Source organism: Pinus tabuliformis, chromosome 1_1, assembly GCF_031772625.1.
Source record: "Pinus tabuliformis cultivar Carrire ecotype Pingquan chromosome 1_1, CPIR1, whole genome shotgun sequence".
Classification (NCBI taxonomy): domain Eukaryota; kingdom Viridiplantae; phylum Streptophyta; class Pinopsida; order Pinales; family Pinaceae; genus Pinus; species Pinus tabuliformis.
In genome coordinates, this window is record NC_142297.1 from 640,922,377 (window position 1) to 641,066,555 (window position 144,179).

Below are 144,179 nucleotides of genomic sequence, written 5' to 3' on the forward strand. Positions count from 1 at the left end.
CACATCGTTCACCTAATTCTTGTTATACAAGCAATGTGCGGACTGATGGGTGAGGGATGAAGACTATGCAATGGTTATTCAGCAAGTAGGGTCTGAAGTGTTTCACCGCCTTGTAAACTACATAAGCTTTCTTATCAACGGTGTCATAGTTGAGTTCCGTTCCTTGCATGCTTGTGCTCATGAAGGATACTAGGTGTTCATCGTTCATCTCATCCTTCTGAGTGAGTACTACAGCTAGTGAATTATCAGAGGCGAAGGTGTATAGTAGGAAATCCTTCTTGAAATTTGGGTTGTAGAGTGCAGGCGCTTCTGCAATGGCCTGCTTGATATGGGCAAATGCATACTTTTCCCTCTTGCCCCAGCTGTAGACTGTGTATTTCTTGATCATGTCCTGCATGGGCTTGACTATTTGCACATAATCCATGAACTTCCAGAGGAAGTTTATCTTACCCAAGAAGGACTGCATGGATTTTTTGTTGGCTGGGTAAGGGATCTGTGTAATAGTATGGACCCGGTACGGATCGATCTTGATCTCGCTTTTGGCAACAATGTGTTTGAGTAGGTTCCCCTCTGACACTGCGAATACACTCTTTTTGGGATTCAAGAAAATCCCATATCTCCAGCATCGCTCAAAAATTTTCTTCATATGGTGTATGTGTTCCTCTCGTCTTCTTGAGAACACAATCACATCATCGAGGTATACCAATACTCTCTATCCGATTAGTCCACGAAAATTGATATCCATGGCGAGCTGAAATGTTGTACCTCCATTTATAAGCCCAAATGACATTCGTCTGTAAGAGAATGTAATCCACTTGGTATGGAAACTATTTTTGAGTCTGTCATGTTCTACTACCAGAACCTGATTATATCCTAAGAAACCGTCAAGAAGAGAAAACATTTGTGCCTTAGATGCTGTTTGTAGAATGTGATCCATAGGCGGCACGGAGTAGATGTCTTTTTCCGAGGCACAGTTTATGTTCCATAAATTGACACGCAAGAAGATTTCCACGTACTTCTTACGTACAAGAACAAGATTTGAGACCCATGTGGAATGACGAAATTTGTATATGATCCGTGCATCCAATATCTTAGCAAGTTATTTCTATATGAGGGGTTCAAGCGATGGATGTACTTTCATTAGCTTTTGTTTATATGGCTTAACCCCTTCTTTGATCGGGATGATGTGTTGGATGATCCACATGTCATAGGTTTTCAGATCATCATACATCCACATGAACACATCTCGGTATTGTTTGAATAAGCGAATAAAGGCCTATCGCTCTTGCTGTGTACAACATGTACCAATATTGACAAACTTCAAATCTTGTTCTATTCCCAGGTTAATCAGTTCATGCCTTATGGTGGAACTGTGGCTCTTGTTGTTCCTTGGCCCCATTTTTAGCTTGCATAGAACACTCGTGCTCGTCATCATCTATCGCCACATCTTTGAAGACGTCAGTGTTTTCCATGAAATGCAGTATCTTTTGATCACTATTAAACACGCATAAGTTAGTTATGTTGTCCGGGATAGATGGTTTGTAAAAATTTTCAATAGTAAATCTATCCCACATCGGTGACATTATCGATGTTGCATTTTCTAGTGCATTGGCAACTACATTACGCGTATGTGGTACATCCATGATATTAAATGCTTAGAAGTTTGAGATTAGTTGCCATGCCTCTTGCTAGTAACTTTTGAGATGTGTGATAAATAGTGAATGGTGTTACGTACTTGTCGTACCACTATCTTTGAATCACCTACCACTTTGAGTGCGACCACTCGAGGCTGATGGCTTTCTACAAGCCCAACATGAGTGCTTCATACTCAACAACATTATTTGTGCACTCGAATTCCAAGCGACTTGAAACCAAATGCTTCCTGTTGTAAGGGTCGATCAAGACACACCCGACTCCTAAACCATCTTATTCCTTTGATCCGTCAAAGTACATGGTCCACAACTTGTCCGTACACAAACCACTTGATGTGCTAGTACTACTGCTACTACTCTTTCTACTACTACTGCTATTATTGGTACAATGTATTGTACAAGTTTCATTACCATCAATTGGGCATGGAAGTAGTCCCAACTGTGTGTCTAGTGGGGTTGGAGCTAGTCGTGCAATATAACACCTCAATGCTATTTCAAGGAGGTAGTTTCCAAACATGAGATCTGCAAAAGGCCAACGGTTCATTCTCGCCATTAAGGTGAGTGACATTATGCTTAATGTACCCTTCGGACAACACCCGGATTTGGTTTCACTTTCCCTTGTACGGAAGACACATGTGAGACCAGTCTGTAGCAAAACATCTGTCTAGATTGTTGGACGAGTCTTTGTTGAGTAGTAGACAATATGCTTCCGGTATGTCCACAACCACTATGTTAATGCATTGGTGGACTCAACCGTCATGAGATAGTCGGATGATCACGTCTCGTAGTTCACCAATGGTTGGCACTGATGTTCGATCAAGTTGTATGATTCGCGCGGAGGTCTCGCTCCATTGTGCATTGATCTTTTTCGCAATGGAGAGCGGCATGACATTGGCTGCCGCACCAGAATCAACCAAGAAGTTGTGAACATTGCAATTAAAAATTTCAAAAGATAGCAGGAATGGAGGGCAACCTGAGTTCGCTTCTTCCATCTGGAGTGTATTGAGCACAGTGGAAAGTGATCTGGGAGGTGTGCTTTCTCCCTTGATGGTAGAGGTTGTGTTGTCCATTGTTTTCTGTCCCAATGTGCATAGCAAGATATCGTAGCAAGATATCTTGTTGACTTTGGATCTTAGCTAACTTGAATAAACTGATGTTAGCTCGAGTTTTCTTCATTTCATAAGAAATTTTGTAGTCCGTAGGTGGTAAACTTACCGAGGTGTCTGAGGTAGGATGGATGTTCATGTTGTCCGGCGGAGTGTTTTGCAACTCGCTGTTCATGGATGTACTCTTGTCTGCCACTATCTTCCTAGAATTTTTTTGTGTTTTTTTCTTTAGGGCGGCCGGTGGATCGACCTTCCTCATCAACAATCTCATCTTCTCTTGCATTTCCCCAAGTCTGGGGGGAGTCCCTTTACTCCTAAGATTGTAACAGTCAGTTTTCTTTTGGGGCTGCTTCTCAGTATTCATCTTTGACATCGTTCGTGAGCACTAATACACGTTCACCACATGCCCAGATCTTGATGGATCATCAGGTGCAATCTCTTCTTCATCATTGGTGTCTTTCGGCTACTCCTACATATTTCTTTCTGCATCGAGTGTATGATTACAGAAAGAGCTTGTGACTCGCTTCCAGTTCGAACAAGAGTTCTCAGGATGATGTTCTTCATGGAAAGAATAGAACTTAGGATCTGCACATTGTTTGACCTGGAACACAGGCTTCTGCACAGTTTTGGAAGCGAACTGGTTGCTTCTTGATGAGCTTCTTTCCTGTTGTTTGAGCTCAGACACTTCTATAGTCAAGTTCTTGACAAGGCGAGTGAGGGTCTCAATATCAGTTGCTTCCTTGTCTCTACCCTTTCTCGCCATCGCTTGGGACTTCCTGCTCGCATCCTTGGAGTCCTTTGTTGATTCATCATCCTTGATGACTCCAATTGTGTGCAGGTCTTTTTCAAAAACAATAGCCTCTTCATAGTTTTCTAAGAGTGTTGGTTTCGCAACTCGCTTGACGAACTGCACAATGCTGGTTGGCAGTGTGGACGTGTAGTAATCAACCGTGATGGAGTCATGAGGTTTAGTGTCCACTACAAACTTGTTCAATATGCATGTAAACCTCTGATTGAAGTCTTTCACTTTCTCTTTTCCCTCCATCTTGAGGCTTCCCAATTCTTTGAGTAGCATGGCTGGGGTCTTGTCATTAGCAAACATTTCAAAGACCATGTGTTTGAATGCACCCCAGTTCTATATAGAGTTTGGTGGAAGGCTGTGATACCATGTAGCTACTCGACCGTCCAAGGTACATGGGAACAATCTACATGCTATTTCTTCATACCGTACCTCAAAGGTCTACAACTGTAGGTAGAAGTTGTCCAAGTGGTCTTCTACATTCACCATGTTGTCAGGGTTGAACTTGATGTTCATTCTCTTGGCTCACTTTGGCATCTTGTGTAGAACAGCCGGAAGAGCCAATGGTCCCTGATTCATCCATTCAAGATTTGGGTAAGCCATTTCTTATTCTTCTTCGTCTCCTCTCTTTCAGAATCTGATGGTTCTGGCTCTGATTTTGTTGGTTCATCTCCACCTCTGCCTCCTCTACTACCTTCCCCTTTGCCTCCTGTACCAGAGTTCGATCCCAAGATTACAAGAGTGTCGTGTTCACCTTGCCGGAAGACCGGAGGTTCCTCTCTGTCTTCAATAGATTCTTCCAGACCTTCAAGTGTGGCAAAGGACTGCCTCTTCCACTGATGATGAAAAAACTCCTGTAGGAGTGGCTTTTGCCTTTCTTGATGCACATGGAAGATATTGTATGTCTGGGATCAATCTGAATGCTTTCACAAACTCGAAAACACTGGGACAGATGGAGCGAAGGTGTTGATATAGAATCTCGTGTTAAAACTTGGGTGGTGAGAACTAACCAACTACAGAGTCGCACGTAGGTGAGAGGGAGTGTGATTTACTACCTTGACCAGATGGTTGATGAATGAGTGTGAGAGGATGTTCAGCCATATACAACTGGTTTCCCTTCTTCTAGCGCCAGAAATGTTGACGTGTTGGACCCGCCAACATTCAGGGGATCACCCCAATATGAAGTCCCAACTAGACCTCACACTGTTTGGTGTGGGAGTCCCATCCGGTATGATTGCTTAGTTTCCATTGCATTAAGGATTTACCTCAACTCTTGCTTGTCAACACAGGAGAGTGGTCTGCATTGTCTTCAAGAAGTGATGTTCGCACGCTTAGTGATTTATATTGTTACTTATGTGAATGGTTCTTTCACTATAAAGGGAGAGGGTGAGAGTGAGTCCCAAGTCGGTTATGAGGAAGCTCCAACTTTGTTAGGAACACACAACACAATAGGACATGCACAGCTTCGAGAGGAGTAGTCCACATGAATGCGGCAGTCACAACACACAAGGGAAGATAACACTCAGCGGTTGAGTCTGCACGAGTGCAACGGTTGTTATAACAAGTCTTATGTGAGGTTTGTCTGATGTCCGGGGAGGTAGCCACCACGGGCGAGAAAACATTAACAACATATACAACACATTTTCATTAACAAATTATGTATTACAACAAGTGAAATAAGTTCAAGTGTTCAACACAGGTTAAAGAAACATGCATTACAAGTGTTCAATATTAGTCTTACAACATTTACAATACATGTGTGAAAATGTGTTGGCCTGTTAGCAACCTTATGAATTAAGCGAAAGTTCCAAGGCACATCATTAGACCATACATCACTAACCCCATACGCGGGGCGTTGGAGCCACTATTTACTCCTAAAAGAAAAGATTACAGACTCTCTTGGCTATGTGGGAGGAGCTGAGGTGAAAAGGCCTTTGCATGTACAAATGAGGGGGTATTTATAGCCAAGGGTGAAACTAACCCTTGTGGCTATTCGACTACCCTCATGACTATTTGACTTCCATGGATATTCGACTTTTCATGAATCTTTGTACAACAAGTGGGTCTCTTGGACTTCCACATTACATTACATTAATTGACAACATGGCCCATAGTAGAGATGTAGACAACATGACTCATGACACAACTCAACATGATAGTACTAGTACATTCATGCTGCTGCTGGAGTGCATGTCGAGTTGCAGTGCTGGGGGGTGATGAATGTCTTCATTGTGTGTTACAGCTTCACCTATGCATGGAAAAGTGTGCGGAGTCTTCAATGGTATTTGGTTCGCTTGATTTTGCTTTGGCACATTTCTTCTTTCTTGTAAGTTGGAAGGCTTGACGGGCTCATCTATTCGCGAAAGGTGCATGTTTGTTCATTCGCCCATCCGTGAGCACAACTTGCATGTTTTCTCATCCATCCGTCTACAAACACATCTTTGCATGATCATCCATTCGTGAGCACATCTCTTCTCATGCATCGTTTGCTCGTCCGTTGGTGAACATGTCCTTTTGCATGTGCTCCCTTTGTTCATCCCATTCATCGTCGCGCCATGTTTGTTGGTGTACCTATACTTACAGTCACTCATGACGAGATGACATAAAATCCAAAAAACCTCCTAGTATACCATGACACATGATCATTTTGGATGTATGTGACCGGAAGAGGCAGCAAGGTTGTGAGGTGGGATGATGACTCCAGGCACTACTGATGAAAACTATGCAAGAGTCACTCGGTGATGAAGATGGGAAAACTGAGTCGAGAGTGACTATCTAAGAGGTCTAGCTAGACTAGAGGGCAAGACTACACAAATTTTGGGAGGGACAGTTTGGGCTGTGGACAGGCAAGGCAGAAAAAATTTGTGCATTTTGTGGAACAAGCGAGCAGCGGGGCTTGATAACAAAATTTGAACAATTTCTTGGAGGAACAGGTCGGGCTGCAGGGAGGGTTGGCAGACATGATTTGCGCAGTTTTTTGGAGGAACTAGACGGGAGCCTGGCAACCAAAACTATGAAATTCTTGGAGGGAATCGGCAGTTGGCTACTGGGTCACTAGTAGCAGAAATTACACAATTCCCAAGGGAACAGGTAGTCAGCTACTGAGAGCTTAGTAGCAGAAACTGCACAATTCCTGGAGGGAACTGACAGTCTGTTGTTGGGAACTGCTAGCGAGAGAAACTACACTGAGGCTGGGAGGTCGGCATGTTGATCATCTCTGCGAAATTTCTGAGTTGAGCAGACTTTTGGGCAGCAGAGGGCCTGCTCATGAAAACTGCACAATTTTTTGGATGAGCAGCCGGTTGACTGTCGGGAGGAATGATTGGAAAAACTGCGCAATTTTCTGAGGGAGACAAGGACGGGCACTGGGTGTCTATTCGGCCTGTCTGTGTAATTTCTTTAGTCAACAAAATGGGCAAGGTCAGTAGCCTCTACGCAATTTTTGAGGGGATTCAGTCCTGGGGTGGCTGCCCGGTCCGACTCTCTAGGTGGCGAGCATGAAGGTTGATTGAATTGCTTGCAAGAAGCGTAGCTTGAAAAGACTTGCTTGGTGCTTCTTTAGTGTTCCGAATGACATTTGATCGAGTCAATGGCCGAGGTGATGGTCCGACCATCAAAGGGGAGTTTGGTCATCAAAATTTCAGCAAAATGACCATGTGTGTGAACGAGTGAAAGATGAAAATGTGATCTTACAAACACACACCCTCATGACTTGATGATGAGACTCAAACAAACCAGAAACACATGTTCAACATGACTGACCGACAGTGTAAGCGACAAGCATGACACTCGCGATTGATTTTTGATTGATTGTGATGATGCTTGCGTGAAGCGAAGACCTTGAGCATGACTAAAACATGGTTGCAATCAAGACATTAACATCAACATGCAAAATCTTGGGTGGAATGAACAAGAAAGGTGGGTGCAAAGGCTCACACAAGCTCACGGAGTGAACCCGACTGTATGCAACCATCAAGTGAAACTCTTAAGGGAGGCTCTAAATTTGGGAGCAGGCCAAAATTTTGGAGGGTGGTTGTAGCCACTACAACAGAAGGATAGGATGGAGGTAGTGTTGGAAGAAAACAAGTTGAAGGAATTCATAGACAATGATATTCCTAAGCCTCCAACAACAGATGCTCAAGATCTGGTAGAGTGGAATAAATGTGTTGCAAAGGCGAGGAGGATCATACTAGAAGGAGTTTGAGATCATATTGTCTCGAACCTCCATGGGAAGGATACACCATATGTAATGTGGAAAGCCTTGATCGACTTGTTTTAGAATAACAGTGACCACATGATGTTGATATTGAAAGGAAAGCTTCAGAAGATCAAGATGGAGAAGGGCGAAATAATACCACAGTACTTGAACAGCTTCACCCAATGCTGGTATGAGATTGGGAGTGTTCGTATTACAGTTTCTGAAGATGATCTGGTCAACCTAGCATTTCTAGGACTTCCCAAGATCTGGCACAACTACCAGGATTCAATAATTGTGAGGGAGAATTTACTAAAGTGGGAGCATTTGTGGTTTGACTTGATGCAAAAAGAGATAAGGCAGAGCACTAGAGACGGAACCTCATCTAAGCATGATGATGAGGAAAATTGTGCCTTGGCTCGAAAGGCAAAGAAAGGGAAAGGGAAGAAATCCCAATCCAAATGGGATTCTAGTTAGGGTGGCAAGAAGGAGGACTTGTCAAAGATTAAATGTTTTCATTGTCATGAGCTGGGACACTCTGCCACGAAGTGTCTACACAAGAAGGCCAACAAGAAGCCTCGATTAGAAGTGGTATGTGAAGCTCTTTCTTCATAATTCGAGTTTGATTTCACCCTTATTGCATGCATGGTGAAATAAGTGATGGGTAGTGTGTGGTATCTGGATAGTGGAGCTTCGTTACATATGGTGGGAAACAAAGAATTTTCGAGTGACTTGGAGGAGAAGGGCCTCCATATGAACATCAATATGGGAGATGATGGAAGGTATAGCGTGGCTGACATCAATATTGTTACCTTTCAAAGGGATTCTGGTTCTCCTCTCACATTAAAATATGTCATGTATGTTCCAAGTCTGAAGAAGAATTTAGTTTCAGCTTCTATGTTGGAAGATGGTGCAAAGGAAACACTTTCCTTCATCACATAACCATGGGACAAGTGAAGCATATTGGGGTTCGGGTGAAGAACCTCTACAAATCGGATGTATAATATTGTGCAACATTGAGCACAAAAGCAAAGAAGGTGTAGAGTCGAGACATCGGTGAATTATGGCATAGAAGATTGGGTCAGTTGCACCATGGATCCTTGAATATCATGCAGAAAATTTCTACAGGACTTGCCAAGGGTGCACTCGAGAAGCTAGCAACATGCAAAGGGTGTACATAGGGGAAGTACACCAAATCCACCTTTCATGATAAGGACAGACGAGTGCAAGAAATCCTTGAAAGAGTTCACTCAGATGTGTGTGGACCGTTCTCGACAGCCTCCCCGACCAAACATAGGTATTATATGATATTTGTGGATGATTTCTTACGTAAGTGTTGGATTTTCTTCATGTAGAAGAAAGATCAGACGTTCTCTAAATTTTGTTAATTTAAAGCACTTGTTTAGAAATATAGTGGCATGAAAGTGAAGGCTCTCAAGAGTGATAATGGTGGAGAATATGTGTCGAATGAATTCAAGAACTTCTATGCATCAAAAGGCATTAGCGAGAGTTAATAGCACCACATAACCCATAGCAAAATGGGGTGGCTGAAAGGAAGAACAAACATATTGTGGGATTTGCACGGGCGATGTTACATGATTAGGGCCTACCATTTCACTTATGGGATGAAGCATGCAACACAACTGTATATGTGCAGAACATGATTCCTCATTGGATTCTTGAGATGAGCACACTAGAAGAAGCTTTTTCAGGAAAGAAACTAGATGTATCACACTTCAAGATCTTTGGTTCATCAGTTTACTGTCATGTTACCAAGGATGCAAGGAAAAAGCTAGAGTCGAAAGTAGAGTTGGGTATATTTTTGGGGTACACTGATACACCTCACAACTATCGGGTGTACCTGCCATCTCAAAGGATGACAGTTATTCGTAGATATGTGAAGTTCGATGAAAATAATGCCATTAGATGTTCCCTTGAGAGGGAGCTTCAGTTACATGCAGACGAGGAGATTTTAGCTCCGAAGGAAGACCCTCAAGATGATGCAAAGTAGCCACATGTAGAGGAGAAGAGAGTGGAAGCACCCACTCATGCAAAGACATACAGAGAAGGAAGGTAGCACACCAGAGAGGTTGAAGGAAGGCAGTCCACCGTTACATACATTTTATGGAGTCGGTGTATGGAATATATAGATTTCACACCTCTATATTTAATTAAGCTACAACGATATGTTTATAATTAGATGGTCCATCAACCTCATCGAGGATAAGGTTTAGTATTATATTATATTACATTAATCAGCTTGGTGTCAAATCATATTTGGAAGGAAAAATAAATTTTCTCTAGTTACACTAATACACTTCTTAAGAAAATAAAATCTTCACAATATCTATCTATCTATCTATCTATCTATCTATCTATCTATCTATAACTTTTTTATAATGCTATATTTATGAGATATTTGTATCTATAAAATAATATAAAAATACTTATTAATAAAGCATAAAAATTTAGATTGAGAAATTGTAGTAAATATAAAAATATAGATGAAGAAATTGTGATATAATAAAAAATTGAAGTATAAAATAAAATAAGATATTATAAAGGGGTTTTCAATCTTAATCTTGAAAATAAAAAGTAATTATTTATTATAACTAGTAAAAAAAGAAAATCAATATTTTTAAAATGACAAGAAGTTTTAAGAATCTTCGAAATGGAGCACAGTTTGGCCAAATCATAAAATATTATGGGATAAAAGAGCATGTCAACTTTGTGATACTAATAAGGTTAACAATGAAATTATTTTTCATAAAATGTCCCATATCTCTTCACATTAAATATATCAATTTTATAGTATTTCAAACATATAAATAATTTTTTTAAATAAACTAGATAATTCATACATTTTCTTCTTAAGTTCCAATAAACCTAAATTTATCATAATAAATGTTAATAATAATAATAATCATCATCATAGAAAATGTATAAAAAAGTATATTGTTATTAATACAAATCCTTCATCCCACACCTCTCTTATACATCTCATATAATTTTATCAACACATAAAATTAGGTCTTAGTGATCATTAGAGACATCCATTAGTGTTTTAGTTTGTATGTATAATATAAATCTTAGATGTGTAGTTTCTCTCATTATTTTTGGTCGTCACACTGTTTTTATAAATATTATAATAGTGAATCCATTTAGTTATTTATTGTTACATTTATAATATAACTAATTTACACTTTAAACTTTTGTACATACACTATCCTCCTATACACAAATGATAAACCTACACACTTATATGGTGCAATTATTTAATTATTGTAATTTTTCCTTTAAAAGGTTTGAATAAATGTTTTTGAAGTCCGTAATTGACTATTGATACCCCATTTCAATAATGTTAAGCTCATAGAGCTTTTATTTTGGTATTTTTTCTTTTATCTCATGGTTTATCACAATATCCCATTTATATATTCCATTTAGGTCTTTTTCTAATTGACTTGCTCATTTTAGTATAGCCTAGAATCAATGTTTAGTGTGGTTAGATATTCTTACTTGGACTTATAAACACTTCCCTCTTTGCTCATTATTTGATAAATTTAAGTAGGTTCATAATTGATAAAATTAGTCCACTCAAACTCCTTGTTTATTACATAATCAATTCCTTGTTGATAAAATTAAGTATGCTCATAATTGATAAAATTAGTCCACTCAAACTCCTTGTTTATTACATAATCAACTCCTTATTACATAATCAACTCCTTGTAGACCATGCCTTGTTTGCAACTTTTTACATCCTACATACCAAATTCATAGTTATTCACATCCTTAAATATAAAGAACTCTTCTTTTTAACTTAAAAATGATTTAGACTACTTTATTTGTTTGGTCACTTCTTGCCCATTGGTCTTATTTTTTATTTTTTTGCATTTTAACTTTTTCCACTAAATTTTTCCTTTCCCATTAAAGTGATGAACTATCATGATAGAATATTCTTTATTCGAAATCACAAAAATATTAAACACAATTAATCAACAGACATTAATATATAACATTAATACATAGTGTTTATATTACCACCTTGTCACTATGAATTTTTGCATTAAAATTAGACAACTTATTTTACGAAATGGACCATCACCTTTGCATTATTGTGGAAATGTTGGTTTAGAAAATCAAGCTCAATAGCACGTGGAATATCCAACATTTTATAGGAGAGAGGTCTAACATGTCAAGTGTCATAAGTGAAACCCAATTTCTTAAATTATTATGTCATTGCTTATGTAGTGACATTTATGATTGGGTTGTGGATATCAGTTTGTCTATACTGCGGAAATGTTCCAAATTTCTATAGTTAACATTAGCTTTTTTCTTGAAATATTCGGGTGACGTTAGCTCGTCGTTGCATCTCTAATTCTAGATTTCCAGGGTAGATGTCATCCTCCCATGCATAATTGTCTGGGTTGATCGGATAGTTACAAAGCAGAGTGATTATGTGTACAACAAGGAGTTAAATTCGACCTTCTTTGAGATTTGGTGCCATAAAGTTTGTTTTAAAAGTGTTGGTGGACAATTTATTAAGGGATTATCATAAACACATTTATAATTAATTGTGAGTTATTTTCTTCGTGTTGTGGTGCTCATTGAGGCTGGAATTCTTGTTTCTTTGCATGCATTTTCTTTGAGGCATAACTGCCGCTTCTCAGGCTTCCGTTGTTACCAAGTGAACTACCATTTTCATTTTTTTTTACTTCACCAAATGTGAGCAGTAAATATTTTCTGCGGAACCCTAAAGGTGTTTGCTTTTGTGCCAGGTCTCAAGATAACCCACCTCCTCAACAACCATATGACAGGTAAATGTATGAACATTAATCTCTGGTTTAATCATCGTGGTGCATAGTTTGGAGATCCAATGGTTCACTATTTCACAGAATTTGCAGATTAGACTTTAGAATTTAGACAAGAACAATCATTCAGGTAAGTGGATTGTTGAATTCTAGCAACATAAAACTGGTGATTTTTTTAGATCTCCCTACGCAAAAACCCTGGTTTTGATGCGTAATTTTATTTCTTAGCAAAAAAATATGGAATTTGTGGGTAAATATAAAATAACACCAAAGTGTCAGTGTTAAATTCATTCTAGGGTTTGCTTTCGATGCTTTGAGTGTAATGTTGTAGGAGTAAAGCAGTGGTAATAGGCCACAACTAAGTCGGAAGTCGGCCCATATTTGCATTTCCGCAAGTCCTATAAGAAAGGTATTGACCCCGATTACATATTGTATGATTTTAAATAGTCTGTCGACCCTGATTCCATGTTTTTCTATAGTAGTTATGAAGAATTTTTCTAGTAATTTAACACTCTGAAAGTTGCAAAGTCAGAAGTATACGCATCTGTTCATTTTCAGAAGGATTGTGAGCAAGGTTCTGCCTCTGACTGCATATCGTGGTGTTTTAGATAGTCGGGAGGTTAGAAATCTATTGACATAGATATCTATATGTGGAAGAAAATAACTCTGAGCTCAGTCGGGCGCAATATATAGACACAAGGATTTCTTAATTATTTACTTTATAAAATTTGTGATGTTGGAAATTGACACATGTTTCCGTTTCCACAAGACCTGTGAGCATGGTCTTGAATCCAACTCCATATCATGGTCTTTTAAATAGTCAAGGAGTCATAATTCTATTAGTGTAAATATGTAGCTAGTGAATAATATAACGCCAAACTTAGTTGGGCCCGACGCATAAATGCAACGCTTTAAGTTTCTAAAATTTGCAGTGTCAGAAGTTGGCCAATCTTTCCATTTCCACAAGACCCTTGAGCAATAAATATATGAAAAAAAAAAATAACCTCTGTTATATCTTTAAATTTGCAGTTCAGAGTTTGATCTTGCATATGCGAGTTTTCTCATGGCTTTTACATTCACTCAATTGTCATAGGACACACTGTTTCTACTATTGTTTTTTTCAAAACACTAAATTTATTATAATAAGAGATAGTTTAATTGACTAGAAATTACAATCTCGCATAATTTCCAACTAGAAAAACAAAAACATAAAAGAATTGATGATAAAATTCAACATTCAATGATATTCGTGAACTTTCGAGACCAATGCTATAAGTATTATGAGTTTCTACCGGTGGGATTTTCTTATGTACGTTCTTCATCAATTTTATACATAAACGAACATGCTTAAGCCACAGTTGTAAGACTATGTTTAAAAAAATCAAATTAAGAATAAGTGCATCTCTCTTCATGTCAGTTTTTTGGTTTTCTTTGGACTAAGAGGAAACTTGTAGTCGAGGTCGGGCCCGAGTTCCTGGTCAGGAAGTCAACGTGTGTGTGGAGAAGAACCATAAGGAAAAGGATGACCTCTGACCCATCATGGCAAAGGCTGAACTTCGAGCGGTCTTGAAGTTGCAAATGACGTTTAAGTTTGTTATCTTCGACTTTTGTAATTTATCAACCATATTGAAATTATTTTTTTATTTAAAGGAGGGATAACGGGTTCATATCTTTTAAACATTTTAATAGTAATTTATTTCAATGTTAAATTCATTAAGAGGTCAACTTTAAATGGTTTGGTTACAATGTTGTAGGAGTAAAGTAGTATTAACTGACCACAACTATGTCAGAAGTCAGCCCATCTTTGCATTTCCTCAAGTCCTGTGTGCAAGGCTCTGACCCCTATTCCATATGGTCTAATTTTAAATAGTTTGTCGACCTTGATTCCATGTTTTTCTGTAGTGGTTACAATTAAGTTTTCCAGGAATTTAACACACTGAAAGTTATGAAGTCGGAAGTATACACATCTTTGCATTTTGAGAAGGCTCGTGAGCAAGGTGTCGACTTTGACTCCATATTTTGGTGTTTTAGATAGTCGAGGGTCAGAGTTATATTGACATAAACATCCAGCTACAAAAGAAAATAACTCTGAGCTTAGTCAGGCGCAAGGCATAGACATAAGGATGTGTTAATTATTAACTTTCTAAAATTTGTAACGTCGGAAGTTTATGTGTATTTATATTTTCACAAGACCCCTAAGAAAGGTCTCAACCCTAACTCCATATCATGGTATTTTAAATAGTTAGGGAGTCAGATTTCTATTGGTATAAATATCTAGCTGGCGAAGAAAATAACGTTGACTTCAGTGGTGCCTGACGCATAGATGCAACGTTTGAAGTTTCTAAAATTTGCGGTGTTGGAAGTTGGTCGATCTTTCCATTTCCACAAGACCATTGAGCAATAAATATATGAAAAAATAAATAAATAACCCCTGTTAGATCATTAAATTTGTAGTTCAAAGTTTGATCCTACGTATGCAAGTTTTATCATGGCTTTTACATTCATTTCACTATCATAGGACACATTGCTGCTACTAATTTATTTCTCAAAACATTCTAAGTTTCCAATGGTGGAATTTTATAATGTATGGTGTTCTTCAATTTTATACATAAACAAACATTCTTGAGCCATAGTTATATGAGTACATTTAAAAAAAAAATTAAGAATAAGCGCATCCATCTCCATGTTAATTTTTTGGGTTTCTTTGGACTCAGACGAAATTCGTAGTCGAGGTTGGGCCCGACTTCCTGGTCGAGAAATCGACGTGTGTGTGGAGAAGAATTATAAGCAAAAGGTCGACCTCCGACCCATCTTGGCAAAGGCTAACCTTAGAGTGATCTTGAAGTTGCAACTCGCGTTTAAGTTAGTTGTTATTGAATTTTGTAATTTATCAACCATATTCACGTACTTTTTTTCTTTAAAAGAGGCATAACTGGTTCGTATCTTTTAAACATTTTAATAGTAATTTGTTTTAATTTGTACGTAGTTTTTGGATATTTTACCTTAAACTTTTACATAGAAAGAATAATAATATTTTTGTAAATTTGCTTTAAATAAATTTATCTTATAAAAATAATTTATTCAATTTATTTTTTAATTGATAAAAAATTAAAGTATTTTAATTAAATTTATTAAATAACATGTTATATGAAAAAAAAAGTAATAAATTATGAACACGCCACCTATACACATATGTTTCTTTTGTGGTCCCTCCTAAAAGCAAGTCAAAGGTTGACCTTGTCTTTTGAACGCTACTATGACACTTGTCTTTTGAACTCTACTATGACACTCCCCGTCCAATTTGGCTCCATGTAAACACACAAAACTATACACACATATTTCTTTTGTGGCCCTTGCTGAAAGCAAGTTGGAGGTTGACCTCCACTATGAGGTCATTTGAATGGTCTCTCTAGAGACTCCCGACTAATGACACTTCCCAACCGATTTGGCCACAGCTACAATACTTCATGCGAGTTGGTGTGAGCCTTGACAAATTCAACAAAAGTTGTGATATCCGTTTAATCTAAATATTATTTTAATCAAAATTAGTCACATATACAATAATGTTGATATTCGGTGAGATTAAAGTACTTCATTGTTTTACGAGGAAATGAGAAACAATGATCAAGTTATCTTGCTTCATGGTTTTTATCGTTTGTGTTGAGGTTTGAGAGTAATGATGCCATTTATTACCTGCAAATTTTAACTTATTCATTTTTCCATGTTTTATTTCTCTTCTCATACATATTTGACTTGTAATGTATTTTTTTATTCAATATAAGTTGAAAATATAGTTTTTGCTTTTTGTTTCCTAGAATCCAAGTTCACAGCGATTAATATTATGATTTTTTTATAAACAACTTAAATGAGGTTTATGATCATATCTATCATAAGTTGATATGCTATAAATTAAAAGTTAAATATATAGTCAAATTAGTTGTTATTATACCTTCACTGTATGACATTTAGCGAATTTCTTTTTATTAATTTAAATTTACTTTTTTTTTATATATATATTTTATAAATAAGAAAGCAAATAGTTTTTATAATAAATATATTATTTATTATTGACTAATTTGCATCATTAGTATTTGAAAAAGAAAATAAAAATAACCATATTCACATTTTTTCCTTTAAAGGAGGGATAAGAGGTTCATATCTTTTAAACATTTTAATAGTAATTTGTTTAAATTTGTATGTAGTTATTGGATTTGTTATATTAAACTTTTAGATAGATAGAATAATAATCTTTCTACAAAATTGTTTGAAATAAATTTATCTTATAAGAATAATTTATTTAATTTAATTTTTTATTGATAAAAAATAAAATATTTTAAACTAAATTTATTAAATAATATGTTATATGAAAAAAATAATAATAAATTAAAAAGAAGCCATATATATATATATATATATATATATATATATATATTTATTTATTTATTTTGCGGGCCCTCCTAGAAGCAAATCGCAGGTCGAGTTTACTATGAAGTCAGAGGTTGGCCTTGTCTTTTGAATGGTACTATGACACTCCCTGACCAATTCGGCTCCTTGTAAACACCCCCAACTATACACACATATTTCTTTTGTGGCCCCTACTGAAAGCAAGTCGGAGGTCAGCCCACACTATGAGGTCAAAGCTCGACCTTATCATTTGAATGGTCTCTGTAGACACTCCCGACTACCAACACTACCCGACCAATTCGGATCCAGTTACAATACTTCACGGGAGCTGGTGCAAGCTCAGAAAAATTCAACAGAGGTTGCGATATGCTTTATATTTAGATATTGTTTTAATCAAAATATTCACATATACATTAATGTTGATATTAGGTGAGATTAAAGTACGTTGTTGTTTTACCAGGAAATGAACAGCAATGGTCAAATTATCTTCCTTCATGGTTTTTATCGTTTGTGTTGATATTTGAGAGTAATAATGCCATTTATTACCTGCAGATTGTAACTTATTCCCTCGTCCATGTTTTTTTCTTCATACATATTTGGCTTGTAATGTATTTTTTTATTCAATATAGATTGAAAATACAATTTTTGCTTTTTTTTCTAGATTCGAGATTCACTGCTATTATTATTATTTATAAATGACTTAAATGAGGTCTATGATTAGGTCTATCATCATTTGATATCTTATAAATTAAAAGTTAAATATCTAGTAAATTAGTTGTTATTATACATTCACTGCGTGACATTTAGCGAAAAATGTTAATTTAATTTTAATTATTTTATAAATATAAATAGGCAAGCAAATAGTTTTTATGTTTAAGAGTAATAAGTTTACTTCTTGGGCCTGGAGTATGCCCTAAAACTGCTTCTGCTTGGCTAAGAGCTCGTCTTCCTCGGACATAAGGAAACAGGTTAACGGCCCAAGACCCAGAGGCATTTGGCAGGAGTGAAAGCCTGCTCCCTTACGGACCACCAGCGGGTTATTTCAAGTGGCGTGGTTTTCCTTGATAACAGTGATGTGTCAACTAACATTCGCGGATAGCAGCTAGAGATGGCTGTCCTCACTGTTGGTTTGACAAACTGAGTTTGATAGGTTTTTCCACCTTTTGAAAAAAAAAAAATAAAAAAAAATAAGTTTACTTCTTTTATTTTGGGGAAATTTAACAAGTGGACAAACCTCTGAGCAAGGGAGTGTGGGAGTCGATAATTAACAAACTTCAGGACAAGATCAGGAAATGGACTTGCAGGTCTTTGAATTTGGCAGGGCATCTAGTGCTTACAAAGGTTGTCCTATAGGCCATACCCATTTTCATGTTGTTAGCTCTTCCTGCTTCTAAAGGAGTTATGCAACAGATCGGGAATATTCAAAGAGATTTTCTTTGGGGCAAAGGGGAAAAGATAAAGAATTGGGATTTGGTAGCTTGGGACAAGCTCTGCAAACCTAAGACCCACGGTGGTTGGGGGCTTCATGAACCTGAAATCCTTAGTAGAGTATCGGGAGCCAAACTCTGGTGGAGGTGGCTCAAGGAATCGGCTACCCCTTGGGCTAAGCTATGGAAGCAGAAATATGCAAATAACTGGCAGGAGAGGGATCATATCAGAATGTCAGGACTTATCAAGGGCTCCCACATTTGGAACCTTGCTTGGGAAAATAGAGCCATTGTCTAGCAGCATAGTTTCTGGGAGATCTGAGATGGGAACCTTGCACGGTTTTGGGAGGATAACTGGCAGCAAGAACCAAATTTGTTTAGAGAATAATTAACCACTCTCAAAAATGACACTGACAACAAAGGTTTACTTATGGTAAGTGACTTCTGGGATCAAGTACGGGACAATGATAAATGGAGAATGTGGAAGAATCTTGGTTACAGTGAAGAGAGTCCTTTGAGGGCCCAAGCAAATTCCCTTGCTCTTGACATGGAGCATAGGAAGATTTTGGTGTCTTCCACATTTGACCAACTCGAAACACCGAAGGCACTTTTAACCCCAAAGAAACTAAACACATGGCCCTAGGTTTTGATTATACAAACCCTGATCAGATTTGGAATGACCTTTGGAAGAACCCATAATGGATGAAAATCAAATTGTTTATGTGCTTGGTTCACCAAAAAAAATTCTCACATGGGAGAATCTTCTGAAAAGGGGATTTTTTGGCCCATCTAAATGCCATCTATGTGGCTTACAGGAGGAGATGATGGAGCATTTACTAAACCTCTGCCCCTTTACCTCTATCATGTGGGATTGAGTGGCCTCAATCTTCAGATAGACTCAGCATCACAAACACTTTGAAGTATTGGAGGAAAAAATTCTCAAGTAATGAAATAATTAACAAGGCTTGGACTTTGGTTCCAGGCTTTATTATCTGGGATGTATGGAAAGAACGCAATGGCAGGATTTTCAAGAACAAAATAGGCTCGTCCCAGAGTATCATTGTCCAAATTTCACGACAGGTTAAAGATACAATGGGATCCCTTATCTGGAAAATTCCTGAGGACCTCCCTTCGCCCCAAGATGCTTGCATACTGATGTAGTTGGGTCTCCATTCTCTGGTTCCCCAAGGCGATGGCAAGGGTGTGAGAAAAACAACTACTGGCAAAGATATCTGGCAACCTCCTCCTCCTGGTTTTTTGAAAATCAATATAGATGGGGCCTCTAAGGGTAACCCAGGGATGGCTGGCTATGGTGGTGTTATAAGAGATGAGCAGGGATGCATAAAGAATATCTTCCATAGTCATTTGGGGATTGCCACAAATAACATGGCGGAGCTTATGGCCTTAGAGAAGTGCCTAGAAATCCTGATGGAGGCAAATTTACACAACACCATCATTGAAGCTAACTCTGAACTGGTCATTAATGCGGCTAAGAAAATGTGTAATGGAATGGCACATGGAAAAGTGTCAAAGCATTGGAGGCTCTCGCAGGTCTTTCAGTGTATTCATTCCCACTTGCAAACCCTGAGAACAAGTTAGCTTTGTTCATGTGAGAAGATAAGCTAATATGTTAGCTGATCATCTGGCAAATGAAGGCATGCTATGTAAGGAAAGCTACATTTGGTATGACTGGAAGTCTATACCCCCTGGCAAATTGCGCGATGATTGTCAATGACAGGTAGACAAAGGCATGATGAATCTCCAGGCCAATGAAGAATGAGCAGGAGGAAGACCAGTGGGAGAGGAAGGCATGGCACAAACCCGAAGTGAAGAGAAGGAGGAAGAGGTAAGATGAAGGAACGACATATACACAAAGTGAAGAGAAGGATGAAGAGGTGGGGTAATTATGCACAGGAGTCGTTAGATCATGGAAGATCAACGGACATCCTGGAACTGGTTCAAGTTGTTGCTTTTAACCCTGACCGTCGATCTTATTACTTGATGCTGAAGTCACGTGCCTTTAAGGGGGTTCAGCTACCTGTAACCTGCATGCTAGTGGAATAGGCGCAGACCGTAGGTTTTAAGCGCCCCCGATCATCGAATGGATATCAGGTTTTAAAGTGGAGGGAGGTTAAGTCTAAGAGCGGACCCGAAATTTATAGACCAAAGGTTCTTTTTCATTATCGGGTCCGGATTGCGGTTAAGCGGGGCGCAAGTCTATGGCGCGTTGCTTTTTGATTGGTTATTGGGTTTCAAAGAGGAGGGTGGTTAAGGCTAAGAGCGGACCCGAACTTCTATAGACCACAAGTTTATTGATGTTATCGGGTCTGGATTGCGGTTAAGTGGTGAGCAAGTCTCTGAAGCGATGCCTTTTTATTGGTTATCGGGTTTCAAAGTGGAGGGAGGTTAAGGCTAAGAGCAGACCCGATATTTTATAGACCATAGGTTTATTGGTGTTATCGGGTCCGGAAAGTGGTTAAAGGGCGAGCAAGTTTCTGAAGCGATGCTATGTCAACCGCCGGATCAAGAATCAGACCGATGGCGGGGATTTATTCGCAGTTAGTCTTTTGGTAAAAGAGGGTAAATTTGTTTGTTGTGTGATGTTTAGGGTATGTTGACCCTGTTGTTTGTATTCATCAACGGGTTTGTCTTTCACTGGTCTTTACACTTGTAAAGACGTGTACTATATGTAATCATGTTTTCGGTTAATTGAAGGCTCCACTCTTATTTGACCAAAAAAAAAATAGTTTTTATGTTTGAGTAGTTTTTTTTCTTCTCTAAAGCAGTTTTATTTTAATTTTGAAATCTATTTATTTAAACTACAATTTTAGACAATGCACTCTAAAATATTAAGTCTATTTAGATACTTAAGTAAATAAAATAAAATAAAATAAATAAACTCTTTTATACTTTTTAATTATTTTATCATTTTATATTAAAATACATCTTTGCAGTAACTTTTGGTTTATAATGAAATAGTTATCGGTTGGCGAAGGGAAGGTTTACGAGGGATCTGCAATCTGAACTAGGGTTTGAGTTAGGGTTTGGAAGCTGGTAACCATGGCGGGTCATGGAGGAGGGAGTTCTGCTCCCTCCTATAGTCAAATAGCCACGAACAGAAGCAAGGGAACTGGTCTACATCGCTTCAAGAAACCACCAGAGGTGATAACTGAGGATACTAACACAGGAAATATCAAACCTCACAGACATAAATAAAATCATGAGGAAGATAGCAAGGAGAAAAGGAAAGAGGGTAGCAGTCAGAAAGCTACACCTATGAGTGCGACAGGGGTATGTAAACCCAAGTCGACCATTATTCCTCGGGTTGTTTTAAGTGACCTAGCGCTACAGGTGCACAGAGAACACATGGCGGAACATGTGGTTATATGAAAATTTATGGGGATTTGACCGACGGAAAAGGCCTTACACATATGGATAAGGAACCACTGGAAACCGAAGGGGGAAATAAAACTTCACCTTGGATCCAAGGGCTTCTTTATGGTGGTGTTCACGAGCTTAGAAGATAAAGATAGAGTGTTCGATGGAGGACCCTATTTTTACGCTGCTGCAGGCCTTTACATGCGACCATGGGTGATGAAATTTGTCCCAAAACGAGAAACATTCACTTCAGTACCAGTATGGATAAGACTATACTCCCTTCCTTTAGATTATTGGCTGTCGGAGTCTTTAAAGGCTATCGGTAATAAACTAGGGCATTTTATAAAAATATTGGATGCGACTCTAACAGGTAAATACACCTATTTCGCCCGGACCTGTGTGGAAATGGACTCATCTAGGGCACTTCCAGATGAGATCATTTTAGAAGTATATGATGAAGAATGGGTATAGGCTGCGGACTATGAACATGTCCCATTCAGATTCCATAAATGCCATGAACACGGGCACCTATACAGGTACTGCCCAGCAAACAAACTGGAGAGCAACACAAAAACCACCACAAGCAAAGATCCCGGGGGTTTCACTAAGGTGGGGGGCAAAGGAAAAGGAGGAAAATGGTACTAAAATAAAATCAACGAAGACGGGCAACTAAGCCACAATAGTTTCAAAATATTAGAAGAAGAAGATGGAAACAACGAGGCAAACTAGGAAGTGGAGACTAACACCAATGAGAAGGATAGGAATGCTAGCATGGAGGATATACCAGAGAAAAACCAACAAAAGGATGATCTACCAAGCATTGTGGAGCTTAATAGGGACCATGAGATGACCCCAAGTGAGGTGGGAACAGAGGACCATGAATTTCAAGAGATTCTTGAGAGGGAGAACTTAGATCTAGAAAAGTTTCTGGAGCAGCCTATTTCCAAAGGGGGAGTTTGACAGGGTTCAACAGATCTTCCTCTGGTGATCCCAATAGAAGGGCTCTGGAGTCAAGAGAAATCATGACAGCCAGGAGAATAGAGGGATGAAAACAATGGAGGAAAGATCAAGGCACTCTTCCAAGAATCTGGGTAGGAAAAGAGGAAGGAAAAGACAGAATGAGTTGCTGACCAAATGTGGAAAATTCATGATTAACTCAAGTAAGATGAGAGATCTCAGCAGCTACTCCTTTACAAACCTTTCTTAATGAAGCTCACAACCTAGAACATCAGGGTCCTAGGAAGTAAAAGGAAACAAAGAAATCTTAGAAGTAGAATAAAAAATGAAAAACCAGATATGGTTTTTATTTAGGAAACTAAGTGTTCGATGGACAAGATTAGAGAAATACAAAGTAAATGGTTAAGAAAGTATGAGCATCTAGAGGTTAAGGTAGACAACTCGGCAGGAGGGATTCTTACGCTTTGGGATCCCCAGAAACTTGGAATCTTGGATGTGGAAGCGTTCAGTAACTATCTATCATTGGTGATTTAGCCTTTGGGTGATAGGGAGACTTAGATGATTACAAATGTCTATGGTCCTCAAAAACTAGAAGACAAACTCAAGCTTCTCACCTCCCTTGAGGAGCTAAGAGAGAGATATCCTGATATGCCATGGATTCTGGCAAGGGATTTCAACATGATCAATTCTCTTACAGAGAAGAAAGGTGGCACCGGAACACTAGGCAGAGACCCCATTGCCTTCTTGAACTTCATAAATAAAATGAGACTAGTGGATGCTGAAAAAATAAATGGCACTTTCACCTGGAATAATAAGAGAGAAGGGGCTTCTCAAGTTGCCTCGAAACTAGATAGATTCTTAATCTCAGAGGACCTCCTTCTCACTGGCCTTGACATGACAGCTCTAATCCTTCCCTTTGGTGGCTCGAACCACTAGCCTGTCCAACTTGAAGCCACATTTATAGGTACACCAAGGAATAGACCTCTTAGGTTTGAAAATGTCTAGCTCTCTCACCTGGACTTCACCAACAATATTGACATATGGTGGATGGAAGATTTGCCCATTCAAGGCACTAAAATGTTTATGCTGCAACAAAGACTCAAATATTGGAACAAAAAAGAGTTTGGTAATATTTTTAAAGCCAAAAGAGAAGTTGAGTAGAAACTCCAGGGGATTAATCAGATCATAATCACAAATTGTTTTACTGAGGAAAGGAAAACTCAAGCTGACTCTCTTAAGAAGGAATGGAAAGATAGGTGCATTCAAGAGGATATATTCTAGAGGCAGAAATCTAGAGTGCAATGGATTAGAGAAGGGGAAAAACGCAAAGTTTTTTCATAAATCAACTTTGGATCATAGGTCAAATAACAAAATTTCAAAACTTAGAGATTTTCAAGGGAAAGAGCTTGTCTCCCACAAAGATATGGAATATTTCCTAGTACAACACTTCCTTAGCATTACAAAGGAGCCTCTCTTAGACAGGTCACAGTTCATTAACAATTTCACGAAGTACATCCCCAAGCTTGTCACAAGGGAAGACAATCACAATCTTAACAGGCCAGTTTCTGAAGATGAGGTCAGTGAAGTTATCAATGAGATGCAAAATGGGAAAGCTCCTGGCCTGGATGGATTCAATGTGGACTTCTTCAAGGCATGCTAGAAAACAGTCAAACAAGACATCCTTAATGTAGTGGAAGACTCCAGAAGATCCAAAATGGTTTTGAAGGCTCTCAATGCCTCTTTCATAGCTTTGATTCCAAAGTAGGAAAAAGATATGACACCAAACAGATTCAGACCCGTAGCTTTATTAATCCAAAATGGATCTTGGATAGACTTCTAAGTCTAAAGTGTTCCTCACAAAGGAAAAATAAATTCCAAGGATGCTCCTAGAAATAGGCCCATTGCATAGATCTTTTCATTTTGAATCTACTGCAACTTGAATGGGCTAAAATGGACTTCGGATGATGAAGTTATCGCAAAAAGAAGTTTGCCTTTGTTCCTTTGAAAATGAGGAAAATTCTTCAAAAAATGGCATAAAAGGCCTTATAAAGGAAAATCGCATCGGAAGGGTTAATCGGAAGACTTAAGGCAAGGGCAGAAGGAACCCCCGACTGCAACCTCTGACTTATCACATCGGAGGTAGGCCTTTGCTCGATATCGGAACCCTTGGGCCATAGCGAATGCGATACGCCAATTGCGATTTGCAATTAGAGTCGATATCGATCATCAGAGATATCGACAGTCGACAGATCGGCGATCGGAGAAGGTTGAGGACCATGTCCCCGGGCCATTGCGATAACGATATGCGATATGCCGATGGGGCTGATAGCAATACACTGATATCGACGATCGGCGATCAGCGATCGGTAATCCCTGATACCAAAAGGCCAATGCACTGCGATATGCCGATATGCAACTTGCGATAAAGCGCGGACCCGATAAGTTTATAAGCGCGGTTGAATAAAATTTGAAGTCCGAATTTTTGAATTTTCAATGTATTCATGTGCATTTGGGTTTTGGGCCATGCAACAATGCGATTGTGATAATTCGACCAAAGGCGGACTCGATAGGGATTATAGACCCGATTACATAAAATTTGAAATTCGGTTTTTTGGATTTCAATATATTCCCGTGTATTGAGGTTTTGTTGACCTCTTGCCTATGCAATGCGATATGACGATGAAAGGTGGACCCAATAGGGTTTATAAGGGTGATTTCATAAATTTTGAAGTCCGGGATTTTGCTTCCTATAGTGCTTTTTCTGTGTATTTCGGTTATGAGCCCGAAATGCGTTATTTCGTGGATTTCGCTCGGAAAGAGGCCGCCAGTTCATTTTCCATTGGGAAACAGTCATAATTCCTTGTGCCACACTGTAGGAAAGCGTTTCTGTAATAGGGATGAATTTTGAAGCGTGAAGAGGCAGAGCCGGGAAGAAGAATGATTCCTCATGATCGAAGGGACGGAGGAACGACTGTGGAAGCCGCAAAGTCAAAGGATGCCTTACAAAAACACAGAGAGCACGATTGACCAAAGGTCGCTAGAGGCACGCAGAGGCCGAGAGAGAGCTCAGAGAAGCCAAAGTTGAGAGCCAAGAGCCAGAGCCAGAGCCAGAGCCACGAGCCAGAGCCAAGAGCCAGAGCCAGAGCCAGAGCCAGAGCCGAGAGCCAGAGCCAGAAATCCTGAGAACTTCAGAGCCAGGGATAAGATGGTGTTCTAAACCCATTGTGTTTTGTGTAAACTAGTGTAGTTGAGTGTGGACCTTGTAAAAGAACTTATGCCATAATCCCAGAGAGCCTAGTCGAGTTGACTAGAGCTCAAGGAGACGTAGCCCAAGAGTTTTGGGTGAACTCCATATTATATTGTTGTCTTATGCGTTTGTTATTTTCTGCATTGTTCCACTAAAATATGTTTTATATCAGTTGAGAAAATCAACTTACAACACATAAATTTTTTTAAAACAAACATAAGCATACACCTATTTTCAAGCACTTTTAATTCCGCAATTGGTTAATCACTAGATCTTGGGAATATTTAAGCTTTGGAAGTGGGAGAGGTTCTTGTAAGCTTGACAAGAAGCCTTTAGTGCCCCATTTTCATATCAGGTGGTATCAGAGCCTAAGATTGGTTAACCCCACCTTCAAGAAGGTGATATCAAAGCTGGTTATACCAAAGCAAGTGGTATCAGATCAGAATGCTTGATTGACAGAGAAAATATTGCTTGTCTGAAAGGTGTTTGGGCAATCAAGGATTGATTGTCTGATTGATTGTATGCTTGTTTGTAGACTGACTATTGTTTGAGTTTGTAGAGGTGAAGGGAAAGCTATTGATAGCTCAGTCCAGGAAGGACAAGAAGGAAGAAGGGCTAAAGGCATTCTTCTCATCCCAAAGGACCTCAAGGCAATTCTTGAAGCACAAGAGGTTTGTTGCAAAAGGTTGCTTGAATAAGCTCTTTGTTAATCTTGTTTGAATTTCTTTTGTTCATTGGCATAATGACAACTTCTAACAAGTGAGTCCTCAAATTCCTCCTTCATCAAAGATTCCTTGATGGAGACATGAAGCAAGACTTGTTCATCATGATGAACAAGGTGAGGGAAATGTATGAGGATGGAAGGAAGAGTAGCATGCTTAGACAGCAGTTGAATTTCGTGGAGGAAGAGAAGAAGATTCTTTCTAACAAATCGCAGGAAATGGAGAGGCAACTTCATATTGCAAATATGAACCTGAAAAGGATGCATGAGTTGGAGTCACAGCTCTTTGTTGCCAAAGAAGCCTTAGTCAAGTATTAGATTGAAGAAGAGTTAAACCATTCCAGTTTGTCTTCAAATTATTCTAAGAATGCTTATATTTCTTATTTTGAAAAGCATACCAGAGGCATAGGTTCCAAGTTAATGTCCAATATGGGCTATGAGGGAAAAGTCTTGGGTAAACATGCACAAGGTATTGTTGAGCCAATAATGGTTGAGTAAAGGCCTAAGTATTTGGGTCTTGGCTATGGACAGTCTTATGGAAAGAGTTCCAAAGCTGCCATGAAGGCCATTGAAACAGTTCCAAGAAGGAGTTTCATTGCAGGTCCTCTACCTCAGAAGTGTGAATATTGTATTCAGGAGGAATGCAATAGGTTGAAACATCATTTGCAGGATGCAAATGTTCAAAAGCACACACTTGAACCAGAGAATTGTTTAAACTCTGAAAGCCTTGAATAGATTGATGGTGTTCCAAAGGGAGCCACCTTTTCATTTGATTCACCTCCTCATGAAGGAAACAAAGGTGAAAGAGAAAGGTATAAATCTTATTCTAATCATCTTCCTTTTGATTTTGCAAAGCATGATAAATTTCCACATAGATATGGGAAAATAATTGCATGTTCCTTTTGTGGTTTGGATAACCATAATGTTTCTAGATGTTGGAAGAGGATAGCCACATGCAGGAAACTTTTGAAGGAAAAGAAGCAAGAAGCTAAAGGTCCATTGGACAAGGCAAATCATGTTGTCAAGAGGATGCACATGTGTTGCACTTACTGCCATAAGCAAGGGCATCTTACTGAAAGATGTTGGACTCTGAGTCCAACAATGCTTCCACAAAGGCTAAAGAAAGTGGAAAGAGAAGATGGCAGAAATGGAAAGGAAGTTTCCATGGATGATGGGTTTCAGGATGAGTCACATGTTGATGCTAATGTGCAGACAAAGGAAAGGCCTTTGAAATGGATTGGTAAGAAATGGTTAGAGTTCTTATCCAATTAAGATTGCATGTCTATTGATGCATCTATTTGCATTTCTTTGTTGATGGAATGCAAGTTGCAGGTTTTTACCAAGAAGGTGAATGAGAAAAAGTTGAGTAGGAGACTCACTTTATTGCTGCAACATTATATTTCATTTCAGCTTCAAAAATATAATGTGCTTAAGCGAAAGTTGAAGGATGAAATGCATGCATGAGCTTGATGTGCATGAACACAGGGATGTTGATGATTTCCTTGTTTTTGAACATGTGTGTGTGATTAACTTGAAGGGTTGATTGCTTTGACATGCATGTAATGCAATGTTGACTTGGGAGAAGTTAACTTGGTCTCCAAGATGGAGATAATGATGGAATGTTTCATCTTTTGAAAAAGAGTCCTAATGGTCTTTTTCTACATGCTTGACTTGAAGGGTCATTTGTTTTGAAGGCATGTTTTGTGGGCTTGTTATCTAGTCCATCATTTGTATGCAGATGTAAGACATGGAGGTATTCATAAGATATGAAAATTTGTTTCTTTTGTTGAAGCAGGAGTTTAGTCCATCCAGTTGTTGTCTGTATTTCTGTTGTTGTTAACAGTTGTTGTTGATAGCTTTTAAAACAGGTACAAATGAAAATTTTGTGGAGCAGATGTACTTCACATTTGTTTGAGCCACCTTGGATCAATGATCAAGGCGAAGAATTTCAAACTACCTTATGTAACCTTCTCAGTAGGAGTTCTGCATGAAATCAGGAGGAAGATAACTCTTCCCAGGAGAACCAGCACATCCAGGAAGGAAAGTGGTCAGAGACTTTGGTTCAGAGGCACCCTGAAGAGGCAAGTGTATGGAGGATGAAAGAAGAGGGTCTTGTTACTCTCATTTACTATTCAGATCAGTATATCAGTCTTTTGGAGACCAAAATTTCTTTAGTTGGAAGACGTGATCCAAAATGGATCTTGGATAGACTTCTAAGTCTAAAGTGTTACTCACAGAGGAAAATTAAAGTCCAAGCATTGTCCTGGAAATAGTCCCATTGCATAGATCTTTTCATTTTGAATCTACTGTAACTTGAATGGGCTAAAATGGACTTCAGATGATGAAGTTATCAAAAAAAGAAGTTTGCCTTTGTTCCTTTGAAAAAGAGGCAAATTCTTCCAAAAATGGCATAAAAAGACTTATATAGGAAAATCGCATGAGAAGCGTTAAGCGGAAGACTTAAGGCAAGGGCGGAAGGAACCCCCAACCGCGACCTCCGACTTATCATATCGGAGGTAGGCCTTCGCCCTATATTGGAACCCCTAGGCCGTAGCGAATGCGATTTGCAATTGGAGCCAATAGCGATGATTGGAGATATCGGCGGTCGGCAGATTGACGATTGGAGAAGGTTGAGGACTATGCCCCCGGGCCATTGTGACAACGATATGTGATATGCTGATGCGGCCAATAGTGATACGCCGATATCGGCGATCAGTAATCCCTGATACCAAAGGGCCAATGCACTGCGATATGCCGATATGCGACTTGCGATAAAGCGTGGACCCGATAAGTTTATAAGCGTGGTTAGATAAAATTTGAAGTCCGGATTTTTAGATTTTCAATGTATTAACGTGCATTTGGGTTTTGGGCTAGGCAACAATGCGATTGCGATAATGCGACCAAAGGCAGACCCGATAGGGATTATAGACCGGATTACATAAAATTTGAAATCCGGTTTTTTGGGATTTTAATGTATTCCTGTGTATTGAGGTTTTGTTGACCTCTCGCCTATGCGATGTGATATTCCGATGAAAGGTGGACCCGATAAGGTTTATAGGGGCGATTTCATAGATTTTGAAGTCTGGGATTTTGCGCCCGATAGTGCTTTTCCTGTGTATTTCCATTATGAGCCCGAAATGCATTATTTCATGGATTTTGCTTGGAAAGAGGCCACCGGTTCATTTTCCATTGGGAAATAGCCATCATTCCTTGTGCCACACTATAGGCAGGCATTTTTGTAACAGGGATGCATTTTGAAGGGCGAAGAGGCAGAGCCGGGAAGAAGAATGATTCCTCGTGATCGAAGGGACAGAGGAACGGTTGTGGAAGTCGCAGAGTCAAAGGATGCCTTAAAAAAAACAGAGACCACGATTGACCAAAGGTTGCTAGCGCAGGCAGCTGAGGGAGTTTTTGGAGTCACTCAGAGGTCGAGCGAAAAACCAGAGAGAGCTGAAAGTTGCTGAAAAGGGTCGTTGGAAGGTTGTTGAAGAATTGCTTGGAGGTCAAGTGAATTACAGAGGCACGTAGAGGTCGAGAGAGAGCTCAGAGAAGCCAGAGCTGAGAGCCAAGAGCCAGAGCTAGAGCCAGAGCCACGAGCCAGAGCCAGAGCCAGAGCCAGAGCCGAGAGCCAAAGCCAAAGCCAGAGCCAAAAATCCTGAGAGCTTCAGAGCCAAGGATAAGATGGTGTTCTAAGCCCACTATGTTCTGTGTAAACCAGTGGAGTTGAGTGTGGAGCTTGTAAGAGAACTTATGCCATAATCTTAGAGAGCCTAGTCGAGTTAACTAGAGCTCAAGGAGACATAGCCCAAGAGTTTTGGGTGAACTCCATATTATATTGTTGTCTTATGTGTTTGTTAATTGCTGCATTGTTCCACTGTTATATGTTTTATATCAGTTAAGAAAATCAACTTACAACACATAAATAGTTTTAAAACAAACATATGCATACACCTATTTTCAAGCACTTTTAATTCCGCAATTGGTTAATCACTAGATCTTGGGAATGTTTAAGCTTTGGAAGTGGGAGAGGTTCTTGTAAGCTTGACAAGAAGCCTTTAGTGCCCCATTTTCAGATCATTTATGTAATGTGGTGTACAAGATTATTCCAAAGCGATTGCTAACAGACTCAAGCCACTTCTTCCAGCTCTTGTCTCAGAGGATTATATAGCTTGACCTAGCGAAAGCTTATGACAAACTAAGCTGATCTTACATCAGGGAAATGATGAGAGCTTATGGTTTCGACCACAACTAGATTAGATGGGTTATGGCCCTGGTATCCATGGCTAACTTTTCAATCCTTCTTAATGGCTCGCCCTCTAGAATATTTTTTCCTTCTAGGGGTCTCAAATAAGGAGATCCGCTTTGCCCCTTCCTCTTTGTGCTCATGATGGAAGGACTAGGCAGAGCAATAAAAAGTGCAGGTGCTAAAGGAAGAATCTAGGGACTGAAACTGACCATAGATGGAGCTGCTTCAACTCACCAACAATTTGTGGATGACACTATGTTGCAGGGCATTCCCACGGTCAAGGAAGCCAAAGCTTTTAAACAAATCTTGAACGACTTTGCTATGGCCGTTGGTATAGAGGTAAGCCTTGATAAATCAAAAGTTTTATTTTTTAACACTAACATTTCTATTCAGAGAAACCTCACCAGAATTCTAGGGTTTCAAAGGGATCAATTACCTTCTAAGTACCTTGGAATCCCTCTTATGGACAAACCTCTAAGTAGGGGACTGTGGGAGCCGTTAATTAAAAAAATTCAGGATAAGATCAGGAAATGGACATGCAGATTTTTTAATTTGGCAGGGCGCCTTACGCTTACAAAGGTTGTCCTGCAGGCCATACCCATTTTTATGATGTCAGCTCTTCTTGCTCCTAAAGGAGTTATGCAACAGATCAGGAACATTCAAAGATATTTTCTTTGGGGCAAAGGGGAAGAGAAAAAGAAATGGGCTTTGGTAGCTTGGGAAAAGATCTGCAAACCTAAGGCCCATGGTGGTTTGGGGCTTCATGACCCTGAAACCCTCAACAGAGTTTCGGGTGCTAAACTTTGGTGGAGGTGGCTTAAGGAATCAGCAACCCCTTGGGCCAAGCTTTGGAAATAGAAATACGCAAATAATTGGCTGGAGAAGGATCATATTCGAATGACTGGGCTTATTAAGGGCTCCCACATTTGGAATCTGGCTTGGGAAAACAGAGCCATTGTCTAGTAGCACAACTTCTGGGAGATCCGAGATGGGAACTTGGCAATATTCTAGGAGGACAACTGGTAGCAGAACCAAATTTATTTAGGGCAGAACTAACCACTCTCAAGAATGACACTGACAATAAATTCTTATGCATGATAAGTGACTTCTGGGATTAGGCAAGGAACAATTGTAAATGGAGAATATGGAAGGATCTGGGCTACAATGAAGAGAGCCCTTTGAAAGCTGAGGCAGGCTCTCTTGCTCGGGACTTGGAACAGAGGAAGATTTTGGTATCATCATTGTATGACCAACTGAGATGAGGAAGAAACACAGAAGGTAACTTTAACCTCAAAGAAGCTAAATGAATAGCCCTAGGGTTTGATTATCAAAACCCTGATAAGGTATGGAAGGACCTTTGGCAGCGCTAGCATTAGATGAAAATAAAGTTGTTTATGTGGTTGATTCAACAAAAGAAAATTCTAACTTGGGAAAATCTTCTAAAAAAGGGGTTTTGTTGGCCCATCCAAATGCCATCTATGTGATTCACAAGAGGAGAAAATGGAACACTTACTCAACCTCTACCCTTTTACCTCTTCCTTGTGGGATTGGGTGGCCTCAATCTTCAGGCAGACTGACAGGGACAGACTCAGTATTACCAACACCTTGAAGAATTGGAGAAAATACTTCTCAGGCAATGAAATCATCAACAAAGCTTGGACTTTGGTTCCAGGCTTCTTAATCTGGGATGTCTGGAAAGAACGCAATGGTAGGATTTTCAAGAATAAAACTGGCTCAACCCAGAACATTATTGCACAAATATTAAGACAACTCAAAGACATTGTTGGAGCCCTTTTAAGAAGACCTCCTGAGGACCCTACTCTGCCCTAGGATGCTCATATACTGCTGTAGTTGGGTCTCAATTCACTAGTTCCCCAGAGCATAAACAAGGGTGTGAGATAGATAAATGCTAGTAAAGACATCTGGCAACCTCCTCCTCATGGTTTCTTGAAATTCAATATAGATGGAGCCTCTAAAGGTAACCTAGGGATGGCTGGTTTTGGAGGGGTCATCAGAGATGAGCAGGGGTGCATTAAGGTTATCTTTCACAGTCATTTGGGGACTGCCACTAATAACATGGTGGAGCTCATGGCCTTAGAGAAATGCAAATACTGATTGAGTCAAATTTACATAATGCCATCATTGAAGCAGACTCTGAATTGATTATTAATGCGGTCAAGAAGATTTGTAATGGAAAAGCACCGAGAAAAGTTTCAAAACATTGGTGGATTTTGCAGGTCTTTCAATGCATTCATACCCACCTACAAACCCTGAGAATGGTTAGCTTCGTTCACGTGCGAAGGAAAGCCAATATGCTAGCTGATCATCTGGCAAATGAAGGAGTGTTATGCAAAGAAAGTTACAACAGGTATGCTTGGGATTCAACACCCTCCGAAAAATTGCGTGAGGATTGTCAAACACAGGTGGCCAAAGACATGGAGAACTTCCAGACTATTAGGAATGAACAAGAAAGAAGACCAGTGGAAGCAAGAGTGAGCGGAAGCAAAAGTCTTTCTTAACCGTTGATCCCTCAAAAATGCGTAAAACAGAGCTTTCTATAAGGAAGGGGCACTTGGTAAACAGCAGGCTTCTTAGCAGGTCACCGACCATAGATCTTGATAGCCTTCACCATCATATGGATATCAGGTGGGAAAGTGACCGAAGGTTAACTAATCAAGCGGACCCGAAGATTTTAGATTAGCGGTTCATAATCTTCATCGGGTCCGTAAAAGAGGGTAAAGACCATGCAAGTTTCTGATCCGATATTGCGGAGGACCGTCAGATCAACCGGGACCTAATTGTATGGATTTCGGGTTCTAAAAGTAATCGAAGGTTAAGTCTTAGACTGGATCCGAAGATTTATAAACCAATGGCTCATAATCTTCATCGAGTCTGTGAACCCTGTAAAAGGGGCGCTTGTTGCCGAGGCGATAGTGTTTGTGACCATCGGATATTACAGGATCTAGATCGAAGGGACATCAGGTTTCAACATGGGAGGAGGTTAAGGCCAAGAATGAACCCGAAGTTTTATACATTGACAGTTTATTTACCCTGTCGGCTCCGTAAAGCTGGTAAAGGTTGTGCATATCTCCGAAGCGATTTCTTTAACGACCATTGGATCACGGGAGGTCTTATCGAATGGCCATCGGGTTGGATAATGGGCGGAGGTTTAGATGTAAGACTAAGGCATAAGGTTTCGGGTTAATCTTCATCGGGTTAGCCCTTGTTGGTCTTTACACTTGTAGAGACATGTAATATATGTAATATTTCTTGCAGTTAATAGAAGGCTCCACTCTTACTTGACCAAAAAAAAACATTTTGGTTTATAATACATTTTATATGAAGATCTTTTTTACTTTGTTTGATGACCATGTTCTTCTTTCTTTCTTTCTTTATTTTTTTTTTGGTCCTAAAATTTTTAAGAAGCGATTAAATTGTTAGGTTTTGTTGCTTTTACTAAAAGTTGTGGATGATTGTAAAATGAATTAAAGTTTCAATGTTTTAATAGTTTTGACTAAACTTTATAAGAGTGAAAGAGACTTAGTTTAAACCGATGTGAATGCAAATGTACATTTTATTTCAGTTTAAATTTAATTGTATTCATATATTTTGTAAATAAAGTATTTGGAATATAAAATAATTTATTATATTTATAGTAATTTACACACGCACATATATAGAACATTAAAAAAAATACGTGTGTTAAAATTTCAATAATGTTATATTCTTTAAATTGTTTACATAATGCTAAAATGTTTTATTATCAAATTATAGAGTAGGTGTTGTTTTTATATATAAATAAATAGAGTGTTACATTATTATATTAAGTCATTTTATATTTTTTTGTCCACTTGGGGTAGCTTAATTGGTAATGACCATGGAAATGAAGTGTCACTGAACCGAAAATCTTGGGTTCAAATCTTATGCTACCACCCCGATTGGGGTGAGAAGTTGAACATTATGAAGATGTGTTCCTACTAAGCTTTAAAAGAAAAATAATTTTATATTTGTTTATTTTAACTTTCGTGGATGTTAAAATTTCTTATTTAGCTAGTATTCTTGGATGCCATTGCGACATTGTGACATTGTGTCATTTAAATTGAATTTAAGAAAAAAAATGTATACAAACATGGAAATTACAATAATCTTTTTGTTAATAAATATATTATCTTGTATTATATTATATTAGTTTGAAGATATATATATATATATATATATATATATATATATATATATATATATAGCACTCATCATAATGGAAATCAATTTCCTACCTGATTTTCTTGCTAGAGCTTTCAGGTTGCTTACTAGATGTTTCCAAGGCAATGATCTATCTTTTCTATCTTTTTCTAAATTTCTTCCTCTTCTTCATGAGTAGTCTAAATTTGTTTCAGAACACTTTTTTTGGTATTATTTGTTCTAGTTGATACTAAAACGCCTTTAAAGAGTGATATTATTTAGACTGTTAAGTCATTATTTGACTTGATGATATACTAGGTTGAGGTGATGTCTACCGGTTTGGGTGGAATCTGTTAAAAAAACAGTGTTATGCAATTGTGAATAATTCTGAGTCATGGAATGTGTAGCTGTGAAATTATCAAAATTGTTGCAACACTTATAGAAGAGGAGGAGAGCTATAATCAGAAATTGGATTCTGGTGAATAAAACAAAGAAGAAGAAAAATAATGAGCATTTTAAATGCAATTTTCATGGGAGGTGGATTAGTTGTAGTCTAAATTGGGGCAAATGTTGGTGTTTTTGCATCAATTGTTGTGGCGTTGTTGTGAGCTTGTTGAAATCCCTATAATCTAGACACATGCGCCATGATCCATCCTTCTTGTGAACCAATACTACTGGAGTAGAGAAAGAACTTTGACTAGGTTGAATTATACCGGCCTCTAGCATTTCTGCAACCATATGTTCAATTTCACTCTTTTGGACATAGGGATATCTGTAAGGCCTGATGTTTGGAGGAACACTTCCTGGAATCAAATTAATAGCATGATCATGATCACGAATAGGTGGGAGGCCTTTGGGAGTATCAAATACCTTGGAATGATTACACAAGACTTTTTGGAGATCTGGAGAAATGGATGATTTCGATGTGGGAACCTCTAGTGAACATAATTGTGCAATTACGCCTCGTTGTTCTTTCTTTAAAAGCTTTGTCATTCCGTTAGAGCTGATTATCTTTCCTGGTTTCCTTGTGATACCCCTTAATTCAACTTCCTTTCCTTCTGAAGAGAATTTCATGAAAAGTTCTTGAAAATTAAAAGCTATTGTACCCAAGGATTGTAGCCATTGGACTCCTAGTACAACATCAACACCACCCACTGGAATGGAAAGCATTGGGCTATTCAATACATATTCTCCCATGGATAGCTTGATATTATGACACTGTCCTGAGCAATTTATGGTTCCTCCACTTGCAACCATCACTTGACACTCTGGTGCTAGATATAGGAATCAATTCAATTCCTTGGCTATCTTACAATGAATAAAATTATCGGTACTTCCTGAATCAATCAACACTATTACCTTTTTCTTCTTGATATGCCCTTCTATCTTGATAGTTTGAGGAGTGGTAATTCCAGCGAATGCATTACAAGATATGGTCGGATTCATTTCTTGTTTTTCTGGGGTTTGTTCCTGGTGTATATCCTCTTCTTTGACGTTTCTTGTTCCTTTTCTTCCTCCTCTTTACAACCTATGTAAATAATTTCTTCTCGGCAAACTTATGACCTTTAGTGTATTTGCTATCACAACTGTAACAAAGCCCTTTTTCTCTTTTTTATTCCAATTTTTATGGTGTCAACCTTGTAGGTTGTGGATGGTTAGGGGTAGCAACACTTCCATCTTTATCGTTGTGAGTGGTAGGCTTCCTTGTTGCTATAATTTTGCTTTCCATTTTTCTTGCCAACCTGAATGCCTTCTCCAATGAATTTGGTTCCCAAAGGCGAACCTGATGTTGGATGTTATCTTTTAAAGTCCCTAAGAACACATCAATCCTATGCTCCTCTAGAATACCTTTTACCCTTATATTCAATTTTTGGAAGTCCTCAATGTGCTCCATCATTGAACCCTTTTGTATGAGATTTATCAATTGGCTAAAAAAAGTGTTTCTTTTTGTATCCTCATAATGTGCTATCATTTCATCCATAAAATTAGCCCGAGTGACAATTTGTTTACGAGAGCAAATCCATCGATACCATACAAAATGATTTGGTTCCAAATATAAAGTTGAAATGCATACCTTTTGTGTGTTTTGCACATTATGCAGATCGAAAAATTGCTCCATCTGTAGTATCCATGTTATGAGATCCTTGCCATCAAACTTCCTCATATCGATATTTGGAACATGGTGATTCTTTGATCCAATGTTAGAGTCTATGAAATCATGATTAACATTTATTTTGTTCTCATCATGGGTTTCCTTTACTACCCTTTCGCCATTAGTAAGAATTTCTTGTAGAAACTTTTTCAAATCTATCTTCAAATATGTCTTCAAATCTCCCATGTCTTTCTTTAAATCATCCATCTTAGCTTCCACGCCATCTATCTTAGCTTCCACGCCGTCCATCTTAGCTTCCATTTCATTCATCATAGCTTCTACACCTTTTTTTAAACCATCCATCTTAGCTTCCACGCCATAAATCTTAGCTTGTACATCTTTCTTTAAACCATACATATTAGCTTCTGTTACTTTTTGTGTGAGTGAAATTTGTTGCACTTGGTCTCGTAATTTTGATATATCACATTGCATTTCTTCCTCTTCTTCATGAGTCATGCTAGAGCTTTCTGGGTGCTTACTAGGTGTTTCCACTTTCTTTCTTAGGGTCATCAATTACTGATAATAATGCTTCAATATTCCCTTTGAATTCCTTCAAACTAATTTTTCAAACCAATCTTATGCAAAAATTTAAAAAAAAAACTACACACCTTTTTTCACTTTGTAGGAGCTCGATATTGAATCTGATGTATCTCTGTAATTTTGGATCTCCAAGGTCTAAAATTTCTTCCTGCGGTAACCCTCTGAGTAATATTTCTAACCTCGCAAGTCTGATCAAGATTGGATTCTCCAATGAAGAGTTATGCCAAATCTCCCACGATGACCTCAATATAGACTGGTTCAGTAGAGCGAACTTGTACGATGTGCCGCGGGTCACTGTTTCAACCTTAGGTTCTAAAAATGATACCCAAAAAACTACAGTCTGTCCTCTTTCTGTAAATTCTTATGAAACTTCAATCTGATGCTTAGAGCGAAAGTTATGACGATTTTCCCAAGGTCACTTGTTTGGAATGTAATTCGGGGGTCTGCAAAAACCCTAACGTCCTCAAATTATATCTCCAAAAATATACCGAATCAAGATTTGAAATTCGGGCCCAAGGTTCAATGAGATTGTGTCTCAAATGGGGTTTTTTTTTACCTTCTAAAACGTCGCAGAAAAAAAGTTATAGCGAAAATTCCACGATGACCTATTTGGAGCAACAAAACCCTAGAATCCAAAGCTCTGATACCAAATGTTATGAAACCATCTCACAAAAAGATAGAAAAGATAGATCAATGCCTTAGAAATAAGCCTCTTTGAGAGGGTAACTTCCTTTACATTACACAAATGAACAATTCTTAGATGATTCAAATGAAAAAACCTCCTTTTTATATATAAGAGTCTAAGGGGTCACAATATAACCAAAGCCGACCTAGCAATAATAATATAAAGGCACAATAATAACAATATGAGGAAAATAGGGGCACAACAATAACAATAAGGGATACAATGACATTAGTAATGGGGGAATCACTAGTATTATAGGGACCTAACACAATATCTTTGTAGAAGTCTAGAGAACAATGAATGAGCGTTAAAGGCCAACATGCAACAATTTGTTTTTGTGTGATTTAAATGATAAATTTGTTGATTCACTAGGTCTCATGTGAGAAACAATTTTCACAATTTATAATTCTAAAATTAGCAAATATTGCATGCACATCTAAATCTCATAGTCATTTATGTTGTGTATGTCTATTTGGAATCTTTATTCCAAGATGAGCAACTATAGAAGCTTAAATTATTGTATTTCTAGTCAATTTTGGTGCAATACCTTTTGCTCAAATTGAAACATTTACTAAAGTACATATGCAATTTATTGTAGCTATAGTATTATGGTTACATTTGAGCAATTGTTCTTATTTGCAATTTTTGTTGTCATGTGTGGTATGCAACTAGCTCACAAAATAGAAGAAAAGATATATCAACAACTCCAAAATTAGCCTCTTCGAGGGGGCAACCTCTTTTACATTACACAAATAAACAATTCTTCAATGATACAAATGACAATGCTTCCTTTCTATATATAAGAGTCTAAGGGGTCACAATATAGTCAAAGCCGACATAACAATAATAATGTAAGGGCACAACAATATCAATAGTGGGCTTCTATGGGGCACAATAATAACAATATGGGGACAACATGGGCAAAACAATAACCATAAGGGGATACAATGACAATAATAATAAGGAGAGTGTTGAGAACTACTAGTGTAGGGGCCTAACACTCTCCTTCAGAAAAGTGTTGTCCTCAACACTTGAGTAGTTCTCAATGCTTCTGTATAAAATTCTCATCCTCCCATATGGAATCTTCAAAGAGTAAGTTCTTCCACTTGATGAGATACTCTGAAATTGATTGATTTCGTAGTTGTCGAGTTCTTGTTTCTGTGACTGCTTCAGGTTCCAATATTATTTTTCCTTCCTCGTTAATTTCTGGAAATATTGTTTGAACTGGGAGCTTGTCACCTATAACCTTCTTTAAACATGAAACATGGAAAACTGGGGGCACTCAGGAAGTTGTAGGAAGCTCCAATTTGTATGCCATAGTACCAATATTTTGCAACACCTTGTACGGACCAAAATAATTTGGTGATAATTTATTATCCTTCTTAGCTTTCTTGAGGGCCATTTGTTTGTATGGTTGTAGTCGTAGCACCTACATCAAAACTTCTTTCGTTGCCATGTTGATCTACCTGTCGTTTCATTCTATTCTGCGCCAAAGTGAGTTTATCCTTTAAGAGTTGGAGAACTTCTTGTTGATGCTTGATGTGATCTTCCATTGTTTGTACCTTAGAATTTTCTTTTAAATATGATGTTATGGATGGTGGATGATATCCATAAAGTGCAATAAATGGGGTCATTTCTATTGCAGCATGGAAGGAAGTGTTATACCACCATTCAGCCAAAGGCAACCATTTGACCCATTGTGTATGTTTATCATATACAAAGCAACAAAGGAATCCTTTCAAACATTTGTTCACTATCTTAGTTTGCCCATCAGATTGAGGATGATAAGATGAGCTATTGGCACAGAGTACCCAGACAAGAAAATAATTATGTCCAAACATTTCCAGTGAAAATGGGATCTCTGTCACTTACAATAATCTTTGGGTTTCCATGTAGCTTTTGAATTTTTTTCCATAAATGCAGTAGCAACTGTAGTGGCTTTACAGGGATGAGATAATGCACAAAAGTGTGCATACTTGGTAAGTATATCAACTACCACCATGATGACACTCTTTCCTTTAGACTTGGGTAAACCTGTGATAAAATCCATTGAAACCTCCTCCCAACATTGACTTGGAATGGATAAATGTTGTAATAGACCTAGGGTCTTAATTGTTTCAGCTTTATTTTGTTGGCAAACCAAACATTCTACCACAAACTTTTGAATATCAGATTTAATGCCATCCCAAAAACATTCCTTATTAATCATGTGGTAAGTTTTTAAAAATCCTGGGTGCCCTCCTAAGATAGAGGTGTGCAATTCCATAAGAATCTTTTGTTTGAGTTGGGAATTCTTACATAGGTATAAGCGATATTTGTACCATAACAAATCATTTTTCCAGCTAAATGTATCAGATGTACCAGGGTCTTGTTGTAACTTTTGAATGAGTGCCCACACTTATTCATCATTCTTCCATTCATCTCTTGCTTCGTTTATCCAATCTGGTTGGATAATAGAAATGGCTCAAAGTAATGCTTCCACATCCTCATCCTTTCTTGAGAGTGCATTTGCAACAACATTTTACTTCTCTTTTTTGTAGATGATTTCAAAGTCATAACCCAACATCTTTGTGACCCATTTTTTCTACTCTTCTGAAGATAATATTTGTTCTAAAAATTATTTAAGACTATCATGATCTATTTTTTCCTCGAAGCGTCTTCCCATTAGGTCAGGTCATCATTTCTTAAGTGCATGTAGTATTGCCAACATTTCCTTCTCATAAATAGATTTGTGGAAATACTTTCCTTTGATTTGATGGCTTTTGAAAGCAATGGGTATTTATTCTTGCATTAAAACAACACCAATTCCATTTTCTGATGCATTACATTCCACAATAAAGGTTTTTGTGAAGTCCGGCGTAGCTAAGACCAGTGCTTGGCACATTTCTTCTTTAAGATGTTCAAAGGCTTTTGTTGCTTCTGGGGTCCAAGAAAATGCATCTTTCTTCAGCAATCTTGTTAGAGGCACTGTTATTCTACCATAATTCTTAACGAACTTACGATAATACCCTGTCAACCTGAGAAATCCTCGCAAATGCTTTATGGATGTGGGGATTTTCCATTTATTAATGGCTTTAATTTTTCTAGGGCCTACCTTAACACATTCATGAGATACAATATGACCCAAATATTCCACCTCTTGTACTCCAAAGAAACATTTGGAGGTTTTTGCATATCATTGTTTCTCCTCCATTAGTTTGAGCACTCTATCAACATGTTAAACATGATCCTTCCAAGACTTGTTGTAAATTAGTATATCATCAAAAAATACTAACACAAATTTTTTAAGGAAGGGTTTGAAAATGGAATTCATCAAACCTTGAAATGTATAAGGTGCATTGGTAAGGCCAAAAGGCATGACCAAAAATTCATAATGACCCCCATGAGTTCTAAATGTTGTTTTCGGAATGTCTTTAGTCTTCATTCTAATTTGATGATATCATGAACTAAGGTCCAACTTGGTGAAGTAAATTTCTCCATTTAATTCATCCAATAATTCATCAAGGACATGAATGGGAAATTTATCTTTAATAGTGAGCTTGTTGAGCTCCCTATAATTCGAAAACATTTGCCATGATCCATCCTTATTGTGCACCAATACTATTGGAGCAGATAAAGAACTCTGACTAGGTTGAATTATACCATCCTCTAGCATTTTTGTAACCATACATTCAATTCCACTCTTTTGGGCATAGGGATATCTGTAAGGCCTGATGTTTGGAGGAACACTTCCTGGAATCAAATGAATAGCATGATCATGATCATGAATAGGTGGGAGGCCTTTGGGAGTCTCAAATACTTTGGAATGATTGTCCAAGGCTTTTTGGAGATCTGGAGAAATAGATGATTTCGACATGGGAACCTCTAGCGAACATAATTGTGCAATTACGCCATGTTGTTCTTTCTTTAGAAGCTTTGTCATGCCGTTAGAGTTGATTATCTTTCTTGATTTCCCTACAATACCCCTTAATTCAACTTCCTTTCCTTCTGAAAAAAATTCAAGAAAAGTTCTTGAAAATTAAAAGCTATCATACCCAAAGATTGTAGCCATTGGACTCCTAGTACAACATCAACACCACCCATTGGAATGGAAAGCATTGGACTATTTAATACATATTCTCCCATGGATAGCTTGATATTATGGCACTTTCTAGAGAAATTTATGGTTCTTCCATTTGCAACCATCACTTGACACTCTGGTGTTGGATATAGGAAGCAATTCAATTCCTTTTCTATCTTACAATGAATAAAATTATGGGTACTGCCCGAATCAATCAACACTATTACGCTTTTCTTATTGATATGTCCTTCTATCTTGATAGCTTGAGGAGTGGTTATTCCAACCAATGCATTAAAAGATATGGTTGGATTCATTTCTTATTTCTCTGGGCTTTTTTCCTGGTTTGTATCCTCTTCTCTTGATGTTTCTTGTTCCTTTTCTTCTTCCTCTTCACAATCTATGTAAAATAATTTATTCTCAACACACTTATGACCTTAAGTGTATTTTCTATCACAACTGTAACAAAGGCCTTTTGCTCTTTTTTCTTCCAAATTTTATGGTGTGAACCTTGTATGTTTTGGAAGGCTAGGAGCAACAACACTTCCATCTTTATAGTTGTGATTGGTAGGCTTCCTTGTTGCCATAATTTTGCTTTCAATTTTTCTTGCCAACTTGAATGCCTTCTCCAATGAATCAGGTTCCCTAAGGCAAACCTAATGTTGGATGTTATATTTTAATGTCCCTATGAACACATCAATCCTATGCTCCTTTGAAATATCTTTTACCCTTATATTCAATTTTTGGAAGTCCTCAATGTGCTCCACCATTGAACCTTTTTATTTGAGATTTATCAATTGGCTAAAAAAGGTGTTTATTTTTGTATCCTCATAATTTGCTCTCATTTCTTTCATAAAAATAGCTGAAGTAACAATTTGTTTACAAGAGAAAATCCATTGATACCATACAAACTGATTGGGTTCCAAATATAAAGTCGTAATGCATACCTTTTGTGTGTTTTTCACATTATGGAGATCAAAATATTGCTCCATCTGTAGTATCCATGTTACGGGATCCTTGCCATCAAAATTCCTCATATCGATATTTGGAACATGGTGGGTCTTTAATCCAATGTTAGAGTCTATGGAATCATGACTAACATTTCTTTTGTTCTCATCATGAGTTTCCTCTACTGTCATTTTTCCATTAGGAAGCATTTCTTGTAGTAACTTTGCCAAACCTCCTTTCAAACCTTCTATGTATTTCTTCAAATCCTCAATGTTTACTTCTAAACCATCCATCTTAGCTTCCATGTCATTCTTTAAACCATCCATCTTAGCTTCCACGCCTTTCTTTAAACCATCCATCTTATTTTCTGCTACTTTTTGTGAGAGTGAAATTTTTTGCACTTGGTCTCGTAATTTTGATATATCATGTTGCATTTGTTCCTCTTCTTCATGAGTCATGCTAGAGCTTTCAGGTTGCTTACTAGGTGTTTCCATTTTCTTTCTTCGGGTCATCAATTAATGATGATAATTTTTTCACTATGTCCTTTGAATTCCTTCAAACTAATTTTTCAAACCAAACTTATGCAAAATTTTAAAAAGACTACACACATGTTTTGGCTTTGTAGGAGCTCAATATTGAATATGTTGTATCTCTGTAATTTCGAATCTCCAAGGTCTGAACTTTTGTCCTGTGTTAGCCCTATGAGTCCTCGTTCCAACCCCGCAAGTATGATCAATATTGGATTCTCTAAGAAGGATCTATTCCAAATATCCCATGATGACCTGATTATAGACTGGTTTGGTAGAGCGAACTTGTACGAAGTGCCATATGTCCCCGTTTCGACCTTCCAACCAGAAATCAATACATAGAAAACTACAGTCCGTCATCTTTCTAAAACTTCCTACAAAATTTCAATCTGATGCTCAGAAAAAAAAGTTATGATGATTTTCCCCAGGTCACCTGTTTGCGATATAATTCAGGAGCCAGCAAAATCCCTAACTTCCTTGGGTCATATATCCGAAAATATAGTGAGACAAGATCTAAAATTTGTACCTGAAGTTCATCAATATTTTGGCTCAAATGGGTTTTAATTTTAGCTTCTGCAATTTTGTAGAAAAAAAATTATAGCTAAAATCCCACGATGGCCTGTTTGAAGCAACGAAACTCTAGAATCCAAAGCTCTGATACCAATTGTTATGCAACCAGCTCACAAAATAGAATAAAAGATAGATCAACGACTTCAAAATCAGCCTCTTCGAGGGGGAAACCTCCTTTACATTACAAAAATGAACAATTCTTTGATGATACAAATAACAAGACTTCCTTTCTATATAGGAGTCTTATGGGTCACAATATAGTCAAAGGCGACATAACAATAATAATGTAAGGGCACAATAATAACAATAGTGGGCTTCTATTGGGCACAATAATAACAATATGGGAACAACATGGGCACAACAATAACAATAATAATAAGCGAATACACTAGTATTATAGGGACCTAACAGTGTGACTAGAATGTTATTTATTATTTATGACATAGTAGATAATAATTTCAATTTCTAGCAAACAATATGATACAAAGTCACATTTCCCACCTTCATATGCAATTTAATGGATTTATAGTACTATGATTACAATTGAGCGATGATTTTTTATTTTCAATTTCTTTAGTCATGTGTGACTAGAATGTTATTTGTTATTTATGGCATAGTAGATAAGGCTTTCAATGGGTAGCAAGCAATATGATACAAAGCCACATTGGCCACCTTTGGTCATTGTTATTTGCGATATATGTGTGTGTGTGTGTGTGTGTGCTCTAGCAGCATTGAATGCAATGTTACTTTGTCTTTGTACTCAAGCCCTATGTACCTTGCATAAATTGATGGCTACATTGTTATAAATGTTATTATTAATAATGCAAATAATCCTACTTTTGAAGGCACTATGGTTCTCATGTACTCTCATTCTAAGTATGTCAATCTCTTAATGATTAGTGGGTGATCACGAATACATTTGAACTATGTATAAGAAATGCATGAAGACAAAGTATATAGAACTAATGTGATTAATTTTATTGTATCGTAAATCATAAAGCTACAATTTGCATAGAAGAATTCTAAGATAATATATATAGCAAAAATACTAGAATTTTTATGGCAAAAATTTCCATAGGTATTTGTGCAAAAAACAACAATTTTTGGTGTGCTTTATTCATCAAAACACTCACAATGTTTCTATGGGGGTTCTTGCTACCTAGAAATATCCATTATTAGTTTTTCTAGTTGTCACTTTTTTCATTAACTCCATGCATTGTTTTCGTCCACCAATTATGCCTGAGTTTTGTTCACCTATATGCACACACTAGCTATGAAACTCAATCCAAATGCTATGATGTGCATATGTCAAAACACTGCACATATGCTATGACATTTATTTGATGATTATATAAATAATTTTGATTGAGTTAATTTTGAGTTGGTGCATTGGATTAACATTCAGAGTTTTAGGGTTTTCGATAAATAGTTTTGTTAGTTTATTGTTGGGTTTTGTGATAATAGATTTTGATATGTAAAGCTTGGGAGTCTCCATTGTATTACATTGTGGTGATACTTGGTTAGTGGTGATCACCATTAAAATGATACCGTATTTGAAACTAATGAACCATCTAGACCATGAAATAGTTATTGTTTTTTTGTTACGACTATTCTATTGTTATAACTTTATGGAATATGGGTATGCAATCATACTTTAGTTTTCTAGTAAGTGCCCCCTTGAGGAGATTATGAAATAGGTAGCTTTAATTTATTACATTTTATAAATATGAATATAACACTATTATTTAAAATGTTTTATTTATTTATTAATAATATAAAATTTTAATTTGAAATTTATAAGTAATTTTGTTTTAAAAATGTATTAATATTATTACATAGAAACAACACTTTTCTCTTTTTACTTTTTCTTAATTTTAATTGATTTCATACCATCAAATAAAATCAATATACTAAACTTCTTAAAGTTTCAATTATCAAATAACATATATATATACGTCGAATATATTTGATCTATTTCATTTAGAAATATACTTAATGAATATTAATCATGTGTTCTCTTATTACTTTTTCTCAATTTTAATGGATTTGATAACATCAAATAAAGTCAATATATTAAATTTTTAAAATTTCAATTATCAAATAAGTAGGGCTGCACAACAACAAGTGCCTGCCGTGAGTAGTGGTTCGTAGTTTCATGATCATAGAAAACAGAGGGCACGTTAAATAATTGCACTCTCTTATTGCAGAGACGTGGTTGAACATAACACATCATAATGCATGACAGAAACATTATTGCAGAGATGTGGTTGAACATAGGTCATCATAATGCATGACAAAAACGTGGCTGAAGACCATAGTGATTTTTCCAAATGTCTACCGTCGAGCGAGAAGAAGGCACGACAATGGTGACAGGTACCAAGAAAGCAGGTGATGAAAATGAGAATTTGGGGGTTACCCAAAATCCCAATTCCATTAAAAATGTCGAACCTGGGCCTGTGGGTTATGGCCCACCAGCCTAAACGGAAGCGGTTTAAACTTTTAAACATAGATCTTCATTAAGCCATAAAAAATATACAATCCTTCTGGCGCTCAAGGAACAATATATGGGGTTCTTCCACTTCTGAATATGAACGTTTTGATCCAGAAACATTGTCATAATCACGACCATGGCTATCACGATAAGGCTTATCCATGCGTTGACCATAGCTTTCTTCTGGATAGGCAGGTCTACGTGATGCAGTCCTTTCCACCCCTCAATGTGGTGCACTGTCTGAATAGCTGCTGGGCCCACGATTTGCATAAATATCTCTATAGGATAACCGCCTTCCAGCAACAGCACGAATAGCAAAATCAGAAGCTGATCGACTAGGTCGCACTTGACGATCATCATAAGGTTCGTCTCGTCTTCCATAATCCCTCCTTGCATTACCTCTTGGACATGCCGGAGCTGCACTGGACCCTAATGAAACCTACAATTCTGATGTGATATCCAATCAGAATCGGAAATTCGTTGCGATTCAAAGTCGCCCTCCCATCAGTGACACGATACTACCTCAGATCCGAACCGGTGACTATACACAGGACCGACATAAATCCCCGCTATCACATATATATGTATATACACGGAAAACAACAATTCTGTCACAGCCAAAGATTCCTTGTCTGCAAGTGTAAACCAGTCATCGGCAGGCATCCTGGCAAGCGCGTCCAACGTTGCCGTGTGTGATCAAACGCTTCCCATCGATCCAGATTTCAGGCCAATTAAATCTAATGCTCCACTATTCTGATGCGATTGAAGTCGTTCCTCTATATATTCAGTTCTTAAACTACAACACTGCCAGGATGGCATTAAACATAGAATATTCACGATTTCTATTAGAAATACAGATCGAAAACCACATATAAACGTACGCAACACACTAGAGCATGCTTTTATTTATTATGCAAAACAGTTACATACTAAGGCGTTGTTGAAAACCACATATAAACACATATAAACGTACGCAACACACTAGAGCATGCTTTTATTTATTATGCAAAACAGTTACATACTAAGGCGTTGTTGAAATCGTAATTTCAACGCTGCTTACGTACGCAGCCCAAAACCACCAAACGAAACCATAAAACCGCCAAGGGATATCGCACCGCCATCCAACGAAAGGTTGTTTCCGTATTCTTGGCTCCGATGCGTTTTGGTGCTGGCACGTGGCTCTCGCCTTACGTAGGCAACTCTGACATATCGGGAGCTATCGTTCACTCATGTGAGGGCTTCCGATATCTTTCTCGTCCGTTGGATCTGTTCCACCTTTTTCAGCGGTTGATTGATTAAACTTGCACACGGGCCTGCGTCAATTCAAGTTACGTGGAGTGTAAGGTTTCAGTTTGACCGCCGTGGAGGATACGCTGTGACCTTTAATGCATTTACGAAGTTTTGGTGAGGCCCTTTTAATATGGGTATGGGCACACGTATTATATATGTCTTTTATATATATATTTATGGGTATGGGCACACGTATTATATATGTCTTTTATATATATATTTGTTTATATAGCACGTAGGTTTCTTTATGTAAAAGGTATGTAGCATTTAAAGATAGGTATGGTCGTTTTTTTTTTTATGTAATGTAATACAAAAAAAATAGGAGCTCGTATATTTGTTTTTCGAGTGTGTTGACTTTTCATAAGGTATGGTACACGGGAGGTGAATGTAATGTGTTCGCAGCAGCGAAAAGAAGAACCAGAGGATGTATGCACAGCAGTGCACAAATGTCTTTTTGTAATGTTTTTGTGAGGCATAGTAAAATAGAGGTGTAAGAAAAACCATGTGTGGTTTTGCAAGTGCATAAAGAAAATGGTGGAGCGTGTTTTGTAAGTCTCTGTAAATTTTTGTTTTTACAGCAGTATGTAAAATTGTTTTACACCAGTAAATGTGAATGGAGGTTTTACAGCAGTAAATGTTAATGGGAATTTTTTCCAGCAATGTAAATTCTCATATGAACACAGAGTGAATGTTTTTTTTGTTTTAATGAATAGAAATATTTTATGGTGAAATACTCTGTCTCTCTGTGAATTTTTTTTGCTCCTCTGTGCACAAAAGATCCTGGAGCAAAAGAAACAGAGCATTGCCTCTGTGTGTTTGAATATTTGGTTTTTGGTATTTTCTCCAAAAAAAAATACCCAACAGTGGTATCAGAGCAAGCTTAGGCTCTTTGAAGGTGACAAAGAAGCTGAAGGGAAGAGTCTTTGTTGCAGCAGCAGATCTTCTCCAGCAAAGTAAAGTCTCAGGCAAAGGACTCAGGTATTTCACAAAGTTTTTTTTTGTGTTGCTGAAGAAGCAGTCAGTTGTTTTAAATACACAGTCTAGGAATGGCCAGCACAAGCACTGGTATGGGTATGTTTAGTACCCAGCTCCCACAGTTTAATGGGAAGAACTATGACTACTGGTCAATAACTATGAAAGCCTTGCTTGCTTCCCAAGACTTATGGGAAATAGTTGAAGATGGCTTTGAAGAACCAGCAGATGAAACTGAGTTCAATGCATTAACTCAGGGAGAGAAGGATCTGCTGAAGAGCAATAGGAAGAAAGATTCAAAAGCCCGTGTGTTGATGTATCTAGCAGTAGACCAGAGTATGTTTCCAAGGTTAGCAGCAGCTAAGACAGCCAATGAAGCATGGCAAACCCTCAAGACAGCCTATCAAGGCATGGAGAGAGTGAAGACAGCAAAACTACAATTGCTGAGAAAGGATTTTGAGAACTTGAACATGAAGGAGTCAGATAACATTGACTCATTCTTCACTCATGTGATTGGTGTAATCACACAAATGAGAACTCATGGAGAAACCATTGAAGACAGAAGGATTGTGGAGAAAATATTGAGGGTCTTACCCTCAAAGTTTGATGCCATAGTCACCACCATTGAAGAGACAAAGGATCTCTCAAACTATTCAGTTGATGAGCTACATGCATCACTGATAACACATGAGCAGAGGTTGAGTAGGAATGAAAACTCATCTCTTGAGCAAGCCTTCAAGACCCAGATGTCCTTTGGAAGAGGAAGAGGTCAAGGAAGAGGAAACCGAAGAGGAAGAGGCAGAAGTCAGAACAGAGGTGGAAGGAAGAGCCCATCAAATGCACAAGGAAGAGGCAGCAATCAAAATCAGAACCAAGGCCAAGGCAGCAGCCAACAAGGAGGACAACATCATGCTCAAGGACAAAGGTATGATAAATCTAATGTTCAATGCTATTATTGCAAAAAGTATGGACATTATGCAAGTGATTGTAGAAAGAAACAACATGATATGAACAGTAGACAAAATGCAAATGTTACAAGAGAAAACAGCAATCAAAATAATGTCCTGTTAGCTTGTAACATGGCTGAAACACATAGTGAGGACATATGGTTTTTAGACTCAGGTTGCAGCAACCATATGACAGGGAATATAGCCCTCTTTTCAGCCTTAAATCAAAACTTGAAGTCAGAGGTCACACTAGGAACTGATAGTAAAGTGTCTGTTATGGGTAAAGGGGAAGTAAAAATATTTACAAAGCAAGGAGAAAGGAAAACCATAGCAGATGTATACTATGTCCCCGGAATGAGATGTAACCTATTGAGTGTTGGATAGCTTATCCAAAAGGGTTACAATGTTTACTTTGTAAACGATGTGTGCACCATCATGGATATACCACCCAGCAAAAGATGCATTGCTGAAGTGAAGATGACAAGGAACAGGATGTTCCCTCTCAGGATCAGGGCAGACTTGAAGAACAAGAAGGAAATGGCAGCAGTTACCCAAGAGGCCTTCCAAAGCGTGCCAAAGGATGAGAACTGGTTATGGCACTTGAGATTCGGGCATCTAAATTTTGGAGGTCTAAACTTATTGAGCAGAAAATGAATGGTAAAGGGATTACCATTGATAGAGAAACCGGACAGCCTATGTGAAGGCTGCATATTGGGCAAACAACATAGAGAAAGTTTTCCATCAGGAAAGAGCATAAGGGCAAAGACACCCTTAGAGATTATCCACTCAGATTTGTGTGGACCAATGCAAGCCCCATCATTAGCTGGCAGCCTATATTTCTTAACATTCATTGATGACTGTACAAGAAAGACTTGGATATATTTCCTTAAAAACAAAAGTGAAGTGTTTGAGAAATTCCAAAATTTCAAGGCATTTGTTGAAAACCAAAGCGGGCTGCACATTAAAGTTTTGAGAACTGATAGAGGAGGTGAGTATATCTCCAAGGAATTCCTAAGATTTTGTAGAGAAAATGGAATTCATAAACAGTTTACAGCAAGGTACACTCCGCAGCAAAATGGAGTTGCTGAAAGGAAGAACAGGACCATCATGGATATGGCGAGGAGCATGTTGAAGGCAAAGCATTTGCCAAATGAGTATTGGGCTGAAGCTGTACATTGTGCAGTGTATATTTTGAACAGGTGTCCTACAAAAGCAGTGATGAACAAGGTGCCAGAAGAGGCATGGAGTGGGAGAAAGCAAGGAGTCACCCACATGAGAGTTTTTGGGTGTGTGGCCTATGCACACATTCCGGATCAGCTAAGGAGGAAGTTGGACAGCAAAGGGGAGAAATGCATCTTCATTGGATACAGTGATGAATCCAAAGCCTACAGGCTGTACATTCCATCTACCAAGAAGTTCTTTGTCAGCAGGGATGTTCAATTTATTGAAGAGGAAGCTTGGGATGGAAGCATAGAGAAAACAGTGAATGTTAAAAACTATTTGTCTCATGATGAAGATGAAGAGGAGGTGGCTGAAATGCATCCCCAAACAGCAGCGCCAACACAAGGACAGCAAGGGACACCATTGAGGATCAATGAGAGTGCTTCTCCAAGCACACCACAAGGAGGAAATTCAAGTGCATCTTCAAGCACTTGCACACCAAGTGAACGAGGTAAGAAGTTTAGAAATCTAAGTGAAATTTATGAAGAAGGAATGAATTCCTTATTTGCCTTGTATTGTCATGTTGATGATCCTATTCATTTCGAAGATGCAATTAAAGATAGGAAATGGATAGAAGCTATGGATGAGGAGATGAATGCTATAGAGAGAAACAAAACATGGGATTTGGTTGAGTTACCAAAAGGCAAAGAAGTCATTGGTGTGAAATGGGTCTACAAGACCAAGAGCAATGTTGAAGGCAAGATAGAAAGGCACAAGGCAAGGCTGGTTGTCAAGGGCTACAAGCAGCAGTATGGGAGAGATTATGAGGAGACTTTCGCACCGGTTGCAAGAATGGAAACCGTGAGAGCAGTGTTGTCCATAGCAGCACAAAACAAATGGAAAGTCTACCAAATGGATGTGAAATCAGCATTCCTAAATGGAGTGTTAATGGAAGAGGTCTATGTGGAACAACCTCTCGGATATGAGAAGAAAGGTGAAGAGCACAAAGTGTGCAAATTGAAGAAAGCTCTTTATGGGCTGAAGCAAGCGCCAAGAGCATGGTACAGCAGGATAGATTCATATCTATTGGACAATGAATTTGACAAATGTGAAGGACAACCCACAGTATACATCAAGGAAAAGGATGGTAAAATCTTAATTGTTGTCTTGTATGTAGATGATGTTATTTTCACTGGAAATTATATTTATCTTATTGAGAATTTTAAATCAGTCATGAAGGATGAATTTGAAATGACTGATATGGGTTTCTTGAGATACTTCTTAGGCATAGAAGTAGAGCAAAATGAAAAAGGAATTTTTATATCTCAAGCAAGATATGTAAATCAAATTTTGGGCAGATTTAACATGCAAGAATGCAAGGCAGCCATCGCTCCCACAGTGATGGGATTAAAGCTCAGCAGAGAGGACAGCAGCAAGGATTTTGATCCTAGCTTGTACAAAAGTATTGTGGGCAGCCTTATGTATTTAACAACAACTAGGCCTGATTTAATGTATGTTGTTAGTTTAATTTCCAGGTTCATGGAGAGGCCAAAGGAGGCACATTGGCAGGCAGCAAAGAGAATTTTGAGGTATGTCAAAGGCACTAAAATGTTTGGAATTCTATATCATGCCTCAGAAAATTCAGATTTGGTTGGCTACACAGATAGCGATTGGGCTGGAAGTGTAGATGATCGGAAGAGCACTTCAGGTTATGTTTTTAATATGGGTTCAGGAGCCATTTCATGGGCTTCTAAGAAGCAGTCCATTGTAGCATTGTCTACAGCAGAGGCTGAATATGTGGCAGCGACAGCAGCAGCATGTCAAGCAGTATGGATGAGAAGGATGTTGAGAAGCTTAGGCCAAGAGCAGGCAAAAGCGACAGTGATCTTTTGTGACAATAGCTCAGCTATTGCATTGTCAAAGAATTCAGTGTTTCATAAGAGAACGAAACACATTGATACAAGGTTTCACTACATCAGAGAATTGGTGAACAATGGAGAAATTGTCTTGGAACATTGCAGGACTCAAGAACAGGTCGCAGACATCTTGACAAAGCCATTGGATCAGAAAAGCTTTGAATTTTTGAGGAAGTGTCTCGGTATGACCGAATGCCCAGCTGTTGAAATTAAAGGGGAGTGTTGAAATCGTAATTTCAACGCTGCTTACGTACGCAGCCCAAAACCACCAAACGAAACCATAAAACCGCCAAGGGATATCGCATCGCCATCCAACGAAAGGTTGTTTCCGTATTCTTGGCTCCGATGCGTTTTGGTGCTGGCACGTGGCTCTCGCCTGACGTAGGCAACTCTGACATATCGGGAGCTATCGTTCACTCATGTGAGGGCTTCCGATATCTTTCTCGTCCGTTGGATCTGCTCCACCTTTTTCAGCCGTTGATTGATTAAACTTGCACACGGGCCTGCGTCAATTCAAGTTACGTGGAGTGTAAGGTTTCAGTTTGACCGCCGTGGAGGATACGCTGTGACCTTTAATGCATTTACGAAGTTTTGGTGAGGCCCTTTTAATATGGGTATGGGCACACGTATTATATATGTCTTTTATATATATATTTGTTTATATAGCACGTAGGTTTCTTTATGTAAAAGGTATGTAGCATTTAAAGATAGGTATGGTCGTTTTTTTTTAATGTAATGTAATACAAAAAAAATAGGAGCTCGTATATTTGTTTTTCGAGTGTGTTGACTTTTCATAAGGTATGGCACACGGGAGGTGAATGTAATGTGTTCGCAGCAGCGAAAAGAAGAACCAGAGGATGTATGCACAGCAGTGCACAAATGTCTTTTTGTAATGTTTTTGTGAGGCATAGTAAAATAGAGGTGTAAGAAAAACCATGTGTGGTTTTGCAAGTGCATAAAGAAAATGGTGGAGCGTGTTTTGTAAGCCTCTGTAAATTTTTGTTTTTACAGCAGTATGTAAAATTGTTTTACACCAGTAAATGTGAATGGAGGTTTTACAGCAGTAAATGTTAATGGGAATTTTTTCCAGCAGTGTAAATTCTCATATGAAGACAGAGTGAATGTTTTTTTTGTTTTAATGAATAGAAATATTTTATGGTGAAATACTCTGTCTCTCTGTGAATTTTTTTTGCTCCTCTGTGCACAAAAGATCCTGGAGCAAAAGAAACAGAGCATTGCCTCTGTGTGTTTGAATATTTGGTTTTTGGTATTTTCTCCAAAAAAAAATACCCAACAAGCGTTTCAGCCTTAGAAACAAGCTCAAATTCGGTTACATCTTGCTCTATCACTCTGGCCCCCTCTTCTTGAACGCGCAGGTTCGTTTTATAAAAGAAACCTATATGGATGATTGGATCGGATCACAAAAAGTATCCGATCATATCCTCTAACAATAATGCATGCACGTTTTAAATCTGCTTTAAATCTGCTTTATCCGCTTTAAATCTAATTTTAAAGCAGATTTTCCTATTTTTCTCCTTCGATTCAGTTTTGTTGTCCACGTCCTCCTTGCTCCGCTTCGCTTGGATTCCTCCTTCGACTTCGGTGCTGGATGGTGACAGGTACCATTCTAACTTAATCTTGCGTTCCATTCTAGCTTAATCTTGTGTGTTGGATCGCTGAGAGAAAAAGCTTAGAAGCTTGGTTAATACTTGTAGTAGTAACAAGCATGAGCATGTTGCATTTGATCCCTTGATCGTGGAAATAGAGTGCCGTAGGGACAACAAAGAGTGGGAAAGAGCAACAACAATGGGAGTAGTAGTGGTAGGGACCTCCTTCCTATGTCTATTGACACCTCTTGTGACTAAGGTTCTCTTAGCTGTCAATGAGACTGTCTATCGACGACCTCCTTATCAGCAACGCACCACGTCTTCGATGCTCCTTCTAGGGTTGTCCTGTTGCTACGATGATGCTACACATAGGTGGTCAGGGTGGAAGAGGAATTCCTTGCAATGATGCTGCATAGAGGTGGCTAGGGTGGAAGAGGAATTTCTTGCAATAATGTTGCCTAGAGATGGCCAGGGTGGAAGAGGAATTGCTTCCAAAGGTGGGTGCATGTTTTTTCATGGCCGAAGGTGTTAGAGAAATATTCTAGATGTGCTCCTCCGTTGGGTAGAATAAGTCGTAGTTGTGCTTTGATGTTGGACCGGGCTTCTGGTTTTTATTAAAGAGAACGAAAATGAAGGTGTCTAGAGAGGCCTTGGGCATGAGAGGAGTTCCAGTGTTGGATAGGACATGTTTGATGAGGTTTCCATTGTAGCTCACAACGTTGTCAAGGCTAGCACTAGTTCCATCCTCATCGCTCTTAGATGGCCAACCAGTCTCGGACACGACAATGTCGAGGTTCTTATAGCCAAGGGTCGACAGTGCAGAGAACACTACGTCGATTTGTGCATCAAACTACTTCATTGGAATGAGATTAGGTATGTATGCATTCTTTACAAATCTAGAAACACTGTACTACTTGATGCTTTCTTGAAATTGCTTTCATCTACAAAACTGCACGGTTGCTGCTTTCTTGGAATTGCTTTCAACTACAAATCTGCAAGATGGTTGCAAGATGGTTCCATCTGGTAAAGATTGGTACCGTTGTTATCTCGCCTCTATTTCTACTGTTAATTTCAAGTTCAGTTCATCACGAGAGGTTTAGTTCAAGTTCAGTTCATGGCTAGAGGTTCAGGTCAGGTCAGTACGAAGGTTGAGATCAGGGAAGTGGCAGGAAGAGGAATTTCATAGAAATAAAAAGTAATTGGCTCGAAGATCAACTTAAATGGGGAGGTGAGGATTTCCATAGCAGGTAGTTGGTGTGCATACGTGCATACCTCCAAGGTGTTCAACGCATAGGCCTACAGGTCACACAAGTAGTGACTGGCTAGCAGATGTCAGATTACATGCAGATATGGATTACGTGGTTGCGCTATTGGCATGGTCGCATGGAGTGCATGGCTGCCCTCAGTCATGGTTGCATGGAGTATGTGGCTGCCCTCGTTCGTTTTAAAAAAAAAACATTTCCAGAAATAATATATAGTCAGAAGGAAAGTCATTAAAGCATAACATTTAATGCCTTTCACTAATGCTAACATTAGTTTTATGATTTCATAATGTGAAGGAAAAGGCTGAATATATTATATGGTTATAGCCTCTCGCCTCGGGAAGAGCCAAAATATGATGTCGAAAAAAAATTGTGCTATTGAAAATACACTTAAGCCTAAAAACATTGGTTATTCGTTATAATGGATCGTTGAAACTAATGCTTATAACTACCATTTCGATTACTATAGTCCTTGCCTTGCGTGTGGCAAGGACTAATAACATATATATACATGGAATATATTTGATCATTTCATTTAGATAGAAATATACTTAATGAATGTTAGTCACGTAAAGTAGTTGAAAGCAATAACTTAGGATTACATTTTGATTTTAAAAATATATATATTTAAAATACTGAATTTTTATGAATGAATAATTTAATAAGTGTAATGATAGTGATTACGTTTCTATCACACTATATATATATATATAAATGGTTAATAATTATTTGTCAATAAATATGATTATTATTTTATAATAATAATAATAAATTTTATATCAAGTTATAGGTAAGCTATAATAAAGTTTTAATTAATGAAATTATATTTAGAGTTAATTGGACTATTCTTTATTCAATTATTTTATACAGTGCTATTGTTATTTTTTAATCAAGTTTTTTGGTTAACTTTATCACATTACATAGCAATTATTAATTATAATATTTATTTTTTAGTGTTAAATGAAATACACATACACAATAACATAGGTCACAGGGATAGCTCAATATGTGATTGCCTTGATAATGAAGAACTATGTTCCATCAGATTCCAAGTTCAAACCTCCCTGTGGGTTAGTCAACAAAAAAATAAATATAAATATGGAGATTATATAACTCATATAATACCCTTAATTTGACTACATATTGGAAAATGCCTCTAAAAAACACAATATTTAACCTCCTACCAATATGAACCCAATACAGCTTCCCAATTTAAAAAAGCCCTACTTTCACTAGATATTGTAGATATCCATTTTTCCATTAATTTTTTATAGCTCTTTTTATATTTTTCATCAACTTTGAGTTCCACTTTTTATACCTGCCAATATAAAAACCCTTTACCCCCTATTATATGCTTAATATAATATGTCATTTTTTCTTCAATATATGTTCCACCAATATGAATACACGTGGTATGGTATTTCTCCCCTAGTGAAGCCCCGTGTACTTTTCAAATTAATTTGTATTGAACTAATAACATACTACAAATGAATTTAGTGTAAATTCGATAAACTCCCACTAGCTCTATTTTTCTAGATCATCTGCAAAGTAAGCATCATTGATAATGAAACCATTTTTTTTTTAGTTTAGCCAATCTGAGGCTTACATGCATGGAATAACTAATAGGAAATATGTCAAGTAACAATGTTAATACTGTAAAGTAACAACTTTGGTGCTAAAGGAATTGAAGAACTATTTAGACAAAAAGTGGGACATTTATCCTCTAACATTGTCCATTTGTCAGTTGTGCCAAGGGTATGTGTAAATGGTCATGAAGGGGCTCAAAAATATATTTGGTGTAACACCCTCCTCCCACATCTACCCAAGCAACCGAATAGCTGGGGTAAACATGCGATGAGATGCCACTATGATAAGATTAAACCTCCTTGGTGACTTTAAGGAAATGGAATCGATGGAACATAACACATAGTCATCCCTCATCATCCACATAACCTTCAGGAGACAAGTCAGCCACTCAGACTGCCTGTACCTAGGTCTTACTGTTGTTTGGGAAACTTAGGGCATGGTAATGCTCCCTAGACACTGCCCAGGCAAGTTAGTCTTAGGACTAACACTCCCCATACATTCGCAAGGTGCTTTATAATGCTTCCCATACACTGCCGAAGTGAGTTAATCTTAAACTAACACTTTGTTTTACTAGCATTCCGGGATTTGAGCCACCTCTTTTGGCCCAGAGCCCGGGACACTGCCCTGAATGAAATGATCACTTGGAATTGGTAAAGATACAAGGAAACAAGAATACAAAAGCAATAATATGAACAAGATCATAACCAGACCCCTACTAGCCATGACATACATTTCGTCAAACATATCATCAACATGTAACCTATAGGTGTAAACAACAGAATTAAGTGTAGGGATATCATACTTATCTGGGAATCGTCATGAACCATTGTTTCCTCGTGTCTTTTGTTGCCTTATCACTTATTAGGTCATAGATAAAATATACATTCAAATACAAGTAAAAACATGTTGAGAGACATACATAGCTATTGTCACAAAATATACATATAACCAACATAATAGGAACATAAATACAATGGACATATCAACCATCAAAATCCATATATACATCAGTACATTTTCACATGAAAATCAAGGGAATGAATTGTTCATTAATAAATGCAATGAACCAACCAGTGATGGGACTACCATGTTTCACCTTACCATAGATTGGCTTAGCCAAGTCTCTCTTCAACCAATCACCCCCATGCCATATTCCAAGCATGAATGTGGAACTCATAGAACACATCAAAAACATCAATCAATGTGGATGCCACTGGAGTTCTCCCCCTACATTGTGAGGAATTTGAGTGCCTCCTAGTCTCTCAGGATTTACCGTGCATCCACAGTCTCATCTAGGGATCACTAGGCCCTACACCGAGATATACTCTCCAGGATTTACTGTGCATTCCATCCTAGAATCACTACGCCCAACGGAGGGAAAATCCACCTCTTGGCTTTACCGTATATCCTGTCATTCGTCGGCAAGGATTCCTAGGCCCACCAAGGCACACAATCTGGCTTTATCACAACCCACAATCTAATTCAGGGGTTACTAGGCCAGTGCCTCAGTCTGGTTCAGGGACCACTACCACCATGTGTTTGTCAATTCAGAGATCCACCCCACTCAACTTCGAATCCAATCTGGCCATCCCCCACGAACCACATGAGAGAACCCATCTCATCAAGGCTATCAGGAAATGGCAAGGCTAGGCTAAAAATATTGTCACACCTGTAAAAACTCATGCCATGGTAGAAAAGAAACACATGCAATCCCATGCATGCCAAATCTAGTAAGGAAAATACGCATGCAAGTTGATACCTGCAATGAAGCCTATTGTAGCTGCTTGATCCTACCTTTCCCTACTTGATCTTTGCTTCCTCTTTCCTTCTTTTCCTTTCTTGCTCCAATGCCAAAGTGCTCCAAGAAAACTCTAAGTATCCAAGAGTATGAGAGAGAGAGAGAATAATGAGAGAGCTCCAAAGATAAACTGACAAAAGATTCACCCTGAAAAGAAGAAGCTTGACAACTAATCCTTAGAAGCATTTTTATTAATGAGACCTCTCTTTTCTTCATTTTCCATTATTTTCCTTCAATTTCCTCCTCACATGTAACCTGTGACTTTTCACCTTCCTTTTCTCCCAATTTCAATTATTTTCATAAATGAATGTGCCAAAATACCCTTTTTCCTCTTTTATTCCTTTCCAAATCCTTAGTCATTGCCTTTGCCACTTTCCTTAGCCATAAACAACCAAATGAACACACACTAGGATGTCCTTCCCACCATTCAGCTTGGAATACGTGTCCCATCATCCATGGTATTTATATATTTTTACATGGAATTTTCACCAGGGCTGTTACAGAACCCTCCCCCTTGGGGGAACACCATCCTCGGTGTTCAATGACACCTATAACCAACATGAATGCTGAAATAAAAACATACTGCCCATGGAGCTTTATAACACAGCTCGTTGCAGTATTTACAATGAATGACTCGCTCAAAAGCAAAACATCATGACAACATGACCAGATAAAAACCATACCGCATATTGGAGCTTTATAACACAACTCATTACAATATTTACAATGATATACACATATACACACTTTCTTGACCAAAAAATAAAGGATATGATGCCCATATCAATTAACAAGGGAATCCAGAAGCTCACACCTTAACCATCAAAGTAATATCAAGATTCACCTCCTTCCTAGGAAGTCCAGAATCCACTGCAAGGTCAAATCTACATCCGATGTCCAGTGCTATAATCCTGCTCCACTTGTCCTCTCAGTGAACAGATACCGGCTCATTGTTCCAAGGCACACTCCCAATATGCATCTGATTCCATCTGGAAATGCTAATGACCAAAACAAATCCATCCCCTACCTTCCCTTCTCTGCTACACAGTCCCTCGGGCAATCCAGTTAATCCCTTTCGTGCAGTCACTCACCTTCCAAGTTCCACTGGCACCCCCATCCCAAGCAGTCCATCCCTTGGCAAGGCTTCCTCACATCGAAAGATACAAAAACCAAGGCATATACCTGCCTCAACACATCATACCAGTCATAGCATGCTCATGGAAATCAATGGACGTTGTTGGGTACCAATGTCTCACAATGGCCCTGTTCCTGAAGTGTTTTACCAACATATTGCTTCCTATTTCAATTCCTTTGTTGTTGCTGCTAATTCTTGCAGTCAATTTCGACTGCTCAACGGGCATGTTCATGCATTCCTATACCAAGCACATAACTTCCATTAGATTTGAAATAAATTGAAATAAATTCACATGATACCTCATTGGTAGCTCGTCAATAAGGTATATTTGCAATCTTGTTCGCTTCCTGTCACAACAAGTCAAACTAGAATATTTGACCAAATCAACATGTATAAAGGTATCACATTAGGTTAGCTCAAAACAAAACCATCATAGATCAAAATCATAAATCACATGTAACCATCATAAACCAAAATCATAGATCACATATAATCATCATATACCATAGTCGTAAACCACATGCATAATAAAACTAAAACTAAATGTTGATACTTATCCTTTCATCAATCCTTAACTTCTACCTTCGTCTTTATTCCATACGTACTCTGGCTCGGTTTCTACACTCGACAAACACCTAGTGCCTTCTCCTCAACCAGGTGCACATATACATGGTGTGCATCACACACATATGACCACATACAACATAAAACTCCATACAACACATACATCTACACCTGACATACATCACATACACCTACACCCAGTGTACGACACAACACATTACATACGCCTACATCTGATGTATAACACAATACATGCACCTACACCTGATGTACAACATAACACAAATATGTGTCTAGGGTGCAACACAATGAATGCATATGTCATGATACCATGACTACACAATGCACATACATAGTACCACATGCCCGCAACATAGCATGTACGACATGCACTCAATCCCACACATACACCAGTACCACATGTACCAAGCACCACCTGCACAACATGTGCACAACATCACATGTACACGGAACCACCTGCACAACATGTACACAACGCCATATGTACACTGCATCACTGTACAACATGTACACAATACCACATGTACACAGTACCATATGCATGACATGTATGCAACACCCCATGTACACAGTGCCACATGCACGACATGTACACAACACCACCTGCACACAATGCCACTTGTACAACATGTACACAACACCACATGCACACAGTACCACTTGTAAAATCATGCACACCACACCATATGTACATAGCACCACATGTACAACATGCATGCAACACCACATGTACATAGCACTGCATATCCAACATGTACATAGCATCATCTATACACAGCACTGCATATCCAACACGTGTAGAGCACCATATGCATACAACACCACATATCCATCATGCACATAGTACAATATGTACACAACACCATATATCCAACATGTACATAGCACCATATATACCTAGCATTAAATATGCAACATTCATACAACATTATCTGTACTAACACCCTATACATAATATTGCATAAACAACATGTACACACACTGCATATGCTCAATAATTTAGGCACATAGTCACCACAGATGCAACATGTACAACATATACAACATATGCACAACAATACTGCCACACATCTGAAACCACGCTGACTCTACCAAGCAACCCTACTTTCGGGTCTTATCCATGCTTGTCTTAACATGCCACAGACCCCACTGCTTTCATTTTGCTGGTGTATCCTTCCATATAACATGTCCACAACATAGACATAATATATTCACATAATATCAACTCATAACCACATGATACTGACCTCATATATTTGTCATGACTACTCTTCCCACTTGATTCCTCATGAACCAGGAACCTCTTCATGCCATTTAGTTGCGTAAGCAATTATTCCTTCACAAGAATGATCCCTGACAATCCCTATCAGACAGTGACATAGATACATAGATACATACATATATAATCATTAGCATAAAACAATCATCACCTTGTCAGACAATGACATACATACATTCATGTATACATATATAAACATCAACATAATCATGATCATAACATAATTACTAGATAACATAAGGTCTAGGTTAAGATAAATTCCTTTATTCATGCAACACATGTGCAACATTGAGAACAACAGTTCCCAACATAGCCAAGGCATATGACGCCTCAAATCCATTTACTTTACCTTTTCCTGTTACCTTTCTCATGTTTATACTTCCACCATCCATTTACCACAATGGACCCAACTAGTTCAACTAATTGTCATAGTCTTACCTTCCGCTACGCTTACTCATGCACTGAGCTTCATCTGAATCTTACATTACCTTTCGGGTACCACACAACTCTCTCCGAGCTCCATCAAGTTTACTCTTTCCCAACCAATTCCCAAGACTCAAAACAATAAAAGAGAAGACAAGAAACAAACAAGAAGAAAACCATGAAAACCAATAATAACACGACTCCACAAAAAAGTGGTATGATCATGCACTAGACATAATAAAACTGCAAATCAAGCGCAAGCAAATAACAAAATACCAAAATCACAAGATTGACACCATGACTCAATCCCAATGGTTCCCAAGGAAAGCTCAACTTGAGTCATCTTAAAGATTTCATGGCAACATGTCTTTCCATCCAACTCCCTACATCACGTTGCCATAAACACATAACTGTCAATGTATAATTAAGCATAATAATACATCAGTTACCTCATCTTATTGTGCCAGGCACGCTGCTTGCGACTGGACACATCCACGCCATCTCTCATGGGACTCCAATCCTTTGACAGATCCACCTGTAGCTAAAGACAAACTAATATACCTGTCAAGTACATGTTCATGAATATAACACATATCCACATAATGTCAAACAAAATCAATATTAAGAAGACTTCTTGTGTGCAAAGAACTCATTCGTTCGAAATTAGGGTTTCCAAACATAGCCAAAGGAATTCTTGCCCAATTCCTTTCTTTTACCTTTTTACCTTGTTGGAATCGAGGCTTACTATGTGATGTCACACCACCCAACTGTTAGCTATATAGGCACATCAACTATTACCTCGTCACGCTAATACCAAGCATGTTACCATGCAACTGCTCACACATGTCAACCACATGTTCCAAATATCAACACAATCATATCTATCAATTTGAAATCAAATTTTACAAACAATCATGTCATAATCCATAGTCAACTCATAGCCATTAGACATAATGCTACAACTATCAACTACATTCAAATACATATCAATTGTCTCAACACATATATGTTAGTACAATAATCTTAAAACAAAATCATTGGAACACATACTCATATTATGCAATTCATCAAACATTCAACCAACTTGCAACATACCATGTTAAATAAATTAACTAGACACCAAACACTCAAACAACAAATTGATGTCATAATAAAAAAATCAAGCACCAAGTATACGACATAAGAAAACTCATACCTTAATGTATATCAAGGAAGGCTATCTTGTCTACACAACTTCACAATGTATCAACTCAAACATAAATCATGATACAACTAGGTTAGCACAATACAACTTCACAATGTATCAACTCAAACATAAATCATGATATCCATAATAGTAACTAACTAATATGTTTACATCATAACTAATACACAATCATCATTTATGCATAGAGATCTACATATGTACGACCATTCTAGATTGGTATGACACCATATCACAAATACGTCGACTCATACCTAAATATTGCAACCATAACCATCTACATAGGTCAAACCAGGTCAACACAATATATAAAACATCAATATCTTCAAGGCAATGAACATAACCATCACACATATGACCAATCCAAATTATAGCATCAAGATCTCAATTGAATAATCCTAATCATTAAGTTAATGTCATATAACAACAATAAGCTACATATCATGTTCATCAACAACATATAATCTAATCATGAAACTAACTAACCTAAGGTAACAATAGCAATGCATACAACCACGGGCTATCATCAATCTTGACTATCCGACCCATGTGCATATAACTACACTAATCAACTAACATCTATCATTAATGTAACCCTAACATCAAAAGACATGTACATACACCTAATGTATATAAACCTAATGCATATAAACCTAATGCATATAAAATCCTTAACTAACTACCTGCATGTCGAATATACAATACATGTATGATGATCTTCTCTTACCCCAAAGTCCAATGTTGCAACCTTGTTATGATGATCTGCATCTCCTACTCTATCTCAACCAACACATTAGCATCATAACAACCAATAGCATCATGATGACCTAAATTTCATGCAATGACTTCAAAAGGAATTTTGACCTACTATTCATACATAACTATAACCAAGACCATACATGCATAACAAATGCATATATATCTATAACAAATTAGTACAAAACCATGTATACACCATTCTAGCTAGAGTCTAGTCATCAATTCATGACCATGCAACTACACAAACCATGACCTCATGCATGACAACAACCATTACTCCATTGTACACATTTCTGCACGCAACCAACAATATGCATAAGCAATGCCAAACCAACCACACATACACATAAGTGCATGTAGTTGAACATAATTGATCAGTTCTTGTAATCAGTCTACAATACTGATGTATGTAATCAAAATATTTAAAAATGTAACCTAACATACAAGGATGTAAGTAGGTATCATGAAATCAACATGTAAGCAACATATAATCCATACACAGTCTGTCACATATCCATTTCAAATATACTTCATGAAATCAATAGAAAATTCTCCATGATAACCATACTACAACCCTAATCCATCATCAATAAAATGCAACAAGTATATAAGTGTAAGAGACACACATGCAACTGACATGCACGCATGACCAACACACATTCAACCCGTTCAGTCTCAGAGTTGCACCATGATCTGATACCACTCTATAACACCCTCCTCCCACATCTACCCAAGCAACTGGCCAGCTGAGGTAAACATGCGACGAGAGGCCACTATGATAAGATTCAACCTCCTTGGTGACTTTAAGGAAATGGAATCAATAGAACATCACACACAGTCATCCCACATCATCCACATAACCTTCAGGAGACAAGTCAACCACTCAGACTGCCTGTCCTTGGGTCCTACTGTTGTTTGGGAAACTTAGGGAAGGCTAATGCTCACTAGACACTGTTGAGGCGAGTTAGTCACAGGACTAATGCTCCCCAGACACTGGCAAGGTGCTTTATAACACTTCCCAGACACTTCCCAGGCAGGTTAGTCTTAAACTAACGCTTTGTTTTTCTAGCATTCCAGGATTTGAGCCACCTTTTTCGGCCCAGAGCCTAGGACACTACCCAGAATGGAATGATCACTTGGAATTGGTAAGGATGCAAGGAAACAAGAATACAAAAGCAATAAGATGAACAAGATCATAACCATACCCCTACTAGCCATCGAAGGAATTTCGTCAAACATATCATCAACATGTAACTTACAGGCGTAAACAATAGAATTAAGTGTAGGGATCTCATACTTATCTGGGAATCACCATGAACCATTGTTTCCTCATGTCTTTTGTTTCCTTTTCACTTATTAGGATAGATACAATATCCATTCAAATACAAGTAAAAGCATGCTGAGAGCCATACATAGTTGTTATCACAAAATATACATATAACCAACATAATAGGAACAGAAATACAATGGATGTATCATCCATCAAAATCCATATATACATCAGTACATTTTCACATGAAAATCAAGGGAATGAATTGTTCATTAATAAATGCAATGAATCAACCAGTGATGGGACTACCACGTTCCACCCAACCATAGATTGGCTTAGCCAAGTCTCTCTTCAGCAAATCACCCCCGTGCCATATTCCAAGCATGAATGTCAGACTCATAGAACACATCAAAAACACCAATCAATGTGGATGCCACCAGAGTTCTCCACCTACACCGTGAGGAATTTGAGTGCCTCTTAGTCTATCATGCTTGACTATGCATCCGTAGTCTGATCCAAGGATCACTAGTCCCTACACTAGGAAATACTCTCTAGGCTTTACCGTGCATTCCATCCTAGAATCACTAGGCCCAACGAAGATAAAATACACATCTTGGGTTTACCATATATCTCGCCATTCATCGGTAATGATTCCTAGGCTCATCGAGGCACTCAATATGGCTTTACCGCAACCCATAGTCTGGTTCATGGGTTACTAAGCCAGTGGGTTCATGCATCCTCAGTCTGGTTCAGGGACCACTACCACCATGCATTTTTCAATTCAAAGATCCACCCCACTCAGCTTCGAATCCAATCGGGCCATCCCCCATGAACTGCATGAGAGAACCCATCTCATCAAGTCTATCAGGAAATGGAAAGGCTAGGCTGAAAATACTGTCACACCTGGCAAAACACATGCCATGGTCGAAAAGAAACACATGCAATCCCATGCATGCAAAATCTAGCAAGGAAAATACACATACAAGTTGATACTTGCAATGAATCCTATTGTAGATGCTTGATCTTGCCTTTCCCTGCTTGATCTTTGCTTCCTCTTGCCTTCTTTTCCTTTCTTGTTCCAATTCCAAAGTGCTCCAAGAAAACTCTAAGTATCCAAGAGTATGAGAGAGCTCCAAAGCTAAAGTGACAAAAGGTTCACCCTGAAAAGAAGAAGCTTGCCAATTGATCCTCATAAGACTTTTCATTAATGAGGCCTCTATTTTATTCATTTTCCATTATTTTCCTTCAATTTCCTCCTCACATGCAACCTGTGACCTTTCACCTTTCTTTTCTGCCAATTTCCATTATTTTCATAAATAAATGTGCCAAACTACCCTTTTTCCTCTTTAATGCCTTTCCAAATCCTTAGCCATTGCCTTTGCCACTTTACTTAGCCATAAACAACCAAATGAACACACACTAGGATGTCATGCCCACCATTCAACTTGGAATACGTGTCCCATTATTTGTGGTATTTATATACTTTTACATGGAATTTTCACCAAGGCTGTTGCATTTGGTCTAACATTGTCCATTCGACAGATGCATTCAAAGTACATGTAAATTGTCACAATAAGGCTTAAACATGGATTTGTTGTAATGGAGAATAATGTATTGACCTTTATTTTCAAAAATTCAAAATTCGAGTAATTCCCTTCATTATTGGATGTCCTAGAATAGATAATGAAGAATTTAAGAGCCAATACTTCTCTTCATTGTTGGGTTCATAACTAATAGTTCCATATCTAGTTAATGTTAAAGATCAAGAAATATATTCAAATCCAACCATTGACCTAGTTGCCTCCCTTCTAGTTTCAGAAGCAATTAAAGTTTTCTTAGAGATTTCGTAGAATGGAGCACAATGAAAACATACCATGACACCTTCTTTGAGCAGCAGGTGGAGAGAAGGAAAAGGTCTAAACAAGAGAATTAACACAAACATTTTTCTTGAATCTTGGAAGCTTGTTTCACACCTTACGACTCTGGTATTACTTTATTCTCGTTATTTTGGTATGAAAGCTAGTAAAGAACGATGGATTTTTTTGACAATTATTATCATATTGGCAGGTGGATGAGATGGAAACAACAGTTGATTGGATCCTATCATTTTATTCATAGGGTTTTAAATTGATTGATGTGTTATTTAGATATATATCACTTATGCCCTTCAATGATTTAAGTTTTCCCCTCATTTTTCATAATTCAAAATAAATGGTAGTATAGGTAACATTCATTATCAGGAATTCCTCAACAACTAACCATTGTGTGGTTGGAAGGACTAGCTCTACATTCCCTGTCTTTTAACTTCCAATGAGAAAATTGATGCTTACACCTATCAAAAAACATGACATAAATAGATATTGGAATAAGCCCTTAGAGAGACACAAATATATCCATAAGAAAGTCCTCTGAGCATAGGTTAATATCATGTATGTGTCCACATTCCTTATGCTTTGATATCTAACAGTAGTAGACCTTGTAGGTGTAGTGCCAATTTTAGTGTAGGAAACTTAGTAAAGGAGGAAAAGCTAAGAGATTCGTTAGAGAAGGAAATGACATAGGCCCCATCCTTAGTTTCATCCATTTATTAAGATAAAGACATTTTTTTACCGAATGACGCACCTAAAAGGAGCCAAGGCAAGAGCATGAACAATAGTAAAGAGGTAAGAGTAAAGCTAGTTTCCATATCCATTAACAACATGCAAATGTAATGTATAATATACATGTGTGTGCTTGTTCAAGTTGCAACCAAAGACCTTAAAAAATGCATTAGTTATTGGACCTTTGAATACACCCAAAATCTTGTGTGAGTGTGTGTGTGTACATGACCCCTATATATGCATGTTGTTATAAGAAAAATAGAACCTTGAAAGACCAAACCTAGTTGAGCTTTTGTTACTATAATATTATTGATGCTTCTTAGGGGCTTCTTTTATCATATTGAATATAGGTATATTGTAGCCAAATTTGTAGTGGGTCATTGTTTTGATCTACTTATGTAATCTATCAATATAAAAATAATGTTTTTCATAAGAATTTAAAACTTAAATCTATGCCAATCAATCTTAATCTATGAACATTAACTACCTCTTTTTTGCATGGTTGCAATCTTTGTGTGTGTAGTTATTTTTTATATTTATGACATAGATAAAGGGTTGTGCTCATTATGAATTCCTACGTAGCTCAAGGTCGCTCATAAATTTGATCAAGCCTTAAGTATATTTATGAGTATTATGAACTATACTTGGAGAAGACAATGTAGCAATTGGTGGTGTAACAAAGATTAATGAGACATTGTATGGTTGAAGAAGGCATTGTAGGTGATGTAACTTGTAGATATTAATTAATATATAATGTAAGGATTAAAATATTAATGGATATATTTATTATAAATATTAGAGAAAAAATATTAATACACACTACTTAAAATAAAAATTCGAAGTTGAAATCCAATGATATACGAAATAAATAAAAAATATTTATTTATTTTACTTACAATAAAAATAGTATCCATATTTATTTAGATTCAACCTTATAAATTATGGAAAAAAATATGAAAATCCAAACTAATAGATATTCAATGAGTTACTCATTATTATACTACCTAACAAATAAAAAGTCAGACTAGTCAATCAGTAACTCATTTCTATACTACCTAACCTTCAATAAGGACTAGTAAACATTTATCTTGTTTATCATTTTTTTTTACGTAAAATATATATTATAATAAAAAAAAATTTACAAAAAATATATTATATATATTCATAAATAAATTTTTTATAAAATAATTTTATTTTTTTCCCTTTTATAATGAAATATTTAGATCATACAAATTGTGTAAATATTTAAAAAAAACATGCTGGATCCATATTTTGAATAAAAGAATTTACATTTTACTATGAAAATATTAATGCATTGGATAAAAAAATCATAAATTAGATTACAAATATATTACTAAGTTTCTTAATCCATTTTTTAAAGTTTAATGATATCTTTTGGAGTAAAAAAGTTAGAGTTATTGTAATATAGCTAACATATATTACTACTATATAATGAGGTATAATGATTTATATTGTATTAAATTAGTTATATAGATTAATATTTTACATTTTGTAATTAATAATAGTTATACATTTTCTTAAAGGATAAGACTTACCAAACTGTGTATGGATTTATACACATTTATTGTAACGAATGAATCATTATTCTTATTGTTAGTGTATATGTAAATTAACTATCCTACATTTCCTACACTTTAGGTGATCACGTTGGTTTTAGCACTAACTATTTATAATATATTTATTTTTAGTAGTGGTTTTCATGTACAATGACATGTGTCAGTGATTGGGAATTAAATGGGCAGTGACATAGCCATTTCCTATTTATTGATGGACACTTTCCTATCTTAGTCACCTAATCCACAAGTTCCCACTTCATTCCTATTTTGAGGACAAAGCTTAATAAGAACCTTATCCCTTATTCTAGAAAACCTTATCCTTTCATGTTTAGTCTTATTTTTGGCATTTTTCTTGAGTTCTCTAGTTAGGAGTATGAGCTCTAACTTTAGCTTTCACTTTTTTTTGGGTTTATCTTATCCATAGTTAATTGTATTATTGGCTCTAAATCTATTTTAAAGCCTACAACTCTATTTTTGGTTTAGTTATCTAGAACAAAAGGAGAATTTCTTTGCTATTGGTTGTGCATGGGCAAGTAACCAAACTTAGTGTGCATTGATCCTCTCTATTAAAGTGTTATTTAATTGTATTCAAGTCAAGAAAAGTAACACAAGTGAATTTGAACATGTCAGAGCCAACCTCAATGTTGGATAGAAGAATGATCTTCCCATTGTAGGATGTTGTCACCAAGATTGTGTGAGGATCATTCAAGCCTAGACACCCCTTTATACACCCCATATGTATCTCCCATCCTCAATATTCCCCATGAGATTTGAACCAGTTACTTGATGAGAACTAAACCCCACACATACTAATTGATCTACACCTCACAAGTAAGAACCCCTTGGAGTTTTTGTATGTGACCCACCAAATCCATTTGTAACAATTTTTAACAACATACAATATGCTTTTAAATTGATTCATATATTAACCATATACTTAATTTTTTACTATTGAATATTGAATATGCTTAATTTTTTTCCATTCAAAAAAGGGTATTATTGTTGACATTTTTAACAATGTTTATTGTGCTTTTGAATTCATTCACGTGACTTAAATTTTTTCCATTCAAAGAAGGGTATTTATTGTTGACATTTTTAACAATGTATATTGTGCTTTTGAATTTATTCATGTGATTTAATATTTACTTAATATTTTGTTAGGTCCCTATAATACTAGTGATTCTCCCATTAATATTGATATTTTAGCCCTTATTGTTATTTTTATGCCCATATTGTCCCCATATTGTTATTATTGTGCCTCATAGAAGCCCACCATTGTTATTTTTGGGCCGTTATATTATTATTGTTATGTCGGCATGATTATATTGTGACCCCTTACACTCCTATATATAGAAAGGAGGTTTTGTCATTTGTATCATACAAGAATTGTTCATTTGTGTAATGTAAAGGAGGTTGCCCCCTCGAATAGGTTGATTTCTAATTCGTTGATCTATCTTTCTATATTTTTGTGAGCTGATTTCATAACATTTGATATCAGAACTTTGGATTCTAGGGTTTCGCTGCTCCAAAATAGGTCATCGTGGAATTTTTGTTATAATTTTTTTTTCTGCGACATTTCGGACACTAAATCAAAAACCCATTTGAGAATAAATCGCGATGATCCTCAGGTCCAAATTCCAGATCTTGTATCACTACATTTTCGGAGATATGATTCAAGTAAGATAGGGTTTTGGCAGGCTCCCGAATTACATCCCAAACATGTGACTTTGGGAAAATCATCATAAATTTCTCTCTGAGTATCAGATTGAAATTTCGTAAGAAGTTACAGAAATCAGACAGACTGCAGTTTCCTGTGCATCATTTTTAGGTCCGAAGGTTGAAACAGTATCACGTGGCACTTCATACAAGTTTGCTCTATTGAAAAAGTGTATAATTAGGCCATCTTGGGAGATTGGACATAACGCTTTCTTGGAGAATCCAATTTCGATCAGACTGGTGGCATTGGAAAGAGGACTCAGAGGGATACCATAGTTCACAATTTCAGACCTTGGAGATCCAAAATTTCAAAGATACATCAGATACAATATCGAGATCCTACAAAGTGAAAAAAGGTGTGTAGTTTTTTTTAAATTTTTCATAAGTTTGGTTGGAAAAATTAGTTTGAAGGAATTCAAATGGCAAAGTGAAGCATAATTATCATTAATTGATGCCCTGAAGAAAGAAAATGGAAACACCTAGTAGGTAACCTGAAATATCTAGCATGACTCATGAAGAAGAGGAAGAAATGCAAGATGATATATCAAAATAGTGAGACCAAGTGCAACAAAATTCTTTCTCACAAAAAGTAACAGAAGCTAAGATGGATGGTTTAAATAAAGGTGTAGAAGCTAAGATGGATGACATGGAAGCTAACATGAATGACATGGAAGCTAACATGAATGACATGGAAGCTAATATGTAGGGCATGGAAGTTAAGATGGATGGTTTAAAGAAAGGTGTGGAAGCTAAGATGGATGGTTTAAAGATATGCGTGGAAGCTAAGATGGATGGTTTAGAAGAAAAACATAAAGGAAACATGGAAGAATTGAAGACAAATTTGACAAATTTTATGCAAGAAATGCTTACTAATGGTGAAATGGTAGTAAAGGAAACTCATGATAAGAACTAAATAAATGTTAATCATGTTTTCATAGACTCTAACGTTGGATCAAAGACCCACCATGTTCCAAAGATCGATATGAGGAAGTTTGATGACAAGGATTTCATAACATGGATACTACAGATGGAGCAATATTTCGATCTCCATAATGTAAAAAGCACACAAAAGGTACGCATTGCAACTTTATATTTGGAACCAAATCAGTTTGTATGGTATCGATGGCTTTGCTCTCGTAAACAAATTGTCACTTAGGCAATTGATAAATCTCAAACAAAAGGGTTCAATGATGGAGCACATTGAGGACATCCAAAAATTGAATATAAGCGTAAAAGATATTCCATAGAAGCATAGGATTGATGTGTTCATAGGGAATTTAAAGGATAACATCCAACATGAGGTTCGCCATTGGGAACCTAATTCATTGGAGAAGGCATTCAAGTTGGCAAGAAAAATGGAAAGAAAAATTATGGCAACAAGGAAGCCTACCACTCACAATTATAAAGATGGAAGTGTTGTTTCCCCTAGCCTTCCACAACTTACAAGGTTGATGCCACAACAATTGGAAGAAAAAAGAGCAAAAGGGCTTTGTTACAGTTGCGATAGAAAATACACTAAAGGTCATAAGTGTGCTGAGAAGAAATTATTTTACATAGGTTGTGGAGAGGAGGAAGAAAAGGAACAAGAAACATCAAAAGAAGATGATATACACCAGGAATAAACCCTAGAGAGAGAATAAATGAATCCAACCATAACTTGTAATGCATTGGCCGAAATTACCACTCCTCAAACTATCAAGATAGAAGGACATATCAAGAAGAAAAAGGTAATAGTGTTGATTAATTCGGGAAGTACCCATAATTTTATTCATTGTAAGATAGCCAAGGAATTGAATTGATTCCTATATCCAACACCAGAGTGTCAAGTGATGGTTGCAAGTGGAGGAATCGTAAATTGTTCTAGAAAGTGCCATAATATCAAGCTATCCATGGGAGAATATGTATTGAATAGCCCAATGCTTTCCATTCCAATGGGTGGTGTTGATGTTGTACTAGGAGTCCAATGGCTACAATCCTTGGGTACAATAGCTTTTAATTTCCAAGAATTTTTCATGAAATTTTCTTTAGAAGGAAAGGAAGTTGAATTAAGTGGTATCGCAGGGAAACCGAGAAAGATAATCAACTCTAACAGATGACAAAGCTTCTAAATAAATAACAATGAGGCATAATTTCACAATTATGTTTGTTAGAGGTTCCCACATTGAAATCATCTATTTCTCTATATCTCCAAAAAGTATTGGAAAATCATTCCAAGGTATTTGAGACTCCCAAAGGCCTCTCGCCTATTCGTGATCATGATCATGCTATTCATTTGATTCCAGGAAATATTCCTCCAAATATTAGGCCTTACAGATATCCCTATGCCCAAAAGAGTGAAATTGAACGTATGGTTGCAAAAATGTTAGAGCTTGGTATAATTCAACCTATTCAAAGTTCTTTCTTTGTTCCAGTAGTATTAGTTCACAAGAAGGATGGATCATGGCACATGTGTCTGGATTATAGGGAGCTCAACAAGCTCACTATTAAAGATAAATTTCCCATTCCTGTCATTGATGAATTATTTGATGAATTGCATGGATAAATTTACTTCACCAAGTTGGATCTTCGTTCAGGATACCATCAAATCATAATGAAGACTGAAGACATTCTAAAAACAACATTTAGAACTCATGAGAATCATTATGAATTTTTTGGTCATGCCTTTTGGCCTTACCAATGCACCTTCTACATTTCAAGGTTTGATGAATTCCATTTTCAAACCCTTCCTTAGAAAATTTGTGTTAGTATTTTTTGATGATATACTAATCTACAGTAAGTCTTGGAAGGATCATGTTCAACATGTTGATAGGGTGCTCAAACTATTGGAGGAGAAACAAGTATATGCAAAAAGCTCCAAATTTTTCTTTGGAGTACAAGAGGTGGAATATCTTGGTCATATTGTATCTCATGAAGGTGTTAAGGTAGACCCTAGAAAAATTAAAACCATTAAGGAATGGAAAATCCCCACATCCATAAAGCATCTGCGAGGATTTCTCAGGTTGACAGGGTATCATCGCAAGTTCGTTAATGTTTATGGGAGAATAGTAGCACCTCTAACAACATTATTGAAGAAAGATGCATTTTCATGGACTCTAGAAGAAACGGAGGCCTTTGAACATCTTAAAGAGGCAATGTGCCAAGCACCGGTCTTAGCTACGTCGGACTTCACAAAAACCTTTATTGTGGAATGTGATGCCTTAGGAAATGGAATTAGTGTTGTTTTAATGCAAGAAGAAAGACCCATTGCTTGCGGAAGTCATCCAATCAAAGGAAAGTATTTACACAAAGCTATTTATGAGAAGGAAATGTTGGCAATACTACATGCACTTAAGAAATTGCGACCCTACATAATGGGAAGACACTTCAAGGTAAAAACAGATCATGATAGTCTTAAATACTTTTTAGAACAAATATTATCTTCAGAAGAGCAACAAAAATGGGTCACAAAGATGTTGGGTTATGACTTTGAAATCATCTACAAAAAAGGGAAGCAAAATTTTGTGGCAGATGCACTCTCAAGAAATTACGAGGATGTGAAAGAATTTCTTTGTGCCATTTCTATTATCCAACTAGATTGGATAAACGAAGCAAAGGATGAATGGAAGAATGACGAAGCCGTTTGGGCACTCATTCAAAAGTTACAACAAGATCCCAGTACATATGATACATTTCGCTGGAAAAATTATTCATTATGGTGCAAAGATCGCTTATACCTATTTAAGAATTACCAACTCAAACAAAAGATTCTTATGGAATTTCACACCTCTCCCTTAGGAAGGCACTCAGGATTTCTAAAAACTTACCACAAGGTTAAGAAGGAATTGTTTTGGGATGGCCTTAAATCATATATTCAAATGTTTCTGGCGACATGTTTGGTTTGCCAACAAAACAAAGTTGAAACAATTGAGACCCCAGGTCTATTACAACCTTTATCCATTTCAAGCCAATGCTGGGAGGAGGTTTCAATGGACTTTATCATAGGTTTACCCAAGTCCAAAGGAAAGAGTGTTATCATGGTGGTAGTTGACAGACTTACCAAGTATGCACACGTTTTCTCATTATCTCGTCCATTTAAAGCGAGTAGAGTTTCTACTACATTTATGGAAACAATTCAAAAGCTACATGGAAACCCAAAGATTATTGTAAGTTACAAAAATCCCATTTTCATTGGAAATTTTTGGACGAGATTATTTTCTTTTCTAGATACTTAGTTAGCTCATAGCTCATCTTATCATCCTCAATTTGATGGGAAAACTGAGATAGTAAACAAATGTTTGGAAGGATATCTTCGTTGCTTTGTATCTGATAAACAGACACAATGGGTCAAATGGTTTCCTCTGGCTGAATGGTGGTATAACACTTCCATATTGCAGCAAAAATGACCGCATTTGTGACACTTTATGGATATCATCCACCGCCCATCAAGAGAAAATTCTAAGGTTCAAGCAGTGGAAGATCACATCGAGCATCAACAACAAGTTCTCCAACTCTTAAAGGATAACCTCACTTTGGTGAAAAATAGAATGAAACAACAGGTAGATCAACATCACAACGAAAGAAGTTTTGATGTAGGTGATTGGGTATTCCTACGATTACAACCATAGAAACAAATGTCCCTCAAGCAAGCTAAGAAGGGTAATAAATTATCGCCAAAATATTATGGCATGTACAAGGTGTTGCAAAAGATAGGTACTATGGCATACAAATTGGAGCTTCCCGAGTGCACCCAATTTTCTGTGTTTCATGCTTAAAGAAGGTTATAGGTGACAAGCTCCCAGTTCAAACAATATTGCCAGAACTTGATAAGGAAGGAAAAATCATATTGGAACCTGAAGCAGTCACAAAAACAAGAACTCGACAGCTATGAAATCAATCAATTTCAAAGTATCTCATTAAGTGGAAGAACTTACCCGCTAAAGATTCCACATGGGAGGATGATAATTTTATATAGAAGCATCCACAACTACTTAAGCGTTGAGGACAACGCTTTTTTGAAGCAGAGGGGCATGTTAGGTCCCTATAATACTAGTGATTCCCCCATTAATATTGTCATTTAACCCTTATTGTTATTTTTGTGCCCCTATTGTCCCCATATTATTATTTTTGTGCCCCATAGAAGCCCACTATTGTTATTTTTGTGCCCTTATATTATTATTGTTATGTCGGCTTTGATTATATTGTGACCCCTTAGACTCCTATATATAGAAAGGAGGTTTTGTCATTTGTATGATCCAATAATTGTTCATTTGTGTAATGTAAAGGAGGTTGCCCCCTCGAAGAGGCTGATTTCTAAGTCATTGATATATCTTTTCTATCTTTTTGTGAGTTGGTTTCATAACATATTTTCCCATTTAATCAAGGGTGTTCTTTTTTAATCCAAACACCTTGGTTATTTCATTAGTTATAGTTAATATGAATTATTGTTTTTATCAAGTGTTGATATTGCTTCACTTTATTTAATAAGTTTTTATGTATAGTCTCTTGTAAAGAAGGGGAAATAATGTGTTAATATTTGTGCCGCACTTTTTAAATAGAAGCTTAAACATCTTATTCAATATTGCTTCTCATGTTTTTTTTCAAGCAATTGTATTTATAATTTTATTCTCTAATGATCATCATCTTTTTGAGTTTGATTTATTTAACCTATTACCTTCAAAAGATCGAAGGAAACTATTTAGGGATCTTACAAATAGTCTTTCAAATTCGATGAACAATAATTTTTTAAATGGCTTATGAACCCCATAAGACAAGACTCCTTTCAATGTCTTATGAATGAATTAAAATATTGTGTTATCATAATCCAAGCCTCAAGACTATTAATAAGCTCCACATTACTCTATTATATGCTAAATAAATATTAATCCAATCAACTTCTACACATATTTTGGTATAATTCTCTTTTGCTTTACATAAAATCAATTAAGATTTTTTCCAGAAGAATATTGATGTCTTACAAAATAATTTAATTTTATAACTTGTTCAACTTAAACTTTTCGCATATTTGTTAAATTTCATTTTTAAATTTCTCTTGATCCTCAATTTATCAAACATCATGAAGAACTAAATTTGTCAAAATAGGTGTACTTAGTGAACAAGAAGGTCCTTGGTCCTTCTCTATGCTGCAAATCACAGGAAGTTTCAATGATCCAATGAGATATATATACATCAAATATATTGCACCCATGCCACGTGGGATATATTCAATGAACGTTAGTGACATAAAGTTAAAAGAGGAAACTTCATGTTACAATTTTACCAATTTTATGGAGTGGGTGTATGGAATATATAACTTTCACACCATATTTAGTTGAGCTATCACGATATGTTTATAATTCCAACAACCTCATCCCGATAGGGTTCAGCTATTTTATTTTATTATATTATATTATATTAGTTTGGTTTTTAATTGTATATAAAAGTTAAAAATAATTTACTTAATTGTATTAATATATTTTTTAAAATAATATAATTTTCACAGTGAATATATATACTAACATAAGTATATTAATAAATATAGTTTATATATGTTGTAGGCGTTAATTTAATATATGCTATATTATAAATTTAATATGCTAAATTAATATATTAATATTAAATTAATTATATTAAATATTATTACTAATATTGTTAATTATTAAATATGGTTAGTTATATTTATTAATATAATTTTTTTTATTATTTAAATAATTCATTTAATTATTAACTAAATCATTAAATAGTTAATTCATTATTACTTATTATAATTTATAATTAATTTAAAATTAAATAATAAAATAATAATTATTATTGTTTTATTAATATAATTATTGCTTTTATTTATTTATTAATATAAATAGTGTTTCTTTATAAGTTATATTGATTATTATTAAATAGTAATATTAAAAACCCTATGAATAACATTATTCTCTATGAATATGAATCATTAGATTAATAAACATAAGAGATTGTTATTATAAGTCCTGGGAAATAATAAACACGTAGGATTTACACTAAAAACTCAAGGGATTATAAATCCAAGGAAATAATATTAAATCCAAGGGATCAATATTGTATACTCAAGGTATATAAACCCTAAGATAAACATTATAAATCCTAAAATGATCATGTTTGAGCATAATTGATTTTCATAATGAGGCAATCTTTGTCACGGTGTGATGTTGGACCATGGTTGACCATGATTGATTTTCATATGGAGACAATCTTTGTAAAAATGCAATGCAGGACCATTTTTTATTGTCATATTGAGAAAATATTTGTAATAATGTGATGTTAGGTCATGGTTGACAATGATTATAAACAAAAAGATTAATATTTAACCCAAAGATTAATATTATAAACCCTTTGAGTAATAATATACACTAGGAATATGAACCCTTAGATTAATAAATCGAAGGGATTAATATTATAAACCCAAGGGATTAATACTAAAATCCCAAGGGAATAATATTAAAGTCAAAGGAAAAATATTATAAACCCAAGGTATATAAACCCTAAAATAAACATGGTTGACCATGTTTTACCATGGTTGATTTTCATATAGAGATGATCTTTGTGACAATGTGATATTTGATCATGGTTGACCATGGTTGATTTTCATATTGAGACAATCTTTGTCACAATGTGACATTAGACCATGGTTGCGCATGGTTGACCATGATTATAAACCTAAGGGATTTATATTAAACCCTAGGATTAATATTATAAACCTTATGAATAATATTATACCCTAAGAATATGAACCCTTAGATTGATAAACCCAAGGGATTGATATTATAAACCCAAGGGAATAATATTAAACCTAAGGGATAAATATTATAAACCCAAGGGAACAAAAAACCCAACGGATTAATACTAAAAACCTAAGGGATTATAAACCCAAGGGTATAATATTAAACCCAAGGGATAAATATTATAAACCCTAAAATAAACATGGTTGACCATGGTTAAGCATGAGTGATTTTCATATCGACACAATTTTGTCATAATGTGAAGTTGGACGATGGTTGGCTATGATTGATTTTCATATTGAGACAACCTTTGGCACAATCTGATGTTGGACAATGGTTGATTTTCATATTGAGACAATGTTTGTCACAATGCGACATTGGACCATGGTTGACCATGGACGACCATGGTTGTCAGAATGTGACATTGGACCAAGGGATTTATAAATTGAATGGATATGAACCCTTATATTGATAAAACTAAGAGATTGGTATTGTAAACCCGAGGGATTAATTCTAAACGCACAACGTATTATAAACCAAAGGCAATAATATTAAACCCAAGGTATATAAATTCTAAGATATATATTATAAATCCAAGGGATTGAGACTAAAAACCCAAGGGATTATAAACTCAAGGGAATAATATTAAACCCAAGGGATAAATATTATAAACCCAAGGTATATAAACCCTAAGATAAATATTATAAACCCTTAAATAAACATGTTTGACCATGGTTGACCACAGTTGATTTTCATATTGACACAATCTTTGTCACAATGTGATGTTGGACTATGGTTTACCATGATTGATTTTCATATTGAGACAACCTTTCGCATAATGCGACGTTGAACAATGGTTGACCATGGTTGATTTTAATATTGAAACAATGTTTGTCACAATGTGGCATTGGACCATGGTTAATCATGGATGAACATAGTTCTCACAATGTGATGTTGGAGCAAGAGAAAATCTTTGTCACAATGTCACATGGTCACTGACCATGGTTGACCATGGTTGATTTTCATATTGAGACAATCTTTGGCACAATGTGACACTGGAACATGGTTGACCATGGTTGATTTTCCTATAGAGACAATCCTTGTAACAACGCAACATTGGTTGCTTTTCATATTGAGAAAATATTTGTCAATGTGACATTGGACGAAGGTTGACCATGATTGATAAACCCAAGGGATTGATATTATAAACCCAAGGGATTAAAAACACAAGGGAATAAAACCCCAAGGTATTATAAACACAAGGGAATAATATTAAACCCAAGGGAATAATAAACCCAACAGATTAATACTAAAAACCCAAGGGAATAATATTAAGGGATAAATATTATAAACCCAAGGTATATAAACCCTAAGATAAATATTATAAACCCTAAAATAAACATGGTTGACCACAATTGATTTTCATATTGACACAATCTTTGTCACAATGCGACGTTGGATGATGGTTGACCATGATTGATTTTCATATTGAGACAACCTTTGGCACAATGCGACGTTGGACAATCATTGGTCATGGTTGACCATGGTTGATTTTCATATTGATACAATCTTTGTCACAATGCGACGTTGGACCATGGTTGACCATAGTTGACCATGGTTGTTGAAATGTGATGTCAGACCATGATACAATATTTGTCACAATGTGACCATGCTTATTAACCATGGTTGACCATGATTGATTTCCATATTGAGAAAATATCTCTCACAATACGACATTGGACCTTGGTTGACCATGTTTGACCATGGTTGATATTCATATTGAGACAATCTTTGTCACAATGTGGCGTAGGACCATGGTAGACCATAAATGACCATGGTTGACCATGATTTATCTTAGTTGGTCATGGTTAATCATGATTTCTTTCCATATTGAGAAAATCTTTGTCACAAACCCATATTGGCATTATTATAAACATAAGGGATTAATAAACCCAATGAATTTATATTATAAACCTAATGGATTATAAACCCAAGAGATTTATATTAAACCCTAGGAATAATAATTATTATTATTATCCAATTTTAAGGTCATGGTGAAGCCAAGAACCAAATTGGTGTATGAGACACCCTTTTTTGTGGGACAAGGGACCCACCTCCGCTCAACAATTTGACTGCTAATTCTACGAAGGCATACATACTCTACCCCCCTCTGGTTTTGAACCTATGACCTCTTAGGAGGAAACACATGCTCTTAACCATTAGGCCCACTCAAGCTATGGGCCTAATATTATAAACCCTATCAATAATATTATACCCTAGAAATATGAAACCTTAGATTAATAAAACCAAGGGATTGATATTATAAACCTAAGCTATAGAGACCCTAAGATAAATATTATAAACCCTAAAACAAACATGGTTGGTCGTAGATGATGATGGTTGATTTTCATATTGAGACAATCTTTGTCATAATGAGCTATTGAACAATGGTTGACCATGATCTATTTTCATATTGAGAGAATATTTCTCACAATGTGACATTGGACCCTAGTTGACCAAGATTGATGATGGTTGATGATGGTTTGTTTTCATATTGAGAAAATGTTTATCAGAATGCAACATTGGACTAAGGTTGAACATGGTTGTCACAATATTATGTTGGACCATGAGACAATCCTTGACACAATGTGACCATAGTTGACCATGGATAATTTTCATATTGAGACAATCTTTTTTGAAATGTGACGTTCGACAATGGGTGATGATGGTTGACGATCATTAACCATAGTTGACCATGGTTCACATATGGTTGATGTTCATATTGAGACAACATTTGTCACAATGTGAAGTTGTCCCATATTTGACCATGACTGACCATGACTGACCATGATAGACCATGGTTGACCATGATTGATTTGAAGATTGAGACAATCTTTGTCACAATGCAACGTTGGGCCATGGTGGGCAATGGTTGAACAAGATTAACTGACACAATGTGACCATGGTTATTGACCATGGATGACCATGGTTGATTTTCATTTTGAGACAATATAAGGGATTGATATTATAAACTCAAGAGAATAAAACCCCAAGGTATTATAAAACACAAGGGAATAATATTAAGGGATAAATATTATAAAATCAAGGTATATAGACCCTAAGGTAGATATTACAAACCCTAAAATAAACATGGTTAACGATGGTTGCTTTTCATATTGACACAATCAATGTCACAATGCGATGTTGGACGATGTTTGACCATGATTGATTTTCATATTGAGATAACCTTTGGCACAATGCAATGTTGGACAATCATTGGCCATGGTTCATGGTTAATTCTCATATTGATACAATCCTTGTCACAATGTGATGTTGGATAATGGTTGACCATAGTTGACCATGGTTGTCGAAATGTGATGTCAGACCATGATACAATCTTTTTCACAATGTGACCATGCTTATTAATTGTGGTTGACCATAGTTGACCATGTTTTATTTCCATATTGAGAAAATCTCTCTCAAAATATGATGTTGGACCTTGGCTGACCATGTTTAACCATTGATCAATATTCATATTGAGATAATATTTGTCACAATGTGGTGTAGGACCATGGTAGACCATAAATGACCATGGTCAACCATGCTTGAGCAATGTGGACCATGATTGACCATGCTTGGCCATGGCTGACCATGATTGACCTTGGTTGGCCATGGTTGACCATGATTTCTTTCCATATTGAGAAAATCTTTGTCACAAACCCATATTGGCATTATTATAAATGTAAGGGATTAATAAACCCAATGAATTTATATTATAAACCTAATGGATTTGGCACTGACTTGCTTGATGCTTGACGAACTTGTGGGAAATTCATTTTTCTTTTCCATCATGTATTTCAAAATTTCAATGGATTCTTCCACATGACTGCACCTATTGGAAAGCTGGTTGAACTGTTCATGCAGTGAAGAGATTCTATGATAGAGCAAGTTAATGTCAGCTGCATATTTCTCATTGATAATATGATTTTGACTGTCAATCTTGTCTTCCAAGGCCTTTTGATGGGCTCGAACTTGCTCCAGCTCAGCCTGGAGATCTGCGTAGTGAAGACAATCCTCACTTCTCGCCATAGGAACAGAATGAGATCAAGCAAATGAAGAAGGGCCCAGGAACCGAACCAAAAGCTCGGCACCAAGGAATGGACTGAAAATATGGAAGTCGAGACTATGAGAGCAGTGATCGGCAGAAGGGTAAAAAAGCGGGAGGGAGACGCTAGAAACAGAGAGGAAAGTCGGGGCCTCAAACTTGCAAGAGACAGAATGCAAGGGAAGGGAGGAAACAGAGTGTGAGATAGAGGAGAGGAGAGCGAATAAGAAGGAAGGGAGGCGCAGGGGATTCAACAGGGGAGAGAAGAGGAAAGCTGGGGGGCGAGGGAAGTCACGGGAGGGAGACAACAGATACAGTATGGGGGGAATGAAGTGAAATAAACCGGTGGAACACATGATTACGAGAATGGGAATGGGATTTTATGAGAGAAGACGGATCTCAAAGCAGATTATGTCTTTGGAATGGATCTGGAGGATCTTGGACCAATTCCTTATGTCAGGATTCTCTGATTTGTAGATTTGGAAAAGATAGAGGTGACTCGATATCATGGCAAGTAGTGATGTGTTTCCTCGTCATTGCAACGAAGGCTGCCCATTGTTCTATTACATGCCCTATTGGCGAGAAGGTCAACATCCTTGTTGAAAGTGCGAAGGATGTGGCGGTAACTCAGGTCAGTGAAGGACTGGCTCAAAATTTGACACCTTCTGATGGACTGTTGTAGAAGAACGTTGGGCGATTCTCTATTATGGGCCATAAGGCTGATGACAACTGCTGAATCTCCAAGGATCAAGGCGGTTTCTATACCGATTTTGCTAAGCTGGGTGAGACCTTGATAAAGGGCTAAAGCCTCAGCCCTGTTGTTGGATATGTGCCCAAGCCCCCATTCATACGAGACTATACGATCCCCATTGGCATTGAAAATAACTCCTCCTACTCCAGCAATCCTGGGATTCGATTTTGATGCACCATCGAAAAAAGATAATAAGTGTTGCAATTTTTAAGCCATATTGCAAATTCTTCCTCCTTTAATCTGATTTTCCATTTGTGATAAACTTTGTTTTGCCTGTTGCTAGTGATGGTGCCAATCTGATTACTGTTATTTTTGTCCAGAATATAACCGATGAAATTTCGCTCTTCAACATTGAGATCAGTGATGTCTATGTTTCTGTGGTTTTTTACTGATATGGTTTCCAAAGCAAGACTCCTTGCTTTGTTGCAGAGATTTCTCGTGATTGAATCCTTGTCCTTAAACACTTTACGGTTTCTAGCAAGCCAAATGGACCACAACATAGTGTAAGGAAGGGTATCCCAGACCCTTTTTACAATGTTGTTCTTTCTTTGTTGCCAAGGGTAATTTTTTTTCCATTGATGAATAGCCTCTCCTATGGAGTCCTGTTCGTTCCAAGGAATATGATTGGTATAGGATATACTTCTCCAGTAGGCGTTAGCAAAAGGACAGGCAATGAAGAGATGATGTATAGATTCTTCGGCAGCTTGACAATTAGGGCAGCGTGAAGGGCCATTGATGCCACGCTTCTGAAGGTTTTCAGCAGTGAGGATTTTCCCTTTAAGAAGGGTCCACAGGAAGAATTTAATTTTGGGTAAGGCTTCAGATTTCCAGACCATTTTCCAGTGGTTCCAAATGGACATGGGGTGATAGTTGTTGCAGATGTATTGATGTGCAAATTGGATTGTATAATTTGAGCCTGATGGATCCCAGCGAAATCCATCAAGTTCATTCTTTTTTATTGGAGCTATACTATGAAGATGGGATTGAAGAGCATTGTTATGAAACCAGCTCAAGAAAAGATAGAAAAGATAGATCAACGCCTTAGAATTCAGCCTCTTCGAGGGGGCAACCTCCTTTACATTACATAAATGAACAATTCTTGGATGATACAAATGACAAAACCTCCTTTCTATATATAGGAGTCTAAGGAGTCACAATATAATCAAGCCGACCTAACAATAACAATATAAAGCCACAAAAATAACAATAGAGGGATTCTATGGGGCACAAAAATAACAATATGGGGGTAATAGGGGCACAACAATATAAATAATGGGTATAACTACAATAGTAATGGGGTAATCACTAGTATTATAGGGACCCAACATGCCCCTCTCCTTCAAAAAAGTGTTGTCCTCAACGCTTGAGTAGTTCTGGATACTTCTGCATAAAATTTTCATCCTCCCATGTGGAATCTTCAGCGGATAAGTTCTTCCACTTGATAAGATACTCTGAAATTGATCGATTTCGTAGCTGTCGAGTTCTTGTTTCTGTGACTGCTTCCGGTTCCAATATAATTTTTCCTTCCTCGTCAAGTTCTGGCAATATTGTTAAGAATTATGGGAGAATAGCAGCACCTCTAACAACATTATTGAACAAAGATTCATTTTCATGGACTCCGGAAGCAACAAGGGCCTTTGAACATCTTAAAGAGGCAATGTGCCAAGCACCGGTCTTAGCTACACCGGACTTCACAAAAACCTTTATTGTGGAATGTGATGCTTCAGGAAATGGAATTGGTGCTATTCTAATGCAAGATGAAAGACCCATTGCTTTTGAAAGTCGTCCAATCAAGGGAAAGTTTTTAAGAAAAGCTATTTATGAGAAGGAAATGTTGGAAATACTCCATGCACTTAAGAAATGGCGACCCTACCTAATGGGAAGACACTTCAAGGTAAAAACAGATCATGATAGCCTTAAATACTTTTTAGAACAAAGATTATCCTCTGAAGAGCAACAAAAGTGGGTCACAAAGATGTTGGGTTATGAATTTGAAATCATCTACAAAAAAGGGAAGCAAAATGTGGTGGCAGATGCACTCTCAAGAAAGGATGAGGATGTGTAAGCATTGTTGTGCGCCATTTCTATTATCCAACCAGATTGGATAAACGAAGCAAGGGAGGAATGGAAGAATGACGAAGAAGTGTGGGCACTTATTCGAAAGCTACAACAAGATTCCAGTACTTCTGATACATTTAGCTGGCAAAATGATTCGTTATGGTACAAATATCGCTTATACATCTATAAGAATTCCCAGCTAAAACAAAAGATTCTTATGGAATTGCACACTTCTCCCTTAGGAGGGCACTCAAGATTTTTAAAAACTTACCACAGGGTTAAGAAGGCTGATATTGAATCTGATGTATCTCTGTAATTTCGGATCATCCAGATCTAAAATTTCTACCTGTAGTAGCCTTCTGCATCCTCTTTCCAATGCCACAAGTCTGAGCCAAATTGGATTCTCCAAGGAAGAGTTATGTGAAATCTCCCACAGTGACTTGCTTTTAGACTGGTTCAATAGAGTGAACTTGCACGACGTGCCACGAGTCACTGTTTCAACCTTTGAATCTAAAACACACACATAAGAAATTATAGTCCGTCATCTTTCTGTACCTTCTTACGAAATTTCAATCCGATCCCCATAGAGAAAGTTATGACAATTTTCCCCAGGTCACCTGTTTTGAATGTAATTCAGGAGTCTGCAAAAAGACCAACTTCCTCAGATCATATCTCCGCAAATATCGCGTAAAAATCTCTGAAATTCGGACCCAAGGTTCAACACGATTTCTTCTCAAATGGGTTTTTTTTACGACTTCTGAAACGTCACAGAAAAAAAGTTATAGCGAAAATTCCACGATGACCTGTTTGGATCAGCGAAACCCTAGAATCCAAAGCTCTGATACCAAATGTTATGAAAGCAACTCAAGGAAAGATAGAAAAGATAGATCAACGCCTTAGAATTTAGCATCTTCGAGGGGGCAACCTCCTTTACATTACATAAATGAACAATTCTTGGATGATACAAATGACAAAACCTCCTTTCTATATATAGGAGTCTAAGGAGTCACAATATAATCTAGCCGACCTATCAATAATAATATAAAGCCACAAAAATAACAATAGAGGGATTCTATGGGGCATAGAAATAACAATATGGGGGTAATAGGGGCACAACAATATAAATAAGGGGTATAACTACAATAGTAATGGGGTAATCACTAGTATTATAGGGACCCAACAAGCATGAAGACTAGCCTTGAGATCATTGGGGATGGCTGGGAAGGTCCACCCTAACCACGAGTGGGATTGGGGATCCCACAGGGAGATCTGGTCCAGGTGATGGATGCCTATACTATTCAGATAGGTGAGAATGGGAATGACTCCATCTTGACTGTTTATTGGCTACCTGCCCATTATTTTATCTGATCCAATATTAATATCAGCACCTCCCTTGGGGACTTTAGAGGTGTTCTGAATCATGAAAGGAATTGCTCTTTTGCATAAACGCCAAATTTTTTAAGAGTCTCTGATAGGGATATCTTGATCAAGAAGCTGCTACCTTGGGAAGTTTAAATATTTGACTTCCAACACCCGTTTCCACCAAGTAGAAAGGCCAGTGATAAGTCTCCAAACAATCTTGCCTCCGAAAGCAAGGTTAAGAAATTTGGGAGATCTAATTCCAAGACCACCTCTGTCTTGGGATTGGATGACCTGTTTCCAATTAACTAGATTGAATTTCTTTTTGTCATTTTTCCCTCCTTGCCAGAGGAATTGGCGGAGGATGACTTCCATTTTATAATGAAAAGAGGTCGGAGCTTGAAGGAGAGAGAATTGATATAGAGGCAAGGAGGAGATACCTGATTTGAGGAGGATGAGGCGGCCAGCTGGGTTGAGCCAAATGGTGCCCCAACACTGCACCTTTCTCTTCATCTTGTCAATAACAGTGTCCCAAACTTCTGCCTTCAAAGGACCTACACTTACTGGCAAGCCCAGGTAAGTGAAGTGAGTCCAATCATAGTTGCAAGAGACCCCAAAGATATTGGAAATGTTGTGAAGAACTTGTGTTGCAGTGTTCCATCCGTATATGCAACTTTTCCGCTGATTGACCAGTCCACCCGAATATCTCATGTATTTGTCTAAAAACCTAAGGGATTTATATTAAACCCTAGGAATAATATTATAAACCCTATCAATAATATTATACCCTATAAATATGAAACCTTAGACTAATAAACCCAAGGGATTGATATTATAAACCCAAGCTATATAAACCCTAAGATAAATATTATAAACCCTAAAACAAACATGGTTGACCATAGATGACAATTGTTGATTTTCATATTGAGATAATCTTTTTCACAATGAGATTTTGAACCATGGTTGACCATGATCAATTTTCATATTAAGAGAATAGTTCTCACAATACAACATTGGACCGTGATTGACCATGGTTGATGATAGTTGATGATGGTTGATTTTCATATTGAGATAATATTTATCAGAATGCACTATTGGGCCAAGGTTGACCATGGTTGTCACAATATGACATTGGACCATGAGACAATATTTAACACAACGTGACCATGGTTGACCATGGTTGATTTTCATATTGAGACAATCTTTGTTGAAATGTGATGTTCGACCATGGTTGACAATGGTTGATGATGATTGACCATAGTTGACCATGGTTGACCATGGTTCACATATGGTTGATGTTCATATTAAGACAACATTTGTCACAATGTGACATTGGCCCATGGTTGACCATGACTGACCATGATTGACCATGGTTGATTTTCATATTGACCATGATAGACCATGGTTGACCATGATTGATTTTAATATTGAGACAATCTTTGTCAGAATGCGACGTTGGACCATGGTGGACCATGGTTGACCATGATTGACCGACACAATGTGACCATGGTTGATTTTCATATTGAGACAATATTTGTCAAAATGTGACGTTGGACCATGGTTAACAATGGTTGATGATGGTTGACCATCATTGACCATGGTTGAGCATGGTTGACGATGGTTCACATAAGGTTGATGTTCATATTGAGACAATATTTGTCACAATGTGACTTTTGACCATTGTTGACCATGACTGACCATGGTTGATTTTCATATTGACCATGATTGACCATGATAGACCATGGTTGACCATGATTGATTTTAAGATTATAAACCCTATCAATAATATTATACCCTAGGAATAAGAACCCTTAGATTAATAAACCCAAGGGATTGATAAACCCTTAGATTAATAAACCCAAGGCACTAATAAACCCAAGGGATTAATATTGTAAACCCAAGCTATATAAACCCTTATGTATATTGCAAAGATATGAATAAGTCTCAAACTCATGAGTTTGAAACTTATTTCTATCTTTGCAATATACATAATCCCCCTTTTGCTTATGAATTTGTAGCTACTCCCTTTGATGTTGTTCCTCCCGATGATGTTGTTCCTCCTGATGTGAGGAAATAAATCCAAGTTTTGAAAATCCAAATTGGAGGTGACCACTCTGTTATACTCCTATAGTTATAGGTGTCATATTTCATGATTCACTGGTTGAGCTCTATAATATGTGCATACCTTCCCTTGCTGTAAAGGTTGAGTTTGAGACTTATTTCTATCTTTGCAATATACATAATCCCCCTTTTGCTTATGAATTTGTAGCTACTCCCTTTGATGTTGTTCCTCTTGATGTGAGGAAATAAATCCAAGTTTTGAAAATCCAAATTGGAGGTGACCGCTCTGTTATACTCCTATAGTTATAGGTGTCATATTTCATGATTGACTGGTTGAGATCTGTAATATGTTCATACCTTCCCTTGCTGTAAAGGTTTCCATATTATCAAAAAAATCAAAAAATAAAAAAAAAATGTAAAGAGGGTATACCCTAAAAGAAAAATCAAAGGGTGAAAAAAAATAAATGGTCAAAATTTCACTCAAAAGCAGCAGATCACTCAAAATTTCTGTGAACGAGGATTCAGAAAATTTAATAAATGTTTTTGATAACTAGCCTGAATTGATATTTGGACCTGAAGTAAATGGAAAAACAGTAGAGGGACAAGTTCCTCCTTTTTATGTGGCTTTAAACATTCATGAGAAAATACTCCATAATGCCATGTTCGATTCAGGTGCTTCCCATAACTTAATGCCTAAATCTATAAAGGAGAAACTTGACCTTGACATCACCAGGCCATATAAAGACCTTTTCTCTTCTGATTCAAGTTAGGTCAAGTGTTTGGGTCTAATCAAATATTTGTGTGTGTCACTTGTCCAATATCCTGCCAAAACCATCTTGATGGACATAATAGTAGCTAATATTCCTCCAAAATATGGTATGTTATTGTCTAGATCTTGGGGTGCAAGGCTTCAAGGATCTCTTCAGTTAGACATGTCTTATGCTACTATTTCAGTGTTTGGGGTCAACCAAAGAGACTATACAGAGAAACCTTAATGAAGTATATAGTAAGTAGTCAAGAGAAACCTCAAAATTTCCCTATCTACTCAGTACATTCAGACATGGATTCTTTTATCCTATACAACGCTGAAATTGATCCCTCACATGAAAGGAAAGTTCTAACAGCTGAAACAGAAGAAACAACAAATGAAAAGTCTAGTGCCCAAATTCAAGAAATTTCTGAAAATCATGAAATATCAGAGAAGTCAGAAGAAACTAAAAAACCAGATCTCCCTGCTGAAAAGATCCCTGAAACTCCAGATGCTAATTATAAACATGAAATCCTTTGGTACTTAGAATTTGATGGTTCTGTCAACAAATTAGGAGCAGGAGCAGGAGTCTGGGTGCACAACCTTGAAAACAAACATGTTGAAGGTCATGCCTACAGGTTAAACTTTAGATGCACTAATAATATGGCTGAATATGAAGCTCTGTTGCTAGGTCTTAAACTGCTGAAGAAATTAGGAGCAACTAGAGTGTCAGTCTTAGGGGATTCTGATTTAATCATTCAACAGATAAAAGGGAAGTTCTTGACAAATGATCCCAGATTAAAAGAATACATAGCAACAACCATAGAAATCCTCAACACATTTTTGGAAACTCAGCTTGCCAAAATTCCAAGAAAACATAACTTGCAAGCTCATAGCCTAGCAATGTTTGCCAGCACCTGTAAACTGCCATTTGAAACAAATCATCGATTCACAGCAGAAATTAGACACAGGCCAGCCATACCTGATAATGTGAAGAACTGGCAAGTGTTTGAAAGTGATAAACAAATCAACAATTTTTTGACCCTAGAAGAGGAATTTTCCAGCACTAACGCAGATGAAGACACACTTAGTGAGTTTGATCCAGCCAATCAGATACAAATAGACATTTCAGCAGAAAATGCAAGTCAAATGCTTCATCCAACGAAATTCACCAAAGAGGAAATACAAGAGCTCAAACAAACAAACATTGATGAAATTATTGAAGAAGAATCTGAAATTATCAATTTAAAAGACAATCATTTTCCCAAGGGATTAACTCCTTTGGAAGATCTCTTTGATTTCAACGATATTCCAAAGAAACCCCAGATGGAACCTCCAAAAGTAGACATTGAAGACTACAACATAGGAACTGAATAGAATCCAAAAATGATAAAATTGTCCAAATCTTTGCCCCCTGATCAAAAGTTGAAGTATGTTGAACTGATCAAAGAATTCCAAGATGTTTTTGCCTGGAGCTATGAAGACCTCAAGTCTTATGATACCTCTGTGATTCAGCATACAATACCCCTCAAAGAAAATAAAAAACCATTCAAACAAAAGCTCAGAAGAATCAACCCTGTACTGCTTCCTTTAATTGAAAAAGAAATCAGACGAATGCATGATGCAGAGATAATTGCTCCAATCATATTTTCAGAGTGAGTATCTAATTTAGTGCCTACCAGGAAGAAAACAGGGGAAATCAGGTTATGTGTTGACTTAAGAAATTTAAACAAGGTTTCTTTAAAGGACAACTACCCTTTACCCAAGATGGATCATATTTTACAAAGGGTAGTAGGTGCTTCTAGAATTTCACTTTTCAATGGGTTTTCAGGTTTTAATAAGATTCTAGTTCATCCTGATGACCAAGAAAAGACTGCATTTACAACACCATGGGGTACATTCAAATATGTTAAAATGCCATTCGGACTTAAGAATGTAGGGGCAACCTTTCAACGATCAATGGACATAGCTTTTGCCAAAGAAATTCATGATTTCCTGGTTGTATATCTTGATGACATCACTGTGTTTTCCAAAATAGACCAACAACATTTAGATCATTTGAGACAAGTGTTTTTAAAATGCAGAAAATATGGTATTTCACTCAATCCTAAAAAATCTTTGTTTGGTCTAGAAGAATGCCATATCATCTCCAAAGATGGCATCAGAATTGATCTTGCTAGAATAGAAGCTATTCTGCAAATACCCCACCCCAGAAATGTCAAAGAACTTCAAGATTTCTTAGGGAAGATTAACTTTTTGAGAAGATTCATATCTAATTTGGCTGAATTAATTAGATTGTTGAACAACATGTTGAAGAAGGATTCAAAGGTTAAATGGACAATAGAAGCCAAACAAGCATTTGAAGAAATCAAAATGGCTTTGACCAAAACAACAGTCCTCACAAGTCCAAAATTTGACAGAGAATTCATAATTTTCTCATTTTCATCAGAACACACTATAGCAGTTGTTTTACTGCAAAAAGATGATCAAGCATGTGAAAAACCCATAGCCTTTTTCAGTAAAGCACTTAGAGATGCAGCTTTGAATTACAAAATCATGGAAAAACAGGCTTATGCACTTGCGAAAGCCATTCAAGACTTCAAAATCTACATATTGTACTCACTTGTAATAGCTTATGTGCCAAATGTTGTTGTCAAAGACATCCTGATTCAGGATGGAATTGAAGGCAAATGAGGTAAATGGATAGCTAAAATATTGGAGTATGACATTGAAATAAAACCTACAAAGCTGATAAAAGGACATGGATTAGCTAAACTCATGATTGAAACAAACTTTCAAGCCCTAGATATCAATGAACAAACAGGAGATGGCGACTCCACAAATCAGCCAGGCCTTCTTAGAATCACCTTGGTATACTGATATAATTCATGTATTATTAAACCTACAAGCTTCTATAGGGTTATCCAGAACAAAGAAAAGGTTTTTAAAGATGAAAGCTTCAAAGTTCTCTATTTTAAATAATGCTCTTTTTTGGAAAAACCATGAATGTATTTTATTGAATTGTTTGATAAAGGAAGAAGCTGACAAATTTCTCAAATAATTTCATGCAGGGGACTGTGGTGGACACCTATACTGGAAATCAATTGCAGACAAAATCCTAAGGGCTGGATTTTACTGGCCAACCTTGTTCGCTGATGTAAAGAAGTTTGTCACTACTTGCCACAAATGCCAAATTTTTGAAGGCAAAAGGAAACTTTTGCCCTTGCCCTTGAGACCAATTGCCACTGAAAAGCCTTTTCAACAATGGGGTTTGGACTTCATTGGAGAGGTACATCCTCCCTCTTATGGCCAACATAAATGGATCCTTACTGCTACAGACTACTTCACCAAATGGATAGAAGCCATCCCTACTAGACAAGCCAATGATACAATGATTATAAGATTCCTAGAACCAATATCTTGTCTAGGTTTGGCTATCCTAAAAAGATCATAATCGACAATGCTGCTGCCTTCAAGTCCAAGAAACTGATAAATTTTTGCAGAAAATACCATATCACTTTAGGCCATTCCACAGCCTACTACCCTCAAGTAATGGTCTAGCTGAGTCCTCTAATAAAAGCCTGATTAATATTATTAAAAAACTTCTAGAGGAGAACAAGAAAATCTGGCACAAGAATCTTACAAATGCACTATGGGCAAACAGACTTACTACAAAAATATCAATTGGAACCAACCCTTATGAGCTAGTTTATGGCATGGAAGATGTATTTCATTCATATTTATGAGTTTCTGTAATGAAATTACTGCAAGAAGCTCAGGTGGAACCAAATGGAATTCAAAGAAGAATAAATTAGACCATCCATTTGCAGCAGACCAGAGAAGAAGTGCACCAAAGATCCCAAGTGTTACAAGAAAAACTCAAGAAGATATTTGATAAAAGGACCAAAGCAGAAGATTTCTACATTGGAGACAAAGTTCTAAAGTGGGATTCCAGGAGAGAAGACAAAGGAAAACATGGGAAGTTTGACTTCCTATGGAAAGGGCCATTTATCATCCATGCATTGCAAGGCAACAATACTTACTTTCTGAAGAGCCTGGATGGTACAGAAACAGAAGAAGGACCAGTGAATGGTCGAATGCTGAAACATTACTTTGATCTAGTTTTTTGATATATTCTGACTCTAACATGTACATAAGGAAATTCAGGATCAACAGCTTGAAAGAAGTAATCAGCTTGTTTATTGCAGCAATGAGAATGAGGAGGAAAGTGCAGAAAATTTTGAAATCAGTGAAGTAACTTTATCATTTTTGTTTTTGCCTCATTTCAGTTTATCAGAGATTGTAGAAGAAGACTTGGAAGCAGGAAACATAAGATCAAATAATCCAAGTAGACTATCCAAAACAGATGTACAGTTGTTTGAATCAGCTTAAGAATAATGTATATATTTTACAACATCCTTTTGTAAAGTTTCTACATTCAGCAAAGGAAGATTTCAGAGCACAGTAAAAGGTATTCATAAGGCCATCTGACCAGCTGTCCTTGACTTTCCACCAGGGAAAGCCATCCTCAAGTGGAGCCAATGTTATACTCCTATAGTTATAGGTGTCATATTTCATGATTAACTGGTTGAGCTCTGTAATATGTTCATACCTTCCCTTGCTGTAAAGGTTTCCATATTATCAAAAAAATCAAAAAATTAAAAAAAATAAAGAGGGTATACCCTAAAAGAAAAATCAAAGGGTGAAAAAAAATAAATGGTCAAAAGAAAAAAAATGAGAAGAGATGAACCCCAATAAAAAGGACAAGGAAAGTGTGCAAGTCCAAATGCCACTACTATTTCATTTTCTGTAAATAAGCATCGTGTGCAGCTTGTTAACTTTATGCCACAATGGATGAATGGCCAAACAACTTAATCTTGGCCAGTTCATGTTTGAATTTCATGTTTTAGAGATAGAGAATAAAAATCTGTCCAAACTGTTTAAACTTGGCAGATAAGTAGATAGGTAGAGAAGCAAAGGAGCTAAACTGTTTAATCTGAGCCCTTGGAAGAAATAAGTGCAGACTTAGATAGGCTTATCATGCAGAGAAAAGAAAATTGATGAGAGTTTCCTAGTCCAAGTGCACCCAAAGAATGAAGGAAACAAATGTTAGGCAAAGTAGGCTAGGTAGGTAGATTGTTGTTACAGAATGAGACTTGTGATAGGTTTTGTCCCTAAAATGTGTTAACTTACCTCTATCATAGGTGCCATGGCAGATATTTTTTGGAGCAGCTCAAGCGAGGCATGACTAACTACCCTCATGTTTTTCCCAAAAAACACTTACTAATTTCCCCCAAAAGATATTAAGCAATATGTTCTTAATATCTCACATAAATCACTTCTTCCATTTCATAAGCGTTGCCTAAGGAAAACCCTGTTTTGCTTAGGAGAATGACAAAACTCTCCATAAAAACTCTGTTTCAGCTTTAGCCTAAGTTTTCAACACTATAACTTGGCCCTTTCATTCATTTTCATGTTAACGATTAACATTTTATTATATAAATCCCATGTAAATATCACCATTTCCCATATTATATGTATATATGATAAAAATCCCCGCATTACTACATATCCCGCCCTTGGTTAAATTATAACCGTAGCACTATAAAAATGAGGGATTAATAGTTCATCAGGAGCTTATTAATAGCCTCCGCCGCGCAAAAACCTCGGGATTAATTAACCTTTGGTTAATTAATAACCTAACCAAACCCCGCGAACCAATTGTAATAGTCCCGACACCATTAAAAAATGTTAAATATGATCATGCCCCCGCTGTTTAAGCCTCCGCCATCTCCAACGATTGTCCACCATCCGATTTGGACCTCCACATCTGATGGTCCGCATCCGTTTCGCGACCACCATAACTGCCAAACATTAATGCCCGGGGAACCGACGGTTTTGCCGCCATACCAAGACCACGCGGCATGCTCCCAGGGTGCTTGCTCCCTCCCCGCCCGAAACCGCCCAAGCCCAAAAGTGGTGCGGGCAAAACAGCTTACCACCCTCCCGCTGACCCTTGCTGATGTCATCCTACCACATCACCCCTCGCTGACGTCACCCGCCATGTCACCATCCGTACCGCCACGTCATCGCCACATCGTCTATCCCGTACTCCCACTGATTTCATGCTGACATCATCCATCCTTCGAACCAAAATTTTCTCTCCAAAATTCATTTTTGTCGAATAAAGGGTGAAAAAGTCATTTTTCTATGTTTTGGGGCATATAGCGCCCGACGCTCTCCTGCAAAGTAAAATCAAATGAGGTCGTGTTTTCCATCCCCCAGCCAGAAAAGTTACAACAGCGAGCTCCGCGGCCAGCCACTCAACCCACGCAGTGCAGTCCTTCTCTTCAGACACAGTTGAAATCAAACCAAGGGACTCCTGAGCTCACAGAAGAAAGAAACAGAGATGAATAGGGTGACTTGCTACCCCAGCCAGTGGGAACCTACAGACACATCAATTGCAGGGGAAAGGCAGTGTAAAGACACGGTAGCAGTTCTTTTTTGCTGGACAGCGGTGAGCAGAAGTCAAAACACATTAAAGAGTATCAGATCAAGCTTTAAAGAGTATCAGTGCAGAATTAAAGGCAAGTCAAGTCAGAATTAATGAATATCGGAGCCGACTAAGAGAAGCAGATCAGAAGTTAAAGAACAGTTAATACAAACAGTCGGCATAGAGCTACAAAGGACACCTGCAGCTGAACCATAAAGAGCCAGCGTCCAGCACAGCATAAGTTAGTTGTTTCCACTTTGTTTGTAAAAATACTTTAGGTTAAACTTAGATATTATCTTAGAGATTTTATGAGATATCTGTTGTACATATTTTGTTGTATAAATACCCCCTTCATCAGAGTTTTGAAGAGGTTGGGTGTGTGTATATTTCTGAGACTTTGCTGTAACATTGAACTTTTGGAATAAAAAGTTGTTGGAATCAAATTGTTGTTTGGCCTACCGGATGAAGAATTGATGCAGAAGGCCTATCACAGAATTCTTGAATCAATCTATGGATCAATAAGTACCCTTATATCTTGTGTTTTACAGTTTTCTTGTTTATTATATCATCTATGTTTCATGATCTGAATGATAAAGAGAAAGATTAATTTCAAAATTTGCTTGACTGCACTCTGTTTTCAGTGTTTATTATTCTCTGTGTTTTCTTCAGAATTAGTATAAACAGTGAATTCTTAATTGCTCATGCTTCCTGATTCTTTCATGTTGAGTATTTGCTAAGGAATTCTTAACTTCTCCTTATCAGTAATCATTCGCTTTCCCTCTTTCCAATATGTTGAAGGATTCTTAACTACCCTTCATCCATTTGAAGTCCATTCCATCAGATTTCAGCTCTTTAATTGGTTCCCTGTTTGACTACCTTGCTCTGTGTTGCCATCCTCTGTAAGAAACCTAATCCAGGAAACCACCTTCTTTGACTCCATCATGCCCAATGGACTGAACTCTTGAATTTTACCTCACTGTTCTATTGAATCTGACTGCCCAAACTCAAAACAAAACCCTTGAACTTCATAACTAGCCTAATACCTTAGAAAACAAAGCTAAATCATGAAGAGAGAGCCCTCTCTGGATGCAGATTGGCTAGAATCTGTATCTAAAAGATTGGTCTGTGGTTACCTCGGCTGTATTCCCTTTCTTACAACTTTTGGGAACAACCTGAGTGATAACACGCTCATATCATTTTGATTCACATTTAATTGGAGAATAGGTGAAATGGATTCCTGCTTCAATTAAATCTAGGAGTCAAAATCTCCATTTTCTGAATTCTCTTGGCCTTCATCAACCATTTTCAACTATGTTGCGGTTGGTTTTCAAAGATAAGCAAGTTGAAAACTACAATGTGTTCTCCTCTCAACAATTTTCAACTCTGTTCCAGTTGGCTTTCAAAGATAAGAAAGTTGAAAACTACAATGTGTTCTCCTCTTTAGAGGAAATTAAACACATGCTTCGTAATCAAAGATTTTGTTTGGATAATTTGGATTCTTAGTTGGCCTCATTTGAGAGATTCTTTGTTAGTGACTCTTCCTTTGGATATATCACTTATCCTATGGGTTCCAGTTCCCAGGTGCCAACAAAAATCTCCTCTTCAGACCATGCCTAGGGAGGACGAACTATTATCTTGTAACCAATTTTGGTCATTTTATATGGTGGCAAGTATGAGATGTTTCTCTAGTATGTTGTTTAGGTGGATGTGGATTAATTGGTACTTTATGGCTGTGTGTGTCAATGCCCTTGTTGATTTTCTATATACTAATTTCGATGGTTTAAGTTTTGGTTCTCTTTTGATTTCTTGGCTACAACTATGGTGTGGATGGTTCTAAAACGTAGCATACTGCTAAATGGGATAAGTAATTTGTATCTAACTCTGCTAATGACCATGACTCTGTGTACTGTTGCATTTTATGTTGGGTATCTTATTAGACTCAGTGTGCCTATTGGGGGTTCTTCATGTTGGGTGTGTTCTTTATGCGGTGTAATGTTTCTATTCCTCTTTGTGCTTAGTGTATGGTTTTGTTATGACCTACTTATGTCCTTAGAGATTTCACGATGATGTTGAATTTTGTTTCTTGGAATTGTGGTTTTCTTTGATTTGATGATTTTGGGCTTGTCTGCAATTTTGTTTTTAAGATGTGTTAGGTGTTCTTTGATCTATGTTCACAATAGAAATGGCTCAGTTCATTATTGATTTGTTTTCATAGTTTTGAAATGATGTAATTTATATCTTGTTGAGTTGGTGTGAGCGTCATGCTCTATGTCTTGGTGTTAGTCTGGGTGTTAATTGGTCCTTTGGGTTATTCCATATTGTTGATATTTGTATCCATAACTCTGTAACATTTTTTTGATTAGATATATAAATGTTTCAATTCACACAAAAAAAACAAGATTGATTGGGAATTATAAGCCTATTTTCGTAAAGGGTTTTCTTAGAACTATAAGAAGTTGGCCTACCTTATATTGCAAATTACATCTAAGAAGGACCCAACAAACCCCATTGGTATTTGTTTTTGGCCTTTTTATAGAATTATAGTTGTGGACACCAACCCTTTGATTAATGCCATGCTTCCATACTATCCTATTCACCATATTTAAATAGCTTAGATTATGTTGCACCATTGTTTTTTATTTTTATTTTTAATATTTTTCGAATTTCACTATTTTTAGTGTTGAGATGGATCTATGTCAATCCCTAAGCTCTAGTCATACTTACTATTTTGTGTAGTTTTATGGTGAAAAATACTTTTAGATTGGTGCCCATTCTCGGAGATGGTGAAACGTGGATCCAAGGCTCTCACAAAATTTCAAAATATTAGGCGACCACTATACTGAGAATACCTTGGAAACCCCTATGGAATTCATGAATGTTAGTAGTAAAATCTTTCTGATATTTACAAAATGGCTCCAAAGTAAGGATCTCAATAGCCCCTGTAGAGATGAAATTGTGAACGAGCTCGTAGGGTTCGATTTCCATTTGCGATCATTACCGTCGCATTAGTTACAAAAATAATAGTTCCAAAGACCTTTGCTAGCCCTCTCAGGCTCCTAATATTCATGTTTTCATATCTGAAAAAACCACAATTAAACAAGTTGCATGAGCGTGGGATTACATATTTGATGAAAAATATTAGACCCAACTTAGTTTTTCCTGATTGCTTGTAATTTTGCATGGCAGGAAAAAGAAAAAAATGGACGAGTTCAACCCCATGCTTGATCTATAAAACTAAAAATAATCCACTCAATTAATAGAAATAATACTATGACTTAAATCTATACTTACATGTCAAATGCCAGCAAGAAGATATGAAAAAGGATGGGAAATGTCATAGGTCGCCTTTGTTTTATGGAACAATAATATTCTGGAGCACATCCATACCATGCATGAAGCACCAACCCATATGTAACATCTAGCTTTGAGAGGATTGAGTTAATGATTTATCCAGTAGCTAGCAATTGTGCAAATTCCATAGCCATCAACTCACCTACCTGTCATTGTTGCAAATCCGGCAGCCAAAAATGATGACCTATCAGTCATCATTGCAAGTCCTGTAGCCAACGAGTGTCACCTACCAACCATCGTCAACTAGTGCACCGACCGCCTCAAATCCCGAGACTATGGTTGATTCATTCCCCATGCCTAAGGTTGCTACACACATGGCATTTGCACTAACAACTTCTCAACTTAGAGACATGGATGTTGATAATACATCCACTATCATTTACATTTTCCCTTAAGCCTGTTAGTGCCTAGATTTACCTCAGGCTGAAAAATTAGGATCCAGGGCCAACATCAAACCACGCTCAGCCTGGTAGCTAACCCTACCAGGTCAGGAGAGGGCTCTCTCTGGGTCAATCTCAGCAAATTATGATCGATGAGGGCTTGAGATGACTGAAATATATTCTGATCTTAAGCTAGGTATATGTGCAAGAGAGTTTGATTGAATAAAATGATGATTTTGTTGGCTCAGATGGAAAGGCGCATTTTGGGGTGTGGGGATTGAGGCTCAATTCTGCAGAGAGCTCAAAGAGGCAAGGTAGACAATCGTTTTGGCACTTAAATTTGAGTGAGATGGAAGCAATAGACAGGTGAGGTGTTGAAGAGGGCAAGATCAATCATGAATCCTCCCCAAACAACTGAAAACATCAAATAACTAAAGCAAACTTCAAGTAGAGAACTGCACTTTCAATGGATTCTACTTACACTCTTATTTGTTTAGTTCAGAAGAAATAAGATAGATAATTTGGCATACAATCACATAAACAAATTCATAATTACAAAGAGAAGTACCGTACCAAGACAAATTGCCACATGAATCCCAAAGAGTGCTGCAATTCCTGGTCTCAATTCCTTAGCCAAAATGAAAATATGGGTGTACAATGAAGCTCAATGCTTTCTCTAGAGTCCAACCATGCTAATGACTGAAAAATAACATAATATAGACAAACTGCTTATTCCTCTGCTCCAAGTACTGTATGGTCCATTGAGCTCTATCCAAGTTGGTAGACAAGGCATCAATGTCTGCCTGTTGCTCCTTAATGATTTCTCTAAGATTTGTGCTTTGCGGGCCCATATCGATATCATCACCCTCAATGAGGATGAAATCAGTATCCCACTCACCTGATGGTCCTCCCTCCTGTAGTGGCCTCTTGCCTCGGTCCTGAACCTGCTGTGCTAATGATGGAAGCGAGGCCCCTTCCACCCCAGGTGGAGATAACACTCGCTTTGCTGCTGCAAACAACCGTCTAGTGCCCTTCTGATAGGTGATGAACACTGGAACACTAGCGGTCTATGTCTCATGGCCCTCATGCTGATAGGAAGGTCCACCTGTCTCATGCCCAGCCTCTGAAGGTCCCTGTGAAGCTCTGAAAAACTCACGAGAGATGAAGTCATCCCAAGTGATGCCCTGTAAACCAAGTTGATGAACGACCACAATTTTGATGAGAGAAAAATGATAAATACTGTTGAACTGCTGCTGAGGAGTCTTGTGCTGCACAAGAGTGGTCATCTTCTTTATGTTTCGGCACATGAAGTAAGGGATGTTCATCATCCGTACTTGGGTAAAATGCATTAGCAACCTGATATGATAAGCATATAAGCGGGAGAACCACCCCTTACAGCTGAAATACTTCATGATGAGTTTCATTAAAGGAGCATATTCATCTTTGAGGTACTGAAAAGGAAACACTCTCTTGAGTTGTCTCAAAAAGCTAGGCTTGATGTATGGTTCATAATGTTGCCGGTCAATTTTCTATCTGTTGTTCCATGGATCTCCAATGTTAGGTATGCCGGTTGCTAATGAAATGGATTCTACTGTTAATGTGAAAGTGACACCAACTAGAGTGGCTTGATCACCATGTAAATGCAGTACAAACAAGCGAGCCAACTCATGATGAAACTGAATATTAGCAACCTTCTCACAGAATTCATAACATGATTGATGCTGGAAACAAAAGATGGCAAGTGGGCAGGCCTGTGATTCAGCAAGAGTGGTTGGTTCTTCTATGATATGTTTGCCACTTCAATGAGGCCTCCTGGGTGCATGTCCCTCTATGGGTGAGTCACTTTGGGTCTCCTCTTCATAATCATATGAAGGATCAGATGCCATGTCTGCTGGTAGGTAGACTGTCTTGGAGAAGTAGGTGCTGATATGTCAAACTGTCTTGAACTGTTTTTGGTGATGTGTTTGACCTCTACCACCAAGGGAAAACAGTGAAATGAGGGACAGTGGAGGGGTAATTTAGGGAATTAGGGAATTAGGGACTGTTGGGGCAGGGTTATTTAAGGGAACTGGGAATTAGAATGTAGTTTGGGAGCTTTTGTATAGGACTAGGGTTTGGTGCGTTTGGGAGTTTGGGAAAGGGAAATTGGGATAGGGGATTAGGGGATTAGTGAATTTAGGGGGTAGGAGAACTTAGGGAATAAGGAAATCAATGGACAAATGGGATAAGGGAGTGATGGAGGAATGATAGACTTGGTAGCAAAATAGTTAATCAAAACCCTAGGCAGCAAGTTTCTTTGAGGAATTTCAAATGGTAGGGTTTGATTTTTTTTTAAACACTCACCATTCATCAACCACCATAACATAAACACCAAACTTGGATAAACAACAGAGGTGGAGGCTCTACCTACTTGGAACAAGACAAATTTGTGTGTTTTTGGCGATTTGAGTGAATTCTGGAAGTTTTTAGGCTCTCTGGCTGTGTGCGCCGCGCATCCAGCCCAATGCACCGCACCCAATGTATGCGTCGCACCCTTGCAAAATAACACAGGAGTCTGAGGCCCAGTGCGCCGCACCTAGTGAGTGCGCCGTGCCTCCTGCCCAGTGCGCCGCGCCGGTAACTTACAACAATTTTCACCCAAACTTCTCACTTACTCACCAAAATCGCTTTGCCTTGCTTCTCTTTTCTCTTGGAGTGCAAATGAGCTTTCAAACATTTGGAGAAATGATTTATACATGGAGCTTTTCAATTTTAATTTTTCCAAACCCACTTTCATAATGTTTTGCAAATGACTTTATTTTCAAACTCTGGTTTTTGGACTTTTTCACTTCATTTGAGTTTTGTGATGACTAAATGACCTGAGCTTTGCTTGTTTTGCAGGTGTTGGAGCTTCTGGGGCTAAGGAAAGAAACCAGGGTTGTAGATGGAGTGATATACAATGAAGAAAACAAAATTTCATGATTTTTTGTACAATAAAAGCAAAATAATTTGTTTTTTCCAGGAAAAACACATTTTCGAACACTTGGCGATGAAATTTATTGATATTGAAACCTCCTCATGGCCTACTGGTAATTATTGGACACTTTGAAACATTTTTTGACGAAACCCTAATGAAACCCTAGACCTAATTGAAAATGAAACCCTAAAGACAACCTTTGCGATCTTCAGATAAAAAGAATACTGTATATGTTTTTTTTTAATGAACAAACATGAGCCAGCAGGTAGATAACATGAGGGAAACTATAGGAATGCCACTACTGTCAGATGATCCATGCACCTAATGGAATGCAAATGACTGGGTGGGACACCTAATATGAAATGCAACAAGAGGATTTGATCTCTGACGGAGGGATGAAAATACCGACTCTAACATTGGCTCCAATGGGGATGGTAGCTCCTTGGAGGTGCCAAGAACTACAGATCTCTGGGAAAGCAGGCAGTGCCTTTGTCCATTGGGCTATGGAGTCAACAACTTCGACACAACAAAACTAAACTCTTGACTGAAAGACTCAATTTCAGGACTGAACGTGACTCAAATTGACTCATTTTCAAGATTGAAATTGACCGAAAGACTTGACCCTAACAAACCAAACCAAGACTGAAATCAAACCTCAGCTTTATAGCCTTCACCTCGGGCCCCAAGCTAAAGAATGAAAATAGCACACTCTTGCAATGGAATTTAAACAAACTGGTATATACAATGATGAATAGGACAGCAGAAAACAATTCACACAATATACCGTTTGAGGAGCCGACCATTGACCGGCCCACCAGGATAGTCTTCGCCATTTAGCTCTTGCAAAAGGAAAGCATTCTGGCCCCGATGTGCAGCAATCTTGTACGGTCCTTTCCAAAGATTTTCAAATTTGTCATGCTTACCTTTTTCTTCATTCCTTGCATCCCATTTCAGCACTATGTCTCCGATTTCAAACCTGTCCGCCTTTGCTTTCCGGTCATATATCCTCTTAATTCTTTCCTGCAGCTTGGAAGTGTTCTGAAATACCTCCTCTCTAGTTTGTTGTAAATGTATCATTTGATTGATCCTCCGCTGCAAACTATCATCCTCGCTGCCAGCTTCTTGCAATAGTTTTACCACTGAGACTACCAAAGAGTCCGAGAAGACTGTGTCTACACTGTACATAAGCTCAAAAGAAGACATGCCAATAGATTTCTTTTGACTTACCCTGTCTGCCCAAAGTGCATTGACCAGCTTTTTGTGCCAACTCTTCTTGTTAGTTTCTAGCAACTTTTTGATGATGTTGACAAGAGATTTGTTTGAGGATTCCGCCAAACCATTGCCTTGGGGGTAATATGCAGTTGAATGCCCCAAAGTGATTTGATACTTATGACAAAATTCAATCATTCTTTTCGATTTAAAAGTTGTTTCATTGTCAGTGATCAACTTATTTGGACAGCCAAAATGAGACAAAATATTGTTTTCAAGAAAAGAGATAATTACCGAATCAGTAGCTTGCCTTGTAGGAATTGCCTCAATCCATTTGGTAAAATAATCCGCCGCTATGAGGATCCACTTATGATGTGCTGAAGAAGAAGGGTGAATCTCACCAATAAAATCCAAACCCCATTGCTGAAATGGAGCGCTTACTTCAATGGGCTTGAGTGGTAAAGGCTGCAACTTCTGCTTACCTTGAAAAATTTGACATTCGTGACAGCTGGACACTGTTTTGTACACATTACCAAATAGACTTGGCCAATAATACCCTACTCTCAAGATTTTATTGGTTGTTTTCTTCCAGAAAAGATGGCCTCCGCAATCTCCCTTGTGAAAATCTTCCATAACTTGTTTTGCCTCTTCTTCTACTAAACAATTCAGTAGGACACCACCGGGATCTTTCCAATAAAGTGCACCATTCATGATACAAAATTTTGCAGCCTTCAACTTCAGTGTCCTACTTTTATTCTTAGCCATTCCGGGAGGTGCTGACAGATTTTGGAGTACATAAACAATGTCCAAATACCAAGGAGAAAGGAGGAAAATTTCTGATACCTGAGTGGGCAGATTTTCTTCATCTTCCTCGGACATAGCAGCAATTAGATTAATGTCCAAAGCGTGTAGATTTGACTCAGCCATTAGTTTAGCCAGCCCTTTTCCTTTAATAAGCTTTGTTGGTTTGATTTCCACGTCATATTCTAGCAAGGCAGCAATCCATTTGCCTCTCCTTCCCTCCAGATCTGTTTGCACTAGGACATCTTTGACAGCAGCATTAGGAACATAAGCAAGGATGTGAGAATGCAAAATATAAACCCGAAAATCTTTCAATGCTTTTACCAACGCAAGGGCTTGTTTTTCAATAATATTATACTTCAATGCCGCATCCCTTATGGTTTTGCTGAAGAATGCAATTGGTTTCTCGAGTTGGTCTCTTTTCTGCATCAAGACCGCTGCCATGGTATGATCTGAGGCAAAGGAAAACATAATAAAATCTTGAGTATAGTCCGGGCTGATCAAAACCGGAGCTGAAGAAAGGGCTAATTTCACCAAATTAAAAGACTTAACTGCTTCCTCGGTCCACCTTACTGCACTATCCTTTTTCAGCATGTTTGTGATCTCTCTTAAGTGTTCTGCAAGATTGGGCACAAAGCGACGTAAGAAATTGATCTTACCATTGAAGGATTGGATTTCTTTCTTACTTCGTGGGAAATCAATCTTTTGAATGGCCTCCACCCGAGCTATATTGATGTGGATGCCCTCCTTTGAGATAATATGCCCGAGAAGCTTGCCTTCATTCATGGCAAACAAGCTTTTCTTTGGGTTGAGCGAGATGCCATACTTCCTACACCACTAAAAAACAATCTTCAAATGTTAGAGGTGCTCTTCATATGTATTAGAGAAAACTATTAAGTCATCAAGATAAACAACTAGAAAAACATCTTTTTCATTGGCAAATGCTATATCCATCACCCGCTGAAAGGTTGCACCAACATTTTTCAATCCAAAAGGCATCTTTGCGTAATGAAAAGTTCCCCATGGAGTGGTGAATGTTGTTTTGTCACGATCATCCTCATGGACCAGAATTTGGTTATAACCCAAATAACCATCGAGTAGTGACATTCAAGATGCTCCAACTACTCGCTGAAGTATGTGATCCATCTTGGGCAATGGATAGTTGTCTTTCAAGGAAACTTTGTTCAGATTTCTAAAATCAATGCATAACTGGATCTCACCTGTTTTCTTGCGGACAGGCACCAAGTTTGAAATCCAATCTGAAAATCTTATGGGGACTATGATACTAGCTTTATACAACCTATTCACTTCCTTCTCGATTGAAGGCAATAGCTTTGGATTTATTCTTCTTAGCTTTTGACGAAAAGGCTTTTGATTTGGCTTGATCGGAATCACATGTTGAATTATGCTTGTGTCATATGCCTTTAAGTCTGAATATTCCCAAGCGAATACATCAGTAAAGGAGGATAGCAAACTAATATACTTTGCTTTTATCTGTGGGGGAAATGCTTTTGATAATTTCACCATCTTGGGATTTTCAGCTGATCCAATGTTCACATCCTCAACTCCTTTTTCGGTTGGTAGAAAGGTCGGTTTTCTAGCCACATCGTCCTAATCGAAGAGCTCCTCTAAAGGTATTAGACCTTTAGGAATGATGTTGTCTTTGAGCTGCAAAACTTCCATTTGATTGACTTCCATATCCTCATCACCATCATCATATTCCATATCAATAGTAATGTCCTTGAATTTACCTTTATTTTGCAGAAATTCATCGATCTCATCATCATCTTGGAACACTTGCCAATACCTTTGATTGTCGGGGACAGCTGGGTGATGCTTCACGTGAATCTCAAACTTATTGTTTGAGTTCATAGGAATCTTCAAATTGCTTGCTGTTGTTGCAAGTGAATTTGCAATGACATTCTGAGCACGGGGCACACAAGTTATAGTATAATCAGAAAATACCTTCAAGATATCCAACACCGCATTGTGGTAGGCCCACATTCGAGGATGCTTAGCTTGGTACTCGCCTTTCACCTGCTTGATAACTAACTCGGAGTCGCCATACACTAAAATCCTCTTAGCATTTAATTTTCTAAGAACTTTCAAACCAGCAATCAAAGCTTCATATTCAGCCTCATTGTTTGAACAGTCAAAAGCTAATTTATAAGAGTAGACCCTTACATTACTTGGCACTTTGTTTGGGGCGAAAACCAGGCTGCGTATCCAAATACCAATTCCAGCACCTTCCCTTCCTACTGCGCCATCAAAGTCCATGCTCCATAGGCCTATTTCATCCTCTTCCAAATGCTGAAATTCTTTTTCTTTTCCTTGTTGTCCATCAATATGTTGCTGCTGTCGGACTGCTGATTGCTCAGCGGTGCCATCAAGTCTTTGTCGTTCTTGTTTCAAGACTTCTCTGAAATTTTCAATTATCTCGGGAATGTCTTCTACTTCCACTATTTGGCTATTTACATCATTAAAACTATTTGAATACAAAACAAATGACTCTAGATCAGTATGTACATAGTTGATTGGATGATTTACCAGTTTCTCCTTGCTAGTGATCATGTACTTCATTTTCTGTTCCCGGTATAGTTTCCTCATTTGACCGAACACGGGAATTGTAGAATAGGAGAAATCAAGTTGCATTGTCCCTTTAATATTTGCTCCCTAAGATCTGGAAAAAAGCATGCCAAATCTAGGAGGTATATCCACATCCATCAAAACATTTTTAGCCGGAATCTGATCCAAACTGACCACCAAATCCTTGATAAGTCCAATGCACCTTACTCTACCGGAATCAAAAGAGTAAAGGTCATGGTATTTCCTAGTGATATCCGATCCCAATTTCTCCATGATGGCTTTCGGCATGAGATTATGAGAAGCTCCAGAATCAAACATAGCATTATGTAATACAAAATCATGCACCCTGATACTGATATAGAAAGGAGTAACATCACTATCTTGGGACTGACCTTCCAACGCTGGCCCAAAGATCAGCTCGAGACTGTCATCTTCCACATTTACCATGTCGGATGATGGATCTAAACTCAAAATTTTAGACACCTGACTTTTATAATTGTTGTTCTTCATCAACTCAGTCAAAGGAATGGATATTTTCAACTTAGCAATTTCATTTTCTAAGTTAAAAACTGAAACTTTTTCTACCTCTTTTGCTGGAACATCCTTCCTTTCCATTTTCTCCTTTGACACATTTGGCTGATTTGGTTTTTCACTTGCTGATGTCGTTTTGCTGGTGCTAGGATCAGCTATCTCTTTTCCCTTTTTCTGCACATTAGGAGGATCATTCTTTGACGCTGTTGCCTCCTTCCTTTTCTGAATTGGATTTACAGGCACATCTCTATTCCAAAGTGAATATTGTCGTTGATGAGCTGACAAAGCATTCATGTATCCTCTTTGGTATTCATCAGACTCTTCCGCAAGCACTGTCTCATTTGCCAAAATAAAATTTTCATCCCCTTGTTCAGCTAGATTCTCGGAGTACTCCTCATCTTCAGTGATGAAAATTGGCATGTCATCGGGTGTAAAGAAATGATTTTCTTCTCCAATCACATTCTCCTCCTCTTCTGATTCCGGACCAAGTACAACATTCTGTTGTAGAGGTGTCTGCACTTGCTTCTGCGCTGCTTGATCTTGGGCTCGCTGCTCTCTTTGTTTGATCCTATATTGGGGCTGCTGCTGGCCACGAAAGTTAGGATTTCTGACTTGTGGTTCAGACTTGTCAAGCTTCATCCTATCAAGCATCTGTTCCACCTTTCGAAGCACTTGATCTGACAAGGAAGACTCTTCTTTTATTGTGACTTTCTTTTTAGCTCTTGCTCTAGCTCTCTTGGCCAGCAGATTTGCTTCAACGCTGACCGCAATTTTCTACATGTCTTCCAAAGTAGCTAGATCTCTCCATAGAAAATTTTAGGGGCGAATGTTCGCCCCCTGGCGAAATTAAGGGGTTTTAAATTTTTAGTGGGCAAATATTTTGTATCATAGTACATTTTTACAAATCACCTCAAATAGCCCACTTTATTTTAAGGGAGAGGGTAAAATAGGTAAATTTAGCCCTTGAAATTAGGAGTTACAACCTTCCATTCGCTCATTTTCAAGAATAGGTTTTATTTAAGTGAATCCATTCGCCCATTTTCAAGAATAGGTTTTATTTAAGTGAATCCTATGGGCCAAAGGCCCAAATAACATATTTATAAAAGAGGTATGGTAAATTAATAAAAATATAAATAAATGAGAGGTATGGAAAATAAATATTTTTTTTTAATATTTACTCCATAAGTCACCTTATATAGATGCAAGGGTGTAAACAAATAAAAATATAAGTAAAGTGGAGGTATGGTAAATAAATAAAACGTCTTTTTATACTTACTCAAATGGTATGGTAAATAAATAAAAATATAAATAAACTAGACGCATGGTAAATAAATAAAAGCTCTTTTTATATTTAGTCCATAACCCTCGTTCTACTTATGAAGGCTCAAGAAAGAGGTTTTATTTAAGTGAATCCTATGGACCAAATACCATATTTGTAAAAGAGGTATGGTAAATTAATAAAAATATAAATAAACGAGAGGTATGGTAAACAAATAAAACATTTTTTTATATTTACTCCATAAGTCACCTTATATTTAAGGTCACTCAAAAAATGCGTTATATTTAGGTGAAACCTATGGGAAAAATACTATGGGACAAATACCATGGACTAGATTGTTATTAATACCATGCAAAAAAACATTATTAACCCTAATATTAGTATTAATAAAAATAAAAATGGCACATGGTATTGACCCATGGTATTCACCAAAATGGCACATGGTATTGACCCATGGTATTCACCTGGAATGTAGCCTATTTAAATGGGGGAATTAAACCAGCATAGATCCATCTTTACTCTGGATCTACTAACCCCCGAAAGGTATCAAATATCGTGATATGCAAACTAGCATAAAGTCAAAAAATATTTGATCTGATCAAAAGTAAAAATGGATGTTGTAATTTAATGTATGTTAAACATTTTAGCTTGGTTAAAATAAAAATCAACTATTAATTTTATTAATTTTTATAAATTACTAATAGTAATTTTTAAGCTCCAGGTTTATGATAACCCATGGTATTGACCCATGGTAATACCATGGTATTCATGTGAGCATAGACTATTTAAAGGGGAAATTCTATCATCTTAGATCCATCTTAATTCTGGGTCTACCAAGTGCTCAGAGGGATAAATAGATTTCATCCCCCTAAGAGTGGTAGATGTGGAGTTAAGATGGATATAGGTTGGTTTTTATGATAATGAAGATATTAAATAGACTTAGGAAATTATATTGTAAAAACATCTTAAGGTGAATGGTTAAAGCATAGACATTAGACAAGTATATTTGTATACTTCTGTTTTAAACTGAAACAAATCCAGGGCTAAAAGGAATGGATTGATTGCACTAGTCATCCTTCTATAACTTTCCAACATATGCTGGAGTAAACAGATTGTAATTTGGGTAATTTTTCTAATTGCAAACAGGAACATACTTGTGTATTGGCAGGGTGGTTACGAGGTCCCTAGAAGTGATGAATTTGAATTTTTCTTGGTTTTATATATAGTATTAGGTTTTTTCTCAAGCTTTCTGTGAATGGCACGGGTGAATTTTATCCTACATCCACTACGTTATTGATATGTAATTTCGATAATTTTGATTTCAAAAGATATTTTAAAACAATGCAATGATTTCATTTTTGTATTCTATAAACACAAGATTTTATAATTGAGTAAAATATTCGCCATGCCTGGTGAGAGATTCGCCAAAAAATTATATATACATATCATACTATTGATAAAATCGCCTTCCATTTTTCCTATATACCATGGAGATTCGCCCATTTATTATACATGTAAATTTAGGGGGGGTTCTTAAAATTTTCCCTGGATCTCTCCCTCTTAATTGATAAGCCATATCAGTATCAAAACCATCTGGAAACTTAATCAAGGCTAGCCCCATGGGTGGCTTTATATGATCTGGGATTGCATTGTAAACTGAATTGAATCTAATACAGTAATCTTGAATAGACTCACTAGCATTCCGCTTGATGTGCTCATACTCGGAAAGGATCTAAAGGGGATTTTTCTTCACTTCCCAACGGTCTAAGAATTGTCTCTGTAGATTGGCCAATGTAGTGATGCTTGCAGCCGGCAAGGCCCTGAACCATTTCCTTACTTCACCACCAAATGTTTGTACAAAGAGCCTCATGGTTACATTTTCTGCATCAATCTCATGGAGATCGAAGAAATCCGTCATTCTGTCCACATGTTGCTGAGTTGTAACACTATGAGGAGTACCATCAAACAAAGGAATTTTTCTTTGATAATCGGTGGGCATATCATCCAAATTTTGAGGCAGTACAAGAGGTGCAAAACGAGCAACCATTGCTCTTGGTGGATTTGCAATCGGTCTTGGGGATGTTGGGGGAGTGGGTGGAGCTGATGTATGGGGGGTATGAGGAGGTGTATGCAGAGGGGAAGCAATCTTGGATATTTTAGGAGTAGAAGGAGTAGATGGAGGCGATACTACTGCAGATTTTTTATCAGAAACAGTAGGCTGCATAGGAATGGTAGGAATGAAAGGAGGTTCGGTGGGAATTCTTGAACTAGATGCAATTGCGGATGACCCAAGGGTTGCAGAAGCAGTCTCTAAGAAATCAGCAATATTGGAAGCCACAATTGTAGTCTGGAGCTGGTTCAAAATATAATCATCAATAGATTTATTGGCCCTTTCAGTTTCAAGATTTCTAACAAACTCAGGATTTAAGGTAGTTGAAGCAACAGTGCTTTCAGATTTGGTTTCAAACAAAGACAACTCAAACTACTCATCAAACTCAAGATCCTAAAAATACTCAAAACCAGCGGGACACGATTGAGCTTTGAACACGGGAATGATAGCACTTCCTTGGTGAACTATTCTTGGAATAAGATTGGGATTTTCGTAAACAGGAAGGGGATCAGGATCCAGATTTGCTCTGGTATGTCTTCTGGAAGCCAGTGTGTTATTATTTCCAAGAAATCAAATGGACATTAACAACTTGTTCAGCCTATCAAATCCTAAACTTATCATCCAAAAGCTTAGAATTATCAAATGTACTCTGGTGATCTGCAATTTAGATGCTCCGTTTATAAGACTAGATCGGAGATTGACTGAAGTAGCGTTTATCTACTTGCGCTAATGAAAAGCAAAAGTGTTTCGAAGGCTACCTGGCTAATCTTCAGGCTCCGTCTGTAGTTTATAAAATGAATAATACCAAAAAACATATAAACTATTCCCCATTATGTTCGCCACTATGTTAGTGCCTAGATTTACCTCAGGTTGAAAAGGTAGGATCCAGGGCCAACATCAAACCACGCTCAGCCTGGTAGCTAGCCCTACCAGGTCAGGAGAGGGCTCTCTTCAGGTCAATATCAACAAATTATGATCGATGAGGGCTTGAGATGACTGAAATATCTTCTGATCTTAGGCTAGGTATATGTGCAAGAGAGTTTGATTGAATAAAATGATGATTTTGCTGGCTCAGATGGAAAGGCACATTTTGGGGTGCGAGGATTGAGGCTCAATTCTGCAGAGATCTCAATGGGGCAAGGTAGGCAATCGTTTTGGCACTTAAATTTGAGTGAGATGGAAGGAATAGACAAGTGAGGTGTTGAAGAGGGCAAGAGCAATCATGAATCCTCCCCAAACAGCTGAAAACATCAAATAACTAAAGCAAACTTCAAGTAGAGCACTGCACTTTCAATGGATTCTACTTACACTCTTGTTTGTTTAGTTCAGAAGAAATAAGATAGATAATGGCATACAATCACATAAACAAATTCACAATTACAAAGAGAAGCACTGTACCAAGACAAATTTCCACATGAATCCCAAAGAGTGCTGCAAATCCTGGTCTCAATTCCTTAGCCAAAATGAAAATATGAGTGTACAATGAAGCTCAATGCTTTCTCTAGAGTCCAACCATGCTAATGATTGAAAAATAACATAATATAGACAAACATAGCTCATCCTTGCCTCTAGGGGTCGAGCTCACATGTTTAGGAGCTGATCCAACTGATTCTAAACTGAGAACTAGAAACTAGGCAACATAACAGCATGCCTCTAGAAATAAGGGAACTGATTCATTCAGTTTCAAACAACCTCTAAACTGATGAATCTACTTCTACAAGTGAAAATCTAACATATTTACATCATGATCCATCAATTTTCATCAAATTACATCACAAATTTTCCATTAGGAAAGTGAAAAAGTCAAACTAGGCAAAGCTGGGCAAAAAACAAAGCAAAACTTGGTCAAACTGGCAATTTTTCCTCTATGCGTCGCGCCTGATTCTCTATGCGTCACGCCTATTTGGACCCACTTTTGGATGCCTCCAGATGTCCAAATGAGCTCCAGGTGTGCTTTCTGGAAAGGTCTACTTGTCTACTTTCCAACCCAAGTGGAATTTTTCAATTTGGCCTCCATTGCCCCTCCAAAATTCCATTCTCCCAACACTACTTCCTGTGTATCAAAATAGGGGCAGTGAGGTCATTTTTTGAGTGTTTTTGACCTTTTTGAGGGCTCAAAACCTGCCCAAATTTCTTAGCCATAGGTAGGCAAGTGTAATTTTGCATGCCAAATCCAAAAATGCTGAGTTTTTGTGATTTGGAGGCCCCTAGCAAAAGCGAGCGCCATGTGGCGCAGCGCATAGGGCAGAAAAACCTGTTTTTTGTGCCAAAAATTTCCAAAATGCAAAAATTGCCCCAAATTTCTTGAAATTTGGGCTGAGTCTTCTCTATCAAGCATGATGTTGGGCCAAGGAAGCCTCAGCCAATATCTGAAGTCCTTCATCCTCTTTTTGCCTCCTTGATGCTCTCTTCAACTTTGCTTTCAAACTCCTCATTCTCGCTTGGCACACCAAGTTCCGGGACAAGTAATGATATGAAAAGTTTCTAAGCATATTCTTTTCATTGATGGACTTCTCCAGCTTCCTCTCCAAGTGGATATTGACTCTTTCAAGCCATGACTCCCTATCGGCATTTATCTCTTGCTCCAAAGAAGTAAACTCCACCCTCCTCCTTTGGGCAACTTGGCGATTCTCCCGAATGTTTTGCAACTCCATAATCACCTGCTGGTCCTCAAGCTGCTTATTCCTCTGCTCCAAGTACTGTATGGTCCATTGAGCTCTATCCAAGTTGGTAGATAAGGCATCAATGTCCGCATGCTGCTCCTTAATGATTTCTCTAAGATTTGTGCTTTGCGGTCCCATATCGGTATCATCACCCTCAATGAGGATGAAATCAGTCTCCCGCTCACCTGATGGTCCTCCCTCCTGTAGTGGCGTCTTGCCTCAGTCTTGAACCTGCTGTGCTGATGATGGAAGCGAGGCCCCTTCCACCCCAGGTTGAGATAACACTCGCTTTGCTGCCGCAAACAACCGTTTAGTGCCCTTCTAATAGGTGATGAACACTTGCACACTAGCGGTCTATGTCTCATGGCCCTCATCCTGATAGGAAGGTCCACCTGTCTCATGCCCAGCCTCTGAAGGTCCCTATGAAGCTATGAAAAACTCACGAGAGATGAAGTCATCCCAAGTGATGCCTTGTAAACCAAGCTGATGTACAACCATAATTTTGATGAGAGCAAAATGATAAATACTGTTGAACTGCTGCTAAGGAGTCTTGTGCTGCACAAGAGTGGTCATCTTCTCTATGTTTCAACACATGAAGTAAGGGATGTTCATCATCCGTACCCGGGTAAAATGCATCAGCAGCCTGATATGATAAGCATATAAGCGGGAGAACTGGCCCTCACAGCTGAAATACTTCATGATGAGTTTCATTAAAGGAGCATATTCATCTTTGAGGTACTGAAAAGGAAACACTCTCTTGAGCTGTCTCAAAAAGCCGGGCTTGATGTACGGTTCATAATGCTGCTGGTCAATTTTCTGCCTCTTGTTCCATGGCTCTCCAATGTTAGGTATGCCGGTTGCTAATGAAATGGATTCTAGTGTTAATGTGAAAGTGACACCAGCTAGAGTGGCTTGATCACCATGTAAATGTAGTACAAACAAGCGAGCCAACTCATGATGAAACTGAATATTGGCAACCTTCTCACAAAATTCATAACATGATTGATGCTAGAAACAAAAGATGGCAAGTGGGCAGGCCTGTAATTCAGCAAGAGTGGTTGGTTCTTCTCTGATATGTTTGCCACCTCTATGAGGCCTCCTTGGTGCATGTCCCTCTGTGGGTGAGTCACTTTGGGTCTCCTCTTCATAATCATATGAAGGATCAGATGCCATGTTTGCTGGTAGGTAGACTGTCTTGGAGAAGTAGGCACTGATATTTCAAACTGTCTTGAACTGATTTGGTGATGTGTTTGACCTTTGCCACCAAGGGAAAATAGTGAAATGAGGGACAGTGGAGGGGTAATTTAGGGAATTAGGGATTGTTGGGGCAGGATTATTTAAGGGAACTGGGAATTAGAATGTAGTTTGGGAGCTTTTGTATAGGACTAGGGTTTGGTGCGTTTGGGAGTTTGGGAAGGGGAAATTAGGATAGGGGATTAGGGGATTAGTGAATTTAGGGGGTAGGAGAACTTAGGGAATAAGGAAATCAATGGGAAAATGGGATAAGGGAGTGATGGAGGAATGATAGACTTGGTAGAAAAATAGTTAATCAAAACCCTAGGGAGCAAGTTTCTTTGAGGAATTGCAAATGGTAGGGTTTGATTTTTTTTTTAAACACTCACCATTCATCAACCACCATAACATAAACACCAAACTTGGATAAACAACAGAGGTGGAGGCTCTACCTACTTGGAACAAGACAAATTCGTGTGTTTTTGGCGATTTGAGCGAATTCTGGAAGTTTTCGGGCTCTCTGGCTGTGTGCGCCGCACATCCAGCCCAATGCGCCGCGCCCAGTGTATGCGTCGCGCCCTTGCAAAATAACACAGGAGTCTGAGGCCCAGTGCGCCATGCCTCCTGCCCAGTGCATTGCGCCGGTAACTTACAACGATTTTCACCCAAACTTCTCACTTACTCACCAAAATCGCTTTGCCTTGCTTCTCTTTGCTCTTGGAGTGCAAATGAGCTTTCAAACATTTGGAGAAATGATTTATACATGGAGCTTTTCAATTTTAATTTTGCCAAACCCACTTTCATAATGTTTTGCAAATGACTTTATTTTCAAACTCTGTTTTTTGGACTTTTTCACTTCATTTGAGTTTTGTGATGACTAAATGACCTGAGCTTTGCTTGTTTTGCAGGTGTTGGAGCTTCTGGGGCTAAGGAAAGAAACCAAGGTTGCAGATGGAGTGATATACAATGAAGAAAACAAAATTGCATGATTTTTTGTACAATAAAAGCAAAATACTTTGTTTTTTCCTCAAAACACATTTTCGAACACTTGGCGATGAAATTTATTGATATTGAAACCTCCTCATGGCCTGTTGGTAATTATTGGACACTTTGAAATATTTTTTGACGAAACCTTAATGAAACCCTAGACCTAATTGACAATGAAACCCTAAAGACAACCTTTGCAATCTTAAGATAAAAAGAATACTGTATATGCTTTTTTTAATGAACAAACATGAGCCAGCGGGTAGATAACATGAGCGAAACTGTAGGAATGCCACTACTGTCAGATGATCCATGCACCTAATGGAATGCAAATGACTGGGCGGGACACCTAATATGAAATGCAACAAGAGGATTTGATCTCTGACGGAGGGATGAAAATACCGACTCTAACAATGCCTACAATAAAATATTCAATCTATTTGACCAATCAAATATTAAAAAATTAATTTTTAAGTACAATATATATAGAGAAATTTTAGATATTGTAGAAGTCAAAGATAAACTATTCATAATCAAGATGCAAGCCAATTACTAAAATAATAAGAATAAACTCTTACAAATTCCCTAATACAAGAAGTTTCCAAAAATTCCTCCCAATCAAAATATTTTTTTTTTAATTTCAATATACTTACACATTAAATTTCATTTTTATAATATTTATTATAATATTTATTTTGTAACTCATTAAAATAATAAAAATTTAGAAAAACTTTTCTTCAATTTTATTAAGCCAAAAAAAATGCAAACCAAATAACTCATGCAATTTCTTCATAAAATTTAATAAAATATTATTTTATAAAACTCGCAAAAATCTTAAACATTCACTAAACATTAATATGTATGACTTATGTGACTCTCTAATCGTTGTTTTAATTTTTTTGCATTAAAACTAGATATAAACGACGTACGAAATGAACGGTCACCTCTGCATTATGGTGGAATGGTTGGTTAGGAAAGTGAGTTTAATAGTAGGGGAATGTTAAATTTTAGATTTTTGTGATTTATATTGATAATAAATTTGTTTTTCAGATTGATTACATAGTGTATATGTAATCGACGTTCCGAACCAATTAATGTGGTTTATTCTCAAGATAAATGGTGGAAAAATCAATCTTCACACATATTTAAATAGCAGAGAAATATCTTTGCCCAGAATTAGATGTTAAGAAAAATTTTAAGTTTTTAAAATTTAAGCTTTAACATTGACATTAAATTATTAATAAAAAATAAAATTTATCCTTTTACTTTAGTATTATATTATATTATAACATTATATACCCTAATTGATTTCATTAGAACCTTGAAATTATAATTAAACAATTAATAATCAATTTAATATTATATTTCCCTAACTAATTCTTAACAACTTTTTCTTAACGGTTAGTTCCTAACGGCTAATTCCGGGCAAGGATGTCTCTTTGCTATTTAAACTTTTGTGAAGATTGATTTTTTCACTATTTGTCCTAAAAATGAACCACATTAATTGGTTTGAAATGTCGACTAAATATACACTATATAATTAATCTGAAAAACAAATTTATTATCCACATGCAAAATATCCAATATTATATATATATATATGGGAAGTCTGACCTGTTAAATTTCACCACATTAACCCTATCCCTTCAATTATTATGAGCACATGTTCACAAATATTATTGCAGTGGTACACATCAGCTAATATTTCGATATTTTCAAGATTCTCATGTAAAGTTTATCATAGTAAAGTCTTCACAAATTGTTTAAGTTTTAAAGGATCAATATCCATTTAACTTGTTTATGCACAAAATCAAATAATTTTGGTTAGGTTAATTTTCACTTGGTGATTGACCAAGTGAATGAGTTATTGTATTTTCGATTATGGGTTTATGGTTTTTGTTAGGTTGCAGTATGGTTTTGTGCATATAATGGAGTTTGGGATACTTTATCGTAATAAATATTGAGATAACAGTTAATTGGGTGGGATTTGTTTAAGGGAACAAAAATATTTTTACTTAATTTTTTTTATTTGGATTTTCTAATTACATATTTATTTTGTTAGGAATATTAGTTAATTATTTTTATTGTGTTTTTTATATTTAATATATTTTTTTAATTTATAATAATAACGAATGAAGTCACAAAATCTAGTTTTATTGAATTTTAAGAGTTCGTATTTTGACTTGCAAATAATATTGTTCGTTGAAATTTGTAAGGCATTGATAGTTTTCTCACTTGAAATGTTCAATATGTAGGTGAGTAGAGGAAACATATTTTTTGAAAAATGTATCTATATGTATCTATACATAAAACCTTATGGGAGTCCTCGTTCTTTTTCAAAATATTTGAATGGGGTACAACACAAGCGCCAACAAAAAAACCACCAGTAACCTCGAGGAATTATGTCAGAGTATTTGAATCTACAAGCTATGACCTCTTCATCAATAACATGTTATGAGTGGATGGTTTAATCGATTAAGCTAACCCTTCAAAATAAAATGCTTAGAAACACCTCGTCACATCCTTAAAAACTTAAGTGAGGATGAGATTGCTAGTACCTCTCCAACACCTCACAAGGGGCAAACATGTCACAAGTGGGATTCCAACTTGGGTGATGAAAATAACAACTTCTCATTTTCATTCAAAGCTATGACCTCCCCATCAATAACATGTTATGAGTGGATGGTTTAATCGATTAAGCTAACCCTTCGAACTAAAATGCTTAGAAACACCTTGTCACATCCTTAAGAACTTAAGTGAGGATGAGATTGCTAGTACCTCTCCAACACCTCACAAGGGGCAAACATGTCACAAGTGGGCTTCCAACTTGGGTGATGACCTTTCCATCAATAACATGTTATGAGTGAATGGTTTAATCGCTTAAGCTAACCCTTCGAACTAAAATGCTTAGAAACACCTTGTCACATCCTTAAGAACTTAAGTGAGGATGAGATTGCTAGTACCTCTCCAACACCTCACAAGGGGCAAACATGTCACAAGTGGGCTTCCAACTTGGGTGATGAAAATAACAACTTCTCATTTTCATTCAAAACTGTGACCTTTCCATCAATAACATGTTATGAGTGGATGGTTTAATTGATTAAGCTAACCCTTCGAACTAAAATGCTTAGAAACACCTTGTCATATCCTTAAGAACTTAAGTGAGGATGAGATTGCTAGTACCTCTCCAACACCCCACAAGGGGCAAACATGTCACAATTGAGATTCCAACTTGGGTGATGAAAATAATAGCATCTCATTTTCATTGCAAAAAGCTAAACCTATTTGACTTCTTTTGTAAAAGACATTTTTAATCTGAATAATAAATCTGGAAAATTTTTCTTTTTATACTTAAAAATATAATATTTTTCTAGCATATACTCTTTTGTGAAAAAATCAAAGATAATTTTGAAAGTTACTACAAACATGCATGATTCCTTGAATAATTAATAATAAAATATTTATAGATGTTCATATATCCACTATCCTTAATATAACTTTATATCTTTCACAAATTATCTAGTGAATAAAATTTTATATTATATATATTTTTTTAATTTTATATGAAAATTAAAAAAAACTAATTTTATATGACAAAAGTTAAATTATATTTTAATATTTTAAAAATATACCATTTCTTAAAAAAATCATATATTCAAATCCAAAAAAATAATAATATACATAAACCTTTATGAATTTTAATGTAAAAAATATCTTATTTTACACTTATTTAAAAAAAAATACATACATAATTACAAATCAATTTATCATATTAAAATTACCTAATCTATATTTCATTTATTTTTAATATATAATTAGTTCAATGGGCGTCTAATATGTTTTATTTAAATTAATTAAAAACATATTAATTGAAATCCATTCCGACATGGAACTCGAAAGTTTAATAGTTTAAACCGACTTAATGTGATATTCACTAATGTCGATGGATTATTATTATTAAAAAATTATGATTGTGATTGATAAATGCTTTTGAAATTACAATATCCTTTGTGAACATTTAATAGTCGAACTCTTGACCCCTTATCGTTATTTAACAATCATATCATTTCAAAGGAAAAAAGCGATATATATTATATGAAGTATATAAAATCTGAATAATACATTTTTTCTCTGTTGTGCAAGAACAGAGATATGATCCCCTGTATATAAGAACAAAAAGCCTATATCAGAAAAACAATTGACTCTGTATTCGACTTTGATAAATTCTGATATCAAAAACTCCAAAGAGAGGACGGCTGCCATGCAAATTCTTTACAAATCTGGAAGGGCAAAATCAGATATCTGATAATGGACATCATCAGATACAATGTCGAGATGCCAAAATTCTGAAGAAGAGAAGAGTCCCTTTTTAGAAAGACCGTCTGTTGTACTGTTTTCTTCCCTATTGATATGTTGAATTGAGCAATTCTCCAGGCAGGACCAATAGAACTGTATCCTATCTCTCCAGCCAGACAGATGATGAGCCTGAATGCAGTTTTTCTGGTTAACCGAATCAACCCATAGCTTTGAATCACCATAAAAATCCATCTGCTGAATATCAAGGAATATGCAAAATTTCAGAAGGCCAGAGAGAGCCATAGCTTCCGCCATATTATTAGATCCCTGACCCCCATGCCAATAAGCAGAGAATTGAGAACTTTCAGAAATAAATATGTAGAAGCCGCATCCGCATTGACCCTGTTGAGCTGCCCCATCGAAAAAGGCAGAAGGCTGATGAGGACGAACATAAGAAAGCCTGTCTGAGGATGATATTATTCTCTTAGCTGGTTCCTGAGGGAAAGATTCAGCATAAACAGTAATTTGATCGATAACCTTAGCTGGGGAAAATTTGGAATGATTAAAAATGCAGGAGTTTCGCCCTTTCCATATAAACCATAATGCTAAGATGCCAATTCTGCGCCAAAATTTCTTTTTCTTGCTGCAATCCATAAGCCACTCCTGAATCGATACCAGCCTGTCAATCTTGAAACCATAGGCATGTTCTAAATCTCGCCATATATGAGTTGACTGCTTGCATTTCAGAAAGATGTGGAGGTTCGATTCCGCCTCTTCCCTGCATAAAGAACAAACATTAGGACCAAACCAACCTCTCTTCAATAAATTTTCCCACGTCAAATTCCGGTTATGAAAAACGAGCCAGGCAAACAGGATCATCTTCATAGGACAGCCGTCCTTCCAGAAAATGAGGGGAAAAGACGGGGACCAGGAGGGCTGTTGCCTTCATATATCAATAGTTTCATATGGTTTTGAATATTTTTTTTATTATTAATAAAATATTTACAAACATATCATTAGTATTTTGTGTTATATATTTGATTGCTTACTATAAAAATTATGTTAAATATTTATTTTTAGCTCTTTGAATTATTTTACTGCATGAGAAGGATCAACCCAAAAAGATAAATATCGTATGTATGTTCAAAAGTGCCATTATATTGTTTTGACACTTTGTTGTAGGGAAAATTTAACGTTTTTTAATTTCATTTATTTATTTCAAATAATAGGGATCTTTTACATTAATTTTTGGAAAAACATTTTTATGATTTTTATTTATTTAATCATCTTATAATTTTGCCATTTTTCGTTTTCATTGGATTTCTATTTTGATTATTTCATTGAATTCGCCTTTTAGCAAGATTTCCATCAATACTTGTTTCGCCTCATTTGGTTAACCAGTTTGCAAATGACACTCCTTTGAAGTTTGATCATTTTTGTCGTCTAGGTAAAAAATGTATAAAATGTATAATATTTCAATTTTTACAATTAAAATAGTCTTTCATTGTAAATATTAATCCCTAGTTAATTTTTATTATTTTTTTTCATTTTTCATTAACAGTCCTACAAAATGACCCAACCAAATTGTAGAACAGTTAAAAACACGCTTTCAAGATCTTGGTAATTTATTCAAATTCCTTATTTTAAAACAAATTGTCAAACCCGAAATCTCAAAATTGCAAAGTGGTTGTAGTTCATTTTGTAGAATTTTTAATTCCACATGAGCCTTACTCCACATCACCTCCTTCCTTCCGAAATCCCAATTTAAAAAATACCGATTTAAAATTTGCAATGCGATAAAAAAATGCGATGCGATATAAAACATGCGATATCACATATCGCAAATTTTTTTACCTCTCATTTTAAGTTTTCCAAATTATAATTTGCGATAAGTTTTATGCCACACCTATTTGATTTTAATATATGGTTTTTGATCAACCCTCCTTATAACTCCCCACCTCCTCTCATGCTAACCTCACCCTCCTTATTCCTCCGCCTCACTCTCCACTCACCCTCCTTATCACTCCATCTCACCTCACTAATTCCTCCTCCATTTAACTCCCATGGCTACTTAACCTTTTTTTGGTTTTAATTTGTGATTTCATATGGTTGGTTTTAATTTTTAAATATATTATATTATATTTTTATTATAATATACTACATAATAAATATAATTTAAATTTATAATTATAATATAATATATTCATATTTTAATTAATTTTTAAATCATTTTTAAGATTAATTAAATTATGTTTAGAATTAATTTTGTAATTAATTAATTTAAGTTTTATAATTAAATTAATATTAATTAATAAATAATTGCAATTTAATTGAGGATTGGAATTTAATTTTAAAATTCCATTTCTAGCCGAGGCAACAGATTGTTTAGAATTCTGGTTGTTTTAACTCTTCAAATTTAGAAGCTCATAAGTTGGGTTTTACTTGGCCAAATCAGGCTCAGGACGACTCGTTGGAAAGATAAAATCATGGAGAATATTTTTGAAGTGGTTTCATAATCAAATTTGATCATTTAATAGGTCTAAAATTCAGCATAAGATCAAGTTACGAATTTTTAAACAAAATATTTTTGAGTTTAATTTTCTACATTTTCGTTTGTCCACAACTTCTACTAAGTGCATATCCATTCATATATTTCTCCTTGGCCAATTAGATATTCAAAGGCATCAATATAAAACTCATATTTATTTTTATTTAATTATGTAATTAAGTTTTTATTGAATATGTTTTATATTCCAGATTTGGTATTTTGATTTTAATTTGTTATTTAATTAAATTTTGATTGGTTTTTGCAGGAAAACAGTTGAAGAGATGAGAGGAAGAAGATTTCAATCAATCAAATTTGCTCCAAAAATAGAAGAAAATCAATTTCAACCAATGAGAATTGTTGGAGCAGATTGGTTCATCAACAACTCTCCTATTTTAGAATTCATTTTTAATTATAAATAGTTGCTTGTAGAATATGCAAAGGGTTTCTCTTCTCTACAATTCTAGAATTCTTAAAAGCATTATTGTAATGGGGATTTAGAGTTGTAGGTGAGAGGAATCCAGGAAAGGAGGATCGATATTGTTGTATTTTCATTTGTTTGTAGAGAAACTCTTTTTTATTATGTACTACTGCTATAAGGAGGAGGCCATTTCTGCAAGCAGAGATCGATTGCAAGCCCATAACATTGTGCACTACTGTTGTACTGTGAGGATCTGTAATTTGATTTCATTTATTAATAAATGTTTATTTCGGTGAATGACATTTAACACAATTGTTTACAGAATTGAATTGAAATGAATTCTTATTTCAGTGTTTCAATTTATATTTCAAATGTATGAGTTAATAATCAGATTCAAGAACTATTGTTGAATCTTGAGCATTAATTCATTTAGAAGTCTGCGCAGACTATTCTAAAGGGTTAACTTTAGATAAAATATGAAAAATGAAGTTTGCATAGGAAAAAATAATTTTAATCTTAGATCGGCAAGCTAACTTATGATTTAGGATAATAATTGTTTGCTTGCATACGTGATGTCTTATTTGAACTAATTTGATAATTAGGCGTGAATCTTTTTATTTATTATGCATATGATAAATAAGGAATTTGATATATTTTCAATAGGCTCTTATGTAACTATCTATTAAGTGTATAATTGTTAGTATTTTTGTTAACGAGGAATCAGATCTTGTGAGCTATCTCCTTGATCTAATTCCTTCATCTTAATTGCAATTCTTTAAAGCTTATTTTCCCCATTAAGTTAATTGGCTCTTGATTGAGAAAATGATTTCCCTTTCCTTTAATCGAGATAGGTTAGATTAATTACATCTTAGATTAGATCCTGCATGTGTTATCATAGATTTTTTATTCTAAAAGCCCTATTTTTAAGAGGCAAAAATTTAGAGTGGTTTGTCTATGCTGTTAAAACAGCTTAAGGGTCATTATCTTGTCTCATCAGCAAGAAGAATCAATCCGATGTCCATGCCTATTGGAAACTAAAGACACATCTTAAACCGATAGCAATAGGGAAAAGGTAATTGGACCTAGTTTAACCAGTTGGAACAACCATTCCAAACAAAAAAGAAGTTGCTTTAAGGCCGGCATTGGGTGGTCTCCCTTATAATGTTGTGGGCAGAGAATTTCAAGCCTTCACATATTTGGCACTAGAAGGAGAGCCTAGATACTTGTTGTCTATTGGAGTTTTGGTATTTTAAAGTTTTATTTAATCACAATGGCTTCTCTTAAACTTCCCATTTGGATTTGTATCTTTGGACATGCATCTATCAATACTCCACCAGAAATAGTAAGACATTAGTCAAAGGTAAATTTTAAAGATAAGAGAGGCGTTTATGCATTTAATCATGCTTTACAATTTATTCAAAATTTCTCAAATTTTGATTTTCAAGGAATTGATGAAGGTATTTTATGCAGTATTTTTACTCTTATATTCTCAGGAAAAGCCAAAAGCTGGTGTCAATCTCTTCCAGTTGCCTCTATTCACAATTGGGATTAATTTATCACAATGTTCTTTTATCAATTTGATGGTTATGATTATGAACAGGTATGTGATGAATTTGAAGATTTACAAAGGTTTGAAAATGAATCTTTCATGGATTTTACCATTAGATTTTGTTTAAATTGTTTGAGATTTAAAATTGAAGACAAACCTTCAAAAATAGAATTAATAGATTGGTTTGAATATATTAGTTCTCTTCCTTGCATTCCCATCTCATATGAAACAATTGCAAGCTTTGATGATTCTCTTTCAACTCCTAGTAATATTATAAAAAATTATGATATAGAGGTGCATATGAATCATGATGAAGTGGTCTCAATCATGTATGATAATTTCTTAAATTTAGTACACACCTCTTACGACATTAATGATAATAATGTTAATGAACCATTTTCACAAAGCTTGCAAGAATTTTATAATCAAATGCAAGAACATACTAGCAATAATCATGGAGAAACCACTTCCTTAAAATAAAAAAATCATTATGATTCAGAAAATCAAATTATAAATCAACAAGTACAAACATAAATTAAAGTTTTCAATAATACGCGATCTATTGTACAAATTTCTGAGTTTGATTATCTTGAGCAAAAGACAAATTCAAGTCATCCAAGCAATGTTCTTCAAGGAAGCATTAATAGATAAATGAATGATCATAAATATGAAATTTACAATGAGAAAAATGCACTTGAATCTACAAATAGAGAGTATTTTAGATTCATTTCTTCAAATTCACATTTTTCCCTTTATCCTGATATTTTTCCTGATAGCAATTTATCCCCTCTTGACATTAATGTTATTTCAGAAAACAGAGAGGCTGATATAAATGAATTGTCAATTAGTTTTTATCAAGATAGAGAATCAATCATTGATCATTCTTCTGGCATTAATGAACATGTGCTTCATATTCCTTCTTGTTTTGATACATCAGATGAGATTCAAGGGAATCTTAGAGAGTGTTCTGAAGTCATTTATGATAATTACTCTGCCATTGAGGATGTTGATTTGTCTTCTTCTCAAGTGAATCCTCATGAGAAAATTCAAATCACATGTGGGAATGAAGAACACTCTAACTCTGAAATTGTTCCAACTAATTCTCATTCTCAAGCAAAAAATTATCTTCATGATTTCAGCATTCAAGAATCAATCCCAATTTATGATTCTTATGATGATCAAGCTCTCATTCCTATTCATACTCATGATCTTCTCTCTAATTCACAAGTTGGTGTTGGCAATCATTCTAATTGCATAATTCTGGCCAATTCTTGTGAAAAGGAAATCATTTCAAATTAGTCACAATTGTGTTGTAACACTAGTTGTACCAATAGTGATTTGATTTTATTATTTTTCCTTCATTTATTTTATTTAATTTCATATTTGTTTTGTGTTTTCATTTTTTGATATTTAGATACTTTGTGTTGGCATATTGTGCACCTCAGTATTGATCACTCAATTGATGCACTGCCTAAACGAGAATATGGGGTTTCAAATTATAATCATGAACATCAAAAGCTATTATTCTTCAAATTCCAATTGATGTTCATCTCTTATCAATTGTTTCTTTCTTCTAAAAAACAATGTCAACAAGAGAGTGTATTTTCACAATATGAACAATAATATAATCTAATTAATGATCTCCTGTTGAATTTACCAAACTTCCATCCATACTTTATTGATCCATTTGGAAAATTTCCCTTCATAGAATATGGTTAATAATTTAACATGTGTGCATAAGACTTACATGCAAGTCATTATATCTAAATTAATATTTTCACTATTTGGTATGTTATCCTCTGTTTTTGAAACTCTCCCAATCGATAATGGAAATCCATTCAGATTTCTATGACCCAATTGAAATTATGTTGAAAGGGACATTTCAAGAGAAGGTAACTGTAAATAGGTTGTTTTATGGAAGTAGATTAGTAATTAATGTACATACTAGATTCAAATTTATTTTTTCAACTATATTCTTGTTACTGATGTTTGATTTGTACATACATACAGGAAACAAAATGATAGAATGGTTACATTGGAAGTATGACTATACTTAGTCATGTTTCCTTTCATTCAGTTAGCAATTAGGGATAGATTAATTTAGATTAGATTCCTTTTATGTTTGCATTTATTTCGTTATTTAGATTTTTAATAAGCAAGTAATGAATCCAAGTTTTTCTCGGCATCCCTTTTCATTTTTTAACAAAGTGGCTTAAAACATATCAGAATCTTATGAACCGCTTGATTGTCTTGCTTTTGCAAAACTCTGTCACATTGACAAAAAAGTTTTAAAATCATGTATGAAGAAATTCCAAAGAAATGTTATGGCTTGGAAATCTTTGATTCACAAGTACTTCTGAAGAGCTCATTTTCACCACTCTTGTCCTCTGATGTAAATTTGAGGTGGATGCAATTTTAAAATTTATTACTTAGCATTTTTAGACTAAATAAGTAGATGATGTTGAACATTTGTAAATTTTGAGAAATGCATGGGAGAACTTGAAGATTCATAAGGTAAATTACAATAATTTTTTTTCCAAATATGCATTAACAAGTTCATCTTCATCTGTTGTTTGATTTTCTTTTTCATAATTTATTTCCTATTTATGTTTTGTTTATTTTTGCAGGTCTTCATTGGCTTGATTTTGGAGACTTGAAGCAAGCAGACAACCATTTCTAAATATGCAATATGTTCAGGGAAGTATTTGTTGTTTTGACTAAATTTGAGGATTCTTTAATTTTGCTTATATTCATTAAAGCCCCTGATAGACCTTTAATTCATTATTGGAAAATTCATATCAGATCAGAACAATATCGCAACTCTCCTCATAAGAAAGTTATGATAACATATTTCTCCGATCGAATACTCCTCATGGTTAGTTAAATTTTTAAAAAAGGGAGTTTTTTTATTAAAAGGTAAAGTTAAAGTTGGTCACTTTCTTTTGAATTAAATAATTTAAAAGTTGTTGGCCCCATAGGATTGTCATGTAGCTTTATTGGAGCTTCCAAATATCGGAACATTTTATATAAGCATCAATCGTAACATTCCTATATACACATATCTCTAATATCATGAATCACTGATCTTCGATAGATGAATTTTCCAATATTGTGATGTCCATACAACCCCCGGACCCGATATGACATTTAAATCTAGTTTTAAAAGATATTACGTCCATTCATAAATCGAAATTTTGGTTGGGGCATATGTTTAAATGTTTCAATGTCTCGGATATGATATGAAATTAAATCCACATAATAAAACTATCAGGTTCATTCCACATCGCACATCATTGTATCAACAATGTTACATCCCATACTCATTCTGATACTCCGATCAATGATCTCCAATATGCCTAATCCTCTGATCTACAATAAACTTCACGCTATCCATATCATAAATTTTATATCGTGACTTCCAATTGGTTGTTACCCTTTTGCACACCTGATATCAAATCTCTGATAAAAGACTTGCGATATCTCTTCCTACTTGTATTCTTTAACCGTTACATTCAAAATCTTATCGGAATGTGAAAAGAGCGCATGTTTCAAAAATACAACCATAGGATTTTGCTGATATTTTTCTTTCGATACACTCATATGTGCCCAAGGGATATACTTTCTTCATAGTTTATGAACATGGGCCTCTTTTACCCTTTTAGACAATCTGCTTCGCTTATAAGGAATTTGGAACAGATATAGGTAATGGATCATGGTTAATTCATATTTGAATTCTCTTTTATTTTGAATTTTTGATATATCACCCCTTATTATATAAAGGTTCAAGTCCTCTTCATTGCTACATTATTTGGGATTCTGAATCAATTTCAATATTTTGGAGCTTATATAAATTTAGAATGATAAAAAGCAAAGAGAAAATTCATCATTGCAATTCATAAAGAAGCATCCTTTCATTCTCATTTTTGCGGATTTGGTTTATTTTTGATTCCTTGAACATGAAAGATTGTTTCTTTTTGGTTTACTACTTGGCTTAGTTAGATTTAGTAAATAATGCTTATGGGTTAATGAAATTTCAAAAGGATTCAACTCCTTCATACTTTTAATTCTAATTAAAAGTATGAAGTTATCTTTTATTGGAGAAGATAATATCTCTCAGGTAAAATTAAATGAAATTCTCCAATAGTAAGTTTCATATGCCCACTTTCATTTATTTTCTTACTTTTGTTTTTAGTTTTTGTTGATCTTAAAATATATTTTTGCAAGTCTTCATGAACCTTTCACGCCTCTACCAGACCAATTTTGAAGCTAATTCTCTTTTGTTTGGTTTGCTTTGAAGTTCTTGAGAGAAGTAGTAATGATCCTCTTGAATTAGCTAAACTAGGGAGTTTCTGAACATTTAGTCTATTTCTTGAGCATTACTTTTGTTAGAAAATGGTTAAGATGCCTTTATGCAGGTTTTTTTATGAAACAAGAAAATTTGCAGCAGAGAGAGACTTCTCATTTAACATATTATCTATCATCATTGCTATTCACCCGCTATATTTTGAGAGCCTCATTTCTCATAATTTTGTTAAAAAAAAAAAAAACAGTGTTCACATGATTATTTTCATTTACTTATTTTGTTGAGACTTTCATATAAGTAGTCTTGTTGGAGTTTATCTTTTAAATTTGGATTTTTTCTTTCACCTTTTTCTTTCTTCATTTTTTATTTTTGTTCACTGATTTCTTTTTGGAATTCTTTTCATTTTGTTTTCAATTATGATTTGATTTTGGTGACTCCGCCATAATTTATGTGAAAGAATTTTCCTCACCCGACAGTGGTTGGCATACATGGGAAATTTTTTAACTCTATATATTTTAGTGAATTTCATTTATCATTAAAGGCATATCTTTATGGAACCATAAAACCATCTTGCTTTAAATATTTTTCATGGAGGAACACACATCCTTACTAAGTGATATAGTTTACTTTTTCAAGGAAAGAACTAATTAGAGTTTAACACAATGGATCCCTCCCATCCCTCCACATAAAAGCCTTTGATTGATAGTCACAGGAAAATAATTTGGAGTCAACATTATGAAAGTATTATATCCATTAACATAAATCTCTATTACCATCCCACCTCTTTCACTCAAATACATCATAAACTAAAATCTTGCAAAATACGCTTATCAAAAAGGTGATTAAAAGAGGAAGCATGGGAAATACAAGTAAACTCGTCGGGGCTATGGATGCTCACTAGCAGCAGGGCTAGGTTTATATGGCATAAAATACAACTTCGTTGGGGTACTGTTCAGGCTCGTTGGCATCGAAGCGACGTCAGAGACCACTCATAACAATGGATATATGCTTTATCAAAAACTCATATATGTACCGTCTTCTATTTCTCATACGAGGTAATAATTTTTTCCTAAATTTGGATTCAAGACTTTTATTCAAAGTCTACTTTGAGTACTTATCTTTTCAAGTTTATATTGCTTAATATATTTATGTGGAACCTGTTAGCCCTAAGGTGCAGTGCTGCTATTTTGAAGACTAAAGGAGGGAAATGGTCTATTCTGCTGTCGTGGAGAGGTTCCCATATGGTCCATCACCTCACTTTTCTCACTCATCCACTCCCATCCACGTTCACTCATGTCCTAACCCAACCATCACATCATAACAAAAACTCACTTTCGCCTTGCCTTGGCCCTACGTGAATTAATCCATCTTTTCCCCCCTATGTATTATTATTTTTCAGAGTGCATGAAAACATGCAATAATGCGGAAAAGCCCCCCGAGAAAATTACCTTTCCATCCATATGCGCCCCTTTGCACATTTCGCAAGGTCGTTCCATACCTTCGTGTCCCCCGCCGTCGATCTTCCCACTGATCTGACGGTCCACACTTCATCTGACCAACGTTATACGCCCATCGTTAGATCATTTCCGCCAAATCTAACGGCTATCGCGCATATCGCTCGGGCAACAAGAGAGAGGGATACCTACCCGATAAAGCGGTTTCCTCTCTCTCCTCTGCTGTTATGTGGCGCTCGATGAATGGAATCGGGCGGGCTCTGATCTTTACCACTTACTACCCGATGACCGCTCGATATAAACCATTTCCACTTGAGTAAACTGCTCCTGTGCGTTATCCTTCGAGCACCTCCTCCGCCCGATAGTCGTTTGATCTACCCATCTAAGATCTGACGGCTCGGACTTATTCTGCTCCCGCCACAACTTCAAGCCTCTGGTGATTGATCTCCTCCGCCCATTCCTCCCAATCCAACGACCCTCATTCACGATCACCATAGTTCATCCTTCGCCGCCTAACCAACATCTCGACCGCCGATCCACACCATCCAACGGCCCCCATACCCCACTTCCCACCAGTCACCCGGGGAGGAAATTTGTTGGCTTTGTCAGTGTTTTTGACAGTCGGATAGTTGAACTGAAATAACAGAATGCATGACTGAAAGGGAAAAAACAACAACATGATGCAGCTGAACCAACAGAAATGATCATGGAACATCGTTTGTACGAGCGAACCACCTGACAGCGCGGTGAATTTACCAGAATTTGATTACCGTGTTTGTTAGAAACAGATCTCTCTGAGCTCATGTTTGTCTAGTTATGGCATCAATTAGTTAGAAGACATAGGGGATAGATTAAGACATCTTGAGCCTCAGAGAGTTTGAGAGTATTGTAAAAATCCTATAAATGGCTGAAAGTTCAGAATAATAGGGGTTCAAATTTTGGAGACTGTGGATACTCTATTCCTCCCAGCGTCTCATCTTAATTCCAGTAATACAAGCTTCTTTTGTTGTTACATGTTCAATTGTAATCTTCTCCTCTATTCTAAGCTTTCACTTGAATAGGTTATTCATGTTTTCTTCTGTGTCTAATGCCAGATAACTGTCATCTTATCTCTGCGTTGATAAATTAGATTTGAAAGCTTCATTTACTTTCTGTAGCTAGACATTCATATGTGTTTATGTATGTATTTTCTAGTACAGTCAGGATTCTCCATCTATTCATTGAATCTATAAACTATTGAGCATTAGTGGTCGAAAGCCTTGTCAAGCTGAGGGTGTTCATGCATGTCTTGAGTGAAAACAAAGTTGAAACAATCATTTGACATGATCTAAAGCCAAATCCATTCCAATAGTTCAGAGAACGATATTGAAGATTTATATGTTACCAGGCATCTCCGAGCTACAACCTAGGAGAGTTTCCTGGAGTGCTAACATAATTGGCGTTGTTTCCGGGGAGAGGAGACTGAAGCTTAGATTCCCTGGGGGACGACATAGATCCATCTTTGATGATAGAAAAATCCTAGACACTATTTGGGTTGTATTCATCTATCTGGCGACTCTACTAGAGGATGAACCTCTTGGTGACTCCACTCCATAGTTTTGGCTTAGTTTGTGAGGCATACTCAGAGAAATCCTCAGAAGACACAAGTTGACCCAGTACCTGACCCTGAAAAACTCATCAAAGAAAGAAAGGCGTTGCAGAAAGGAGCATCAGGTTCAGGTAGCTCTAAAAGATATTCTATATCTCTTTAAGAAAATCCTATAATATAACAAATACATGTTGAGAGTATAGAATCTAATACTAGCAGTGAAGAAAAAATATCAGAGGTTCATAGAGCTACTTATTCTTTAGGTTCTTCTTTCGTTGTAAGCCCAAAGGAAGCCTCTCCTCCTATCCATCATACTCCTTTAGTCCTATCAGTCACTTCTCAACCCTTTGTCATTCAGACTTCTAGTACCCTTATAGCCACCACAGCTATGGCAGCACCACAAGCACCTACCAAAATGGAAAGAATCATAGCTACTAGGTATGGACCTCTAGTACTGCCCACTCCTTTGAATTCCATGCCTACTGGAGAATATCAAAAGTATATGACTAAGTACACTGGGACTGAAGGTGTTACAACTGAGGAGCATCTTGAATCATTCTATAGCTATGCTGATAACCTGGACATTAGTGAAGCTGATGTATGGATGAGAGTCGTTGCCAAAAGTCTAGATGGAGAGGTTAGAAAATGGTTCAGAGAACTAACCCCAAGGTCTATAGTAGATATTGAGGCTTTAGATGATGCATTCCTAAAGCATTGGGGGGATAAGAAGGATCTACTCTACTACTAGACCGAGTTTGGGAACTTAAAGAGGGAAAATGGTGAGTTGTTGTCTAATTTTAATAAGAGGCTTAACCGCATGTACAACAAGATACGAGCTGAAGTAAAACCCATCACTACTTCTGCTAATCTCATCTATGCCAATGCCTTTGATTCTGACTTCTATCTACTGTTGAGGGAGAGACGATGTGCTACCTTGGCTGATATGCAGGATGCAGCCTTGGAAGTAGAATCAAACATCATGGCTGTAGAGAAGCTCAAGGGGAATGTTGATAGAAGGAGACAGAGGGGCGAATCTTCATCATCTTCAGATCCCAAGATAGATAAAATGACCAAGATGATAGAGTCATTAGCCTCTGAAATCTCCAAATTAAAGGTTGAGCAGCACCCTAGGAAAGGAAGAGTTCCTAATACCTTTGCTCCTAGAAATCCAAATCCATATAGAAGAGCTAATGAGCAGTTGCAAATTCTGCAAAGAAGCAAAGATTCCAATGAAGACCAAATGTTGAAGACCCCTTTCCAGAATGTAGTCATGGAAGAAGAGCAGTTTGAAGAAGATGATGAGATCCATTTTCTAGAAGACAAAGGCAGTGCCTCCTTTTTGACCTTAGTTGCCTATGAAAAGTCATTATTCAATGACCAGATTAGCCAAGAGTGGGATGGTGGAGCTGTTCTAAAAACTGATGATCAACACAGATATGATCTAAGGTCGAAGATGAATAATGCCAAGGAAACTCCTGTTTAGAGAGCTAATGTCCCTGCAATACAGCAAGCTAATAAGCATAAACGATTGGCAGTTGATCCCATCATCCTCAAAGCTCCAGCTCACGAGGTAAGAGGCCTTGACAAGTCTCCTTCTCCTTTCAGTTTTGAATCAGAAATTCAGAAGCTAAGCATACCTATACCTCTGATTGAACTAGTGAAGAATGAGTCCTTCAAGAGATCTATCCTCGAGGCCCTTGAGCCTAAAGCCATCCAAGCCTCCACTGACTATGTAAATCTGCAAGACGACAAACCAGCTATTGTTCTCAGCCCAATGATTGAAAATTGTGATGACAGCTCCCCATCATTTTATGTCTCTTTGACTATTCATGACAAAATCCTTCACAACTTCCTTCTAGACATAGGAGCCAGCCATAATCTAATGCCCAAGGTTTTCATGGATGAGTTGGGTCTTGACATTACCAAGTCTTGTCATGACTCGTTTTCTTTTGACTCTAGAAAAGTGAAATGTTTGGGATTAATCAAAGACCTAGCCATCACCTTATCTCAGCTGCCCATGGAGAGCATGATGATGGCTATTTTGGTAGCAGATATACCCCCCAAGTTTGGCATGTTGCTTTCCAGAGGTTGGATCAAGAGATTAGGTGGAACATTGCAAAATGATCTGTCCTATGCTATTGTCCCAGTTTTTGGAGGTGAGAGTAGGATATTATACAGAGAAGCTCAATTGGCTTATATCATCAATGATGAAAGGAATCCCACTAATCATCCCATCTATGCTGTCGACACTGATTTTGGAGCCTGTATTCTTCAGATTGAAGAATCCTAGTTGGCCTCCATGCAGCTTAGGAAACTGGTTTGCCAGATCACAGAGGAAGAAGGCCCACAAATTTGGGACATGTTCTTTGATGGAGCTTGCTCTAAGGAAGCTGCAAGGGCAGGTGTAGTCCTTGTGTCCCCCACACAAGAATGCATTCATTTATCTTTCAAGTTAACTTTTCAGGTCACAAATAACATAACAGAGTACGAAGCCTTAATATTGGGCTTAAACGCTGCTAAAGAAATGGGCATCAAAGGTCTGAAGGTGTTTGGAGATGTAGACCTTATCATTTAGTAGGTGAACAAAACTTTCCAAGCAAAGCATCCAAGGCTGAAAGCATACAGAGATGAGGTATGGAAGCTCAAGGGTTCTTTTAATAGTTTCAGCGTTTCTTACATCCCTAGAATGAAGAACCAGCTTGCTGATTCCCTTGTTGTGTCTGCTAGCACGTTTATTCCTCCTTTGCCTCCTAAATTTACTTATGAAGTTCAGGTGAAATATAGACCATCTCTGCCTGACAATGTCAAACACTGGAAAGTTTTTGAAGACGATGATGAAATTATTAGGTTTTTACAAGTCATTGATGAATTTTCTGAAATGCACATTGACCAAGAAAACGAAACCATTGAAGAATGCAACCAGTCCAAGCTAAAGGACGAGATTGGTCAGGATAGCATTGTTCAGCTGCCTAGTAACCATATACCTAAAGGATTGGTGCCCCTAGAGAAGTTGTTTGATCATAATGATGTACCTTATAAGCCTGCCAAAAAAGAAAATGAGTCTGCAGTTCATAGACATAATGTAGGGAGTCCAACCCATCCAAAGTACATAAATTTGTCCACTCACTTGTCTTCTAACCAAAGTTTTGAGTATTGCACCTTGATTAAACAATTTGCTGATATTTTTTCTTGGGAGTATAGTGATCTTAGGACCTATGACACCAACATCATTCAACATAAGATTCCACTGGAGAAGAACACCATCCCTTTTAAGCAGAAATTAAGACCTATCAGCCCTCTCTTATTTCCTTTGATTGAAAAGGAAATCAAGAAGCTGTTGGATGCCAAGATCATAGTTCCCCTAAGGTATTCAAAGTGGATAGCTAACCTTGTGGTAGTAAGAAAGAAGAATGGAGAAATCAGGCTTTGTGTTGACTTCAGGAATCTGAAAAAATGCTCTAAAAAAGACAACTACCCCCTGCCTAAGATGGAACACTTGCTGCAAAAAGTTTCAGGGGCTAGAGTCATGTCTTTCTTAGATGGATTTTCAGGTTACAATCAGATTGTTGTACATCCAGAAGATCAGGAAAATACCGCCTTCACTATTCCTTGGGGCACTTTCATGTACTCCAAGATGCCTTTTGGACTGATGAATGTTGGGGCTACTTTTCAGAGGGCCATGGACATAGCCTTTGTGGGAGAGAAGGACAAGTTTGTCCTTATTTACCTTGACGACATAACAGTCTTTTCCAGTAGTCACAAGGACCATTTGCAGCATTTGAAGAAGGTGTTTCTAAAGTGTAGACGGTTTGGAATTTCTGTGAACCCAAAGAAGTCACATTTTTCTCTAGAAGAAGGCAAACTTCTAGGACATATTGTTTTTGTTGAAGGTGTGAAGATCGATCCAGCAAGAGTTCAAGAAATTCAGACATTGTCCATCCCAAGGTCAAAAAGGGACATTCAATCTTTCCTGGGTAAGATTAACTTTGTCAAGAGGTTTATTCCAAACTTTGCAGAGCTAGTGAAGCACATCACTTCCATGTTGAAGAAAGGATCAGAAATAAAATGGACAGATGGTGCAAGAAGCTCTTTTGAAGCCATCAAACAAGCTATCATGGAAGCTCCCACTCTAATCAGTCCAGATTATACTAGGGAGTTTTATATCTTCTCTTTTTCCTCTTATGATACACTTGCAGCAGTTCTATTGCAGAAAAATGATGAAGGTGTAGAGCACCCTGTGGCCTTTTTCAGCAAAACTCTGAGGGATGCTGAACTAAGATATGACCTTATTGAAAAAAAAAGCTTGTGCTCTCATAAAATGTTTAAAGGCATTCAAAATTTATATTATGCATTCCAAAGTGGTTGCGTATGTACCTTCAGCCTCAGTAAAAGATGTCCTAACTCAGCCAGATATTGATGGAAAGAGAGCTAAATGGATTGAAAAATTCATAGAGTTCAACATAGAGGTGAAGCCCACCAAGCTTGTCAAAGGCCAGGGCTTGGCTAAGCTTATGGCTGAGGAAAATTGCAGTTTGTTAGACATCAATTGCATGAGTTCAAATTCAGGTGGTGAGCGGACAGAGGAAGTAGTAGAAGAGTAAGAGCAGAATCAGTCTTTGGCTGAAAATCTAGCCACCTGTGAATGGTATTCCAGTGTAGTTCATTTTTTGCAGAAGCTAGAAGTCCCTCTAGGGCATAGCTCAAGTCAAGCCCGGGCCATTAAGCTTAGATCAGCCAAATTCTGCATTAATAAAAACCTGCTTTATTAGAGAGACCCATAAGGGATCCTCTTGAGATGTCTAGACAAAGGACAATTTGTGGAAGTCATGCACCAGTTCCATTCTAGCATCTGTGGAGGGAATCATTATTGGAAAACCATAACCCACAAGATCCTGAGAGATGGGTATTATTGGCCTACTATGTTCTCTTATGTGTTTCCTTTTGTGAAGTCTTGTGACAAATGTCAGAGGTTTGTAGGAAGAAAACAACTAAAATCTCTATCCTTGAAGCCAGTACACGCCAATGATCCCTTCCAGCAGTGGGGCTTGGACTTCACAAGTGAGATCAATCCACATTCCAGTGGCTAGCACAAATGGATCTTGGTAGCCACTGATTATTTCACCAAATGGATTGAGGCTATACCCACTAAAAATGCTAATCATCAGGTTATCATAAAGTTCTTGAATGAGAATATTTTCACTAGATTTGGTTGCCCAACCAAACTAGTCACTAATAATGCAACAACTTTCAGGGTAGAAGAATTGGTGGACATGTGTGAATCCATGGGAATTCAATTGGTGCATTCTACCTCATATTATCCTCAAGGAAATGGCCTGGCAGAATCATCTAACAAGAGTCTTGTAAGGATAATCAAAAAACTATTGGAGGACAACAAAAAGAGCTGGGATTCCAAGTTGAAGTTTGCACTATGGGCTGACAGAGTTACCAACAAGAAGTCCATAGGAAATTCTCCATTTAAGCTGGTTTATGGCGCTGATGTTGTTTTTCCTATCCAGCTAATTCTCCTTGTGGCCAAATTCTTGAAATAAGAACATGATGAAGAGAATTACATGGCGAGGAGAATGAGTAACTTGGTTGAATTACAGTAGATCAGAGAAGAACTGGTTGAGAAGTCAAGAATTCATTAGAAGAAGATCAAAGAAACCTTTGATAGAAAGGAAAAAATGGACAGTTTTCAGGTTGGTGATTGGGTTCTCAAATGGGATGCACTGAAGGAAAAGAAGGGCAACCATGGTAAATTTGATGCCTTATGGATGGGACCGTTTGTCATTGCTCAAGTTCAGATGAACAATACTTTCATTCTGCACAATTTGGAGGGGGAAGGTGTTTTGATGGCCTAGTCAATGGGCAGTTTTTGAAACTTTACTTCATATCAGGCTTTAAGGCCTTAATATTGTAAGAGGTTTTTTCAGTTTTTGTTTTCTATGCAAATAAACTCCATGCCCAATGGAACACTAGGAGATAAGTGTGTTTTGGTTGTTACTGGAAAGGCAGTAGTCTGCAGTTATTGAAACCTCACGTGGAGGCTTTCATCCCCAGAAGGAGCCAGTGTTAGCCCCGAGGTGCAGTGCTGCTATTTTGAAGACTAAAGGAGGGAAATGGTCAAATTTTCTATCGTGGAGAGGTTCCCATACGATCCATCACCTCACTTTTCTCACGCATCCACTCCCATCCACATTCACTCATGTCCTAACCCAACCCTCACATCATAGAAAAACTCACTTTTGCCTTGGCCCTACATGAATTAATCCATTTTTGCCCCTCTATGTATTATTATTTTTCAGAGCACATGAAAACATGCAGTAATGCACAAAAGCCCACTGAAAACCTTATCTTTCCATCCATATGCACCCCTTTGCACATTTTGCAAGGTCGTCCCATACCTTTTTGTACCACATCGTCGATCTTCCCACTGATCTGACGGTCCACACTTCATTCGACCAACATTATACGCTCACCCTCTTCGACCAATCACCACCGTTAGATCATTTCCGCTAGATCTAACGGCTATTTCCCTTATCACTCGGGTAACAAGAGAGAGGGATACCTACCCGATAAAGCAGTTTCCTCTCTCTCATATGCTGCTACGTGGCGCTCAATGAATGGAATCGGGAGAGCTCTGACCTTTACCACTTACCACCTGATGATCGCCCGATATAAACCATTTCCACTTGAGTAAACCGCTCTCGTGCATTATCCTTTGAGCACCTCCTCCGCCCGATAGTCATTTGATCTACCCATCTAAGATTTGACAGCTCGGACTTATTCTGCTCCCGCCACGACTTCAAGCCTACGGTGATTGATCTCCTCCGCCCATTCCTCCCAATCTAATGGCCCTTGTTCACGAGCACCATAGTTCATCCTCCGTCGCCTGACCAACATCCTGACCGCCAATCCACACCATCCAACGGCCCCCATACCCCACTTCCCACCAGTCACCCAGGGAGGAAATTTGTTGGCTTTGTCAGTGTTTTTGACAGTCAGACAATTGAACTGAAATAACAGAATGCATGGCCGAAAGGGGAAAAAACAACAGCACAATGCAGTTGAACCAACAAAAATGATCATGGAACATCGCTGGCATGAGCGAACCACCTGACAGTGCGACGAAATTACCAAAATTTGATTACCGTGTTTGTTAGAAATAGAGCTTTCTGAGCTCATGTTTGTCTAGTTATGGCATTAAGTAGTTAGAAGACAGAGGGGATAGATTAAGACATCTTGAGCCTCAGAGAGTTCGAGAGTATTGTAAAAAGCCTATAAATGGCTGAAAGTTCAGAGTAATAGGGGTTCAACTTTTGGAGACTGTGGATACTTTGTTCCTCCTAGCATCTCATCTTCATTCCAGTAATACAGGCTTCTTTTGCTGTTACATGTTCAATTTCCATATTCTCCCCTGTTCTAAGCTTTCACTTGACTAGGTTATTCATGTTTTCCTCTGTGTCTAATGCCAGATAATTGTCATCTTATCTCTGCGTTGATAAATTAGATTTGCAAGCTTCCTTTATTTTCTGTAGCTATCCATTCATATGTGTTTATGTATGTATCTGCTGGTATAGTCAGGATTCTCCATCTATTTCTTGAATCTATAAACTATTGAGCATTAGTGGTCGAAAGCCTTATCAAGCTGAGGGTGTTCATGCATGTCTTCAGTGAAAACAGAGTTGAAACAGCCATCTGACTTGATCCAAAGCCCAATCCATTCCAATAGTTTAGAGAACGATATTGAAGATTTATATGTTACCAGGCATCTCCGAGATACAACCTAGGAGAGTTTCCTTGAGTGCTAACAGAACCCATGAAAATGTTTTATTATTAAATGATTTCGTGAACTCCATCATTTTTAACCTTTGGGTAAATTAAAATTCATTATCTTTAACCAGAGGTAATTGGTTCTTTGTAATATGTCATTATTGTTGTAGGGAAAACCCAACAACCCCCATTTTTCATTCATTTACTTCAAATAATGGGGACCTTTACATTAATTTTTGGCAAACCACCTTTTATGATTCTCATTTATTTAATTGTCCTATAATTTTTCCATTTTCCGTTTTTGTAAAATTTCTATTTTTATTGTTTCATTGAATTCACCTTTTAGCAAGCTTTCTATCAATACTTGTTTCGCCTCATTTGGTTAACCGTTTTGCAAATAACACTCCTTTGAAGTTTGATCATTTTCGTCACCTAGGTTAAAAAATGTATAATATTTCAATTTTTGCAATTAAAAGAGTCTTTCATTGTAAATATTAATTCCATAGTTAATTTTAATTCATTTTTTTTATTTTTCATTAACGATCCTATAAAATGACCCAACCAAATTGTAGAATAGTTAAAAACGTGTTTTCGGGATCTTAGTAATTTATTCCAATTCCTTATTTTAAAACAAGTTGTTAAACACGAAATCTCAAAATTGCAAAGTGGTTGTAGTTCATTTTGTAGAATTTGTAATTCCACGTGGGCCCTACTCCACATCACCTCCTTCCTTCCAAAATCCAAATTTTAAAAAAAGATGTTGATTTAAAATTTGCGATGTGATATAAAACATGTGATATCGCATATCACAAAATTTTTGAGCGTTCATTTTAAGTTTTCTAAATTGCGATTTGCAATAAATTTTATGCCATACCTATTTGGTTTTAATATATGGTTTTTGGTCAACCCTCCTTATGACCCCCACCTCCTCTCTTTCATGCTCACCTCACCCTCCTTATCCCTCCACCTCACTCTCTACTCACCCTCCATATCACTCACTAATTCCTCCTCTATTTAATTCCCATGGCTACGTAATTTTGTTTGGTTTTAATTTGTGATCTCATATGGTTGGTTTTAAGTTTTAAATATATTATATTATATTTTTATTATAATATATTATATGCTAATTATAATTTAATTATTATAATTATAATATTCATATTTTAATTAATTTTTAAATCATTTTTAAGATTATTTAAATTATGGAAGACTTAGATTTAAACGATTGGTCTTGAACTGCGACGACGAGAAGATAGGGTTATAGAGGGGCTCGAAGGTTGCTCTTGATGGAGCGCAACAGAGGTGGGAGCTCCACTCCCTCCTACAAGGAAGCAACTGCTGGCAGAGGCAAGTCACCACTGGGCAAAGTCAGAGGTTCTGGTGAGGAAGGGGAAAAAATAATGAAAAGGAGTCAGATGGGGCCAGGTCCAAGGAAAACAGTAGCGCAAAGGACAAAGAGGAAGAAGACAAAAGCCAGGGAACAAGGGACAAATTCCAAAAGGGACCATGCAGACCCAAAACGGAGATTACTTCGAGAGTATTGTTGAATGATCCTGCTCTGCAGGAGCACAAGGAACACATGGGGACTTACGCCATAATCTGAAAATTCATGGGAATCTAGCCCTCTGAAAAGGCATTACAGACATGGATCAAATACCACTAGAAACCCAAAGCTAGTACTGAACTCCATCTGGGGTCAAAGGGTTTTTTACCGTGGTATTTACTAACGTTGAAGATAAAGACAGAATATTTGAAGGACCCTAATTTTTTGTAGCGGCAGGCCTCTATATGAGGCCATGGAAGATGAACTTTGTTCCAGAAAGGGAGACATTCACCTCAGTACCAGTATGGGTAAGGCTCTACTCCCTACCTCTCGATTATTGGCAACATGGGTCGCTTGCCGCCATTGGAAATAAACTAGGTCATTTTGTGAAAGCTTCGAAAGCCACAAGAAGGGGGAAATATACTTCTTATGATAGGATTTGCGTAGAAATGGATCTATTAGGCACTCTCTCGGATGAATTAATCATGTAAGTTTTTGATGAGGAATGGGTCCAAATAGTGGATTATGAGCATATCCCGTTCAGATGTCGTAGATGCCACAAACATGGTCACCTGATTAGAGACTATCCTCTCAGTAAAGTAGACAATAAAGGAGAACCTAATACTGTGAATGATATTGAAAATTTTCAGAAAGTGGTAAGTAAAGGAAAAGGAGACAGAAAGGGCTTAAGGTAACAGCGCAGCGAGGGGCAAAATATCAACCCGAACAGGTTTCAAGTGCTGGAAGAAAAGGAAGAAATGACAAGTGTAGACCAAGCAATGGAGGAAGGACCTAAGGAACAAGAGAAGGGGGAGAACTACAACATAACACAAGAGATTTGTAACAGGAAAGAAACTATGAATAGTGAGACTGAAGCAGAAATGGATATGGAAATGACTCAAAGTGAAACAGATCTGGAAGACCATGAACTGCAAGAAATTCTAGAAAAGGAACACTTAGATCTGGAAGGGTTCTTGATGAAGGGAACCACGGGAGGGATAGATTCACTACCCCAAGAGGACTGCAACAGAATACAACAGTTGTTTTTATGGAAGACTCAGGGAAGAGGGTCAAAAACAGGAATAACCACTGACAAGCTGGAAAACAAAGGAGTGAAAACAATGAAACCATCCCTGGGACTAGCT